The sequence below is a fragment of the Camarhynchus parvulus genome, chromosome 9 (assembly GCF_901933205.1).
Source record: "Camarhynchus parvulus chromosome 9, STF_HiC, whole genome shotgun sequence".
Taxonomy (NCBI): Eukaryota; Metazoa; Chordata; class Aves; order Passeriformes; family Thraupidae; genus Camarhynchus; species Camarhynchus parvulus.
This window is the reverse complement of record NC_044579.1, coordinates 3989706-4094671: the sequence shown is the minus strand read 5'-3', so window position 1 is coordinate 4094671 and position 104966 is coordinate 3989706. Positions and strand designations below refer to the sequence as shown.

At 44.6% G+C, this 104966-nt stretch overlaps 4 protein-coding genes across 4 annotated transcripts; 1 reads left to right on the top strand and 3 right to left on the bottom strand.

The window, feature by feature from the left end:
- Window positions 1-7720: 7720 nt before the first annotated feature.
- Window positions 7721-35505, top strand: SLC7A14 (solute carrier family 7 member 14). The gene is made up of 8 exons (XM_030954350.1): window positions 7721-7771; window positions 21207-21597; window positions 26480-26716; window positions 27469-27686; window positions 29558-29704; window positions 30585-30793; window positions 31345-32222; window positions 33430-35505. Exons 2-8 carry the CDS (start codon window positions 21294-21296, stop codon window positions 33750-33752), a joined length of 2316 nt encoding a protein of 771 aa, XP_030810210.1. The 5' UTR covers window positions 7721-7771; window positions 21207-21293; the 3' UTR covers window positions 33753-35505.
- Window positions 35506-40087: 4582 nt separating this feature from the next.
- CLDN11 (claudin 11) lies at window positions 40088-50047 on the bottom strand. Its single transcript, XM_030954551.1, has 3 exons — window positions 49732-50047; window positions 47008-47172; window positions 40088-41147 (listed from the first exon to the last, which is right to left on the bottom strand). Exons 1-3 carry the CDS (start codon window positions 49955-49957, stop codon window positions 40915-40917), a joined length of 624 nt encoding a protein of 207 aa, XP_030810411.1. The 5' UTR covers window positions 49958-50047; the 3' UTR covers window positions 40088-40914.
- Window positions 50048-53442: 3395 nt separating this feature from the next.
- SKIL (SKI like proto-oncogene) lies at window positions 53443-72537 on the bottom strand. Its single transcript, XM_030954580.1, has 7 exons — window positions 72410-72537; window positions 69551-71478; window positions 64733-64830; window positions 63158-63399; window positions 62710-62951; window positions 61458-61682; window positions 53443-58647 (listed from the first exon to the last, which is right to left on the bottom strand). The coding sequence occupies exons 2-7, from the start codon at window positions 70655-70657 to the stop codon at window positions 58486-58488; spliced, it is 2076 nt and encodes a 691-aa protein (XP_030810440.1). The 5' UTR covers window positions 70658-71478; window positions 72410-72537; the 3' UTR covers window positions 53443-58485.
- Window positions 72538-75737: 3200 nt separating this feature from the next.
- On the bottom strand, window positions 75738-102891 carry PRKCI (protein kinase C iota). The gene is made up of 18 exons (XM_030954396.1): window positions 102694-102891; window positions 95477-95598; window positions 91014-91103; window positions 89596-89646; window positions 88322-88407; window positions 87163-87303; window positions 86290-86344; window positions 85796-85854; window positions 85133-85309; window positions 84308-84405; window positions 83453-83539; window positions 82738-82873; window positions 82167-82254; window positions 81117-81242; window positions 80935-81014; window positions 79889-79978; window positions 79485-79600; window positions 75738-78778 (listed from the first exon to the last, which is right to left on the bottom strand). The coding sequence occupies exons 1-18, from the start codon at window positions 102807-102809 to the stop codon at window positions 78691-78693; spliced, it is 1806 nt and encodes a 601-aa protein (XP_030810256.1). The 5' UTR covers window positions 102810-102891; the 3' UTR covers window positions 75738-78690.
- Window positions 102892-104966: the final 2075 nt, after the last annotated feature.

The window sequence follows — 104966 nt, the reverse complement described above, 5'->3', positions numbered from 1 at the left end:
CAAACTATTGTAAGTCCAATCTTTGTTTTCTGGGGAAGCCATCTGGCACCCATTCCCTCTTTTGCATTGGTTTCAAAGCTTCTCTGGGGTGTGGACAGCACCTCCCCGTGTATCAACAAAAGGTCAGTAAGGGATGGTTGTCCAGGTCGTGGGGGCAGTGCCAGGGACCTGACATAGGGCAAGGCATTGCACCTGAGCCAGGGGATGGGGCAGCCACAGCTGAGATCCAGCTCGGCATCATCATCATCATCATCATCATCAAGGAGCCAGGACCCTGATCGCTGATAGTGATATAATGAATACCAAACTACAACCTAAAACTGTGCTACCCCAGGCTGTGATCTTATCAGCCTCCCTGGAAAGCTGAGCTGCACCAGCCCCTGCAGGCCTTGGATAGGAGATTTCAGCTAATGTGCTGCAGGTAATTCAATCCGTGCTGCTCTGCTCTGCCAAGCAGCGCTCAGCCAAGGCTGCATTACGATATTAAATCCACAGTGACTTCAGAGGTGTGGGCTTTGGCTCCTCGTCCTTCAGCTGACATGCAAAACCAGGCTGAACAGACCTGGAATGGCCCAGCTGAAATATCTTGGCTGAGCTTCAACTGAGAAGCTGTGTTGAGTCCGAGGCAAACTGCACTGTGGTGCACATCTGGATAAAGCTTTTGCCTTCAGTGCTGACCCTTCCCAGCACTAGCCTTTGCCCTTAGCAGTAAGGAATCATCGGGGAGGAGTAGATCAATAGAAATGTCAATGACAACAAACTATCAGATCAATGCCATTCTCTTTTGTTCTGCAGTGCTGTCGGTTTCAGAGCAGATGTGCTGTGCTCCCCTCCTGAAGAGCTGATGCTACAGAGCTTCAAACCCTGGGATGTTTCTAAACCTTCCCTTTCCTGCAAGGCCTGCTCCTGGGACAGCAGCAGCAGTTATTCTGAACATGCAAAAAGCTGCACTTTTTGTGGAAAACAAACAGCAGACAATAAACCCTCTTATTTGCATGCAAAGCAAATGCACTCAGGCAAACAGCAGCCTCTCATCAAACCCTGGGATGGGCAAAGCCCTGTCCATCATTATTAGCAAGATGGATAAATCACACAGCCAGCTATGATGCCCAGGAAGCATTCACATAGCTTTCTTTTTTCCTTCACCAGAAAAAAAAATGCTGTTTTCTTTTTTATCCAAGCAGAAACAGTTCAGTCTCGGTCAAACATGGCAAGTAAATGCTAAAATACTCTGCAGACCACTGATTTAACCTGGCATTCTCAGCAGGGGCGAGCGACCTTTTGTGTATGAGCCCAAACAAATGCTGTGGGTAACACTGCTGCTACTGAGGGCACCACAAACAGCTTCTCCTGTGTATGGTCAGCCCAGCAGGCACTAAGCTGGGCCTGTCACCATGGTGTGTCACATTGGGGACAAGCAGCTTGTGGGTGTTCCCCAGCCCTTGGTGCAGCACTGCCCACACAGAGCCTGGCCCTCCGAGCCGTCTAAAACAAGGTACACGTGATGGGGAGCTGAAATGAGTCCGAGGTAGGGGCTATGAGAGGCAGCAAGGGAAAACCATTATCAAAACCAGTCTGGTGTGTGCGGCACCACAGCAGAGCAAGCCAGCCCTCAGCAGCCTCCCAGAGCTCCCTTGAATTGTTCAAGGCCAAGCTGGATGGGGCTTGGAGCAACCTGGGCTGGTGGAAGGTGCTCCTGCCCATGGCAGGAGGTTGGAATGAGAAGGTGTTTCAGGTCTCTTCCAACCCAAACTATTCTGTGATTCTGTGAAGAAGCCCTGTGGCAACAAGTCTTCCCTGGCCCCTGCTCATTGCAGGTGAACCAGGCCATGTGTCCTCTTGCCAAGGCCTTGTCCTCAGAGCACTCCCACACTGATAACAAAACAATTTACAACACCCAATCCTACAGCAAATTAGAAATAAGGTTTCCAGGCTCTTTACTGATAGGAGTGAGTTTCTACCTGAAGAGTAACCTGGCGTGGCTCCTGCTAGAACCACAGCTTTACTGAGATGGGTAACCAGCTAAGCCAAGCAGCCCTCTCAGCTTCAGAGGCACCTCTTCACAGGGCACATGATGGGTGGCAAACTCCAGGACCCACACTCTGAACTGAGCACTGAGCCACCAGGCAGGTCAGTGTCAGCAGGTGCAGGCTCCGTGTGGCACATCCCACCAAACCCAGCATGGCTGGAAAGATTTGGGGGCTGAAAGACAGCAAATAAGTGCTGCTTTTCTGGGGAGCATCCAAGGGGAGCCACACTCATGCCTCACACAGAGATGTTGCCCTGTGACAACTCTATATCCAGACTCACATTCTCTGTGTGATCTCCAAACAGATCCACTAAATGTCCCTGCACTGGAATCATCTTTGTGCTGTTACTTTCTCTGCTACTCTCAGAACAGACAACTAAGACCAAATCCTGCCATCAGCTTCACCCTGTGACTTTAATCAAGATCTAGATGAGCTAAACCCACCTGCAGGACAGCAGGAACTGGTCAAGTATCACTTGATTAATCCATAATCATCACAGCAGACATGGTGAGACCTGGATGGACACTTAGCAGCTACACAGTGGCCCAAAACATTCATATTAACCCATGAGATGAAGAAACTGAGAAGGCAACAAAAATAAGACTTCTGTCTGGTTTGGTTGTTAAAAGCAGACCTCTGTGAATAAGAAAAAAATAGTGTGTGGTTCTTTAAATAAGGCAGCAGCCTCCAAACACTGAATCATTTAATCCCCTCTCCTGGCAGCTGCTTTATCCCAGCCTCCCCTCGGGTCTGCGGCCCCAGGGCAGCCCTGCTGGGAACTGCAGCTCCCAAAGGTGGGGTGTCCCCAAGGTGTCCCCACCCCACAGAGCCCCAGCCCCATCACACAGCTCTTCCTGTGTCTGTGGTGAGGTTGAGGCTGCTCTTCCCCTTTGGGGATGGTGGTGGCACAACCAAAGGGCATCACTGCTTCTGCATGCACCAGTGGCAGCCTCCAGCCAGGGGAGAGGCCACAGCTCATGCTGGGACTGTGTGTTTGCATGGGGATTTGAAAGGGATTTACTTAATGCTCCATCACCCCGTGTGTCTCTGAGCAGTGAATGTGTCTGATGGATGCATTACCCATCTTCTCTGCTCAGCCTGGCACGGATGACACAGAGCAAGAAGGAAAGGGGCAGGGAGACATTTTAGCTGGATAACATCAAATGGCAAAGCACTCCCAGGGCTTGCTGTGCTGGGATTTTACCCGTTTCTGTTCATGCCCACGCACCACTGATGCAGAGGGAAGCACCTGATATGGGTTTATGAGAAACATCCATGTGGATGTTTCCTTTCAACCTGGCCAAGATGCCTCCTAGCAATGCAGAACAACCCCAGAATAATCCTTTCCATTGCTCTAAGCATAAATTAAACCCATGGCCAGTTCCACTACACACAAGTGATTTAAACAATGAAGAGGGAGCACTGTGAGTGCTGGGCTCATCCCCTGCCCAGCAGGGTCGGGGCTGCAGTCCCTGAGCATCAGGGTAGCAGCTCATGGGGTCAGGAGGAGGCAGGCCTAGCTCACCACTCCAAGTTTTCACTTTCTTTCACCTGCCCAGCTGATTGCAAGTGGATTCCCCCAGCTGAACTGCCCCACTGAGGTCCCATAGAGAAAGCAGGGACAATCCCTCACCAAAAGAAATCGCAGCCTGTGCAGCCAACTCACTCCCTGAGGCTGGGCAGCACTTCCAATGTCGTTTCACATGACTGGGATACAGACAACTCTGAAACTCACCCAGGACTCCAACTGCAGAGCCAATAACTCCAGTGAGGTTTTATAAGGCTTGAGTCAGGACTTTAATAACAGGACTGCCCTTCCTCATGCTGGTATTCATCATGGTGGCACAAGTCATCAGATGAGACTGCAAGATTAATCCTTCTTATCCTCCTGCAGGGATGCCTCCATCACTCTGACCCCTATAGGTACTCACTGAGGTTCCAACTGATGCAAAAGGAAGAAGAAGAGAGGCCAAGCATCCTGGCAATGTTTCTAAAAATACCAGTACTTCTGCAGGGCTCCACTGGGTCTCTGCTCAGAGACACTGTCAGCTGCACTTTGCAGTGGATGTCTGGGAGCTACTGCTGTCCTGGGAGATGGCTGGGGATGCTACAGACCAAATCCAAGAGAGAACACTTGTCAGAGCCATGGACATGAGCTGTTGGACACAGAGTGAGCAGTGGAGGGGTGACCAGCTCCCATCACTGCACCCCCGTGGCTGCTCTCTGTGATGTCCCTGTGCAGCCTGGCGCCTGCAGACAGAAGTGCTTTTCTATGAAACATCAGTGGTTCCTAACAGACAGCTGACACTCTCCAACCACCTTCACTAACCGACAGGAGGGTGATGTGCTGTGCCTTCAGCCCTGCTTGTCAAACAGAGGCTGCTGAGGGATGGCAGCCTCAGACACACAAATGGCACAGGAAAGGTGCTGCAGCTTCCCCCTCCTAGTTTCAAATAGGTTTTTTTTTCTTTGGAAAAACAACCCATATCAGTGCAGTTTTGTAAGACCAACAGAAATGTTTTTGGGTGACCAAGCACACACATTGGGACCCCGATGTAAACCCAAGCTGTTTGTCTTGAACATTCCATTAGTCAGTTTTGATGATGTCAAAACATTCTGAGAAACAGCACTGAGGAAAACTCATCAAACCAATGGAACTGGAGATGAAACCTTCCTCTCTGAGGAGTTTTCATGGGGGGAGAGAGGGCCCATAAGGTGAGGAAGTTGGAAGCCCTAGAAGAACCTAGGGGTCAGCAGGCCAAGAGATATTGATTGTTTTAATATGAAGCTGTGCAGATAAAGAGATAACCCAGAAAAGCAGGAACTGTGGTATTTAAATGGCATGATTAATTAGTCATGGATGAGACAAGTATGAGGGGATTATGAGAGGTAAACAAACATTTTAATAACAGTAAGAAAGAAAGTCAATAGGGCAGCTTTTGCTGACTTCTTCTCTCTCTGTATTTAGTCACAAAACAAAAAGAAATTTATGTCCCATGAAACTGAAATGGCCAAATTTGATGGTGAGAAGAAAAATAGCCAAGATAATGAGATAGAAGCTGGTGGAGATCCCTGCTCCAAGGTGTTATTGAGGCCAAAGCCTTGGTCAAATTCAAAATAGGATTAAGTATTTTAAATGACCAGTCAGATGGCCTCTTACTACAGAAAAGTGGGCAGAAATTAGTTTGGTCTAGAAATTGGACAGTGCCTGGGGACAGAGGAAATTCTGCTGCAAATGTGCCATCATGTGCTTGGCTGCTATGGAAAATGTCACCTTAATCTGAGGGTGACCTCACTGATGGGACTTGTTGAGAAAGTAACTTGTCCTCATTCAGTTCTTCATCTGCATTTAATCAACCTGAAGAGAAACATTACAGGGGTAGCTGTAAAAATTCAGGATTCAATTCCTGCAAGATTGGAAGTTACAAAACTCATGAGAACAGGGTAAAGATTAATGGGAAAGAGCTTAAGTGATCCTCTGACAAAACGTTTGTGACATTTATTACTCAAGGTGGCAGCAGGTTGTTGTGCATAGCTAACAGCAGGTGCCACTGGGTAAAACAGAAGAAATCTTATAAAAAGGAGATTAAGGCTGGGATAAAAGAGGGTCTAGAAAGCTACTAAACAGCAAAGTCCTCTGAAGAAAGATCTCTGAGCAGTAGAGGGAAGGTGGAGGATGGGGGTGGTGTCATGGTGCGGCACAATGATATTTAATAGGATAAAAAAGCTGCTACCAAACAAACTGCCCATGCTCTGGTACACCAGGCGCAATTAATAAATATGAATCAAATTATTCTGAACGCACACACATAAATAAATCCCTCTAAAACTTGGCCATACTGCCAATCCTTTCAGAAACACACCAGCCCATGCCCTTGACCTACATGCTGTACAAGCACCAAGGAGTTGGGTGTGAGCACAAAAGGCTGGTGGTGCTGTCAACTGGAGCTCACCACGGTGTTAAAAGTGATGCAAGACAAGAGGGAATAACAAATGGAGAAGGTTTTCTCTTTTGCACAGATGTAGTCCAAGGGAAGCTCCTGTTATCACCATCCACAGCTCCATCCAGTGTCCAGGGACTGAGTGAAGCCAGTGGATGTGAAGAGAAACAACAAGCAAATGGGAAGCATGGGGACCACAGACAAGGACAGGAGAGCAGCTGCAGCTCTGAGTGTTGCTTTCAGGCAACCAAAGATTAAGGAAAATAATAAAAAACAGGGCTTCAAAACTGCTGGTTGTGAGGAAGGTAATCAGCTGACTGCGCTTTGTCTCTGTGCTGTGCTGTGTGCTGGCCAGAGTGGCAGGAAGGGAGCAGAGCATCCTGTCATCCTGTGATGACACCTTCTGCTGGCCAGCAGTCACCTGGAGAGGCCTTTGCTGTGCCTGTTTGGGAGGAGAGGGACTGCAAGGAGACTTCCATGAGGGAGGGGAGAGAGCGAGGTAAAGCTGTGCTGGAGAGAGGGAGGTAACAAATTGGTAACAAATTGGGAAGATTGTGGCACTCATCTGGGAAGACACAAAAACTGCCACAGGAGTCAAGGCTGGAAAGGAAATTGGAGATGACATGTGGTCTGCTCTCCCGGCCAAAAACAAGATCATGGATATGGAATCACAGAATAATTTGGGTTGGAAGGGTAAAGTTCACCTCGTCCAGCCCCCGTCCTGCCTGTGTGTATCTGTGCAATGCCACTGTCTGTATGTCCCCAGAAGGTCACTGCCATTGATGCAGCTCCTGCCAGGGTCACTCACGTTAGGCAAACATTGGCTTCCGAACTGAACTGCTTGCACTGAAGGATCCCACCTTTAACTTTTATCAGAAGAGATTTGTTTCAGTTTTTGGAGGATGAAAGGTCTCTCTGCACTGGAGACACAGCTCTCATAGGGAATAGGTCCTGTTAGAAGCTATAGAATGAAGCTGTAACAGATACTGAAACCAGATCCTCCCCAGGCATCACTGGAGATGAACCCAGTTTGGATTTGATGTCAAAATACAGATACAGACAGGGAGTATTTCTAGAGCAAACCAAACAGCAGAAACTGAGAAACAAAACTGCAAAAAGAAATAATCTTGATCATGAATTCTAGCTATCTTCTAAAGTAGCTATGGGTATAAAATATTAACTGTATCTTGCACCTGATACCTAATTCCCCCCAGCTGGGCTGTGCAGAGAGCTGGACAGCACAGCATGCTGCAATGCATGAGGCATTATTTTAGTCCTAATTCTGCCTGTTCCGGGATTACAGCATTAACACCCAAATCTCACAGTGCAGCTCAAGGAGAAAACAAAAACGAGATTCCCCACGCTCTGTCCGCGGGGTGAGGGAAGCCCTGAGCTGCAGGAGGCAGCCAGGAGAGTTATTTTCCACCAGCCAGCCAGTTTGGGGGAGGCCCCCCCAGCCCTCAGGACACTTGGACAGGCAGGGAGGACTGGCAGGGAGGGGAGGTGGCCGTGGGGGTGCCGGGGAGCTCTCCCGGGGCCGGCACGGCCCGTGGCTATCGCCGGCGGTCACATGCGGCAGGCGGGGAGGGGAAGCGCTGAATAATTGAGGAGCTGCAGCGCCCTCCTCCCTTCCTCCCTCCATCCCTCCCTCCATCCATCCCCGTCTCCCCCTCCCTCCGCCCTGCTTGCTCGGCCGTCAGCCGGGGTCGGCGGTGCCGGCGCAGCCCCCCCGCCCCGCCGGCTGCAGCAGCAGCAGCGCCGCCGCCCCCGCAGCGCCGCCCGCTGCCCTCCGCGCCCGCGGTGAGTGCCCGCTCCGCCGGGGGGAGGGAACGGGGAGCGGGGGGAGCCGCGGAGCCCCTCGGGGTGCGGGGGACGGGCGGCCAGCCCGGGAAGGTCTGTCCGGAGCCCCGCCGGGCAGCGCGGCCGCGGCCCCCCCGCCACGCAGACGGAGCCGGTTCCGTGCCCCGCTGGGCAAAGGGAGCGCGCCGGATCCTCCGGGCCACGGAGCGCCGGCCCCGGGGGACCCCAGCCCGGCTCAGCATCCCCCGCCCCGGCCCCGTGTTGGCGGAGTGTCGGGGCACTCCGCCGCGGGGAGGAGGAGGAGGCGGGGGCGCCGGGGCTGACGGCGCGGGATTGATTGGAAACGGGGAAAAAGCCCGGAGTGACAGGAGGGACACCGGGTGGCCTGAGCGAAGGGACAGCTCTTGCTACAGGTGACCGCACGGAACGCGGCGCGGGGAGGTCGGGACGCTGCGGGAGGGGGGCAGTGGGGGGAGCAGAATGCGAGCAGAAGGGAGGCGGGAGCGGGCAGGGGGGACCCTCGGCGCCGGTGCCACCCCCGGGGCCGCTCGGGGGTCGCTCGGTCCCGCGTGTGGCCGCGGCTCCGGGCGGGCGCTGTCCGCGGTGCTGAAGCCCCGACGGGGCGGCCCCGGCCCCACCGCGACCCCGCAGATGCGCCCCGGTTACGGCTCCGTCCTCCTCCCCCCTTTTTGCGCCTGCAAAACTCCCTGCGACTTGGAGGCCGGGAATGGAGTTGGCTTCCTCTTTACGTCACCCCGGCTCGGTGCTGTTTGTTGATTCCGCACGGGTATTTTGGAGCTGCCTGGCACCAGGCGCTGCCCGGCGAGGTGCGCTCCAGCAGCGCTGTTCAGAATCGCCGTCTCTGCTCTCACAGCTGCTCTGCAGCCCCGGTGTTGTGGCCTATTCAATGATCGTTTATACGGATCGGCTTGGTGCCCTCCTGGCACAGGGTGAGCGCTCCAAAGCAGGGTTTCTGAAAGCAGCACCAGCTCTGGAGATGAGGGGGAAACCCTGTCTGGCCGACCCCAGAGAAGATTTTTGTCTCAAAAGAGCCATGTCTGATTTAATCTAGTGTATTAAGTGATTAATTCTCCCAGTGTCCCTGAGTAGCAGGCAAATATGTTTCAACATGCCAAGACATTTGTTTAACTGCCCAAAAACTGTCATGAGACTGAAAGTCTGATTGCTAAAGATATTTACATGTGTTTGTTTTATTGGTACACATTGCTAAGGCATGTGACTTAGCAGAGTTGAAAAACATATTGTAAATAAACAAAAACCCTCAAACAAGCCAAAAACAGCACTAGAGAGAAAAGTTACCTAGATTAAACTCAGCATCTGTTCTTAAAATGTACCGCTCCATGGGGAATCTCTGTCGCACGAGAACAGAGAATTAAGGGGTCTTGCAGAGGTCCAAGGTCTGATTTCCCATTTTCATCTATTAAACGGAGTAAAATTTTCCAACAAAACAGTTACTGATGAGTAGTAAATAGTGTAAACAAGGAATCTTGGGTCCTCTTGACATGAACTCAAATGTGCAGTACATATCTGAGAAGACAGCACAGATGCAAGAGCTGTGATCAGACAAGTCACGGAACAAGAACAAGGGAAAAAAAGGCTTGTTTGGTTGCTCTTCAGTAAGTGGAGAGGTAGGAAGGAAATTTTACCTCAGCCCTTGAAAACAGACTGCTAGAGCACAGCAGATATCAAAAATGACAACAAAATTGGAAGTAAGGGGGGAAAAAAGGAAAGAAAAGCCAAAACCTGTCAAAGACTGGAGAAAGGCCCTTACCGAGGAGGAATTACAACACCTGAGAATTCACTTCATTAAAAAGCGGGGAGGGAAGTGATGTGAATCCTTGAATCTAAGAGCCTCTACAGAAAGAAATTACCAGGCACTGAGTTATTCCTCTGTCTGGCAAAGAGAGGCACAATGTGAGCTGGTGCTGAGATGCTAAAGCCAAAACACTCCAATTTAAGGGAGGGATCACATTTTTGAACAGAGGAGTGCTGGTGACCTGATGAAGGAGCCATCAGAAAATGTGCTGGGTTCTCCATCTGTTTGTGTCAAGGTTTGATGTCCTCCCAAAATATTCAACTCAGCCAAAGCAAGGCACTGGGGTCCCTGCAGCATAATTGCCTGGAAACTAATGGCCTGAGACTCAGACAGAATTAACTCCGAGGACTTTATGGTACCTTTGATCCTTAATTCCCCAAATAAGGCACGGAAATGCCACAACTTTGATTCCAGGTGCCCCAGCCACCCCTGCAGACAAGTACTACCCCCCCAGTGGGTGGGATTTTTAACCACATGCCAAGAGCAGAACAAATAAGTCACCAAATTCTATTTTGAATCCTCCAATTTTCCAACTGGTTTCATTCATTAACTCTTCCCCCCAAAAGAATCTCTTTCTTTGTGCATGTAGCAGGAAAGGGAAGCATTTTAAGACATAAAACATTCTCCTCAGGGAGTTATTCATGACTCTCAAGTCAAGACATATTTTATCCTTCTCTAATTTTTTTTGTGATTACACAAAAATGATGAAAATTTATTCTTTGTGTAACTTCAGAGTCTCAGATGGGATCATATCAGGAAGGATTCCAGCCAAAATCATTTTAAAGGATATATTTGTAGGCTGATTTGACACTACTTCTTTCTGAAGACATTCTGTTTTCTCAGTTCTGAAATCACGCACATATAATAAAATTTCTTCCCTGTTCCCTTAAAGGCAACAGCAGATTTTCTAGAAAATTCAATGAGAACAGGAAAGCCTCCTAACAGCTAAATTAATGGTTTTTCTCTGAAGCCCTGCAACATTCAAGCTAATAGGATGGCAAGAACTTACACAAACATAAACACAAGCCTGGGCTCTTCATAAAGCCAAGCAAAAAAAAGAGGATAACAGAGCAGTCTGTAACTGATTTCTTAGTCCCCAAATAATCAAAACTTTGCTTTCAGAGCACCTGAGCTATTAAAATCATCATAATGTTTAAGCAACATATTGTTGTTTGTATTATTAAGACATTTTAAAAACAAGAATGCAAAAATAAAGCAAATACTTCTTCAGCTGTGTGTAGCAGTGGGATCTGTATGTCACACAAAAACAACATAAGCAGGGGGCAGCATGTGTGACTCCCACATTAGTAAAAAAATTTAAACCCCCAAATCACTCCCAGATTTGTGCCCTCTATAGTATATAAAACCATGGTTGGGTCTGAGGAGTCTGTGAATGGGTATGTAAAGTATCCAGAGCCCAGAAATACAGCAGGCATTTTTCAGCTGCTTCCTATGGATATGAAAACCTGGCCAGTCTCACCTCAGTCCAGGGTGAGTCTGCTGAACTCATTAAACCACCCACGTGCAAATGGGAGCAGACCCAGATCCACAGAGAGTCCTAAGACATTTTTCATTTACAAGGAATTAGACATAGCTAAGCTGTGGTTGTCAACGGGAAAATGCCGAAACTGAAAGAACTGGAAACTGTAATTTTTCTCTTGTATATTGAGAAAAATTCTCCTGAGTTTCCCTGGCTCATTGAATAGCAGCCCTGCTTCCAGACTCTGCAGTCATCTTCAGGGGACGGGGTGCTCTGGCCAGCATTTATGCTCCCACCACAGCCCATCCCCTGCTGTCACCAGGCTGGAACATCTCTAAGAGAAAACTATTTTTTCCCACAATAAAACTGTCAGAGCGAAGCCCAGGCACTTATGAAACAGAGCCAGTGAGGTGGAGCCACAGAGCACATGATTCTATTGTTTCTGTTCCTCTGCACAGTCACTGTATCCATAATTCATTGAAAGCCATGATACCATAAATTAAATCCACCTGGCAGGTGAACAGAAGAAGAGCTTTTGCAGCACATGTGTTTCCAGCACCACATCCTAATTCTGAGAGGACAGGATCAAAGTGCCTTGCTGCCTAGAGGGAAATGGGTTTCTGTTGCCATGCTACAACTGTCTGCGAGTGTATCTGTGCTAAAACTTTAGTAAAAATCTATAAAACCACACAAGAGCTCAGGGCAGCCCCTCTCAGCAGCCATTGGCTCTTGATTATTGGTGACCATGACCTTAGTTAGTGGTTTGGGCCATTCCTCCTGCACATCCTCAGCTCCCTGAGTCTTCCTCAGCAAAGTTTTTTAAAGCTGAGAATGCAGACACCTCTTTGTGCACCACTTGCACACTTGGGCATATTCCACCTGCAGCAGCATAATCAAAACTTAGCTTTAAACGTGTGCCTGAGCATTACTGAGCCAGGTCTTAACGATGGACTTGTTGAGCTGGGGTGCTCAGCAATGCCAGGGTGGCTCCACGTAGGATTTGGGCACCCTGGTCTGGTAGTGAAGGAAACATCTGCCTCTCCTGGCTGTCCTTCGCTCCCAGCAGGAAGCCCTGGGCACAGGTCTCACACCACTCCAGCCCGGGATGCTCGGGAAGCATCTGGAATCTCCAGAGCCTTGTCTAACACACCTGGGCACCAGCAGGTGTGTTCCACTCATTAAACAACTGGCTGGGAATCAACAGGGACTGGGAGATGTGCAATTAATAACCAGGGTCACCAGCTCTGCTCGGAGGAAATTAAGACAGAAAGCAGCAATATGTCCTTTGGCTGGGGGCTCTGGCACAAACAGCAGCAACATCCCAGCAGCTCTCCTCTCACTCGTGGGCAGGCACAGCAGTGGAATTGTGCTTGCCAGGCAGGGCAGCGCGCTGTGGGGACACTCTACTGACTGTAGCTGGGAGACAAATGTCTCAGGGAAAGAGGTTGGGCTTGGGGTCTTGCTGCCAAGGGAGGCTAAGAGCAAGGAGGCAATTAGCTACTTTAATTTAGGCTAATCATGTTGGCTCCCACTGATTCCCTTGCTACGAAAGGACGTCTCCGGGCAGTGCGTGTGCATTGCTCAGGAATATTATCATACTCCAACTTTTATGCTATTATCAGTTTTAAGAACACATAATTCTTCTTTTAATTCTGCTCCTCTAGTACCATCCTAGAGACTGATTTAGTGTTAGTCTGCAGTAAGTTTGTTACTCACTGGGAAAAAAGCCCTCCTGCACCAGGTATTACTCACATTACACATCACTTAGGTGTTGCAGTGCCTTTGCCTGACTGATGGTGATAAATGACTAAACACATGAACTCCATTCTAAATCATCGTCTTTGATCCACTTGTGATCACATTACTCATATAATCGGTTGTGCTGAAATGGAGCAGAATTACTCATGTAAGGGAAGGGTTTTTTGTCCTAGTGAATAAAAATAAGCAGCAAAATGTAATAAAATCAGCGGGTGCTGCTATTCACTTCCTTGGAAGTGCACTGAACCTACCTCAGCCTTCTGCTGAGGAGTTTAGAGACACAGGTTACAACCAGCCAAATTCCCCCCAGCTCAAGGCTCCTATTTGCATATGCAAAAACCTCCCGTTGATTTGCATATGCTACTACTGCTGCTTCTGGAATCTTTAGTAGGCTTGGGATTGAAGAATGTGTTTTTCCAGCTTCTTCTGAGGAAAGCAGTTATTTGAGATCCTCTCCTGCCTTAATTAGCTGATAGCCAAAATAGTGGAAGTGGGGCAGTGAGGCATAATCAATTACATTTGTGTAACTGCTGATGGAACACGATAAGTAATTAATGAGACCATGTGCACAAACAAAAGATAAATGCATTTGAAACTCGGCAAGAGCGAGTAATGGTGTAAGTTTGATGTGCTTACTGTGAAAAAGGCCAGTTCAGACTCCTACTGAATTATTGCAGAAAGGTGGAAAGACTGCTGGTGAGTGAGAGTCAGCATTGAGGGGAAAAAAGCCCAGCAGTGTCTTAGTGGGGAATAAAGGAATCTCTATAAAACCAGCAATCTTCAAAATAAAACTAGAGGTTTAAAACCAGTGGATTTTCAGATCCTGTATTTGATATACAGGGGAATTTTCTCTTTGTTTGGATGACAAAGCCTTAGTGTTAAATCAGTTCTTTACTGAAAGATTTGTGTTTTCGTCACTGGGTTCAAAATGCTACCTAGAAATGAAATAAGTTGTCATAATGATGTATCAGCCAGACTCTCGCAAGAGTAAAAATCCATTTTGTTTAGAGAGCCTCACACATTAATAAATAACCCATTCTGTGAATTATGTCAAATGAAAAAAGCTCTCCTGTCTGGCCTGCAGCAAACCATAATGACTTTCATCCTGAGATGTAAAAGTATGGATCCACTGAGGAAAGAAAAAGAAAACACAGCCCAGTAATTACAGAGATTTCCTCTTGTGTGTTGTTAAAGCAAAGACAGTTTTTAAAGGAGTATAATTCTAGAAGAAACTGTCTGGTAGCCCAGGTCTAGAGCTTCAGTGATACAAAGTTGTCCATTCTCACTGTGAGATTTGGTACAGAAAATGTGTTATCTCATCAAAGTGGTAATTACTGGAAGTACAACCTGCTGCCTAAAACCAGGGAAAAGCTCAGAGTCAGAAACCCAAGGCTGCAACCACCCCACTGATGCTGCTGGCAGTCGCACTGTCAGAGGAATCTATGCCCAGCATTGCAAATGGGCAACTCACTCTATTCCAGAAAAATCAGATCATGCTTCTCCTCTTGTGACAGCTCAGGGTCTGGAACTGCCACTCCCAAAAAACCAAGGCAGCAGAAGGATGTGCCAGCATATTTGCAAGGCCAGGCTGGATGGAGCCCTGGGCAATCTGGTCTGGTGGGAGGTGGCCCTGCACATGGCAGGTTGGGTTGGAATGAGGTGATCTTTGGGATTCTGTCCAACCCAAACCATTCTATGAATCTATGAGTCTGTGTGAGGCAAATCTGCATTCCTGGGCACCCCTCCCATGGTGTTTAAAATGCCTGAACCTCAGTGGACAGTACACTGGTCCTTGAAACCCTGAGCATCCAGACCTGTGAACTCAAATTTCCTTTAGGAGTTTCATTGTTCGACATCACTGCAGTTTGTGACTGCAGAAAGGAGGAGGAGGCTGTGCTCGAAGAAGTGGTATCAATATCTGCACTTGGAATGCAAAATCACACAGCACCACAAATGAGCATTTGAAAGTGCACAGTGCCTCCAGGGTCCTTCTGCAGACGAGCACGTGCAGGTACAAAACCAATATTGACTTCAACAAGGCACGTCTAGGGGACTGTTAATCATTTTTAGCATTGTTTCTCATCTGCTTCTGTAGAAAACCCAGACAGATTAACCACCACACACTTCTTTGAGGCAGTGAATTTCTCCATTTTACTGGTGGAGCAACAAATTTTACTCATACTAGTCTCCAAGAGGGAGCCTGTCAGAACAGCTCCAAGATGCCCCTGGTTCCCCACCTCCTGCTCAGCTAACCCATCTATTGATTTGCCATTTCCCTGCCTTGTTGCAGTTTTTAAGGCTTTTACCTTCCCACCTCAAGACAACAGTAACAAACGAGACCTTTTTGCAAATGTGCAAATTGATTATACCTCTTTCTCTGTAGTTATAGATATATTTTTCCCCCTTCTGATGTTAAATAGCTTTGTTGCAAACCCAAACAGAGCACTTCATGCATATTGCATTATTTCAGCTCGGCACGCACAGGCTCCTGTGTCTGTCATGCCCTGCATCCATTCCTACACTGTTCTGCACCATGGGAGGGATTGGCAGCCGTGCAAAAAGTGCAGAAAACATGGAAAACCAAAATCCCAGACACTGGACTGGGGCAGGTGGATTTACCAAGGGGAGGGATGTGCCTGCAAGGATGTGCATGAGCATCTCCAAAAGGAATATTTCAGCTTCCATCCCATTCAGGCTGTAGGAACTGTTGGTGCTCCACATGCATCCAGCCCCTAGGAAGGAGGAAAACACTGCTCCTTTCAGTCCCAGAGCTGCTTCTCACTAGCCTGCTTCTCCAGAGGATCCCAAGGGAACCTGGACCAGCTGCTTGTGAAGGTGGCATGTAATTAATCCTGGCAAAGTTTAGAACAGCTCAATATCAAGGGATCTGCTGGGCCTCCCTGTGGCACGCTCCAATTTCACATCTGAATGCATCACCTCATCTCCCACCTCATCCAGGCAGGAAGATGAGCCCTTAGCTACCAAAACCTTCTCATTGCTCACCTTCATGGGCGCAGATCAGTGCGCAAATATTGATTTGCTATTTACTTAGGAAAAGGGAAACACCAGCTGCGAGACAGAAAGAAGCTTTAACCTCACTCCCATCCTTCCCTCTGCCTTTTCCCGGATTATCCAGGCAGTCCAGTTTCTCCCCAGCAAGGACAGCGGCTAAACCATCACACTGTATCCCCCTGAAGGCTGGGAAGAGGGAGAAAGGGTGAGCTCTATGTACATGCTAATTATATCACTAGATTACACATTTATGCTCTTTTAATACTTGCACTGTAGACTAGAATACAAAGTTTAGGAATTCCTGGGGGCTGCCTCTGGGCACATGGCACTCTTGCCTTATGTCTTTGGTCAAAAATAAACATTTCCTCATTGATTTTGCTTATTTGTCAAAAGAAGATAATGATGTTTAGCCATCTTACAGCAGTGCTAACAGTGCCAAAGCACTCAGTATAACCTTGATGGAAGCACCATAGAAAAGTGCTGTTCAACCTCTCCACTTCCATTTTGCCATGAAGACACACACAGAAAATATCCCATTTTTTCAGTTGATGCACAGAGAAAACCGGTCTTAAACCTGAAGTGTTACCAGTGGTTTAATTTAGCAACTACTGTAGTTTAAATTAACCACAGCTCCACTTGAACTGCTCAAGCAGAGGTAAAAATGGAAAGATTAAAAATAAGAAAAACCCCAAAATTACCAGCAAAGGCACAAGGCCAGATTGCTGGAGCTGGACCCACGTGAGCGGCGCTGGGACCGGCAGGGACCAGCCCTCTCTCTCGGCTCTGTGCCTGCCTTTAAATCGCTTTTGGGAGGGCTGGTGATGGAGACAGAGCCAGCTTGTACAGTGGCAGCCCGGCTGGGGATCCACGCTGTAAAAACAAGCACATAAAGCTCCAAGTCGAGTGGCACTCGTGATGCAAACCTTTGGGGGAGCCCGGCAGAAGGCATCCCTGAGCTCGGAGCTGCTGCCCGGCCAACGTCAGCCTCTCTGGCTGCAGGAGCTGGGATGGAACTCAGCCTCTCCCGGCTGCAGGAGCTGGCATGGAATTCAGCCTCTCCCGCTGCAGGAGCTGGGATGGAATTCAGCCTCTCCCGGCTGCAGGAGCTGGGATGGAATTCAGCCCCGAGCAGTTCCCGACAAACCCGCCCCACCGCTACCGCTACCGAGTTCGTCATTCAAGGGAAAATCGAGGGGCAGCAGGGAGGTCAGCCTAGCACATTTGTTCCTTTTTTTTTTGTTCTTTTTCTGGGATTGCAGGAGATGCCTTTTCCATCATCTCTTTGAGCCTCTGGCAGGCTCTGTTTGTCCGGGAGTGATGTTGGCACCAGTCCCTACTGGAGAGGGTCTGAGGGGTGATGCTCCTGCACCACAAACACCAGAATTAATATTCCTGGGGTCCACAGCCGGCACTGCCTTGGAGGTTGATGGGAACCTGCTTCAATCCCGGATTTCTGAAGAACAGCTCCCCTGGGCAAGGAGAAAGGGACTTTCCCCCTAAAAACATCTGCAGCAAACGGGCACTGGTGTCCTGCATGGCAGGGCCAGACCCATGCTGTTCCAGCTGCTGGAGGCATCAGCAATCTTTCATCTGCAGCAATTACTCTGTGAGCCATGGAAAACCAGGGAAAACCCAATCTTTTCCTCCTAATGAGTGCCCCTGCCTGGCTTTCCATCAATACAACAACAGGAGCTCTCTTTGTTCCATTTACCACATCGATATTCTGCTCCTTGTTTCATTCCCAGCAGATTGTAATAGAGATCTTTACTCATGGATACCCCTACAGACTTCTGGCAAGAGGGGAGTCATTAACAGAAAACCAAAAGCCATCCCAAGGTACAGCTGTGATTTGGGGACAATTTTCTAGAGAAGCTGGAGCTATGGGGGGTGATGAGGGTGGGAGAGGCTGGGGGAGGCACTGTGCTGCATCTCCCCGGCAGAACGAGTTTTATACAAGGAATAATTCAGCATGAACCCAGATACTAAGGAGGGTCCATGCCTGTAAACACCTATGTTCTCTCCTTCTGGCTTGATTGCACTTTTAGTCAATTTACCCTGATGAAGAGGAGTGTTTTGGTACAAACAGTGGTGCTGACAAGCACATGGTGGCAGCAGCAAATGCCAGCCAGTGGGGACAACCAACCCCAGCAGCCTGATGGTGGAAAGCTGAGCAGCTCCAAAACCCAGCTGCAGCTTGTCCCCTCTGAGCCACAGCACCCTTCATCTTCCTGGGTTTATGGTGAGGACAGAGGATTAAAACAAAACAAGTAAAAATTCCTTTTGCTTCCCACTGTCTGCTTCTAGACAGGCAGGATTAGTGGAGCAGAGCAGAAGTGAGCTGCCCCGGCCCCATGGATGTCGTTGCCATCCATGACATATTTTCTTGTGATTTCAAATGGAGATACAGGATGTTTTCCAAGCTACATGGCAGCAATATGCTGGTCTTGCTTAAACATCTGGAATAGTTTTGAACGACTGCTTTAATTGAGCATAGCAGCAATTATAGAGTTATTTCATTTCAGAGGTTTTGAAAGGGTTTTTTTTTCTTGATGACTTAAAGGAGAAGACTAAACCCCATGAATTGCAGAGCTTTGTTGGGCTGCCATGCAGGAGGACCTGGTCACAGCCCAGCCCCAGGCAGCTGGAACAGCTCAGCAGCCTAAATCTGGGTGCATCACTAATCCACCAGCCAGTTCCTGCTTTAAATTTAAACCATTTAAAATATTGAAGGGCTTTTTTCATTATTTTATCAGTTAAGATTATTCCAGGACAAGACTGCCCTGTCTTCTCTTGGGGTTCTTTGTGATGCTGATGAGAAAGTAATTTCTATACCATGATGTGGCTCCAGAATGAACTGGGCTGTCCAAATCAGTCATTTCTCTTCAGGCTGAGGAATTCACTAATTTTTCCAGTGTGGATGTGAAATTCCTCCAGTAAGGAGCATAAGACCTTTTCCAGCCCACACTCCAGAGGTGCCATGCTTTGGATAAAAGGATGAATTTTGAGTGGTTTTTCTAAGAGTTGTTGTTTTCCACATGGCCAAAATACAGTCCTGGCAAAGCAGAGCCACTGTGGAGAGGCCAGGACAGGAACATGCTGCCCTGAGGAGAAAAGGAGGCTCAGAGGGCAACTTTTTGATATCTGCAACTGCAAGGGTGTTGGAACCAGGTGGGAGTCAGTCTCTTCTCCCAAGAAACAAGTGACAGGACAAGAGGAAATGAGCTCAGGTTGTGCCAGGGGAGACTTAGATTGAATATTATGAAAAATTTCTTCATGGGAGGGGATGTCAAGCACTGCAACACACTGCCCAGGGAATTGTTGGAGTTGCCACCCTTGGGGGGATTTAACAGATGCAGAGATTTGGCACTTGGGGACGTGGGTTAATGGTGGGAGTTGATAATCTCAGAGGTCTTTTCAAAGCTGAACAATTCCATATTTATTCCACAAGAACAGATCTGTTTCATCCTGGCTGGTGCAGACCTGCTGAGCTCTGGCTCAGCTGCCCTCTTCCAACAAAAACCTTCCTTTAAGCCAGAAAATAAAACCTCACCTGTGAGCCAGCCCATCCCACAGCCAGCTGACTCCTTGAGCAACCAAAAAACCAAACCCAGGTTTTATTCTCAACCCAAAGATCCGCATTTGCTCAGTAACAATTTCCCATTATTATTCCTAGCTAGAACATGCAGCCTTTCAGCCTGTGGTTGCTCGAGGTAAAAAATCAGCACAATTTGAACAGTGATCAACCAAAACATGAAATGAATGCTGGGTTTCATTTAATAAACTTCAGCAACACTGAAGCTGCCTTGTGGACACAATGTAATTTGTTTTGGATTTAAAGATGGAAAAAAAATGAGTGGTTTGTCTTCAAGGCAATTAAAATAAAAGAATATTTCTGTATTGACAGGAAAGAAGCTGCCAGGTAAAAATTCATATTTGATAAGCTATTTTTCCTGTTCCCTTGTATTAGCTTGCAGCTTGTCAATTCTTCTTGGTTTGCTCAAAGTCAAGAAGTCATTACATGTCACCTGGAAGTCATTGCTGCTGGTGCTATGAGAACCACAGAGTTTGCTGAAGAACAGCAGAAAGGGAGGGAAGGAGGAAGGGAGGAATGGCAGTTGCTGAATTGTTCTTGAAAATATGACTGGAGATGAAAAAAGCACAGAGAAAGAGGAAACCAAGATAAGGCCATGATTTTTGAGGCAATCCTAGAGCACATGGGTTCAAGCAAGATAATTTAAAAGTATTAAAAATGGCTGCAGCTGGCCATGCTGATGGTCACTCACTCCCCAGTGGCCAGTGAAACCCACACTGCTCCTGCTGAGCTTCTCTCCCAGTTTGCCTCAACTCCAGGCTTGGAGTCACACTCTGTCCCCACCAGGCCCAGTGTGCCTCAGTGGCCACCAGCACCTCACAGTTACATGTAAGCCATCATCATTTCAGTAGCAATTAGGGCATGTAATGAGAATTTGGAGGAAATCAGGTTCCCGTTGTTTATAGTGCTGTAGTAATGACTGAGGCTAAACCCATGTGAACACAAAGGAGGGCAGTGCATCTCTGTTGGATAAAACAGCTGAGGGTGGAGAAAGGAGATTTCTCCACAGCAGTGGTCAAAGCAAAGCTCTACCAGTGCCAGAGCCCAGCAAAAAACAACTTTGTGTCAGAACCCAGGAAATTCCTCTGACTATCCTGGAGGACTCGAGACCCTGCCAAGAGGCTCAGGGACCTTGGCACAGAGCCCAAGACCCCTGTGCCTTTGATGTTGACCCATAGAAAAAAACAATTACCAACATTTATATGAAGAATTACAAGTCAAGAGAGTTTAAGTAGAATAATAGTTTGTCACAAGGTGAGAAATAGATTTTTAGAGTTTTTAGAATGGGGGTTCAAGACGCAGGATGGAAGAATTTAAGGTTGTCTAGTCTTTCTCTTCTTCTTGGCCTCCATCTTCTGCTGTGATGGTGGCACTTTAAAATTAGTTTAAAGTAGAAACTCACTGTCTAACATAAGTGATAAGTATTGAGGAGTTATAGTAAATAATATACATGTAGTTTTTAGTATAAAAAGATAACACTGCCCCAAAAACAGGCAGTGTACCTCAACCTGACTTGCCAGACAGAACTGCGGCAGGTTGGGGAGAGAATGTTATAGCTAAGAAGTAATAAACAACCTTGGGAACAAGAACAAAAAAATTCCTGATTCCTTCTTCGACAGCTGGGCTAGGAAAAGAAGCTTGTACATATCTCAGAGTCGCTCTGACCAGCAGAAATTCTGAGAACTTAGGGGGCCCTTTTGACTCTTCCTTCTTTCTTTGCTGTTTCTGTCACAAACTCTGTTCCCCTCTCTTGCAGGGCTGTCAGCGCAGGATGGAGACGCAGCCACAGCCCTGAGTGGTGCTGCTGAGCCTGTCTGTGCCCAGCTCTGCCCAGCCCAGCACCATGAGCGGGTTCCTGTCCCGGCTGGACCCGCGGCGGGTGCCCTGGGGGGCGGCGGGCCATGCCCTGCGCGCCCGCGTGCTGCGCACCAAGCCCGTGGAGTCCATGCTGGAGGGCACGGGGGCTGCGGCCACCCAGGGCGCCCGGCTGGCCAAGGTGCTCACCACGCTGGACCTCATCTCCCTGGGCGTGGGGAGCTGCGTGGGCACCGGCATGTACGTGGTGTCCGGCCTGGTGGCCAAGGAGATGGCGGGGCCCGGAGTCATTGTGTCCTTCATCATCGCTGCCGTCGCGTCCATCTTGTCAGGTGAGGTTTTGGGAATTGTGCCATGTCCTGCATCCTCTCCCTTCCTCCTCCTACTCAGCACCACAACTACAAGGAGGTAGCAGCCTCCCCACCAACTCAAAACCATTTCCCACAGGTGTCACACAGCTCATGGCGTGTGCTGTCCCTTGTTGCCCAAAGATCAGACCAAACCTTGTACTGGGAGCCAGCAGCCAAGCACAATTATCCTGAGCAGCTGCCAATGGCTTCTACAAGGATGGAGCCTGCAGGCAATATTTTTGAGATATTTGAGAGTTCTGCAGAGTGTGTTCTAGGCCAAGAGCATGGCCAAGCCACAGCACTGGAGCAAGAGCTTGTAGGAAGTTCCAGCAGGAAGGATGTCAGTGGGTTGGGCAGTACCAGGGCCAGCTTCTTTTGTTGACATGGCTAACAGTTAAAAAATTCCTCAATTAGTTCTGGAGTTGATTTCATTGGCTCCCATTCATGCAGGGTCAGTCTTTGAATTTCCAAACAAACAAACAAAAAAAAAAAAAACCCAACAACCAAATGTGCAGAGAGAGAGAGAAATGATGTATTTTAGTGAAAACACGGTGAATTCTATCTCCTCCGTAGGAACCCAGCTGAGCATATGGCTCGAGCTGCAGTTTCTCCATGAAGCCAGTACTGCTGGCATTTGTCCTTTCCAGATCAGTGCTAACACGATGATGTGATGTTCCTGCTCTCTCTGCTCTGAGGACTTTGCATGCTGTGTCAGTCTGGTATCCAGCTTTTGTCTGTGGGTTGGATAAAGAAACCTGAGCAAATGGCAAAGGGCTTTGATAGAAGACAGGAAGAGCCAACACAGCAAAGTGACCCAGATCAGCTTTTCAAAACTTCGGATTTTTGTCATGAGAGGTGGAAGCGCATTATGGTCTTTCCCAGGAGTTTGCAGTGCTCCTCCATGGAGATCCCACCAAAGTGAGTGGGAGTTTGAACCCCTGATGTCCCTGCAGCCCAGAGGCACAACCCTGGCAGAGCCCAGGGATAATCCTCAGACTCCCTCCAAAGCCCACAACAAGAGCTGAGAGTTTGCAATGAGATCCAATGCTTATTTGTGTGCCCAACACAACAAATGAACCAAAATGCTTGTTTTTTATCCAAGGCAGTAGATAGCATCAGTGTCTCTCCTTCTCCTCTGCAAAGGTTTTGTTGGCAGTGATGCAAACCAAGAGCAAACGGAGTTTGGGTGGGTCTCTGCTAACAAAAATACCCTGTCCTCCAAAGGGGTTTTTTCACCCCAGACATGAGCCTTGCCCCGCAGCAGGAGCTCCCCCTGCCTTCGCCCACAGGAGCCCTCTCAGCTTTCATCTCCTCTTGCTTTTGTAGCCCTGGGAAAGTGTTTTGTGAGGGATGCAGTGTTTGGATAGTCTCCTTGGCTGCTTCCTCACTTCATCGTTAGCGCTGCTGTTGTTTGTAACAGCAACACTTTTTTGGCAAGTAAAACCAAGTAAGAATTCAGGAGCTGGACGGGCTGTTAGACCCCTTGGGGATGTGATTTCAGCTCTCCTGTTGTGGTCACGCCTGGTGTGCCAGGCACTGAGTTTGGGCAAGCATGCATGAACAGATTTTAAGGAACTTTTGCTTTGTCCATCACAGATCACTAAGTCAACCCCCACTGCTTGCAGAAGTTAGCCCAGAAGGGTTTTGGATTTAAAAAACCCAAAAAACAGACAAACCAAAACCATCCAGGTCATATGGCTTCCCAGGGAGACAGCCAAAGGGAAGGCCATAGGGAAGCCTCTTTGCACTATTGAGCCTGGTTTCAGAAAGGGACTTTTCCAATTTCATCTACTCAGCAAATTCCACTTATGCCTTCCATAGTTTTAAGCAACACATACCTCATCAGGGTACTCACAAACAATCTATAATTGCTTAAACTGATAAATTAAATCAATCTCTTCTGTTCTCTCGCTAGAAGGCCTTTCATTCATCTGTCAAGTAGAAATGCACTTGCCCAGGTTCTCTCCACAAAGCCTCCAGTGCACTTCAGGCTCCCGCCATCAGCTGTGACCGCCAGCATTTCCCACTTTCACCCCTGTTTATCCAAAACCCCTCCTTAGCAAAAATCAGCAGTTTGCATCTCACCCAACCCCATCACACTCCTCACAGCCTTTCCCACCAGCCATTTCTTATCCCTTTAATGATCTTCTCTCCTAAAGCAATAACCTAGTTTGGAGCACAGTGCCACACTCTTACCTGATAGTGGTGCAGGAACAGGATCAGCAGCAGCCAGGATGGAACAGTGCAGAGCTGAGCTTGTCCCTCAGGTGTTGCTTGCTGCAGGGTGAGGGCTGGGCTGAGGGGCTGCAGCTGCCTGGGTGGAGCTGGAGAGATGGGAGTCTCTGTGGGAGCTTTCCTTATGGAGCTGCCTTTTATATATCAGCACATGGTGCTCATGAAATGCAACAGACAGGTTCGGTGATTTGATGAAAATAATATGCCTTCCTCAATAAGTTGGCTGCTCTTGGTTGATGAAAGATGGTCCCTCTGGATCTCTTGTGTGGTAGCACGAATTATTTGGAGTTACCTCCAGAGCAGATGAAAGGTCCCTCTCAGAAGTTATTTTTCCCCTGAAACATCACTGCCACCATGCCAGTGCCCTGTGGGATGTCTCATGGTTCCTGTGCAGCCTTGTGCCAAGTGGCAGGGTCAGCATCCACATCACGGCCACCACCATGCCACACACCAAAAGCACCAGTTCTCATGCCACCAGTTGTGCTGCCCAGTGGCTGCTCTGTGGATGGGATCTTGGAAGGACCAAGACCACTCAGCTGTGTTTATGTCCTGCTGAACAATGTCAGTGACTGTATAATTACACAAGTGTAATGACTGCCACACCAACTGCACAAGGGTAGCAGACATTCAAGGAAAATAAATGATCCTCTGTAGAATGCTTGCTCTTCAAAAAAACCACTGTGTTGTCATGTTTTCTTCAGAAATTGCAAACACTCTTGACTGGGGGGAAGAAGAGAAATCTGTCTCCAAATTAAACAGTTGTGACAGGGAGGATGTACCCAAGCTCTCACTGCAGTTCCAGAGCTGGGCTGGCTGTGCAGGAGCACTGGGAGAGCTGCATTCCTCTGCATACAGGGGAACAAGGTGCTGAATAGCTTGAACTGCCAAGGAGTAACTGAGTAACACAGTTTTATTGTGCAGATAGATGGTAAAAATAATAATAATAGTATATTAATAACAACAACAATAGTAATAATATAGTGTGAATGCAGCAGATATTGGTATATGTTATATATATATGTTTGTGTGTAATACATGCTGACACCTAATGCTGATACTCTCAACCTATTGCTGTACCCAACCCCTAGTGAAAAACAGTTCTTCTATTTTGGGATCCAAGTAGAATAATCAAAAACTCCAACATTTTATACATATTCATTTCTTTGCTTTAGCATTATTGTTGTGTATAGATAACCATCCTCTTAAATCATTATCTTGTCGTTGGCTAAAACGAGAGCTGCCTACAAGAAAGAGTGTATATATATGTATTTTTAAGGCCATCAAAGAGAGAAACTAGATACTTGTCTTCGTCAGAGCACCAGTTTCATAAATCATTCAGGCCTGCAGTTATCTGTGAACACCGTACCTTTGCCGAGTGCATGCATTTTTCATCAGCTTTGAATAATGACTGTCGGTAGGGCTGGATGGATGATGGAAACCTCTTGTGGCTCCTGTTGGGCTGCTTTACAGAAATCAAGTTTTGAAGACTCCCATTGCAAAGCAACCCACATTCAAGTTAAGCAGTGAATGGAATATAAAAATCCTCCAAAAGCAGGAAAACAAGCACCATCAAATTCAGCTTAAGAGATTCAACAAATCTGTGTTTGTACAGTGTAAAAACAGCACTTAAGGAAGAGCAGCCACCTCATAACATTTTTATAAATTATTCATTCCTCTCTCTGTACTAAACTGATTGCAAATTTGAAGCAATTATTATCTTCTAAATGGAGAATATTGGTTGATAGAGAGCTCAATAATTACTACGTGTTTACTCAATGGTAGTAACAGCCTTAACCAACTCACCCATATGAACTTTACTGGGGTCTTTGGGGCAGGGGCCTAATCAGTGTTAAACATGCAGGACCCTTTCAGCACTTGTCCTGAATAATATTTGGAGAATTTGAGACTAAGTACATCCATTCATTTTTTTAAAAAAGCTAATGGTTGTTTTAATACATCAACGTGTCAGGGTCAGGTTTTTATTAAAAAATTATCCTGACATAGTAAGCACACAAGGAGTTCAAAAAGTATTGAAGTCTGATGAATCCTCCTCCCAAATGTTTACAGTTAAATACTTTTTGCTTTTCTTTTCTTCTTCTGCACAGTTAGTTTTGCAAATATTCTTTAGAAGATTTAAATACAATATTTTTCAAGTGTTAAAATAAGTTATGTTCCCTATGTAAGACGTCTTCAAACTCCTCTTGCCTGGGTATGAACAAAAGCAGGGATGATCAGGACAGTGCTCATGCCTGGATCTGCAGAGCAATGATGCAGGATGAGTGTTTGGAGACTGGAAGTTTGGGGCAGGGAGAGGTGTAGCCTTCTGTGGCATCTTCCTCTAGGATGAGACCGTGCAGCACTGGTCCAGGATCCCATGTAAACATCTGGCTGGTTTGAACTGTGTCTTCTCAAAAAGAAAAGCCCAGAAATATTTCCTATTGGAAATATTTCTGGTTTTTAAGCCAAGAAACAGGGGAAGGAGGGTCACCATGTGATGTCTCTGTGCTCCTGACATTGACTGCAGTCCTGACACCTTCTAGCACCTCCGGGAAGGTGGCACCAAGGCAGTTTTACTTTTTCCATTTCCCAACCTCTTTTTCCTTACACCTCTCCCTCTTTTTCCAACCAGGAGTTTGCTACGCTGAGTTCGGCGTGCGCGTCCCCAAGACCACGGGCTCTGCCTACACCTACAGCTACGTGACCGTGGGGGAGTTTGTGGCGTTCTTCATCGGCTGGAACCTGATCCTGGAGTACCTGATTGGGACAGCTGCAGGTGCCAGTGCTCTCAGCAGCATGTTTGACTCGCTGGCCAACCACACCATCAGCCGCTGGATGATCAGCAGCGTCGGCACGCTCAACGGCTTGGGTGCGTCCTGCTGGGCACAGACACCTCCATCAATTCGGGCAGGAAAAGTAATTGGAAGCTCATCAGGAGTCAGACATGGATATTAGGCTTCATTCATTATTTACTGGCTGGCTGGCTCTGGTATTTTGCCTCAGCAGCCTGGCGCACGGGCAGGATTGGAGGGGATGGGATACGGGATATTTTGAGCCCCTTTGGGATGAGCTGGCGTTTAGAATGCGTGCACAGTCGAATGTCAGAGGGTAGGGGCAGCACAGAAACACTTCACCCAGTGCAAACTCTCTGCTTGGTCCCCTTGAGGCACACACAGAATTTTGTTAGAGGACACAGGCTGGTGTCTGCTGTACTATTGGGGACTGGGGGCCGTGGTGGTCCTGTATGACCATCAGCTCCAGCAACAGTCCATGAATCCTACCAGTAAGCAAACCAGCCAGCTGTCCTGTACCTGTGTCATGAAAACTTCATGGCTGGTTGATTTTTAATGAGTACTTGGCAGATACATGTTATGCAAATTGGGACACAGTCATTGGCCTGCTGCTCTCCCAAAAGTCTGAACAGTGTCTCGAGACATCAAGATTTATCACCTTAATTAAACAACTTTAGCTAGTGGAGACATGGGCCTCTGGAGACCACTTTTGCAATGAGACCCAAGAGTTCTGCAAAACTTCAAGGTCTGAAAAGTGTTTAAAACTCCCCCACAGAGATCCTGGATATTCTGTGGATGGAGAGTAGCACATCTCTTTTCTCTCACCTAGGGAAAGGAGAGGAGTCGTACCCTGACCTTCTTGCTCTGGTCATTGCTGTCATTGTCACCATCATTGTGGCCATGGGGGTGAAGAACTCAGTGGGACTGAACAACGTGCTCAATGTCATTAACCTGGCAGTTTGGGTCTTCATCATGATTGCTGGTCTGTTCTACATCAAAAGTGACAACTGGGCTGAAGGGCAATTCCTGCCATTCGGATGGCCAGGGGTAAGTCCTGGGAGCACAGGAGGGACACACAGCACCTGAGTGCTGCCACACACTCAGCCTTGCTCATGGGGTACACACCCCCATTCTGCTGTACCCTCCAGAACCCAGCCCTGCTAAATCCACCTGTGCTTTGGCCAGGGAAACCAAATCCCAGGAGTGCAGGCTTGGATCCAGACCTGCTCTTTCCACCAAACCCAAAGAGTACGGCAACGCTTTGTCTCCTAATTCCTCTTAGCATAAACCCAGAACTTTTCCAAAATTACCTTCTGCAGTCAAACTCCTCGTGGAAGTATCCCCAAGGAAATGCCACTAATTGCCAGGCCATGGAGCAAAATGCTGTGGCTATCTAAGACAGGGAGCTCCAGAGAGCTGGCTCAGCCTCTGCGGAGCGGGGAGATACTTTTGTTGGCTGGTTTTCAACAACAATGTTCTCAAGCATTTGTTTTGAGCACTTCATAATGCCACCTGCCAGCACTTATTTTATGGATGTTCCCTCAAAGCTTACTGAGAATTTGGACATATTTGGCTTTTTTAGCTTGCTTGCACTGGTTTTTATCCAAGGGTGAACAGAGACTGAAAATATCTCAGCTGGCCTAAACCCAAGATAATTTCTCAGATTTACACTGCTCAACTCCATCGGGGTTTTGTGCAGAAAAATAAGCAAGAAAGTAAAGTAAACCACGAATCTTGATTATTGAAAGGATCCCAAACTTGCATATAGTCCCTTCACCTTCATCCAGTAAATCAGTGCCTCTTTGCCAGAGAACAACAGTGGGGAGAGGAGCTCTGAGGCTCACTTGAGAACAGAGGTCATATTTACCTTCGGGTTGTGCTTGGGTTGTTATACCATATAATAGGAGTGAAAAAGAGAAAATGGAAAATATCTGGTTTGCTCCAATTCAATGCACCAGATATCTCTTGGCAAAAAAAAAAAAAAAGTAGTTTTAAAAGATAGATGCATACCCAAAACACAGAAAACCTCAGTAGGGTGGTCTCATCCTTTTCAGCTGGTGCATTGTCTCACAAGTTGTTTGTACAAGCAAGTCCACCACCAAGCACAAGTGTGAGATCCCCAACAGTGTAGGGCATATTTTAAAAGGATAATTACAGACAGTCCCTGAAAGAGGTGAGTTTTACTGTGTGCAGTATCTCCTGACAGCTGAGATGACAGAGGTGTGATGGACAGGTGGTACCCAGCAAGCTGCAAGGGTTTCACAGCTCCAGCTCAGCCAGGCTGTCTTCACCCTGCTCCAGCGTTCCTTTCCTATAAATGTCCTCGCTAATATTGTATATTTTTAAAAATCACATTAAAAAAGAATAACCAAACAGTACAAATAATTCCTCATCCAAGTGCTCCAATGTGTGCTCCTAACCTGTCTGCAGCTTCCAAGCAAAACAGAGGTTGTTTGGGAAGCGGCTCACATCTGACGGCTGCTGCTCTCTCCTGCTTCCTCTGCGAGCGGATCTTGCTGCCACATGAGACATCTTGCTAAGGCAGAATGTGTAAACATGCTCCAGATCCCTACTCATAAAAATGGATTTGGGGTGGAGGATTGTTAAAGCAAACCTGAAATTTGTTGATTGTCTCCTCTGACACTGGCAGGATCTCCCAGCGTATTCAGGCACTGCAGGTTTGTGGGGTGAGCTGCAGATGCCTCCATGGCTCAGGGCACAGGTTGAAATCTTTTCCCCAGGTCAGATTGATGGGTTAGGGGTGCTTCCAGGGCTACATGTACACCCCCAGACCTGTGGCCACTCACCCTTTAGCTCAGACAAGGCACAACAGCCCTGCTCAGTTTTTGCTCAGCTCCCTCTCCCTGGCTGGGCGCCAGCCTCCCTCCTGGCACCCAAATATTTGATCCTCCCCACAGGTGCTCAAGGGGGCTGCAACCTGCTTCTATGCCTTCATTGGCTTCGACATCATTGCTACCACGGGAGAGGAGGCCAAGAACCCCAACACCTCCATCCCCTACGCCATCACAGCCTCGCTTGTCACGTGCCTGACAGCTTATGTGTCTGTAAGTAGTCCCTGCACGGGTGTGAATGTACATAAATATGTATGGATGCATGTAAATATATATATATGTACCATGTGAGTCCTTCTGGGCACCTGCACAGTGCCTGCCAAGGCTCCTCTCTGTTTGTCCCCAGGCTCCTGTCACCTGACAAGACCCCTCTGCCAGCTGCAGGGACGTGGTGGCAGGCAGGTTTTTTTTGTCCCCATCCACAGCTATTTTTGCACCCAGGAGAGAAGCAAAGAAGGAGCAGCAGCCCTGCAGCATCCTTTCTCTGTGGTTCTGGGAAAAGCAGCACTGCCTCTGCTGGAGATACGGGAGAGGATCCAAGTGAGGGGAAGGAGAGGCAGGGATGGCTGTGTGAGATTGCACTGCTCTGCACCCCAATAAGAGCATGCTTGTGCTCAGAGATTTTCCTTGCAAAAGAGCAAAAATTAGTTATGAAGGAGAAAAAACACTGTTCTGATAATTTCAAAGAAACTCACCTCTCCTGCATGGGAGTGGGCTTCTCATGAAAACAAATTTTTTGACTCAAATAGGGCCAGAGTGTTGCTCCAAGCAATGCAATCTGGATTTGGGGCCTGCCCCAGCATTATTTCCCACACAGGAATGCAGCCAAAGTAAGTGTTACTAACCCTGCCAGTCCCACCACCCTCACCAGTCCCACCTGACTCCTGCATCACCCCTGAAGCGAGGTTCAAGCATCCCCTTCTTGCCTTTGAGTAGCAGAGATTAAGACCCCACAGTTTTCAGGATTAACCATCCTACAGCAAAGCGTAAACAGACCTAATTCCAGCATTTTACATCCCCTCCACCCTGAGAATCCCCAGTAGTCCCCAGTGCTGATGCTGACAGCCCTGTCCTGCTCCTGTTGCCTTGCCAGGTGAGCATGATCCTCACGTTGATGGTGCCCTACGATGCCATCGACACCGAGTCCCCACTGATGGAAATGTTTGTGGTCCACGGCTTCTATGCAGCCAAATTCATCGTTGCCATCGGGTCTGTGGCTGGCCTCACTGTCAGCTTGCTGGGCTCCCTCTTCCCAATGCCCAGAGTCATTTATGCCATGGCTGGTGATGGGCTGCTCTTCAGGTCAGTCATACCCACGCTGGCATTTATTTCTGGCCTCTTGGGATCTGAGGGGAAATTGTGCTGGGGGGTTTGGGGGTCCCACACTGTCACTACAGGGAGCAATGGGCATGCACAGATAAGGTGGGTGCAGAATGGGGCACAAGCCAAGGCATTGTCCTGGGGGGAAAATATCAGGAGAATTGTCCTGGGGGGAAAATATCAGGAGCATTGTCCTGGGGGGAAAATATCCTGAAGTTTCTCATTTGGTGCTGTTACCTAGAGATTCTGATTATGTGGGGATGAGTGTTTAATTTGAGAGCTACTTGCAAAGGAGAGCAGTTTATATGGATAAAATCTGGGAAGTATCCGAGTGCTCATTGCAGAGCTGGTCAGACCCAGATCTAACTCCAAATTCAACTTCAGCGCTGTTGCCAGTCCCCACTTGGAATCAAAGGTCTAAAAAGCAACAGGACCTGAAGGGATCCCTGAGACTGTCCCCTGCAACCAGGGAAGGGTTATTGCAACAGGGAACCTCTGTGATTTTAACTTCCTGTGACTGTTCTGTGCTCCAGGTTTTTGTCCCACGTCAGCTCTTACACAGAAACCCCTGTTGTGGCTTGTATCGTGTCTGGGTTCTTGGCAGCTCTGCTCTCCTTGCTGGTCAGCCTGAGGGACCTGATTGAGATGATGTCCATTGGCACCCTGCTCGCATACACGCTGGTGTCCGTCTGCGTCCTGCTCCTCCGCTACCAGCCCGAGAGCGACATCGATGGCTTCGTCAAATTCCTCTCCGAGGAGCACACCAAGAAGAAGGAGGGCATCCTGGCAGACTGTGAGAAGGAAGCTTGCTCTCCTGGCAGTGAAGGAGAGGAGTTCTCTGGCCCACCAACCAACACATGCGGGGCAAAAAATCTGCCGTCGCTAGGAGACAACGAGATGCTAATTGGGAAATCCGATAAATCCGCCTACAACGTGAATCACCCCAACTATGGCACCGTGGACATGACCTCGGGGATAGAGGCAGATGAGTCTGAGAACATCTACCTCATCAAGCTGAAGAAGCTGATCGGCCCTCGGTACTACACGATGCGGATCCACCTCGGGCTGCCGGGTAAAATGGATCGCCCGACGGCAGCCACCGGCCACACCGTCACCACCTGTGTGCTGCTGCTCTTTGTCCTCATGTTCATCTTCTGCTCCTTCATCATTTTTGGGTCAGACTACATCTCTGAGCAGAGCTGGTGGGCTGTCCTCCTGGTGGTGCTGATGGTGCTGCTCATCGCTGTGCTGGTGTTTGTGATCTTGCAGCAGCCAGAAAACCCCAAGAAGCTGCCCTACATGGCCCCGTGTCTGCCCTTCGTCCCTGCCTTCGCCATGCTGGTCAATATCTATCTCATGCTGAAGCTCTCCACTGTCACATGGATCAGATTCGCCGTCTGGTGTTTTGTGGGTGAGTCCCAGGTTCATTTATTTTAATTTTTTTACTGACACTCTTTTGGAAGGGTATTAATAATAACAGCTTCCCTAATTAGAGTGAATAGGCTGATGCCTGGGAAATACCCAGTCCTTCTCATCTGCCCTTTGCCATTCTGAAGTTTTTAGAAATCTCATTTTATCCAGCCCCTGAACCACAGCTAAATGGAAAATTATAACACCTCCAGAAAACATCAGTTTCATGGAAGAGAATGACTCCATGCAAAGGTGACTATTTTGATGGCTTTTTTGGTGCAAAGTAGGCGGGTTCTGGAAATTGCCTCACAGGCAGGTTTTGTACAGAAATCAGTTTGATTTCTTGCTCTGTCACACCCACTTGAGCTTTTCAGCAGCCCACACCAGTATTTCAGCACTGCTTTTCCAAAGTCCATAGCTGCCCAATTCTAGAAGCCCTGGGAAAGTCAGCTACAGAAACTGTAGCTCCTTTTAGCTCAAGCTCTTAACTCCTGGGTAGGGGCATCTTAGGACTCACAGACTCTGTTGTGGATCCTTTTTATCCCAAATTTAGGCTTTCTGACACATAACCAGGAGTCTAGCATATCCATAGCACTTTACTTTGCAACACAGCCCACAAACCCAAGACAATAAAGCAGATCTCATATCTCCAAGCTGAGTGATTGGGCAGGGGTTGTCATCTGCATTTTTGGGCCATACTCAGTGATTTTTTGGCCCTTTAGGTCAATAGGCAAAGCTGCAAATCCAGGGAAAGCCCTTCTACCTGGAAGATAAGATCACTCCAAAACATCAATTTAATCTGCTGTAATTAAGCACTTTCCTCCATGAGTTCAACTCATACCTCTTGAGCTGCCAGCAATGAGTCAATTAAACCGCTGTGTTGGGTGTAATGAGCTCCACCAGCCCATCCATGGCTGTTGGGGATGGGACATCCCATTGGTTTTTCTGGCAGAGATACGTGATCCTGGTTTAACCTCACATCAGTCCCCCATGGCTAGTCCATGGCATGTGGAGTCTGGATTTCTCTGTGCAGATGTCTGGGATAGGTTAATCCCACCAGAAATCCACCAGAAGTGATCCACCAGAAATCTGGTCTCTGGATGTATTTGCTGCCAGTGAAAGCATTTGTGCATGAAGGTGAAATCAGGTAGGGCTAGCAGGGCTAGTGAGTAGCTGGGGTCCAACCCTTTCCCTCTTGCCCACCCCAGGTCTGCTCATCTACTTTGGCTATGGGATGTGGAACAGCACACTGGAGATCAGCGCCCGGGAGGAGGCCCTGCACCAGAGCACCTACCAGCGCTACGACGTGGACGTCGACCCCTTCTCTGTGGACGACGGCTTCTCCTTCGCCCCCGAGGGCGAGAGCTACCCGGCCTGGGGTCCTTCTGAGGACAAGAGCTTCTCGTACCAGCAAATGGCAGGCGCCAAGGAGAGCCATCGGACAAGTGGCAGGTCGAAAAGCAAAGGCCGGCACAAACCGCCGTCGGATGCTCTGATCGCCAACGATGAGCTGGACTACTCACCTGAGTAGTGGGACAGGCGATGAGGAAGGGTCCCGTGGCTCCCCCCATCCTGCCCCAACCTCCCTGGATCCTCCACCACCGCCCTGCTCACCTCTGGTACTCGGGACACGCTCTGCGATTGCCGCTGACCCGAACCAAACCCACCCGTGGCCTGTCCTAGCTCCACCAGTGGGGTCTTGCTCTGGTGAACGCTGGCTGATCCCCCAGCACTGGCTGATCTCCCAGCACCAGCTGCACCAGCGAGGCAGCAGAGTGGGAGATGTGCCAAACCAGGAGGGTGTTGAGAGGTGGAAGGAGCCGCATGAGGGGATAAGTCAAATTGTCCCTGGGGAAAGTCCATCCAATGGCCACAGCAGTGGGATGCCACTCTAAAATTTTTGGCACTTTCTTGGCATGTGTGTTTTTTTCCCTTTGATCCACCTAGAAATGGTAGCTGAGCCAGAGGCACAGAGAGGTGGGTAGGTACAAAATGGAGATGGACACACTCCTCCCTGGGACTAGCTCAGAGATGCATAGTTGGTTCCATCACACAGAGTTTCCATGGCCCATTCTGGTGCACTGCACAGAGCAGTGTCCCCATGTCCATCCCTACACTCCAAACCCCAGTACTGTTATTCAAAATTAGTCCATGTCTCAGTCCAACATTTAAGTCCCAACACAGCCCAACACCCCAAATCTGTGGCTGGGAGCCTGATCCCATTCCTGGTCACAGTGAGGGCTGTGACCCACTCTTGGCTCAACCTTCTTTGTACAAATGGTCGACGAGGACCACACATTCCTCTGAGCATCACCAGTTTGAGGTTGGGCACTGTTTCCACCACCTTGTGTCTTTTACAAAAATGACTGTGCTGTCATTTCCTCACCGTGCTGGGCACCTTCCAGTGCTCACTCTGCCCTCAGTGCTCCAGACACCCATCCATGCCCTCACAAAACAGCAGCATCCATGGGTCAGCCACATCTTGGCAGGGCTGGGCCATGGGTAGCAAGTGGAGAGGACTTGGTGGTTGAAATCTGTCTCCCTACTGCCGTCTGCACCTTGTACAATATTCTCTGGTTTTGACCTTGGCTTGGTGGGTACTGTATGAAAAACACTGAAATGCTGCTCATTCCGTAAGTGTCCGTATTTCAGTCTGAAACCAAACAGAGCTGGTGGCTTGTGTGGTCAGCAGGAGGATGTTAAAGTCCCTGAACATGGCCATGGCCCCCAGAAGTGCCATCAGACTCCCTGCTGCCTGTGTCCCCACGGAATCGTTGGTCAGCAGTGATGGAGTTTGGTCAGTGAATATCAGCAGGTCCAGTTACGGAGCCCATCATGCTTCATGTAAAACACTGTGGTGGAGGAACATTTTTTTAATAAACGGTAAACAAAATCAATCAGGCAGCAACTCCCATCCTTCCCCCAGCTGCTGAAGGCTGCAGACGGATCCATCCCGGGGCTCCAGTGCAGCCCAGACCAACCCCCAGTACCATGGGCTGCTGCTGGCATCCCAGGGGACAATTTAACATCAACAGGGGCAGGATTTCCTCATGGATATTGAGAATCTTTAATGCTTTGGTACACTGGATGAGGCTCAGGGTCCCAAAACACCTGTCTGGCACCCTCTGTGGGCAAGCAGGTGCAAAGGGTGTCTGTGCCCATCCCCGTCACTCCTAGGATGCAAGGGCTTGATGGAGATGCTCTGCCTGGGGCTGCAAAAGTATCCCTCCAGCTCCTGCCCCAAACAGTGGCTAACTACAGTCCTTTTCCCAGTGGAGAAGAACATCCAATCCTGTAGATCTTAACCTGGAGTGCTCCGGGCAAGCCAAGGGAAGTTTGGCTTCTGCAGCAGCTTCAGGGTGGGAGTGAGGATTTGGCTAAAGGACCTGTAAGCTTTGCACTGGCATTGACTCCTGCTGCCCACCCCTACCACGCTTCTACAAGGAGAAAACCTGTGTGTGTCCAACTAAAAAGCTGTTGCAATGTGCACCGCTCTCAGGCCAGCTCAGGAAACTTCTGCTGCAGCACTGAGCTCCTCTTGTGACGGTCACTGCCCACCCATGCTTGGCTGCTTTCGTCCTTGATGCCTTAGAAGTACCCAAGAGAGATGGCACCTCGCAGGTCTGGCTGTGTGTTTTCAGGGAGAAAGATTGATGCTATTTTCCTACCAGCTATTGTACTATACCATATCCAAGGTAATCGTTTTCGTCCTGCTTCCACACGGTATTTGGGCATCTGCTGAGCCACAAACTCATGCCCAAGCACCCTGTTGGGTCAAAGCCTGTTCTTCTTGCAGCCTTAATCTCTTGCTACAGAGCAGTTCCCAGTACCAGTGTCTGTTGTCACGTCCGCTCTAGTCACGCCGTATAATTTGACAAGGGCTTGACCCCTTGCTCTTTGGTGTCTCTAGGAACTTCTCCATTGGATCTGAGCAGCCTTTTGGCTGCCCCCATTCCCAGTCACCTATCCTCCTTCCCCTTCCCGGGGAAGATGGATTTGCCCCATCCTGGGATGACCAGAGAACAGCATTTGATGCCACCATGGCATGGTCAGATGTGGATGGGCTGCTGTCAGCCCTCGCCGTGCTGGGGGTGGGAGCTGCACCACATCCCACCCAACAGAGGTGTTTAAGGAGAAGCTGACCAAGCCACAGGTCTTGGGAGTTTGCCAGTAGCCAAAGGCTGGGTTTACAGGATCCCTGCTCCCTGTTCTGGGGGGCAGCTCCTGGGAGATGTGCGGGTTCAGCCTCTGGCAACTCATGTGCTGTCTCTTGTAGCAGCATTGGGCTCTTCAGTGGGCACGAGCAAAGGCTGAGAAGGCAAAATGTCCAGGTGTGCCCATCACCTCTGGGCACTGCTGGCCAGGGGGCTGGGAAGAGGTACAAGTGCTTATTTTGCTGTAACCCCAACTCCAGCCTTTCCCCAGGGTGCCCTGAGGGAGGTTCTCACATTCCTGAGCCATCAGGAGGACGTGGCAGAGCGGGACCATCCTGCTCCCACCTCTGGTGAGAGGCACAAAGCCCCTCCATGCCTGCCTGCCCTCCACAGGGCACACACCCTGAGGGGCCAAATGCATGGTACAGATGGAGCATAAATACCTCAAACCTTCCAGGCCAACTCTGTAAGATCTCAGCCCGCCTGCAAATTCACTCCACACGGTCACCACCCCTCGGTCCAGCGCTCCAGCATCCTCCACATGGCAACGAAATCACACCCCAGCAACATGGGATGTTGTAAATCCAGCTTGTAAATGACCTTCACTTCGTTTCGTTCAGTCTTTCTGATGTATATCTTGCTCTTTTTTTTTTTTTTTTTTTTTTGCAGGTGGTACTTTCTGGTGTAACAATTCTCTGCAGTTCTGGTATGAAGTTGGTGTGTTTGTTAAAAGCAGTTTGTTCTATCCATTTTTTTTTGTGGTTTCCAGAAGCCCATTGGTGCATTGTACAATGGGGTCTTGTAGTGTGTCATGAGAAAGAAAAAAAATATGCAGATATGTTATGGAGTGATTTTTATTTTCAAATGACTGTGTTGTTGACAACTATACATATAATGCATATATATAATCAAGATACTAAGAAAAAAATTCTAAATTTACCAAAATCTGTATATTTTAATAAATGCATAAAGCTTTATTGTGTGCCTTTACATTTAAAAATCAAAGAGGAACTAAGGGATTTGTAAAGAAAGCCAGAAACAAATGTGTCTTAGAATTAGCTTCCATAGTAATGTAAATCTTTTAAATGAAAGACTAAACCAAAAAGTAATAATAAAAAAAAAAATTCCCATGTAAATTTTGTTTAGCCAATCAGTACCTGAAGTTCTGATATTTTTTTAGTGCTAAATGGAAGATAGAAATTAACAAAATCTTGCTTTAAGTGATTCAAAAATTCCATTTTAGAAGATCCATTTCAGCAGACTGACTTTGTTATTTACTTGTAGTGTTGTGAGAGAAAATGGTTATTTGTTTACACAATAAAAAAAAGGGAAAAAAAGGCAAAACCTAAAGCCAATGACCACAGGTTGACTATTGCAGTGCAAAGGCCTGGGGTGCACCAATCTGCTGGCACTCACCTTTCCCTGGAGGAGCTGGGGTGTCACAGCACTGTCCCCTCCCTGCACGGGCAGAGGGGTCTGTGGAGAGGCAGACACAGCTGCCTGTCCCCTTTGGGGTGCTCAGGGCCACCAGCGTGCCCCCAAGGGCTCCTTCCTGCTGTCCATGTTATCTGGGGAGTGGGGAGCCTGCCAGGTGCTCTCCCCATCATGGGTATGGGATGAAGAGCTCCAGCTGGTCCTGGTGGAGCTGGGGAGAGCTCTGCTGGGCATCAGGGGCTGGGGTGACCACCATGGTTCACAGCCACCACTTGGTGTTAGGAATGGTGTGGAGCAGTTTTTTGATTCAGGAGATTTATATTTGATCCTATTTTGAGGCTTTGGGTCAGCAAATGAGCACTAAAAGCCTTCATGAGCCAACAGTGCTGTGGCCAATTCAGACCAAGAGAGCCCCACAGGGGAGCAGGGTGTTTAGGCAGGCTCAAAGCAGATGTTTCAGCTTTGATCCTCTAAAAACTAGAAAAGTTCAATGTTCTGTGTGCTTCCTCAGAATCCTTCCCCTCTGTGGTGCCAGCACTAATTCCCCATCACATTCCTGGCCCCATCTCCTCACACCCCATGGTTGCATTTTCCCTGCAGCTGCTGTGGGGTTGCTGCATTGTTTGGTTTTTAATTTCCTTCCCTGAAATAAAACTTCTTCCTTCCTCTGAGCAGCACTCCCAGGGCCTTTCAAGAGTTGGATTTGGGGTTGGATGCTGGTAACCTGTGGCTGTGGGCAGAACACACAGACCCCCAGCCCCATCCCCTGCCAAGGGTCCCCAGCACCATAAGGATCGCGGGATGGGTAAGATTGGAAGGGACCGGGTGCACCCTAACGGGGTGGGCAGAAAAAAATTCCCCTAAGCACTGCCTGGCAGGGCTCATGCACCTCCCGCAGCACCAAAACCTTTCCCCGGGCATCCGACCCAGGTGTTCCCGTGCTTTCCTTCCCAGTTTGCTCCAGGGCTGTCTGCAGGCAGCATTCCATCGGATCCCTGTTCCGAGGCGTCCCCCGCCGCAGCCGGTGCCGGGGTTAGGAGGGTGAACCCGCGGGCACAATCCACAATCCCCGGGCAGCCTGCACAAGCTGGCACGTCTGTGCCCCCCTCCGCCCGGGGCACCCGCACATCAATGGCAGCACTGACAGCGTCCTCGGGCTGTACAAGAACCGCCTGTGCCCTGCCTGTGATGTCATGGGCACAAGTGTCCTGCCACCGCCCGCCGCCCGCCCTGGGGACATTGCACAGCGATGCGCAGCTCGCACAACAGAGCCGCCTTCAAGGCTGCTCGGTGTGAAAGGCAGATGCTCGGGCTGCTGCCCATCCCCGGGCCAGGCAGGCAAAGGGTCCCCGTGGAGCACAGCCAGCCTCCCTCTGGCTCCTTTTAAACGCTCCAGCTTCCCACGTGAGGAGTGGAGGTGAGAGCTGCAGCACCCTTGACTGCGGCTGCATCACTCGGTTTGGTTTCTCCAGCTGGAGCAGACCGAGGACAGTCCAGAATGCACGAGGCTTGACTGACAGCCCTGTTTTCCCATTTTTCATCATCCCAAAAATCTTGGTTACTCAGACCCTTCTCCTCCTGCTGCCTCTCCACTGGGGCTCTCCTCCTGCCCATGTCTGAGCAGCAGCTAGTCCTCTTTTCCTTCTCTTGCCTTACACAGATTGTTTGAACTGGGTTAACATCTCTGGGAACAGATGGGATTTTGTATCAGGGTAATTAAATTGCTACAGCCGCTGGTAAGGACAGAGTTAGATCTTGATCTTACACAGTTTTGATCAGAGCAATGACCCCAGATCAGACCCCTACTTTTGCTGAGAGCACTTTCAGCAGCATGAGGTCTCAACTTCATGGTGCTCAGGGTCATCTCCACCACTTCAGGGGCTTTCTAATTCTTCCCAATATAAAGAAACCCACTAGTGGGTACAGCTGGTACAAGCTGCTACTGGGAGCATTGAAAGAACCAAAGGATAAGAGACAGTCCCATTCAGGAAGATTACTCATATTTTAAATATTCTTCATTTAATGCCACAGCAGAGCAGTTTTTCATCCTGAACTGCTATAAAAAAAAAAGAAAATTTTCAAAATCATTGGCAGTCACTGTCATGGAAAAACTGGCTATGGAAACACACAGGAAGGAAGGAAAAATAAAAGTAGTCAGGGGTTGCAGGTACTCTGTTATTTATTGTACAGTATTTCACTGAAAGTACAAAGGCATCATCAGTACTCACCAGAATTGTATTGTAACAGGTACAATATACTGCATGTTAAAATGTGCTGCTTTAACAAGGCAAGATGGAACACAAACTTAGAGGAAGAAAGAAAGGAGTTTAAAAAAATGTAAAAATACATATTTTAGTAATTGATCTGTACAAAAGAAAAAAAAAGTAAAAAGAAACTGAACCAGAGGGCAGGGATTAGAGCCCCCAAAGTCATTTGTAACTATTTAAAAAGGCGCTGTTATCTACCATGTCATTAGGACCTTTGGGTTCTGTTTCCTTCATACTGATGACTGTGGGGGTGGGGGAAACACTGTTACTAAAATGATCAGACTCATATAAAAGTATTTACAGAGAAAGGCAGAAAAATCCCCTCCTCTTGTTCCAAAAGAGAAACATTTGCCTGGTGGGAGAGGACAGCCTTTCTCCCTATCCTCTCTCCCCAGCCGTGCCAGACCTGTGACCTTCAGTGGGGGAAATCAGTGAGAATGGGGGAGAAGCTGTCAGAGTCCTCCTAACAATGGGAAAGTGTCTCTCTCGTTTCTGTTTTATTGCTTTAAACTCTCCTACAACCAGGGGAGCTGGAAGATACACTAAAATCCCTAAACCCCACGCCACATCCCCAGACCATCCTGGCTGCAAGAAGTAGAAGGGGCAGGTGGTCAGGATAAAACAGTGAGGACCAAGAGGTAGGGCTGGCTGGAGCTGTCTTTCTAGAGAAAGGGGGAGAAGAGACGGGGAGAATAATACTTCAAACTACTAGACATTTGTGCTGCTTTTCTAAATCTCCCCTTGGGAGCCTGACAGCGCGTCAGCAGAAGCAAACCCAGGGCGCAGGAACCCACCAGCCAAAGCATCCGACGGCAGCCGTGGGGCGTCCCCGCGGTGTCTACACGTGAGCGCTCTTGGCGTGGGTGGGCGAGCTGGAGCCCGAGCCGTAGTAGAAGCGGTTCTCGCCGAAGGTCTGCGCGTCCCCCGAGCAGCAGACGATGACACAGCCGCCGAAGAGGCAGAGGGCAGAGCCGATCCAGCCCGTGTAGAGCGAGTAGCCGAAGCTCATGATGGTGGTCTCGCGGTGCGCGCACACCGGGAACCAGATGGTGGCCACCACGCCGCACATGGCTGGGGACGGGGGGGAAGGACAGAGTTAGGGTTCTGAGCTGGAGTGGGGGACAGGGGATAGAGAGGAAACCCATCCTGCTCCCTTCCAGTCCCGCAGTGGGATCCAGAAGCAGCAGCATCAGGGCTGGGTCCAGGAGATCTCCAAGCAGGAGGCAACATGGGAGACTCAGGAGTGAGAGATGGAGAGAGAACAGCCATTGCTCTCAGGCACCAGCATGAAGGAAAAACAACTGCTGCCTGACACAATATAATGTATTTATTAGAAGGGAAACAGATTTGTTCCCTCAAAATATCTTTGAGAGGGAGAAATGAGGGTTGTCTCTTAAACGGATGTGCTGGAGAACTGCAGAATTAGGAACAGATTAGAAATTAAGAGGCCATGAAAACCATATGGATCAGCAAAAGAATAAAATCTGTGGACCTGTGGGAACTGGTTTAAATCCCCATTTCCACCTGGGCTCATGTGCTGCGTCCTCAGCCCATGTCCCTCCTCATCACTGCAGTGGCTCTACTGAGTGGTCACATAAACTTCACCAAAATCTCCCAGAACTCTAACGCAGAGTAGGGTTTATGAAATACGAACAGAAAATGAGCAGGGACAAAATAAGCAGCAGTTAGGCATTGCTGGGGTTTTTTCATGGAAAAGGAAATGTCTCGCAGCTCTGGAAAACAGATTCAACTTCCCTGTGGAAAATTTCTATCAAGCGATGGGGACAAACCCAGCAAGGCTCTCCAGACGTTTACTGAACTGAATAAAAATGGGACCTGAGGAGTCTGCAGAAGTGAAAATGGGATCCCACCTAGGGACTACAGCGGGTCAAAAATTACTGCAGGCTTCACCTTTTACTTGATATTCCATAGGGGGTTTTTCCACAAAAAGCCAGAGGCAGCTGCAGTGGTGCTAGGAGGTGGCATGTGAGGGAGACAGTCCCCACAGAGTCCCCACATGCACTGAGGGCAACGGGAGTTGATGGTGTTAATCACCTCCCAGGAACAGGTCCTAAAACAATACTCCTTGATGGCCTGTACATCTGAGAAGAATTAATCTGTCAATATTTACTTGCCTCCGGGACAAGCTGTGCAGGACTCCATCCTTGTGGCTATCAGAGAATCAGAGAAAAACAATAACAGGACCATGGCAGCGTTACAGATTTCCACCGACCGCGTTAAAAGGTATCTGGAGGCAGTGTCAGAAAGTTAAGGTTGCAAGAGGGAAAAAGAAAGGGGTGAGAGTAAAAATAAAATTGTTTAGTTAAAGCAGAGAACAAACCGTAGCTCCTGGCTGGTACAGAAAAAAACCCATCCCCAAAGCTGCAGTTATTGTGAGAGAAAATATTTTCTTATGGAAAAGAGAAGAACACTTGAAGGATGCTTATAAAGCCAGAAATAATTTTGGGCCTCCTCAAAGGAAGGGCCCCGCAGCTTTGGAAGGAATTTTGGAGAAGGCAGGGAGGGGAGAAGAGCATTTCTCCCGCGTGTAGAGAGGTCCTGCAAACAGCTCATGAACCTCCAACGCTTTAAAACAAAAATGTATCAGTTGGGAATCCACAAAGCATTCTAATGGGCTCTGGGAACAAAGCTGCTTTGTTGTCCGAAAAAACACAATCATCTTTTCTTTCTCTGTCAGCAGTAAATATATATATATATATATTTGTCTATAGACTATAAGAGCCTTATCTCTCCAGACCCTCCCCCACAAGACAGGACCGAAGAAAACACTTGCACTGGGGTGAGAAGAGCTCTCAGGGATGCTCACACAATGGCATCTCTTGTGCATGTGGCTCCACTACATGTAAAACCACCTTATTTTAATGCTGACAATAGCAGAAAGCTGTGAAACACAAGCCAAGGACTTTGCATGGGTTCACTTGACCTCTCTGTCCTCAGAGGCTGCCAGCTGCCAGTGACCCTGCTGCTGAGCAAGAGGAATGCCCTGGAACAGCACTGGGCTTCATCGCCCTGCATAGATTAGGTTGGGCTGTAAATCCTCCGAGGAGATGGGAAAAGGACAGTCAGCAATTGCAATGTCTCTCTGTGGGCTCAGATTTTATTCTGGTTGTACCACAGGGAAAGGCTGAAAAAAAAGGTGATTTGACAAGAAACACAAAGAGACTGGAAAAGGAGTTTAGGGGCAAGTTTCAAGTTCTAAAATGGCTGCCCATGTGGAAAAGAAGTGTAGATAGAATTGTTATCCCTTCTCTTGTGCTAATGTCAGGACACCCTTTGCCTCTCTCTAAACAAGAAATCCTCAGACTCTAGAGCTGCTGTAGCCAATATAGTCCAGCAGAAAAATAAAAGAAGGTCTGCAAAGAGAGGGAATATTTCCTACTAGAGCAGCCAATTTAGCTGGGAAGACAGGCCTGTTTTGGGGCACACGTGGAAATCCTGCCTGCTTTTTGCAGCTGGAGTAGGAAATCTTGTAAAACCGCTGCCTCTACCTAAAAAATCCCTCTCAGCACTGCATGGCGTGAATGTCCTTGCTCCATCAGATTGCTGTGAATCCACAGGGATGCATCCCAGGTCCCAGTGTTTCCAAGTCTTTTTTAACTGTGGATTTGCAGCAGCTCAGTCTGCTGAGCTGAAGCCCTCAACACTCAACATTAGAGATGTGTTGGAGTTAGAAGGACGTGCATAGAGACAAGAAGCACAGAAGGTGCTTGGGGAGCTGGGAGAGAGGGAACAGGATTGTTCTAACTCAAGGGACAGTGAGTCCCTGCCAAATTCCATAACAGTAAGTTAAAGGCTTTTTGCAGAAGAAAGAATACTTTTATTTCACATCTAAATTTAACTATTCCGAATTGCTGACTCAAAGTCACACGGATTTCTCTTTCAAAGCATTTAGTTGAAAAAAATAGATACCATATTTTTTCTGTGTTCAAGGCAATATTTTTATCTATGGTTTCACAAGTAAGCCTCATGTAGTCTTCAGAAAAACTCATTAGCATCCTTTATTTAGTACACAATGGTTTCTTTTGTAGTAGCAATTCCCACTAACATATATTTAATCTATTTTCCAGTGCCTGACTCCTTCTCCTCCATTGGGAAAATGCCCCCCTCGTTACCAGCAAGGGGTGCTCCAAATTATTATCAACAACATGGGTTGGCCAGGGTTTTTCCATCAACACCAAAGTGTGAAATGTTTTCCTACCAGCCCAGAGCAAACCTCTGCTGTTGGTTGTTTTCAGCCATAAATCAATTCTCTCAGTCAGATAGGATCAAACAAAGCCATAAACACATCAGCAGCAGAATAGCAGGGCGTGCACACAGGTTGCACTCCGGCAGCCTGTGATTATCAGTGGACAGAAAAATCAATGGAATATCTGAGCCCATTGTTTTCCTGGCAACTTTTCAGCTTTTTAAATATTTTTTTTTCTTTTTCGCTCTCAGCTGTGTTTCAGTCCCGTTTTCCCTTATATCAAATCTCAGTGACAAACTGCCATCCCTTCCCCGAGCAGCAAGTGAAGTTTTCCTTGGGGCCAACTCCCTTGTTTGCAACCCCACTCCCTATTTCTGCTGCATTGGGGGGGGGCATTTTCTTTTAACCAGAGCTCTGGGTGTTGCTTTCCCCTAAGAGGAAAAATCTGGAGCCTGTGAAGTTGTGGAAAGCATGAGTGAGAGTTCAGTGGCTGGAGGGTGAATAAAAACAGTCCAGGGCATGTTACTTCTAGAATATAATGGATTTTAACTCAGCATTTTATCTTTCAGAGCCTGATCCATGCTTGTTAAATGCTCTGAAATGGTGACACCTCATCTTGCAGCTAACAGATCATTAATCAGCTTAAATAATGTTAAAGTCCTAAACTCTGTACATTATTCTTCTTCCAAAGGGACTGTCTTGCTGATGAGCCTGGAAAAAAATGGGCTTTGTAAATATAAATGTGGGTTGGTTTGCTCTCTCTCTGTTTTTTTTAAGTAACCTAGGAGCAAAAGAAGCTTATTTATTCTTCATTTGTGATCTGACAAAAAGAGCATTATTGTAATTGTGACTAAAACATTGTGACCAGGCTGCTGATCCCAGCCCAGATTATTCAGGGCATCAGTGACACCAGTAAATCATTCACCTGTAGGTGCTTCAGAGCTCACAGAGGTGAAAATCAATAAGATGTGGTCCAAATCTGACCCAAAGATCATTTGTCTGCCAATGTCTCTGTGACACAAATGTGAGAGATGTGATCTCTCACACTTCCTTTCCTCACAGGATCTACCTAGTTGGAAAACTGTGTTCTGAAGCAAAGGGCAACCTGGTTTATGGAGCACCACAACTCTCCATCATCCCCTCACACCTGCTGTCCTCCCTGGTCTCCCACTGCAGCATGACTGGGATGGGATAGTGGCTCACCAGACACCAAACCCTGGTGGGACACTGCAGCATAAAGGATTTCACTTGTTCTAACACAGTGATACCCAACACTGTCACTGCAATTTGTCATCTGTGAGCTGGTCCTGTCATCCTTCTGCCCTTTGGGATTTTTAGGGACAGTCCGCCTGCCTGCACACTTCCAGCCATGCAAGCAGGGCTGACCTGCAGCACACCTCTCCTCGACTGGAACCAAAATCTTGTGGCTTTTGTGGCAAAGTGCAGCTCTGCTGGGCAGGGCAAATCCACCAGAGCAGACTACTCTGGCACTAAACTTTCATTCACAGGCAGAAAACCTCCACCTTCTCTTTCACTTCTCCAAGCCCAAATACGTGACTCAAGGTTCCAGGGCAGGGATGAAGATCCAACATGGCTGTTCATGACTGGGATGTCCTAGACCTGCCCTATAAAGCTGATGTTAGGAGTTCCAGCTGTGCTCTTAAACTCCACAGGAACCAATAGGGCTGACCTTGGACTCAATCCCTCAGATTTGGGATATATGGGCTTGTGCTAACCACAAGGTGATAGAGGAGGGCTGACTGCGTGGAAAGAGCATCCAGAGGACAGCCCTTCTGAGTGTGCAGCTATATGCAGTGCCCACTTGAAAAAAAAGAAGAAGAAGAAGAAAGAAGACGGGCATGATGTCAGTGCTGGCTGCCAGCGAGCAGCAGAGCCACACAAAGAGGTCACTTTGCCTCTCCCCTCCTCCTCTGCCACAGACGGGTGCAAACAAGGCCCCACAGGCTGGTGCTGAGATGACGAGGCCTCAAGAACATGCAGGTGTTGCATTGGGGACAATGAGCTCCACAGTCTGTGCTGCTCAAAACAATCTCCTCCACAAGCACCAAGGACGGGAAGAAATTCCCAGGGGAGCTTGGAGGCCAAGGGGGAGGCTGGCCAGAGGGGCCTGGGAGGCACAGAGGGCATGCCAGTCCTCTCCCTGCGCCAGTGCCATCCCTTTTCCCATGTCTGTGCCACCACAGAGGGCATGCCAGTCCTCTCCCCGTGCCAGTGCCATCCCTCTTCCCACGTCTGTGCCACCTCCACGCTCCTTCCCCTGTGGAGGCCGCAGGACCAGCCCCGTTCAGCAAGGGCTTCCCCTCCCACATGCCTCAGCTTACTTTCCCTGGATGTCCAGGGAAGATTTGGAGGTTCTGCCTTCCCTATAAGTAGCTTGGAAGTTTAGGTCCTTTCCCAAAAAATCACTTCCACAGTGAACCAGGATCATCCATGCCTGCAAGCACTGTCCCTGTGCGATGGCCGGCCAAGAGAAGCCGCGCCTGAGGACTCACAGAGGCAAAGACAGAGGGATTCCCTCTAACCCTGCTTCATCCCTGCCTCCTATCCTTGTCCTCTCACTCCTGTCCCTGCCTTTTGCCCACCCACAGGCTGCAGCAATGCTGGAGAGCTCCAGGCCAGCCCAGCACAAACCCTCCCAGGAGAACAGGCCCTGCCAGCCCGCAGGGGATGGGCTGCAGCCGCCAATCGTGGCAGGTGCCTTACCCAGGAGGATGATGAGGATCCCTCCCAGCTGGGAGCGCCGGTACTTGGCTGCCCCGGGCTCGTGGCCCATGCGGATGCAGGGCAGCACCGTGATCAGCAGGAAGATGGCGGGCAGGCCCAGGACGGAGGCGGCGATCATCAGCGCTCGGCACGCTTGGACGTACCCTGCAGCAAGGCAAGGGAGGAGGATTCTGTTATTTGGCACTCGAAAAGGAGACTTTGGAGGAAAGCTCCTGTTTGGTTAGAGCCCAAGACATGCACGGAGTATGGGAAATGGGCTCATGCCTGTGTAAACAGTAAATGTTCACCAGGCACAGGGCAGTGAGGCTGCAGTGCAGTGGGGAGTGCGTGGACATGGGATGTGCAGGCTCACAGTTTCCCAACAAACAAACAGCACTGCCTGGAAAACACAAGCTCTTCCCAGAGAGACACTGAGAAATCATGGAGCTGGAAAATACAGGAAGGGAAAGTAGGAGAAATTCCCTCTAGGAAGAAGTTTCCCAATATCTTTCCATTGTGAGAGTTTGATTAAAGTACAAGATTTTAAAATCTTCAAAATTAAATAACAGTAATGTAAACCCTCAAAGACTCTCCCATCATTCAGAGGGCTAGACCCACTACTGACACTGCAGGTCCATGGGATGCTGCCAGCAGCTGCCCCAAGGCAATGAGTACTGTTGACCTAGGAGGAGGAGGAGGAGGAGGAGGAAGGGGAGGGACACTCCTCACCCACAGCCACACCTCAGCACGGCACCCCAGGAGCTCCCATTCCTCCCTTACCTGTCCCTGTGCAAAAAGCGACAGGAAACAACAAGGACCAGGAGCTGTGGGGGTGCTGGGCAGGACCATGACATTTCTGCCACTCTGGGAGGGTCTATGTATCATAATATATAATTTTAAAAATATTTATATACTATATGTATATCTAAATTTTAAAATATATAATTTATATGTAATACATATATACTATACAAAAATTGCATATAAGTAAATTATACCAGGTCATTATTAGCGTGCACAAGGAAAAGGGCAAATGTCAGATTTGCCCCAGTGCCTGGTGACCTCCCCCAGTTTTCTGGACAGTCTCAGCACAGTGAGTGTGCTGGCTCTCTGTCCCCTCTTTCTTACTAACAAAAAGAAGCTGTCAGATGCAGACATGGAATTCCAAGATGCTTCAACCAACACCAGCAAAGAGGGGCCTTGAGCACATCCACTGACTCACAGGTACAACCCCAGAAATGAGGATTTTACTGTTTCTGGAAATGCAGACACTGTGTGTATTGAATACTTCCTTGATTTTTTTTAAGAGGAATCTTAAAAAAATTGTTACCTGAGGCATTCAGGGCATAAAAGCAGACCCTAAACAAAGGAGATGGCTGTACCCAACGTGGATTCTGTGCAACCAATCCAAAGTAAATGAGAATAAAACCAATTCATTTTAAAGACTTGACTCAGACAAAGAGAGGCTCTAAAAATATTACAGCTATTGGGCACACCAGGATAAATTTCCCTCTCATGTCAAGCTGTGGGTCTCAAATAGGCTACAAGCAGAAACATCTTGTTTTGTGATTTGCTTCTGCTTGAGGGAAGCTTTGCTCTCTGCTACTTCAAGACCCATTCACTTATTTATTCAGTTGCATTCACTAATGTTTCTTTGGGGCAAAACCTTCCTCTGTATTCTCTGCTGGATCAGATTTAACAACAGTAGCAGTAAGGAAGGCAAACTTACTAAAATAAAAGTACACACAGAGAAGAGGAGAATGAGAGACTCAACATTCCTAAGCACTGCGTGTCCCAGATCAAGCTCTGTAACGGAGGGAAATTCAGGAATTATCTTTTTAACCTCTTGTAAAATTATTTTTGTGACAATTTAAACCAGTGAACAAGGAAACATGAAAGAAAATGACAAGGAGTGGTCATTTCTGCCCTGTCAGCTTTGAGAGAGGCACCTTTGACATGGCAACCTAAACCACAGCAGAATGAAGTGCTACAGAGTGAACAGTGGTTGAAACTGGCAAGCTCACAAACTAAACTTACAGGGACCAGACCTCACAAGACTTTGGCAGGTTTAATTAGCCCAAAAGATGTATTAATGCTGATTAAACACGTTGCTTGATTTTTGCTTTTCAGTAATCTAGGTGAAAGTTACTATGACATTAAAAAATATCAAGGTAAATGTAGTTACATCCGTTTGCTGTGTAGAAGTTCTGTCTTGCCTCAGAACCTGTGGGAACACAAGACCATCAAGACTAATGATGATCTTCTGAAAGATTAAAAGCCATAGCAGCATTAATGATAGATGCTGAAAAGATTCATTATGCTCCAAACCACTTTAAGGAATCAAACCTTAACATTTGTAATAGTTCACCATCCCCTTGAAGTGCTCTATTACACCTCAGTGTGCTCTGTATGTTTTGCAGTGCAGTCCAGAGACAAGATGTGAGTGGAGCAGTGAGATTTTACTAAGAGCAATGATTAAACATTAACTGGATTTTAGCAGCCACAAAAAACGTGAGACCTGGCTACGATTAAAACCAGGTGTAGATCAATGAGAATCACCTTAAGAGCTATCATTTAACTTCTTCAGTGTTTAATGGACAATCTCCTGTACTGATGAAGCTGGAGGAGCTTCCCCGTCACCTCCTGTGGCAGCAGCACCTGCACTGCCCTGGGCAACGCTTCAGCCCTCACTCGGGGTGGGAAGGGAGGATGGGACACACTCACCTGGCAGTATGAGGATGTCCACGAGGGGCTTGCAGTGATAGAGACCTGTTGCCATGACACAGTCTGCCCACAGCCCCTTGGATCCCAGCTCGTCCATCTTCCTGCAGGTGGTGATGGTGTAGCCGCAAGTCACCACCCAGTCGTTGGTGGCCGTGGCCACAACCACCCCGATCCACCCCACGAAGCTGCAGACAAATCCAGCCAGGTGCAGGCAGGTGGCCACCATCTCCGTCCTGTGGTGGGGACACAGTGACAGGACAGAGCCCACGGGGGTCAGCGGAGCCGCCCGGCGAGGTCGCGGCGGCTGCAGCGGGAGGATGGGATGGGCAGGAGCAGGTCCCTGGTCGGGCTCTGCTGCAAACACCCGGCTGCCTCTGCCCAGCTCCCTCCCTGGGAGGGGTCAGAGCTGCCTCCAGCCCCACGGCGCAGGGGAGGAGCGAGGGGGGAGCCCCAACTTCTGCCAGAGCGTCCGGAGCGTCCGAGGGGAAGGAGGCTGTGCGGAGGAGGAGATGCACGATCGCACCCAAGCGTGCTTGAAAAACAAGCCGGAGAGGTTTATTCAAATGCAAAATAACAGCCTGAATATTCGAAATTTAGCAGAGAGTGAGAAAAATTGAGGCAGCGTTTGCTAGCTGAACTTTAATAGTCGCACTGGTACATCCTCGTGGAAAGGTAAGGGGAGAAATGTGGTGGACAGAGTTACTCAAGAGGTGGAATTGATCACCTCATCAAAGCCATCAGCACAGCTGCAGTAAAGGGACAAAATCAGTCCTGAGTATTTCCTGATGTTTCCGGTAATTGTAAAAATATAAAAGACCCACCACTGCTTTCTCTGCTCTGCCTGGGCTTTCAGAACTATTAGCCAACACTCACTGACTCAAATACGTGTTAACAGCACCATAGTCCCACTTTTGAAACCTTAAATTAAAATGAGGAACTTTTAACTCAGACTTGTAGTCCGAGTAAATTTACTATATGAATTTTCGTACATGTGATAAAACAGGAGCAGCCCACTTCAAAATGCCAGAGGTGGGGAAACTTCACATCCTCCCTTTCTGCATCAGGAGAAGCAGGCAGGCAGGACATTTTCCTAGCTTCGCTCTGTATTTTCACAGAACATATGCATGTTCTCGCTTGCCAACACATCCTTAAGGATATTTCATGGCTGTGTGTCCTCCTCCTGGGCTGCTGGTTTTGGGAAGGGAGGGTTGGAGCCAGGAGGATGCTGCATGCCTGCAGAGACCACTAGCGGAGAGCTGCCTGCGGTGCACGGGCTGGGAACGGGGACAAGAAAGCGACACAACAATGAATTCCATTCACTCCTAGAGCTGTCAGTGAGAAACAAATACGGGAAACGCCACTCCGAGTTTAAAGTGCTAGGAGTTAAATACATCCTGCTCCTCATCCAAGGGTGTTTTTTGCCGTTCTTTTACAACTAAGAAGAAAAACACGAACAAGAGCATCCTAACTATCATTTGTCACCTGCTCCTTAGATCCAAAATTCAAGGACATGAGGTCACAGTTTTCTGTCAAAGCTTCATCTGAACACTGGAGCACTACTAATGCAGTTGAAAGTTCTTTTTCAAGAGAAGCTTTTCTAATAAATATAAATTTAATTGTTGTTTACACATTTGTTTTATATTGTTGATTACTCCTTGGGTTTTTTCTATACCTGGTTTATGGTATTTCTGTGAAGCAAAGCTGCCAGCTGGCCTTCCATGAAATTTCCTGATGTGATTCCACCTTCCTGCATGGCCTGTCCTTCTACTGCACCCACCTCAGGGGGAATGTGCTGTTACTGATATCCAAACACAAATTTATGTTGTTTAGGGCTCAATTCCAGATGGATTTAATCTCCCCCTAAAAAACATTCCTTCTTATTTATTATTCAGGAGATAAACTTGTAATCTCTTGGGTGAAAGTGGTGTTCCACTTCTTGGACTGAGCAATTGCATTGGACAGATCACGTGTCACCTCCTGAATTCCAAAGGAGATGAGAGATTTCACCCCAAAGCTGAGGTTTGGAATCATTTTACACAGTGATAGTGCAGGCACATCCTAATGCACAATATAAGTATTTTTAAAATGCTGCAAGGTATTCATTGGCATATACATCCTTCTGTAATTCAGTCTCCTACATTTTTGGTTTCCTTAACCACAAAAGTTTCTTAACTCCATGTTTTCCTTCACAAATGTATTTATCAAGGAGTGTGAAGGAGCAAGGAGTAAATCTGACACTTTGGTAACCAGCACCGTTCAACAGAACTCGAGATGGTGCCCACAGGGCACAGTGTGAATTATTTCATTAATGTCAATAGAGACAGGAGGCATTTACCATTTTGTCAGTGTTGTAAATCACAGCACCAACAGTTAAGTGAATTTAAGTTCATACAAGGCAAGTGGACAATGATTTACAAGACCAATAAAAGAAGGAACAAGAACAACTTGCCAGCTATATGCCAAATAAACTGATACACTTTGGGCAACAGTCTCAAAAGCTGCCTTTTTAAAAGCAAGTGTTACACAGGCATTTATTCTAGCGACAGTGTGAGCCCCTTAAAAATCAATCTTTTTACCCTTCACTCCCAGAGCTTTTCCTTGATCCGCATTGTTCTCTCTGACAAAAGACAGGCGTTGCAATTAGTCACAGCTACCCAAGCTATCAACACCCAGGGCTTTCTCATCCAAATGACTCACCTTGAACTTTTTCTTTACATTTTCAGCTTCATTGCTTCTTCCCTGCTTGGAAATACAGCAGTACACAAGAGCAAGACTGGATGCAGAAATAAACAAGTTTAAGTGGTACAGTCAGTTCTTAATTTTGTTCTGTACAGAAAGCGGAGCTCATCGTTGTAATTTTCATCTTTATCCTGGTTCATACTGCTCCTTTCTCTCTTTATCTGTAAAATAGTTTTGCAACGATCTGAAACACCATCAGGATTTCCTATATGGGAGAGCAGTTCCTCAATACAAGGACAAAGTACTTTTGCACTGATTTGAGGGTAAGAAAAAAATACCAAAAGGTGTGTGAATGTGCTTTCTTATGCATCAAGAAACTCTTCTCAGTATGAATAAAATCCCCCAGAAAATCTCCAAAATATTATTTGTAGCAAAGTTAAGGTGATATAATCACATGGTTTGCAAAAAATAAGAACTCCTGAGAGTCACTCACCATCAGCAGTAACTATTTTTTCAGCAAATAGAGTAAAATTCTCATTTCTGATTTTAACTTTGGATAATCTCAGCATTTGATCAGGCAATGTGTGTTTTCAATCTCATTTATTATTGAGCTATGGAAGAGAGTTGTGAACAACTCACACATTGCTTGAGCAGTCAAGCAGCAACAAAGCTGGGCACCAGAGAACTTGCCAAGTATGCAAGGAGTTCTATTTTCAGGTATAAACACCAAATTTATGCCAAGATACATAAAAAGCTTGGTGCCAATACTTTTACAGAATCTTAAGAGCTATAGAAAGTGGATCCACGGGGAGGGATGGCTTTGATCTTGTAGATTTTGTTTAAAATATCTTTTAGAGAACTGGGGACCTGCTGCAGGCTGTGGGAGCTCTAACAAGTTTTGGTGTAATCAGATTTTAATTTACTGTAGTCAAAGCAAGGAAGGCTCTGTCCTTAGAAAAGCACAGAGTTAAACACCTTCAAAGAGCCAAGTTTAGAAGTCAGTGTTCAAAAATACGACAGAGACAAGCGTTCTGACATTACAGTTCTTTATTTGTTTTTGAGTCCACGATCTATACAGGTATTTACAAGGCATGGAAATGGATAACAGCACAAAATACAATTGAGGTATAAGCTAAGAGCACAGTATGTCATGTTTCAATAAATATAATTCAAAATTTGTAAACTAAGTGACCAGATAGATGCATCTTGTCTACTAAAACCATATAAAATATCTGTTAAATCTCACGTGAGGTAGAGGACAGTTTTGTGTGTCATGTGATGCAACCACAGCAACGCTGACAATAAGACTGTACATCATTGGCAAAGTATTAAAAATTGTTGAATGCACTGATCATTTTTCACAGGCTTTTCTATGGTTTCAGAATTGTCACTCAACCTGTTGCCTTGAGCTAACACGGACTCAGCTGTTTTGCAGCTACTTTCTGTCATTTGAGAGAATTATACTGGCATGTCAACAGCAATAAATACTTTAGAGAGTGAGGATGAAAACACAAAAAACATTCTGTCAATCACAGAAAGCAACGTGATGGCAACGAAATAATTCAGACCAACTTTTTATTATTTCCTAGAATTCGTTTAAATACAGTACAGCTGTGCTTTCCTTTAAGTGAGGTATCTCTTAGAAGAAAAAAAAATTCAATTGATATCGTTACACTTAATTAATTTTCAAATAGCAAAATTTTATACCGTGTTTGCTGTGCTTGATGAAGTGCTTAAAACTCATTTTTCAAGCATTTTCCAACTGAACCACTAACCCTGAAAAAACCAATTTGCTAAGTAATGGAGACACACTATAAAATCATCGTGCAATTCGTAAGCAATAACTGCTTTCACAAAAGCTAAAAAAAGACTGCATTTTTTTAAATAGATATATGCAGCAAATAGAAAATTCTACAAGCTTTCTGTAAAGAAAACCAATGAACACTCACACTACAAATGTAATGAGCAAAAAGAAAATTGAAATTTGCAGCTTTCTGCTGCTTACTATCAATGGCTTAAATAAAATCACAAAATATTGCAAGCACAGATTAATAGGTAGGAGAAATTATGTCTTTTGTAGACTCCACCATGTTATAGAAAACTCTGTTGTGTGGATTAATTACACGAATTAAGTGCAGAAAAAATACAAAGTTGTTATCTTTACTGACAATCAAAATATATACTCTACAAACAAGTGAATTCTAGGAAGCTGACCACGACAGCATTTCGAGGCCAACTTCCCAACTAATGCTAGGAAAGGTTTCCAAAAATTTCATAACACATTCTAGCTATCCCCTCCCCCAGTACAAAACAAGAATGTATGAATAAAACATTGTGACTTCTAAAATTCAGGCCAAGACTTATTTCTTTTCAGGCCACCAGTAGCTTTATGCTCCCACCCAACTTTTCCTACATCACTAATTGCATTATGCCTTTACTATGTACAGATGGTTTTACATCTAAGCTATCAATATATTAAATATAGAATAAAATTAGCTTAAGAATGTGAAACATAACTACATTCATCTAAATACTCCAACTGAACGAGATGCTTTACAAAAACTAAAACACAGACTAAACTAAGTTTGGAGATTTAGATTAAAATCTCTTTCGTTGAGGGACACCTGGTTACACTGTGAGTGAGGTGTTTCCAGACTGCCAAAATTCCAAGAGTTTTACCCTCTAAGCTCTCATATTTTATTGATTAAAGTATACAAAGCATGTTAAATTTCTCTTTTATAAAAGTATAGGAGCAAATTAGGTATTCACTGCCAATTCTACCTATTCCAAAAGGTGCACTAGGCAACTTCCATCTTGGTGTAGGTGTTTAAGAAAGCAACTTTCAAATTATAGACAATTTTAGGGCTTTGTTCTACAGGTTTCAAGTCACAACTACCAGGGAAAATTACTTCTTGCCTGAAAAGATCAGCAAGCAATGACTGAAGGCAAACCAAAGAATACATAAAATGAGCATGCTGTGACTAAAAGCAAAGACCTAATGACTGATTTAGTCTCTACCATTAAGTGTGCACTTAAGTGAGGGCCCTCAAGTGTGCATTCCAAGTTCCTATGTCAGGCTGTAAAATGAACCATTCAACAGAATTAGGATAAGGTAGCAAAAAAAAGGTCAACATATATTTTTTCTAAAACTTAAGAGCATTATTTACAATTTACTAGAAAACTATCTTTCAGAGACTGTGAGCACACAAAGGTCTATGGCACATTTATGTATACATTATTACTTAAAATCAGTATAAAATTAAGTCTACACATATGAAAATTGTTTATGTTATGTCAAGAGCCTGAAAGTAGTATTTAAGAATTTTAAGAGGATTACAATAATTTAAAATGCATTCTAACTTTAGATTAACTAAATGGAATATTTACAAAGCTACTTTTAAGGTCATTTTAATAAATGTTCCATTGGCTTTACCAGCCAGATGTTCAAAAATAATTAGGAGGGCCTTATGTGCAATTGGAATTGGTGAAACTTTCTGTAGCTGCTGGAGTTCTTGCAACAGTGAAAATATTGGTACAAAGGATGGCCACCTTTTTGTTGGTACAAAGGATGGCCACAGAACGTCCAGAGCCTCCAGCAGTGACCCAAGTGCTGGCTGAGGCACAGGAACCTGGGCTGCACCAGCCCTCCATGGCCACTGCTGGGCAGCCACTGACCAAGGGGAACATCTGAGCAGGACAAGAACATAGACACGACCTGAATGGAAATGGAATATTCACTATCCTACTAATAGAATAATCCCAGCAGGGTTCCAAACATCCAACAGCTCAGCTCTAAGTGCTGTGGTGCATCAGCCACTGCAGCTGTGAGAACAAACAGCAGTGAGCCAGCCCCACCACACAAGAAGCAGCACAAAGGGACTCTGTCCATCCTTCAGCAGCACCCAGGTGGGACTTCCCAATTCCCAGCTCATCCAACACAGGATCTGCCCATCCCACTGGGCAGCCTCAAGCTCTGCTCCCCAGCCATCACACCTCCAGCAGTGCTCCTGCCTGCTCTCCCTGTGCCCATGGGTCTGGTGGCTGGACAACAAAACATTCCTGCTGTTTTTAAAGCAATGGTGCACACACAACCAGAACCATGGAGTCAGCTCCTTTCCCTCCAAACCAAACTGCAAAGACAGGCCTTCTCCTTATTAGTTTGTTTTTAGTTTTTTTCTTTTTTTTTTTTTTTTTTTTTTTTTTTGGTTGGTTTCCTTTCCAAAGGAAAAATTTGGAGATGGGAGCTGAAGAAGAGAAAAATATAACCCTGGTATTCTTTTCCAGCAGGGGGGTGGAACTAGATGATCTTTAAGATCCCTTCCAACCCAAACCATTCTATGATTCTCAACACTGACAAAGAAATTTTTTTTTTTCATCTAACTTGCTTTACTTGTCAGTGTAAATATGGCACAGAGCTCATGAACAAAATTGTACAGTTATTAAAAAAATCATCCTAATACTCCGTGTCATTTAATTTACCACCTCATTTCTCATTCAATTTAAAGATATGTGCAATTTTATCTTTCTCTGTGATATTCAGTCTTGTTATATCACTAACAGAGAAACAAAAAAGAACAGGAGTTTTCAGTTTAACTAGTTGAGGGGGAAAAAAGTCAGTGTAGGCTTTTACTAGTGGTTTCATCCAAAATTAACTGAATTATTAAGAGAATATCAAACTTAAGTACCTCAAACCAGAAACTAAAAGTACAAGTTAAAATTATGCTGTGAAACACTAGAATTACTAAAATATTCCTACCACTGACATGATCAGCTGACATCTGCCAGTTGTATCCAATTTTTTGGAGAGAAGTGCAAAAAAGTTTTTCTTCATCCAACTTTAGCCATGCATTTAACCCACTAGGAACCAGACTTCAGAAGTACTCAGACATTATATATATACATAAAACAGTAATTCTGTACAATTACACATTTCCCAATGTTATAGCTTAACAAACATGCTGTATTTTCTTAATTCATGGTAACCCTACCATGCCATTCAAATACAGAGACTATCAAAATGATTTTTCAAAGTGCCATACCTCAGAATTTTATATTTTAAGCTATGATCACAATGTCAGTTAAGGCCTGTTCTATGTGATGAAAGAAAAATCCACAAGTTGGCAAGAAGCTCAAAGTGTGGAGGCTTAGGGTACTGAGGAAATTAATACATATTCCTTAATAAATATTCTTTTTCTTGAAAGCATTAATAGCTGAAAAACAGTTAAGTCAAGCTTTCTCAGTTTCTAAAAGGAAAAGCCCCACCTTTAAGCCTTTTATTAATGTTTCTTTCATATGTACTAGACAGAAAAAAACAGATGAAAACTTGTGAATTTTTAACTTCCCAAGATTCCACTGTAATTGCAATTTTTTTAATTCACAAAACCAAAACCAAACAAAAAAACGAACCTCTAATGTTTTCCAGCAGAGCAAGCAAGTGCTGGCTCTAACAGTCCTTAGACTGATAATGAGTTGTTAAATAGACAATACTGAGAAGATCAGCTGACTTCACACAATGAAATTATGGGAAAAACTCATGCTGGTAAATCACTTTTGATGCTCAATCATCAATCAGTTGTGGCAATTTTGAGCTCTGCCTTACAGACAAAAAGCTGCCTTTACTTTCCTCAGTTCAAGAATATATAATTCTCACTGAAACCCAAACTATTTAAGACCTTGAAGAATTGAGGATATTTTTAATGTACTTTTATAACTGGATGTGCAATTGATAGCAAAATAAAGATACCCACATATGTTTTAACAGACAATGTTAAAAGGTGTAGAGTCCTTAAGACTGCATTAGAAATAGACAGAAACTGGTCACTCTAAATCAAGAGTTTTGTATTTTTTGTGGTTTGAGAAAAACACCAGTACAAATCAATGCAGATTTTCATTGGCTAGGAAAATCTAAAAATGTCTATTTCTATTTATTTATATCTATGTATATCTTCATCTGGACCTGTCTGGGAAATAGAAATCCAGAGAGAATACTTTTTCTCAGCACACAAAAATTGTTCACAATCATTAAAACCAAAACACCCTGTTTGAAGGACACAGTCATGCTTCCTCTTCCAATTTCTATTTTTCTTTCCCATTTTTTGAAGATTTCAGGATCTGTAGCTTCAGTTCCTTTATCATCATCTCCAGCTTTTCCCGAGCCTCTCGTTCCTGTCTCAGTTCATCCTGGAGCTCTTGTCTATCTGCCTCTGCATGATCCAACCTCTGCCTCAACTCTGCCAGCTGGGAAACACAAGAGACACACAGTAAATTTTAGCAAACATCAAAGGGTCACAGATGGCCACTCCATGATCCAAGTATTTCAGTCCACCAGAATTATGCAGTTATCAAGAACTGTGCACTTACCTGCTACACCATTAGCAAACAATGTCAATGTGTAAAGTTGCATAAATGTCATACTAAAATTTAAAAAATGAGAAAATCTACTTTTTCAATGCATATAAGTTGTAGCTATATGAACTGTCACACCAGACTGTCAATAACACACAGAATCTGTTGGGAAAAATTGCGATGATGTTTGCATTGGACGTGCCACAAATCCCAGAACAAACTGCATTTTTTCATTTCCCAGGTCCATTTCCCTTACCTTATTTCAAAGCCTGAATGTATTTCTAGAAGAAACAAAATCACCAACACTGTTTTCTGATACTCCTTAGTATAAATGAAATATTCAGAAAATCTTGAACATAACTGTCTGTGTGTGTATGTGCTCAAATATAAACCTGAGTCCACACAAATGTTTTTGTGATATATTTTGTGTTTATACACAGGAGTTAAGTATTCTATTCCCCTTTGGATACATCAAGGTTCAAACTTGCTAGAATGTCACCAAAATTATTTACAGTGACATCTGGAAACATCTTTTCAAGTGTGTGAAAGTTCCTTATTGCTTATAGTATACTACAAGCAGTTAAAACAGGCAGGAGACTGGAAAGCAGCTATCCTCTCTCCCATTGATTCATGGGGTTATTTCTTACTAAAAGACCATACAATTTATTTATAATTTTTTATAATTTAATTCCATCTAAATTTATTATAATTTAATTCCATCTAAAAAACCCATCTGCCTTTATAATGATAGGTGTACATCAGTACCTGATGTACATCTCACTAAGAATTAGAAAGATAACTCATTTAAAGGAAAGAGCAGGAACACACAGGGTATTTACTGCTATTCACCAAGTGCTACAGAATGTACTGGGTGAAGGGATGGCTGTGCTGGTTTTAGAGAAACATCACATTTCATCCCCACTTCTTTAATCAGAAATATTTCAGCAGTTCTTAGCCAACAACAGGCTGTTCATGCTGCATGTGCTGACTGCACAAGTGCTGCAGTGAAGTGCTGCAGTGCAACAGTGCCCACTGCCTGCATGCTGCAACACGTCTGGCCTTGATTTCCAGCTCTAAGGAAAGGCTCCAGGACTGGTTATTCTGCCTTACTGTGACTGACAGGGTGAAGCAAGTATTTCAATAAAGAAGTCAAAAAGAGGGACAAGACAGTGCATATTCAGACAGGTCTAGAAAGGAGAAGAGACTTTTAAGCAAGCTGCAAATACCAAATTCTTCATTCTGTTTAATGTACAAGGATTCCTCCCAGTCCACCATTCTCAGACAGAAAAGGCAGCCTGGGCAACTGGTTCAAGAACACATCAGATTAAGGCTTTTTTAAAATGCTGTATACACAGCTTGGGAGAGTTCTCTGTTCCCAAGACCTCTGTTTAACTCTGGTGCTTCTTGGAAGCAGAATCTACTCCAAGATGTGATAAATGGGAAAAAAAGGTTCAAATTATATGTTGTGAATAGATCTACCACAGAGGTGGTAACAGAGAAAGCTTTGACATAAGGAATGTATGTAGTTTTCAAAGTCTAACTTCAAAAGGAACACACAACCAATCTCCTTGGGGAACAGTTCACAGTTTTCACCCTCCAAAGGGAGTGAGCTGCACAAGCCCTATAAAACATGCTGTACACGATGATCTCCATAAATTAGAACACGTTGTTACTCGCACTAACAGGGCTTGTACCAGATGTTTAGTAAATCAGGCCTTAGTCAGAGAGGATTATTTCTGGCAGCAAAGGCCAGGAATCAGTGGAGTGGGATGTCATGAAATTAAATTCATGAGAAGGATTTACGATGCGAGTCTCTGCCCTACTCACCAAAAATACCAAAACCTGTCTCTCAAGTAGTGCCTGTTTCTCAGTTTGAGTCAGTCAGAACAGGAAATATACACACTTGTGAACAAAGGACCACAGAGCTTTACTGAGCTCAAGTTTTAGATTTTGTCTACTTTAAAAATGAGCCTGTTAAGATTAGTTTTCTATGATATGGTGCAAAATATAAAAAATTAATCATAACTACAGCTGATTTTTAAAAGGGGCATTCAAAGGTTCCCTTTGTCATTAACTATATTTTTTCTGTTGGAATAATCTCCAACATAAAGAAGCAATAGTAAAAGCTAAAAGGAAAGTGAGAGGAAGAAATAGCTCCATAGGTTTTGACATATGAATCTAAGAGGCTAGAATGAGAGACACCAATATGATTTTCATTTCCAAGAAACCTCTTGGCCAAATGTTTTGGTAGAGTCCAGAAGGGGCTCATCAGACACTGCAGAAGGTTCTACCATCAAGGAACATGAGGAGCAGCAAGGTATGCTGCTAATCTGACAAAAAGAAGGTTCAGAGGTTTGGATTTTTTTATTTTTACATAAAATAATAATAATAACGTTTAAGTCTGTATCACGGGGAAAGCCATATACATTAAAAACAGAATTTGTTTCAATGAGGATGTAACAGACCTCTTGTTTAAGTTTAATATTTCATCAATAATATCATAAGTTTCTGTAAGTTACATTCTGCCTCAGTTTCAACCAAGGAACAGGAAAATAAATATTGCTGTCACTGACCTATTTTGGTATCTGTCTGTGGTGTCAGAACAAACAGAGAAAACGAAACCTTAATGTGGCTGAACAACACCTTCACAATTTCCTGATACACTAAACATGTTTTGTTTGAAATAAACCTTCCCTTCTCACCTGTGCTGCATATTCAGCTTCTTTATCTTTTTCCAGATTGGAGTCACAACTACATTTTTGCTTCATCACTTGGTCCAGTTTCTTCTCCAAGTCTCTCTGCTCAAAATAAAATTCTTCCATTCTTTGTGCATGCTCTGCTTGCAAACATTCGAGTTCTTTTTGTAAATTCTGCTGCTCTTCAGTCAGTTCCTTCATAGCTTTAGAGTTGCTTAACATTTCCACTTCCTGTAAAGAAAGATCAAGATCGCATACTGCTTCCTTCTAACACCAGAAAAGTAAAAAAAAACCCTCAATTTAAAAGTGTTTCTGGAACCAATGAGGCCAAAAAGACCATTTGTAAACTACCAGTAACAACAGCCTGATAATGGTATTTATCTACTTATCAATGACAGCATGGAATTCTGTAACATACATTCTAATTTTTAAGAAATTACTTTTACTTCCAAGTTCATGGAGCTTTCAGAAACACATTTGCATTTCCAGCAGTGAACCTCAGGAAGCAGAAGCATTGATTCACTAAAATAGACTTTGAAGATGCAAGAAGTGTAGCACCAGAAAACAAAATGAAGTGTTTGATTTCTTTGTCCACTGATATTTTGATATTTTTAAACTCGTATTTTTTTTAAACTTATCTACAAGCTTTACCTCCAACAGCAGAACAAGTTTAAAGCATCAGCTCTAGGGCCCAATCTGAGTTCCTAGATTCTGAGATTAACATTTAAATTAAAATAAAATAAATTAAAATATTAGGTCTGTTCCATGGATGCAAGAAGCAAAGACAGTATTTCACTGAATTCAGAAAACAGAAATGTCACAAATGAACACCAGCTTCTACAATAATCCATTATTAAAGAAAAGACTAAAAATAAAATCCCTAAAAGCATGGTTTAGCAAATGGGAATAGGAAAGTGGTGTTCTTTTTTATACAGGGCAGTGATAAGACCATTCCTAGAATACTGACATCTGCATCTTTAAAACGTGAAAACTGAGAAATTTCAGAAGATACAGCAAAAGCAGGAGCTCCTTGGACCCAGCAGCTGCAAACTGAAGGGGCACCACTTATTAGTGGGCTCAAAACTCATGAGCATAAGGGATATTCAAGATTTGGTGTCTGGATTTAAGCTAAGGGAAAGGTGATCTGTGTGCTCTGGTGTTTCTAAATGATGCAATCTGTGATGCTGGCTGTGGAGCCAGCAAGCCCACAGCAGCTCCCTGCTGCCCAGGGGGAAATGCACCCAGACTGCCACGGTACCATTTGGAGCTGCTGCTTCCTCCGCAAAATCGTGTTCAGCTTCTCCTGCTGCTTGATGTAGGTTTTCATGACTTCTTCCATGATCCTTCCCTTGTCATCCTCACAGCTGATGTCCTTCATGAGCGTGGGGGACAAGGCTCGTGCATCAGCACCTCCCTCAGCACGGCCAGAGTCCCTGGTGATTTTGGAAGAAACGCGCTCAGACTTTGCACCTCTGGCAGGACGAGTTGACACGGGAGGATCTACACAGGAGAAAACAAGAGAACAATAATCACAGAAAGTTCAAATTCCAGAGTGAAAAAAAATGCAAAGAAAACTGAGATTACAAAAAGGTGGAGGGAATTTTTGGAAACCTGAAGTGACATCACAAAATTCTAGTTCAGTGTAAAGCTTTCCAAAATTCCGTGGTATAAAAATCAAAGCCTTCAATATAATTCTCACTACTCACCTAAACGTTTACTTGGCTGCTCCACCCCAGTTTTCAAGTCAATTTTTTCCTGTTCTTCAAGAGAAAGCTCTGGATAGGAGGCAGCTTTTTTGTGCTTTCCACTACTGAGCTTCTTCTCTGACTGCCCAGGTGAGGATTTATTAACTTCTGAAGCTTTTACTGATGTTTTTGCAACATCCTTATATTGAGATGCAAGAGACACATTCGGGGCAACCACTTTGTCACACATATAAAGGTAGTAACTGAAAAAACAGCAGAAGAACAAAATTCATAGTGAAAGGTAAGACATAATAAAAGATGGCTGGTTGAGAGCAGAAAGTTTAATTTAACATGAGTTCAAACTGTGAAAGCATCAATGAAAAATAAGCATGTCCTTTTTAAATTTTTCCTATGCAAAAGGAAAGCCTAAGGACCCACTTAATCTTTACTGAGTAGATTATCTAGATAAGGTTTTGAGGCTATCAAACAAGTAGATTTTTCAAAATGGCTGATTTAAAAAAATTACAGTAAATCATATGAAGGCTTCATTTAAATGCAAAGAGTGAAATTAGAATGCCACTGAATCCAGACTCTCCAGCATTTTCATAATCCTTATATTATGAGGATGGGAGGTGCTCAGTGAAGTGGGAATGAGAACCTCACTTAAGTTACAAAGCTGTGTTCTGACAGCCCTGGGGCACATCTCAGACAAATGCTGGACCTTTCTTCCCAGGTACACTGAGCTGCCCATTTGGATTTTCACAGCTCCTGGACTCCTGGGAGCATCCCATCTTCACCTCAGCCTAGTACAGAGGGAAGGGAGCCCCAGGTGTGCTCAGGTCAGTGCCAAGATCACCAGTGTCACTGGAGTTCCAATTGATGTCTTCAACATTTCCCTTTCTCCTGGTTCTGAAGGAAGGCACTGGCAGAAACAGAACATGAGGGCCCATCACAGAAGTTCCTCCACTCCAAAAAGGGTCTGCTCTGACCCAAATTCAGGACCTGTGCAACCACAAGGGGTGAGGGCAAGAGGAGTATCAAGAAAAACCATTTCCCTCATTGCTGCAGGTGACAAACTGGGTAAGGAGTCAAGGAAATGCACTTGGTTTCTAAAACCAGAAAACCAGCCCACAGACAATTCAGCTGCAGCCCTTGTTCCACTGTGGGAGAAAGCCTTCAAACGCCTCTTGGAAGTCTTTTCTGGAAGGAAATTAAGTGGTCCTCATGGTAAATAGGCCCTGTGCAGCTTTCCACATGTATGCATTGTATTACCATATGAAAGATCAAAGTTACCTCTGTCATTTCCACTAAGAAAGGGGAAATCTTAATTACATTTCAATTGTATTGCCTGCTGAAGAACACCCACAGGTCACAGCTTGAGTCTTATATCAAAAAACACTCATATGCAGTTCATTAGTATTTACATTAAGAAATGCATAAAAATTTAGGGTTAAATTATTCCTGTGTGATACCTTAAGAGTATTTCTAACAGTTCAGGTTGCAAATACATTTTTTTCAGTTTGAATTATTCCTAAATAGCCAAAAGTATTTGAACACTTGACAGTGCTTATAGTTCTACATAGGAAACTCAGTTACCTGGGGTGGAAAAAGGAAGGTGGTTGAGGATCAGTTTCTGCTTCTTGCTTTATAACTGGATACCACTGCGATAATTCCAGCTTCTGCTGTGGCTCTGCCTATAGGAATTGAAATAAACTGGTAATTGAAACATGGATACAGGTTATTTACATGTTCATAAGCACTCCTCAGAGAAATGGCATTTACACCATTAATACAGGTACACCAGAGAAACTGGGGCACTGGGAAACGGGGTGTCTTTGGCAAAGGTGCAAGGTGATGCAAGCCACAGAATTCTTTGACCTCCAATTTACCACTGTGGGCAAAAGAGCAACGAAATTAAAGAAAAACATCTTTACAGACCTATCTAAAAGCTCTGCTGAGTTTCCAAAACTCTACTAAACAAGCCTGGGAGAAACAGAAAGTAGAAACTAGGATTCCCAAAAGGTTGTAGGAGCCTTTTGTAATAACGTGTCTATATAAAGTAAGGAACTGCCAGATACTTTATTTCAAAATTAAATGGAACAGTGTGCTGGTGTTCCAGGGACAGAACTTTCTTCAGTCATCACAAATTTTTATTACACAAGTAGGCAAAACTGCTCCCAGCAGCATGAAAATGCCATTCCCTTTGCAGTAGCAAACAAAATTTACTCAGGTGCATCAGAATACATAATTTTAAAAACTTCTGTGTATTTTGCATTTGGAAAGCAATTCTTGTTCTGTGCATCTCGAGAAATATTTTTGGAACTACTCTTTACTAGAAATTCCTGGTGATACTGGTGCTCTCCTGCAAAGTTGCTCTTAATTTCAAGTGAAAGGTGTCTCACCATATATTTACAATATTCTCAGAGCTAAGGAATTGATTGATAATTTCACTGTGTTAGAACAGCCTTGGGACATGGGGTTTTGGGTAGGGTGTGGTTGGCTGAGCCCAGGCAGCTGCCAGGCACCCAGAGAGCTGCTGCCTCAGCACCATCCCCAGGACATGGAAAGGAAAAGAACAAGAAAGCTCCTGGATGAAGATAAAGCTGGTTTAAGAGGTGAAGGAAAGAGAAAAACACAAGTGAAGCAAAGGGCATGGCTCAGTCCCTCCCTCAGACAACTTCCCAGGCACCCTCAAATAACCTCCACTTTGGATACCAAATCCTCTTTCTCCTCCTTCTGTCCCAGGTTTTATTGCAGTAGCCAGAACATTGGCATGCTAGCCACAGTATTAGCCACAAATCCAAAGCCCAGCACCATACAGGCTGCTACAAAGCCAACACCATTCCAGCCAGACCCAGTACCTTCAAGAAGCTGCTCAATTAAAAATCAGCTCATAAAGTTAAATAATCCTGTCTTGAAACTTTTATGTAGTGTTCTAATATCTCCACAACTTCTAATGTGCTATATAATCAGAGAAGTTTGTATTTTCACACCCTGGAACAGACCTTTAGAGAACTTCATCCCTGGCAGTGACACCAATGTGAGCTGAGCCATGGTCTGCACAATCCAACACCCCCAGCCCTGGCAGGGACCAAACCCCACCTGCCCCATCCTGAGCAGAACTCCCACCCCAGGAAACTCAGCTCTCACAATGAAACTGAAATTCAGCTCCACCCCTGCAGTTCCTCAAATCACTTCCAACACAGACAGAAAGGAGGGAGGGCACAAGGAAGAGAAGCTCTGGAGTTGTAAATTCATAAAAAGGCTTTAAATAAAAAAGATTTGAATAATCTCTAGAAAAACGGCCCCATCCTGACACTTGCCAAGTTTTTTCTACTTACTCAGATCATTCCAATAATTTAAATAATTACATATAATCTACTTACACTGCAGCTAGTATGCAGTGATCTGATTTTAGCTTCAGATCACATTTGTCCATATTTCAGGACTCACATTTTAACATGCTTATACATTTACATATGAAATTATCAGGCCATCTCTATTTTCAAATTACTAGGTCAGATTTTTGCTTTTTTTTTTCCAGTTTCAAGTGGAAACTGAATTTACTACCTACCCATTAGGTGAATCTTGCAAATGAATTTCATAGCATGCAATCAAATTTTTACTTAGGAAAGAAAATGAAATGTTGCCATAAATAAACAAAGTCTTTTTCTAAGAGGATTCTTCCCCCACCATACAGGTAAATGAAATAAGGTATCTATATATATATGTATGCCTATTTCATTACCCAACAATTTGTTTATTTTAGATGCTCTTAAATAATTCTATAAACACAATAAGTTGAATTTAATTACTTCTATTGAAACTGTTAAAAAGGGTTACATGAAAAATTACTTATTTTTCTTAAAGGTTAGTTGAACAAAGCTGTTCTTTAAGGAAAAAAATATATAGGTAATGGTTTCAGTGTAATCATTAAGCCAGTAGTTTTAGCAGAGATTTGATTTATAAAACCCCCACACTGTGACCAGCTCAAGGAATCAGCCTGAGAAGCAAGGCAAAGTTTTAGTGCAGAGATGATGAGAAACTGTCGCAAAGTCAAAGGGAACAAGGATCTGTCAGTGCAGGAATCAGCAGAGACTCGGTGACAGCTGTTCCATGAAGAGCAGGTGGATGTTGCACTGCAGCCTAGAACTCCACAGAAAATTGTGACAATCAAGCACACAGCTTACAGCTTTCTTGTTAGCACAAAGAACAGAAAGGAATTAATCTCAAGAGTACTTTGCTCTTAAAATATTGAAACAAAAGCGTATTTGCACTGTGAGGTGAATAAACTCAAGAGTGAAATGCTAAGGAGAAAGGCAAAGCATGGCATCCAGGATGCTCCAAGGACTATGGGATTTAATGAATTCATTATTACTAGATGGGGAAAGACCTAGCCAAGGGCAACTGTTCTTCCTGGGTCCTCCAAGACAAGCACAAAGGATGTGTCAGCACTTCTGAGGACTGACTCAGCAAAGGTGGTGAGGAGGTGACAGAACAGCAAACAGAACATCCTGCAATAAATTCCCCTAGGAGCGTAAGGAAAGGGAACGTCTACGTGTTGTACCTGATACCTGAAATGAGGAAAAGAAGTGGTGGCTGCTCCACCCCTGGAGCTGTTCAAGGTCAGGCTGGATGGAGCTGTGAGCAATCTGGTCTAGTGGAAGGTGTCCCTGTGCAGGCCAGGGGGGTGGAATGGGGTGATCTTTAAGGTCCCTTCTAACCTAAACCATTCTGTGATTCTCTGAAGCAGCCTAAGCTCCCCCAGGAAAAGGAAACTGTACTCCAGCACTGCCCTCTTAAACTTTTTTACTCTTTTCTACCTCCCAGATGAATATCCACAGGATGAAAAAAAAAACCAAAACCTCCCCCACCATTGTACTTTGCTCAGGTTTTCACAGCTTTTGACTCTGTCTTCACACATTGCTTTGTAAGAAAGAACTACACAGGTCTGCAACAAAGACCTGCAGAAAGTTTTACAATTTCATTTGCACCTGTCCAGTCCAAATTACTGCCACTGCTCATTTCAGCTGGGTTTTTTTTCATCTTTGCAGATGAAACTGAAAAATCTCGTTGTCTGAAATCTGCAGCTGTGGGAAGGAAAGCAGCATTTATAGGTGTGAACACGGAAGAGTATTTCCACTGATGCATCCACCATGCTGTAGTTCCTTTCTTACACTGGCACTGCAAGAATAAAGACTGACATGTCTTTATCAGTTGAAAAGCAAAGTCTCTTTGCTAGGAGACTGCATCTTCAAATAATTCAGCATGTGGAAGCATGCCATACTGCAGACTTCCATGGGAATCTGCTGGTAAAATCTCTTCCTGCAGACTGGCACCACTGTAACAATACCTGCTACTACAGTCAGCCTTCCTGCAACACCAACTTTTCAGAGATTTGTGCAGAAAGGTGTCAGCTCACAGCACCCCTTTTTGGGCTCAACCATCTGTGCTGCTCCTGCTGCTATTTTGAAATCCACCACAAAACGTCCAACAGGCAACATGGATTTATCATCAAACCAGCAGCCATCAAACAGACATAGAAACACTGAATACACCGAAAAGAAACTGTCATGGGGCAAAATCCATTAAAAGCCTATTAAAGGTTATACCCCAAAATTGTGTTTTCCATGAATGGGAACATCTATGATATTAATGTTTCTCTGCTGCTTGTCCTATTATTTAAAGTAGAAGCTCTCCAAGGGACAAACAAGCTCTGTATTTTGGAACCACAGCACAGACTTGCAGCAGTATTTTAGGAAAAAATAAGATGTCTATTATTAACTATTGTCAAGATACCGGCCCACAGCTCATTACTTGGGCTGCTTAAAACCCCCTCTTTTTGGCATATTTCACTGCACAAGTGGTTTAAACAGAAAGCTCTTGCTGAACAAGCAGACTTTGGGCTTCTAAATAGCCATTTAGCAAAGCACCATTACCCTGCACACAAGTCATGAGATGGGTGGCCAGCAAGCCAGGTTGCCATCCAGCGCACGTGTGCAAGCTGGAGTACAAATAACAAATGAAGAATTCATTTGTAACACTTGATTTTCAAGCTCCTTTCTGCTTTGCTCAGCTGCTGCAGCACACACTGCACAAAACCTACTCAAAGGTCAAATGGGAGAACAAAAATTTTCACAACAGCCTGAATTTTCCAGAGTCTGTATACCTTAGGACAGAACAAGAACCAACAAAGCCAAACCAGCTCGAATGGTTACTTGCAGCCCAAAGAGGAAAGAAATTACCACCCCTCTTAATGAGAAATGTTATTTCCATGGTGAAGCTCTCACAAATTTAACTTAGGCTTGATGTGACAAGTATTCCCACTTAGAAAAGCCAAGTAATGTGCTTCTAAAACAAGTGCTTATGTGTGAGCAGAAAGAGATCTGGGAGTTTTACACCAGGTGAACTTACTTTGGACCGAGTTCTTTTCTGATTTTTCTCGCTGAATTTCTCCTTCATTTCCTCCAAGAGATGCTTCAGCTCTCTCTCCTCTGATGTGCCCAGGTATTTTTGGTTAATGTGCAGGTAGCAGTGCCACTTGGCCGACTCAAACCCCCAGTGGCAGGTCCTCTTGTCCGGGGATCTGTGTGAATGCATCACGAAGGTCTGGGGTGAGAACATCCCGTAGCATTCCAAGCACTGGATACACGGGTCATCCGGGGCAAGGTAGAACTGAGGTGCAAACAACCCCTGGCACTTGCCCAGGCATTCGTGCTCTACTTCGAAGGCACTGCCAGTCTCTTTCAGCTGGGCCAAGGTGTTCTTTCCAGGGAGGAAGCTGCCGCTTTGGGGGAAAGTGCGAGGGCGCAGTAAAGCGTTGCATAGTCTCTGAGCGTCCGTCAGCGTGATGAGCCCGCAGGACGGAGCGTTGAACGGGAGAATTCCCAAAACCTTCAGAATGTGCAGCTGGTCAGAAGTGCACCTGGAGCAGTAGATGTAGAGCTCATCACACACCGTGTTGATCTGCTGCAGGGAGAAGTCTCGGAGAACCGAATTCAACACTTGAGGCAGGCAAAGTCTTTTTTCTCCTCCGACTTTAAAACAAGAGATGGATTCCCCCTCCAGCAGGGTCTGAGTGAGTTCCGTGGAGCTGTCTGGAGGGATGAGCAGCGGACCAGAGAGGATTTGTGGTGATGGGAGAGGCAGGAAGACAGTGGGTGACATACTTTCCTGGGAATACCGAGCTGAAAAAGCTGCAGGTCCACCCAGAGAACTCTGGCTGCTTAGGTGGAACTGTGCCAACGTGTGTTTCAAACCTGGATTTAAACTCAAAGGCTCAGATAGTGAAGCACTGCTTGGCTTGGTGGTTTCCCCATCAGGCTCCACCGGAGTTTCATCATAGTCATCCAGGTTTTCCTTCTTTATTGTTGGCAATTTATTTATTACTACCTGTACTTTGTTATTTACATGCATTTCTGTCATTGCTTTTTTCAGAGGAGGACTCCCATCCTCTTGGATCCTGCTCCTTTTTTGGTCTGAGACCAGACCTAGAGGGAAGTTTATCTGTGGGCTTTCCATTGCTTAACACTCAGCTTTAATTAAGCCAGTCCTGAATGTGCATTTTCTTGCTTTTTCATATAAAAAATAGTTTCATGTGATCTTGGATTACCTCAGGTACACCAAGCTGCACGCTCCTTTCATTAAAACATTACTTCTTCAGCATCCAACAGTAAAAACTGTAACCCATTCTGCCTGTAATAATGTAAAATTACTAATGGAGAGGTTACACTATTTTCTTAGTTATTTGCTCAATTTTATAATATAAAAACCCCAATGCAATAGGTATACAAAAGGTTTTCTTCATAGCCTAGCCACTACTTTACACAGTAGTCTTGTCCAGCAATTTAGTAAAAAACGATGCGCTGATGCGTGTTCATCCTCAATCGTTTTTTTCCTTTAAAAAATATACTGTCTTTTCAAATAAGTCTCTATTTAAATATTAAAATAGAAAAATGGGCTCAGTTAGAAGAATGTCAATCTTAACGAAACTGATCCAAAACGTAGTTTAAGTTGTGTGAAAATTTTATTCAGCACTTTCAGCTCCCAGAGATCAAACACAATCTTAAGGGCTTGCTTTATTGTGCTGCCAGCTTTATGATTTCACCACCACCACCGTGACAGCTACTATGGCAGTTCACAAATAAATCCTGAAATTAAAGGCTGATCCAGAGCGACGGCAAAAACTAAACGTCCCTAGAGAGTCACCTTTCGCACAGATGTCACTGGCGTGTGTCAGAATTTTCCCAGCCCAAGTTATTAGTAAGAGAGGTGAGATCCAGGCCATGGGCTGAATGCATGCCGCGTGCTAGCACAGAGTTCTGCCCGTCCTTCCTGATAACCTGTGAAAGAGAGAGAGGCCATCACAAGCAATCCCAGAGTCTGCTCTGTACCTAAAGGGGCTTCAAGAGAGCTGGAGAGAGATTTTGACAAGGGCAGAAGTGTGACAGGAGTCACAGGACAAGACGGAATGGCTTTAAACAGAGAGAAGGGAAGGTTTTGATTTGATACAAGGAAGAAAATTATTCTCTGTGACAGCAGTGAGGTACTGGCACAGGTTGCCCAGAGAAGCTGTGGCTGCCCCATCCCTGGAAGTGTCCAGGCCAGGCTGGACAGGGCTGGGACCAGACTGGGATAGTGGAAGGCGCCCCTGCCCATGGCGGGGGGGGATCGGAAGAAGATGAGCTTTAAAGGCCCCCCTGCAACCATCGGGGATTCCCTGCCAGAGGCAGGTGCGTTCCCCAGTAACTCGCGGAACACCGGGACAAGCCCCGACCGGCGGGCGATACCGGCGGGGGAGGGGGCGGTCCGGAGCGGTTCTCCCGGCGTGCACGCCCGAAAGGACGGGCGCTCCGGCGAGCCGCGGGCCGGGCACCGGCCCCCGCATCCCGGGCACCGACCCCTCGCCCCGCAGCCCCTCCCGGGACGCCGCACGCCGCCGCTCCCTCCCGCGCCGTGACTCACCCCGGCCCCGCCGGCACCGCTCCGGGCACGGCTCAGCCCTTCCCCCTCCCGCCGCCGGGCTCGCCCCTCCGCCCTGCCCGGCTCCCCGCTGTCCCCAGCCGTACCGCGCCGCTCCGCCGCCCCCGTGTCCCTGCCCCCCTCCCATCGCCGGTACCCTGCTCCCCCTCTCCCCGCCGCCCCCGCGCCGCCTCTCCGCAGCCGACGCTCCCTCCCCTCCCATCCCATCCCCCGGCGGGCGCTCCCGCCCTTCCCCCGCGGCTCCGCCGCCCCGCTCCCCGCCGTTCGCAGTAAGTTCCCTCGGCTGCTCACCCGGCGCCGCGGGGGCTCCGGCGGCCGCGGGGAGCGGAACAGGCGCCGCGCTCGCGCCGCCCACCCGTGACCTCACTGCGGAGACCGAGACGGCGGCGGCGGCGGCGCGCGGGCACGAACCCGCCGGCGGCGCGCGCCGGCCCCGCCCACTGTCTGGGGCAGCGGCGGGAGCGCCCGCCCGCCCCTCCCCCGCCCGCCGCCGCCGCCGCCGCCGCCTCAGCGCCGGGAAACCCGGCCCGGCCTCCCCCCGCCCTCCGCCGCCGCCCGCGGGGAAAGCGCAGGAAGATAAATTACAAATAAAATAAATAAATGTATATGTGTAATATTCATTAAAAAGTGAATGTACATGGAAAAGTGCTGTTTCTGCCCGGCTTCCCCTCAGCCCGCCCGGTCAGAGCCTGCCCCGCGCCGCCCTGTCGCCACTCCCCCGCTGGCGGCCGAGAGGGGCCGGCTGAGGGACGGGAACGGAGCGGCAGCTGTGGGGAGAGCGGCCATGGCGGAAGGGGAAAAGCCGGGCTGGAGGAGGGCCAGGAGCTGTCGGGCGTGTCGCTCGCCTGAGGCGCGGCGACGGCGGCGGCGGGCAGAGGCCGCCAGCGAGGGGCTCTCCGTGACTGTCCCGCAGCGACTGTCCCGCAGCGAGGCTTCCGCAAAGAGGGTCCCTCACTGACTGTCCCTCAAAGAAGGTCCCTCAGTGAGAGTCCTTGAGTGACTGTCCCTCAAAGAGCGTCCCTCGGCAAGGGTCTCACAGTGACTGTCCCCACGAGGCTGGGCTGTGCTCTGCCACCCACTGCTGGGGACAGGGAGATGCGGGTCAGTGTGAGGGTGCCTGTCCCCGAAGCAGTGTCACAGACCGCTCCCTCCAGCCACGGGCTCGCAGGAGATGCTGAAGCGCTGGAGATGTTTTGGGAAGCGAAATGATCAAACCGCGGAGAGGCGGGGAAGATGCTCTTCAGGGACAGCTTAGTCGCTGTACAACTCGTTCATGTATTACAAGTTTCTTCTGCCTGCAAGAAGCCCAAAGCTTTTCAGTTTACAGACAGCACTTCAGCTGGGATTACGGCGCAATCCAATTTGTCGTTTCCTTTCATCCCACACAGTTACATATTTTGATGCGAGCACAAAAGCACAGCACATGAAAACGGGGCAGTTGTACAACCACCAGGCACCGCTTAGCACCGGCCAGCGCTGCCCTAAAGCCGTCCCAGGAGGATTATGGCACAGCCACAGAACCTGCCTCGCTGCTGAGCTGCTAGAGAGGCGCTTGGTGCTCTTTAATCCTTGACTTCGCACCTTTGATATGCTCAGGTTTCCTCCGGGCTGGCTCGCTGGTGGAGAGGCCCTTGAGCATCACTGCAAAGCTGCTTCACAAGTCACCTCTTAACTCGCCACATCAGCTGCACCATCTGCAACAATATCTACAATTTCTTTAGATCTGAGTGATCTTTAAGGCCTCTTCCAACCCGAACCACCAGGGTTCATAGAAAAGGAAACATTTTTGCAAAGAATGCTAACACCCACTACTTATTTATTAATCAGATATAAGGGCTGCTTAAAAGCCACAACAATATGGCAGAATTAAACAAGATTTCTGAATCCACCAGCTTTTGGAGCTGATTGGGAAAGATATGAACCTATGAGGGAATCGTTTAGACATTATAGACATTCCTGTCTGCTTCACCCTCTTGGACCTTATGACCTGATTAAAAAAAAAAGTCTCTTCAAATACCACTCAGTGAAATGCAGTATGTCATAATCCCTTTCAAATTTACTGAAGAAAATGTAACGTCTAACATTGGAGCTGGACTGATCAATGTCTGTGAGGAAGGCAACATATGTAGACAGATATTCCATCTTTTATTAGACCTCATGATGTCATGGAAGCTTAGGATTCAGTGGCATTGTTTAATTTGTTGGGTTTTTTTTTTCAGGTTCTGCAGCAGAAATGTTCCATTTCAGGTTACAGATCTTGGTAACTATTGTGCTGTAATGATAGTGTTGCTATAGAGCTACAATAATCAGGCAATGGAAGACAAAGTTTGTAGGTAGGGAATTGTCTAAAAAAGGTGTTAGCTCTGCCTACAATTTCTACTGTGGACTGTGAAAAGCAGTTCTGAAGACACTGCACAACTAAAACCTGAGTTACAGACCTTTGCAAGAGGTAATAAAGTGCACTAATAGCACAGGAGGAATCTTGCTTTGATTAATACAGTGTCTGAATTTTCAAGAAGTGCCGAGGCTCTGGGGAAGCTCACAAACTTCCCTGATACACAGTCCCTGAAGATACACAATTTAACTATGAACTATGCCCTGGAGAGCACAATTTAACTGTGAACAAAGATGTGCATTTTTTCTCTGATGAGATTATATTGTGCTTTTTAAAGAAAAAAAATCACTTTGGAAGTCATGTTAAATAGTAAGTTGTAACGGTTCAGACTTTTAGCTAATTAATCTGTCATAGGAGGTTTCACTCTTGTAAAATAGATATTCTATTACAGATTGTGTTTTAAGCACAAAAAGTTGATAGATTTTGGCAGACGCCACAGCCTGCAGGACAAGTTACAGTGGGTACAGTGCACAAAACACTTCAGCTCCTGAAGGACTCGAACTATTCCTCTGGTGTAAGAGGAGATAAGCCCAGACACTTTACTCATTCTTAGAAGTCAAATGTGGACACAAGAGATTCCTGGGTTCCATTTATGCCTAAAAAAGCCACCTCCCACAAAAGCTGCACAGACCTGGGATATAGATGCTGCTCTGCCTTCAGTTATTGGTGATTAAATGGTAAGAGTCCACCTTTCAAGTATTCAGTCCAGATTCCTTTATTATAAGCAGAAAAAAAATTAAAATAAACCCATGGGGGATCTCTCTGTGAAAAAATGCAAGATATGGTAAAATCTGTTTTTTTCTCAGAGGGGCTCCAATGCCTACCTTCTCTTTCCAGGAAAACATCATTATTCTGTGGTCAGTTGCACATACCTCTGTTGCTTCAACGCCTTACACCATCCATGCTGAAGTGAGGACGCCTGCTTAGCACTTACCAAGTGTATGTATAGATTATCCAAGCTATTAGCTTCCTCCATAGAGTGCCTCAGCATAAACAATTGCTCAGACTGAGGCAGGAGCAGCTGGGCACCCAACTGAACAGAAACAGGGAGCGTGCGTGGGGGGAGGTTAAGCATGTAAGATATGCAGCCATCTGCAGCACTCGCCAGGACTGCCGACGCACAGCCGCGCTAACAGGCAAGACAAAATCTCTTTTAAAAGATACTGAAATACAGAAATTAAACCACTGCATCTGTGGCAGGGTATGAGCTAAGTGCCGTCACCCTCTGTGTCAGAAATCTGAGAATGCAGGGGACGAGTTGACGAAACAAAGAAATAAATCATGCAGAAGTAAGTGCAGCAGACGAGAGCGTTGCTCTGAACTCCAAATCCCAGCTCTGGCAGCTGAGATGACGTTGTACGAGTTCCAGCTGAAAGAGCCCTTGGATGAGCAGGCTGAAGTAGCATTTTGTATTTTCCTTTAAGACTTCTGTCTCTGTGCAAAGGACTGATGCCTCGCTGCTTTTGTCTCATCACTGGTGTTGGAAGGAAAGACAGAACCTACAAAGATGGTATTTTTCCAAAGGACAAGATAAGCATGAGGCTAGGGAATGATGCTGGAGCAGAACCTGAATTCTCAGACATGTTTGGTAAATGCAGGGTGAGAAAGGCATTTCTTAGGTTGCTGTGGCTCTTCCCAGTGCAATTTTCTACAAGAAATGAAAAGATTAGAACAAGGCTCCCATGGGATATGGATAGTTTAAAAGGGTCAGATGATGATCCCAAGAAAAGACCAGCATTTCACATTATTTCTCTGAGATTTTAACACATAGAGGTCTAATATAAATGTTTTATTTAAAGTAAAAAGTGTGCACAAATAAAGGGAATGATTACACAACAACGTTCAAGACCATATTCCACATGAAACAGGAAAATAGTAGTGACAATATTAACTAGCAGAGCACCCATAGGAATCCAACTCGTGTACAAAAAAGAGGTTACTCCACATAAATACATCATGCTTCTGATGCAGACACGTTCTCCAAAAAACCAAACCTACTGCACTGGAATGTTTACACCCATTGTCCCTTCTGAATATTTATGATAGTTGCTGTATGCTTAACAATGAAAAATAACAGTTAATATCATGGCACTTTGGAGAAAATTAAAGTGTAAAAATGGATTTACTGTAATTTAAGATAGTTGTCACTTTGCAATGTTCTTAATGGTTAGATATGTAAATAGAAAAGGTTTTTTTTCTGTGGCATTTAAAAAAAAGTTAACTTTTGCTTTACTTTCTGTGGTGAATGGCAGAAATGTCCTTCTTCACATGAAGCCATTTCCCTTAATACCTTGTAGGAAATTATGCCACTGTAGAGACAAGGCTTTTCATGTTTGCCTTAAATGATTCCCAGGTTTAATATCAGTTATGCCCTGATGTCTAAACTGATCATGCGGGTACAGGAGTCAGAGGCTAAACAATCACCATTTTCAAACTGCATGTAGAGCAGTTCACTTGACCCCTTTAAAGGAAGGTTCACTCTGATATTTTACATTTGAAAAGATGCAACTTGAATTTAAGGAAACCTGATTTTTAGCAGCGAGGAGGTTCAACGGTTCCCTGAAACTGAAGCCCCTCAAATCACTTCTCAGTTTTGGAAACTCAGTCCAATACTAAAGAGTTTCCTATTCACATTGCAAAGAAAAACATGAACTAAATCTCATACCATGACACCAGTGTGGATTTGTGCAATCTCTCTGCTTGCAGCTGACATGGAAGTGAACAGACATACATCAGAAAACTTGTGCTATGAAATTAGTGTTGCCATACAAGGATTTTCACAGAAAGACACTGGCCAAGCAAAAGTCTACTAAAAGCTTCAGATAATGTTTGCCAACTTGTGCTTACAGATTCTCAGATCTGCTTTCAGTGACGCTTATCTTCTCTTACAGAACACAGATTCCTTCCCTCAGTGTCTCTTAATCCCTTTTCCCCAAAATAATAATAAAAAAATGGTACATTTGGCATTTCTTCAGCCCAACACATTCATAACTATTGCTTTAGCATTAAAAATAAGAATTATCTGTGCTGTATATTACACTGCTTACTAACATGAAATGTAAGAAACACACCTCTTAAGTCTTAGTTCCACCCATTCTTTCAATTGCTTTCCTTGAGCCTGCCAAACATTTCAGGTTTGATTGTGAGAACAGATCACCATCTCTAAGGGCAGAAGTTAAGGGAGTCATTATGGACAGCACCTATTTTATTCTAGATATGCTTTTTCCACTGGCAAAGTGGAACTCATTCTCAGCAGTGTGGCAGTAAGATACAAAAGGAACCAATGCCCTTTTCCAGGCTGTGGCTGTACCGTGTGCACTTCTGATGCAGTTAAGACAGCAAGTATAAAAGCAATAAATAGGATGAGGTTCAGTATTAGCTGCCCATTACTGCTGAATTACTCTGTACAGATTTTAACTTCTCGAAGAGTTAACTGAATTCTTTCATTAAACTGACACTTGATGCCGTGTCCAACCCTTGCTGGAAGGGCCAGGCTAGGAAGGCACTCTCTGTATCAGTGTACAATTCCTAGTGTGAGTGCTGGAGCAAAGTCTACCAATTCTGATATGGAGTTAATAGTCTCCTTCAGGGTAGGATCAATATTCCCCACAAAAGCAGCCAGTCTTGACCTATTCAGTGTAAATATCTGCTCTCCTTGCTGTCATTTCAGTCTGAAGGGCACAAATAAAGCTCTAATTTCTACATCTAGAACAGGAAAATCAGATGTTCAGAGAGAAGAGATTTGGAACTACTGAAGTGGTAAGTTCTTACTCATCTTGCTGAAAAATCTGAAATCCTTGAAGGATAATTTACTACATCACCTGATACAATTTGTTTTCATTAAGCACTGAAAACCTTTCCTTGCTCAGAACACTGTACTGGCAAACTATACAGTCAGACCCTTTGTTCAGTCAGGAGCCCCAGAGACCAACTCCTGTATTAAAATTCAAATTTGGCAAAATTGTTAGAAAGTTCTAACATTTTAAATCTGGCAGCTGAAGGTTCAGTATAACAACTGTCCTGGACAATAATCAATACAAAAAGAAAATTCACACTAGGTGGTGGCAAGGGCAGGATATTGAGTTACTCATTTTATGCAAGTGCATCCAAATGGAGAGATGTTTATCCATGCAGAAACAAATGGAGTAACAATTGGCACAGTTCAGAAATGGAGAATTCAGACACATTCCTCAGCTGACATCAAAAGAGGATTTATGTATTCAAAGCCTTCAAATTCAGACTGGTCAATCTTCTTCACAATATCACTATTAGGATTAAAAAACAATCATTAGTTGAGCGAAATTAAAAAAATAACATTAACTGATAGTTTGACTTAAAATTTAAACTGAGAAAATTTCCTTTAAATTGAGAAAATGTCCTTTCCCTCTTTTGTCCCTCTCTACCTTTACAGTTACCACTGGGCTCTTTTAACCCCAATAATGGTACCAAAATACAAAACCCCTCAAAAGCAGTGACTGGGCTTCACTCACTAACTCACAAAGCAGTCTGCAAGGTTTGCAGTTTCAAAACTTGCCCTAAACAGTCAGTTTTGTAAGGACCTGAAAACATTAGGATGTGACAGATACTGCACCTGCATCAGCAACTTTTCTAAATATAATTTGTACAGTCTGCATTTAGAAAGGGATGAGGAAGGAAGTTGTATTATATAGGTAACATTTAATATACACTGTTTATGTTTACATACTATGTGAATGTTATATAAAACCCTGTAAAATTCCTAAAATGTGAACAGGAGCGGCTCAATCAAACTAGAAAGGTCCTTCCCTCCCCTTCCCAAATCAGGGCCTCTCAAGAGTAAGGAACCACAAATCCACTACCAAAATCAAGCACTTTATCAAGGCTTTTCAGCCAGGATAATCTCACCTGATTACTATCAATATAAAACACCCAAACAAGTTTTAAAAAAAGTTCCTTCTCTTCTCTGAACTTCTTAAATTCCACATTACTTACTCATCATCTGGAGTGAGCTGCACAGGTTCATTGGTGAATTGGGAATCAAAGTTATCCAGACCAAATTCTCCAGATATATTTGGTTTAAATGGAGGCACCACTTGCTTTTGCTCCATCTAAGAATAAATGCACTTAGTCACACTGAGAATGAATTACAACCTATTGAATTATTTTTAAACAAGACTGGAAATTACTATTAAGTTCATTTTTTGTACTTTCTACAATCATTCTAATAATCTACTGCATTTACTGTGTGTAAAAGGGAAAAAAGATTGTGTATTGTAATTTTGGTACAATGTAAATTAAGAGCTTAATGTTTTTGAGCTTAAGGTCCTCTCTTAGGCTCAAAACAACTTTGTCACTGTATGCAAAGATCCTCAGCCAAGGCAGGGGCATTCACATACCAGATCCCAGTCAACGTTGCGGAAGAAGGGATGGCCCTGGATATCTGCAAACCCTGTCTGAGGATGGCAGCCCAAGCGTTCCTTTGGATCCTGTGCAAGGAGAAAGTATTTCTAAATGAATGCCACAGCCTACACATGAACAAAATGCCAATGTTAAAAATCCTATGAGAAATGAAACACCAGAGTTACAAGGAATGCTGAAGAACTAAATTAGCATTATTTATTTTGGAAACTGCTCAAATTTACCCTTTGAAATAGGGAGGAATATATGGAAGCCCTTAAATGAATTTTTTATAAATGACTATGTTGATTTTCTTCATTTTCATTCAGACCTGTTAAACATTCCATAGGTTTTAGAGCAGACTTGGTTAGATTACTAATGAATTTCATTCTTTCCCCCCACCTTCCCTTGCTCCTCCCTGAACAGATTATGCCAGGAGATCACACTGGGGTAGTAACTGCAGCTCCTGGTAAATACTGTGGAAAGAAGCTTATTTTAACAAGACAATTCCATCTCCAGGTACAAATATGCACACACTACCAGGGAGCTGTAACAGTGTGCAGTGAATGGTGTGACTTCCTTAGAATAATTTATCCAAATCTGGTTTCTCCTGTATCTCTTTCTTCCCACCCACACAGCACTCCCTAAAAGCCAGCAAGTGCTTGGACTCATCATCCACTACCACACGTGCACCTTCTGGCTCTCAGGCTAGAGAGCCCCCAGCGAGAAGTGAGCACGTCCTGCCTCTGCATCTCCTTCCAGGAAGTCATCAGAAACTGTCTAAATGATTTGCTAAGCTGCTTCTCTCAGAACCAAACTAAATCTGGTAAATTTGTTCAATTCTCCAGGTTAAAAAAATCACTTGGAGCATTTCTATGCCTTTCACTTTGGCATTTACTCATAATTCCAGTCTGAGAACCAGGAGCTTCAGATTTTAAGAGAAGGATCTAGAAGAAGGCCCCCAGCCCCATTGAAATTCTGCTTTAGGCTCTCACTTTTTCTACCCTGTTTCTGTCTATGGCAGATAAAGTACATCAGCTCTTACCTTGTTAAGGAAACTCTTTAGAACACCTGCTGCTTTCACAGAGAGGGATCGCGGAATTCGGATCTGTTTTTCCAAAATTACTGCAAGAAAACAAGATTCCATCAGCCTTTGCATCTTTGAAGTTAGTTTAAAGGCTAAGCAGAAGCAAAGCACTGAAGTGTAGGAACACTGATGGTACTTACCTTGGAAGAGATAATCCTCTGTGTTCTGATCAGGGTTGTCAGAACTCCCGACGATGTCGAACGGCGACCGGCCCGCCATCATCTCAAACATCAGCACACCAAGAGCCCACCAGTCCACGCTGAAGCCTGGAATTCAAGAGAGAAAACACCACTGGAGATATTGCACAACAAAAATACCAACACCTCTGGAGCTAAAACCAGAGAAGAATAAGTTAAAAATGTAAGTATTGCCAGTCTTTCCAATTAGCTGAATAAAGGAGATAAGGACTGCAGCAGACATTACGCCGATCATTACGTCGTAGACAACAGGAGGAGATGCTCTGCAGAGGATATGCAAAGAGGTTAAAGGTTGGTGTTAAGCCCTTAACCAAGGTTTAGATAATATTTAAGCCTAGTCATTACTAACTAACAGTGCATTATCCATGCTGAGAGATAAGGCAAAGGAGGAACTGTGTGAGTCTTAATAGCAGCAAGTCAGTCATTCATGGGGCAAAGCATATCTCCCCTACTATTCACTGCTAAAGGAAATCCCGGTAGCCAGGCTGGGGCTGATACACTCTGGCTGGCCTAGAAAGCTTGTGATAAGCAGGAGTATCTGAAGCCAGCATGAAAGAAATATTTGATTGAAATACGATGGTAGATTTAAAAAAAAAAAAAGTAAAGGGACATCTACTATCTAGTTGCAATGAATTTGTATCTAATCTATCATTGCCGCCAAATGTAAATCTCCAAAACCAAACACACTTCCAGACTGCAAGTATATAATTTGTAGTATCTAAAATGGTTATAAACAATAATAAATTTGGAAGACTCAAGATATTCTTCAAGACTGTACAAAAGAATTTAAAATGTGTAATGCAGAGTATCTTGTTTGCTTTGTGTGATGTTTTCTGCTCTTCCTTTGAAGGTTTTATTTACTTTTTCAGACAGGATGTGGAATCAAGACTGATCATGTGTCTAATGGAGATTTCTACTTTCTACTGCCTAAACAACTCCAATAAGAAGAGATAAGGTGAAAGTCAGAAAGTAGCAACAAGAAATTCCATTTACCGTAATCCTCTCCCCGGAGAATTTCAGGTGCAATATAGTTTGGAGTCCCACAGAATGTGCTGGTTGTGTCACCAGGCCTCAGACCCTCCTTTAGGAAAAGATGGGGAGAAAATACAGTTAACTGAAGATCCCCCACTCCTCTGCTAAGAGCTTAATTTTGAATTAATTAAGTCTTGAATAACCAGCATTATGGCAATTCCATGGCAAAGTCAAAGCTGTGCTCCAGTGTCTTTGTAGTGACAAAAATTTTCCCAGGGGAAATGGGCAGTGCCACACAATCCAAACAGGAGCAAGTGACTGATAATTTGAACCTCTTTTGAAATCACCTTATCCTGACTATTTCAGCCAACCCCTCCCAGACGAGTTGATCCAGGAGCTTTATGTAAGTGTAGCCTGTGCACTCTGGCATTTGCCTTTTCTCCACACATGGAAGTGAAATGAATATACAGCCTGTGTGCACTGTGTACAAAGAGAGAGCTTGACATTTCACTTTTTAAAGTCTCCACATCTTTTAATTTATAACAATTTCTTAATTGTTGATTTTTCTGGTTAGCAAGAAACTAGATCTTACCTTGCACATGCCATAATCTGTGAGTTTAATATGCCCTTCAGAATCTAGGAGCACATTATCCAGTTTTAAATCCCTGTAGATTATCCCTCGCTCATGTAAATAGTTCAGTGCTAGACTGATTTCAGCAGAATAAAACCTAGTGTAGAAAGAAATACTGATTAAGTAATCAGGACCCAAAAACACAATAACACAGTCTTGGTATATTTTCTATACATAATCTCAATTTGCCACACAGAGAAGTGGCAAATTGTTTATAATCATACAAATGTTTCTATGCACTTCAAAAGTTGTCTTTAGTTAATATTAATGTCTCCTGCAATCATCCCTTTTATCTCACCATCTGAGATTAAGCATATGCACCAAGAACTCAGCATTTGCCTGGACAGCTGGTAGTGGTTGTTGTACAAGAAACACATTGATATCGTTAGATATGAAAAAAAAAAACCCCACAAAACTGTTCTTCTAGAAAAAAATAGCAGACTGAAGTAATACAGAATAATGCCAATGCAAACAGCATCTAAATGCTTCCTATTACATTTCCTTCTTGAAACAAAAACACGGTGGCTTGCAGCAGCAAAAGGAGGATGCAGTTTCACATTTCTTAAATCCTTAACATCTGGAGAGGATTTGCTGGCTCATCCCTTATAATCTCTGCACTGCTGCACTGTGTCAGAAAACCACTGTTTTGATGCAAGAAATCTAGAATGAGACACACCTGGCATGTTCCTCTGGCAGCTTCCTCTGCCTCTGCATATGGAACATCAGATCTCCTCCATTGACATACTCTATAACAAAGAATAACCTGGAACACACAGGATTGTTACCAATGATTGTGTGCACAGCTGAAAGAGGTGGGAGATGTTACAGGTCTGCTATAGAACAATGTCCATTCCACTCCTCCCATCTCTGGCACCACAGCTGGTTTTACCATTTTCCCCTCCTTTGAATAAATTCCCAAATTCAGAAATCAAGTATACAAAGTTTCTCTAGATAATTCCTTCATTGCTAAAGGAATGTAATGTTCCCATATTCCTCATCCATTACAGGTACTGCCTGTCATTACTACACATGTGACTGTATGGAGCCACATCAGTTTCTATTACTGTACAGAATAGAAAAATAATAATTTTCATCTCTATTACTTGGTTTTCCTTTTGAAAACTAACAGTCTATTTTTTGAGTCTTGCTCACAGATTGGTCTTCAAAGAATCCAGGCAAGTTTGAGACAATTATTCCTTGGTTTTCGTACTTTTGATTTTCATCTCCTCAAGGCCTTTTTTCCCTTCCATTCTACATTCTCTTCCATCACATATTCTCAATCTCTTTTTTCCTACTAGCTGCACTTCTCTTCCTGTCCAGAATCCTTCCCACCACATCTACCAGTACTTTACATTTTCCCCATCTGAAACCTGAGATGCACATGGCACTTGGATCTCAAAATACTACAAAGATTTACAAGACATTGACTTTGCTACCTAACACTTCATGCTGTAAATTTAGGCCTTTGAGGTGCCCAATAGGATTAAATGTTTTTAATAAGACTAATTTATTATTAATTTATGACCTTTACCTGCTTTCTGTCTGGAAGCAAGAGTGCAGTCCGACCAGAAAGGGATGATTTGAGGCCTGTTCAAAGACGTGTTTCTCTGTCTGAACCCAATCAATATCCTATTTTTTGAAGAAAAGTGACATTCAGAAAAGGATTGTTGCACTTCTTACGTCAAGTACTAATGACAATTAGCACAAAGACATTCAAGGGCTCTGCTGTCCTTGTTTTACTTGCAAGAAATTAAATATTCTACAGTTCTGAAACGTGAAGCAATAGCTGATAGCATACTTTTTATTTCCTGGATGTCCTCTACTCTTGGCCTCACTGTGTAAGCACCTTGGGAATGAAAACACACTGGTCTATAAAAGATAAACTGGTGCAGGAAAATGTAAAGTAGTACCAAGAAATGCAGAAGGAATCAATGGTAGACTGAGAAATAAATGCAGAAGCTCTTGGACAGCAAGCCACAGTCACTCCAATGTTTTCAGAGTAGTCTAAAGAAACTCGAGGGAAATTCTCAGTAACAAGAACTTTTTAGCAGTTTAATAGTGCAGTTTCTGACACGTTTTCACTAATCACTGTGCAAAAATTGCTGAGATGGGGGTCTGATTTAACAAGCAACTAAAATGACATGGTGAGACTTCTTTGTGACAAAAACCCAGACTTGAACATATGAAAATCAGACTCCACCTGGCTACCTGCCTTGTGAACCTCCTACAGAGCAGTACAAGAGGCCACATGTAGAATTCTCACTGAGTGCTGCAGCCCAGACCTGGCTCCCACCTCCTGGGGGTCACTGGAGCTGTCTGGAAGAGTTGCCCAATTGACTGAGAACACCTTGCCCACCTCATCATCGTTGACGAGCTCTTTCTTCACCACCTTCATGGCATAAATGCGCTCGGTTTTCTTCAGCCGCACCAGCAGCACTTTGGCATAGCTGCCCCTTCCAATGACCCGCAGCAAATCAAAATCCTGCAGGCCCAGACTGGAGGAAGCTTTGCCACTTTCCCTAATGCTCATTGCCTGTGGATAAAGATGCATTGAAATGAGGAAGCAGCCTTGCCAGTGTCAGCAACTGCAAAAGTCAGCATTTCAAACAACATTTCAAAATTAAAATAAACAAGTAATTCAATTAACACTTGTTATCTTAAGACTGTACTGTCCTGGAAAGGAATGTGCTGGGAAACAAAGGAGGCAAAGGAGTCTTGGCAGATAAGAAACAAACCAAACTGGGAAAATTTAGAACACTTTCTCAATCAAAGCACATCTCAACTCAACCTTATTTTATTTCAAAATAAAGCAGCACACAAGCCACACATGCACATATCTCAGAAACAACCCAAATGTGCCCTCTGTGCTAATTCTCTGAGTTTGTGGCAAATTAAACTACTAATTTCTTGAAATTGAGACACACAGGCTTTAAGATCTCTGAAGATCCTCATGGGTTCCTTCCAACTTCAGATATTCTGTGATTCTATGTACAGAGTTAGCTTGGATAAGATTTCTTACCTCTTTTTCTTCACCAACATGGTCCAGGCTCTCATGACTCGAGGGATTGTATGGGATCACTGGAGGTGCAAGAAAAATGTATTAGACTGATGAAACACAGCAAGATTTTCTTCTGCCTTAAAATTCCCACAGTCAGAGAAACAGTTTAAATGCTTCTATTGCAAGTATTCAAAATGGATGGGTTGGCATTAGGACCATCACTCTGATTGCCACAAGAATAATCATGTTTGGTTTTGAGTTTTTTTGCCTGATCATGGCATTTTAAGTACTCACTAAATGTAACTGACAGCATAAATTCTTCTTTGTTTAGTCAAGTTTTTGAAACTGGTAAGATGTGGAAAACTGGAATTTTTATATTTATATCCCTCTTAGCATTAAGAAGTTGTCTTTTCTTATTCTATTAAAAAGTAAAGAAGGGTTTTAAAAATAATTTACTTCTAAGTTTACTTTTCAGCAACTTACAGTAATTTAAAGAAAAACATTGTTGATCTTACCTGTTTCTACATTATCTGAATGCACTGATGATGGATCCATAGGCATTATTGGTTCCTGCAAACATAAACAGGATTTTTGTAATAGACTGTCCAAGTGTCAGACACATTATTATAGAATCAATAAATGAAATTAATGAGCCCTGAGGAATATAATCTAGCTACTTTTTAACTTGATTAGTCAACATAGTTACTAAAACATACACAATGAAATAAACAACTGCATTCTTCATTTTCCCTCTTTTCTAGAAGTCATGATATGTTTCCAGAAGCTGCAGAAGTGACAAAAGAGAAACAAATACAGCATATGAGAAGTGAGACAGAAAAACTCAAGTCCTTCAGCAGTATATATATTAGTCAAAAGAATTCCCAAGATATAGACTTAAAGCTGTCTGCTTTATTAAACCAGGAGAACTTAAGAATTGAAGATGATTGAATTTCTTGGGAGAAAAGTCAAAATTTCTGCTCTTCATATTCTTTTGCTGTAAATGGGAAATAGTCCAATAATCTATCATATATTTAGAGATTTTAGTCCACCTATCCATTTTGAAGATGCAAAAGAGTGTGTACATATATACATGCTATGCAACATCCTTGTGAAGGATGGGATAAATGTCCCTTATATGTGACAAGGGAAATAATGTCAGACTTGCAGATTAGGCTCCTGTCTTGCTAGAAGTTGCAATTTTGCTCGGTGAACCCCAAATTTTCTTTCAAAAGTCATCATAACCATAAAAATTATATTTCAACTACTGTGATTATTTGCAGGCTGCAGTTTAAAAACCAACAGTATAAAATGAGGGGATGGGGTTATTTGTTTGATTATTGGTTGGTTGCTGCCTTTTTGAGACAATTTATCAGGTCAGTTTTACTTACTGGCTGTAGTGTGTGTCGGCCACATTCAATGTTGACAAGTTTGTGACACTTCTTGTGAACGAGGAGTTTGCAGTTGATGCACTTGTAGCCCTGGCGCCCCAGGCCCCATATCCGGTCAGTGCAGATGGCACAGTGAGCTCTCTGCAACCAGAAACCAACAAAACTCATTAAAAGAGCAAAACTGAAGAATAAAACTGTCCAGCCACACATGCATTAACCAAGCTCATCTCGTCTTTTCTCTGTAGGTGAATCCTTACAGAGGAAGGCAGGAGAGCAGAAGCTTCAACACCTTAAACAACCAGAATGCAAATGGGAAGGTCACCACTCGCTGAAGGACATTCACAAAACAACTCCAAAGATCCATGGGAACAGGGTGCCTATGGAGGCAAGAGTAGATTTAACTGATTTAACTGTGGTGTCTTGACAGCCTTTAACCCAGATGAGGTCAAAAAACAACAACAAAAAAGCTGAAGTTAGACATGAGGATGCTCAAGATGAAGTTTAGTGGAGACGATCTCAAGCATTAAGCACACAATACACTAAGCTTAGAGAAGAAGGAAAGATTACTGAAGCTGTCAAGGGACCTGACTTACTCAAATATTTTGGGTTTGGTTTTAGCTGTTGATGCTTTTAAACACAGCAGAGCCTTCTTGGTCCTTAGCTAATTATATTTGACCCTTGCTTCCTGAAAACATTTGGAATGGTTTGTTATTTTCAGTTGATTACATGGCACCAGAAACAGGCTGCCTGGAGAAATACCTCAGCTTTCTCCTTTAAAAGTCATGAAAGAAAAGTCTGTAGCAAGTTCAGACTATTTTACTCCCAGAAGCTGAAAAACTGAATATCTACTTTTAGCCATCTAATACATTCCAGTTTGCCCTCTGGGAAGATTTTAAGGGAACACAGGAGCTTTGACATTATGTTTTCAGAGTATATGTAAAGTGAACTGCAAGTAATTTGTTTCAATTTTTTCTATTTCAAGTGCCTGATGATTTAATACTGCTTAAGTTTCCTAAAGATACAGGATTACCAGAAGTGTATAGACAAACAACAAAAATGAGAATAAAACTACCTGATAACTTTTCAAGGCAGTGGCATCACCATTATGAAAATAAGACATCCCTGTATCATGGCTTTAAGTACCCAACAAGAGTCTCACCCTGTTAAATCGTTTGGCTTGGAAAGTGTGACCATTTGCACAATAGAGCTTTCGCCACCGGCGGGCGCCTCGGCGATAAATGGACTCTAAGAGGAAAAACACAGGATTATATCCAGACAAATACAAACACAGAGCTACAGCATCTTCTCCTGGAGGTTTCTGTGCACAGTAACTCGCAGAGTAAAGTTTCACTCCTGCTCCTTACAGAAACAGAGGAATGCTCCAAGTATCTTTTTCTTTTTTTTTTTTTTTTTCCTAAGATTTGGAGAACATTTGAAGTAAAATATCCTAATCAACTCAAAGTTAATTGTGATTTTTCTGAAGTTAAAAGGAACAGTGAGTCAAAAGAAGGTAAATTGTCCAAACAATACAAGCACTTGTGTGCAAAGAATACACATATCTCAGCTCAACTTGGGGAGAAGCTGTGGGGAAGGGAAAGGAGGAAGGGAGGTGAATTGGGAGCATGTCCTGATTTATAAGATTGCTTGACAAATCCTCCAGTGTTTTAAATCCACAGCTGCCACTAAGAATTCTTTTTCTTTTTTTTTTTAACTATTACTTTATTTTTCATTACTTGAGGCATGTCAGAAACCAAAACTGAAAACTGAGATATGAAAAACTACACTGAGCTGTAAATATCTTTCTGATTTAGTCTGCAGCCTCATTTTTCAGATAACCAGCATTACCCATTCTGCCCAAGTTAACTTTTAAGCATGCACATTTAGATTGGATTGGTCAGAGATTTGGACACCAAGCTGACAGATGCTTGTGTGCATAACAGACACACCCTTTTTTTATAAAACTTTAAGACTGGGGAAATAACCTCTTTAGTGTCTAGAACAGTTAACACACTAGAGGTGTTTGGAAAATCCTCCTGATAGCACCTGAACATCAATTTCAAAAGAATGAACCACAGATTTGTAAATAGTGACATGACAAGTCATTATCATTGATTACAGTTGTCAGCCAGCAATCTGGCAAATCCCCAAAAGACAGGAATAGGATAAAAAACTGTCATGAATGAAGAGGCAAAAGCAAGGAAAGCAGAGTGACATGGATAGTTAACAGGAATGTGAAATGCTTATTAACAATGATTCAGAAGTGAGAAACATTAAGTTTAGCAAGATTTCCTATTCCTTTTAAATATTTAGTTTTTACAGATTTGCATTATTAATATTCATAAGTGCAGGATGCAAACCAAAGTACATCAAAATCTGCTAAAACAGGAAATCTGAACTGATATTCTGTATTTCTTAGCTGAAATGTCTACTTACTATCTTCTCCTGGACAAGGCATGCCAGGCCGCTCTGGGACACAAGGAAACACTGCAAGAAAGACATTAATTTCTGATTAACTTCTGATTAGCTTTCATTTCAGACAGAAAAGAAATCTTTGGGTTAAATACAACACTCCTGAAAGGCATTCAAGCATCAAGAGAATAAAACTGACTGCACTTCAACAAAACCTTCTTTAAGAACAGGTGAGCTGCAAACCACCACAAAACACTTTTGCTGGTCACAGCAGGGACATACATGAGAAATACACTCAAAAAGCAGAATAAATGAAGATATTTCTTAAAGACAGTAACTAGAAGATGTAATTTTGGTTTCTCATGTGGCCAATCTTCACAGTTAGTCAAGATTTCCAAATACTATCAATGTATTCTATGACAGTGTCCTAACAGTTACAGTTTATTATTGCTTAATATGTATTTTTTTTCCCCACAATTTATTTTAGCTTCACTAGCACTACCCATCTTCTACAATTTATTTGGCTTCAGTAATCATCAGAGAGAAGTATAAATGTGGACAGATAGCCCTGGTGCCAGTTTAATCAGAAGCTTATCAAACACAAAAATTAATGGAGAAAGGGCAGAAGAAAAATTTGATCCACACAGAAGCAGTGAAATCTATCTACAAATGGATTATATTCTTCCTCTTTTTAAAACTCTCTGTGGGAAGCTGGAAAACTGTCTTTTGCTTTCAAATGGGCTGACGATAAACTAGATATTTGCTATCTTTTTAAGAAAAGGAGCCTGTTGATACTCTGTAGTGTAACACACCAACACTTCATAATGATGACTTTTCTGCTCTCATTTCTGATAAACCAAGATCGACCTTCTACAGATAAAAAGTTACAAATAGCTAGAAAAAATATTCTGGAGAAGCTGCCAAAATAGGCATATAACCCGGAACAACAAAAATTGAGCAACTACATATTAAACAGGGGCATGATATTATTAAGTTTAAAACTGAAGTACTTAATTTTGGAAAAGTTGAACTTTTCATTAATCTGCCATCACAAATTGAGCTCATTAACTTTTTTTCCCTAACAGAGATGCTGCTCTAAAGCACTTATTCATAATCAACTTCAGGATGATGTATAACTCTAATAAATAAATAAGTAAATTGTACTTTATCACTTCTACCATTCACTGCCAGTAAGTATCGGAAGGCTGAATGAAGAAACAGAGGCTGGATTTCCTGAATAAACTAACAGCAAAATATTTTTTTCTCCCTTAATTAAAAAAAAGAAGAGCTAAAACCAGTGAATGGTCATCAGCATCCCTTGACAGGATGGCCACAGGCCTGAGGGGAGAAGGGTGTGAAAGGCACAGGAATGGAAGGTAAGAATTCCACTCATTCACAGGTACAAACATGAGCAGCAGTAAATTTCAGTAAATTTCACCTACCATGGATCAGAAGCTCTGAATCCTTGTTTAGTTCATACAACCTAAAGGCCTCTTCTAACTCCAGCTGAGAGGAAACAGTACAGGGATCTCCTGTGGAAAGCAAATAGCACAAAACTCAACCCAGTCAGTTCCATACCATTCAGTAGTTCACTCACAGTTGGTTCCAGGATAATTATTGTAGAAAAACTCCAATATTCTCAAATGTGGTAGTATTTATTCTTAACACTGTTCAAAGAGTACATCTGAAAATAGAGTCATATTGAGTTCTTTCAGGGAAAATAAAAATATGGGATATTCCCAAGAGGCAAACAGATCATAACAACAACACATCATTGCTACAAGCATGATTACACATTATTTCAGTATGGGAGGGGCAGGTTGTATTCCAGCACCTAAAAGCCTTCTAAGATTACCTTTTATTTCATGGATTTTTAATTAAAACTGAGTCAATCCTATTTTCACAGCTGCTTCAGCACTGCCAAGACTTGCACCAGGAGCTGCAAAAGCAGTTAGAGCTCGAGTCTCTCCTCAAACCTCAATGGAAACTTTTGACAAATAACATAATCTAAGTGCAACACCCCGTTTTTCTGATTTGTAACTACTACTTTCACACACACAATTATTTGAAATAAAATTCCTTAAAGAAAGAACACCAAGGCAAAAGAAAGGTGGGAGTTGGCTGGTTTTGTTTCTTATTTTTTTTAATAAAACAACTGCAGTTTTGTTGACCATTTGTGACGGTGCAGACTAAATTACATACCAAATCCTTGATGATAAAGTTTCTCAAACTTTTCTGTTTTCTTTGGTGCTGGACGCATTAGTAATATTATTAAAAAATTAGCCCCCTAAAAGAATAAGCCTTCTCCAAAATAATACTGTAACTGAAACATTTTAAAAACAATGTTGAGTCTCAATCATCACTGCCCCAAAGAAAGAAAATACTTCTAGTTATTAGCTCAACCTTTCTTCCCCCCTCTTCATCTACACAAGATGTTCTGTGCAAGAACAAGGGATTTATCTCTGCTTGTCCTCCAGCATGAGCAGTTCATTTTTAGCCCAAATACCAACAGCAAGTCTGCCTTTCCATATTCCTAATTTTTAACAGAAATACTACTTTCCATGTCTTTAAGTGGCAAGCTGGTTATGGGTAACCAAACTGGAGGAAGGCAGAATCATTTCCATCCCAGCTAAAGTGGATCCAGTCAGGAAGTTTTACTGCTTTGAGTCCTCAGTCAATACCGCAGTCAGAAAGTTCACAAGCAACAGACCATTAACTATTCTCTTTGTGTTTTACACTGCAAGGCATCTAAATTAATACAGCCACGGCTAAAGCTTTTCAGTGCAACCACACACCCAGCAGCAGGAGGTATTTCAACTCACCCCACAGAAGCTTTTCCAGAGAATTTGTTTTGTTTCTAATGTATCACAATGCATTTGTTCCAATGTATCTTCCCCCAGAACAGGAAGGACATGGACCTGCTGGAGCCAGCCCAGAGGAGGTCACCGAGTTGATTACAGGGATGGAGGACTCAGATATGAGGAAAGGCTGGGACAGCTGGGACTGCTCAGCCTGAAGCAGCTTTGGGGTGACCTAATTGTGGCCTTCCAGGACCTGAAGGAGCCAACAAGGAATGTGAAGAGAGAGACTGTCTATAAAGGATGGAGTGACAGGACAGCAGGAATGGCTTCACACTGACAGAGAGTGGGTTTAGATCAGATATTGGGAAAAAATTCTTCCCTGTAAGGGTGGGGAGGCCCTGGCACAGGGTGCCCACAGAAGCTCTGGCCATCCCATCTCTGAAGTGTCCAAGGCCAGACAGAATGGGGCTCTGGGCTACCTGGGATTGTGGAAGGGAGTGGAATGAGATGATCTGTAACATCCTTCCAACCCAAACCATTCTGTGGTTCTATGTATTCTATGCTATTGCAAAAAATATAAATGTAAACGGTCCATTTTCAGAGTTCTTTCTTTATTGTTTCCTGCACATCAAAATCTTCCAGATGAGTTTTGAAGCCACCAGTCATTTTCCACCAAACCACTTCCCCCTACAGCTGGACACCTGGACACCACAGTGCCCACCCAGAGCACAAACTTACACTGAGCAGAGCAGGGTGGGAGGAGAAGGAACAATTGTATTTACTCAGACTCACTATGAGAATCAACAAACCAGTTTTTCTTCATTTGTTTCCGACACCTGTGCAAACAGTTCTGTGTTTCCTTTTGGCAGAAGCAAAAGAGGGTCTCAAGAACAAGCAAACTCAGAACAGAAGGTTTACACACATCTCTCTCAACAGGCTTGAGTAGTACAAATTTTGCAGCTAAAGACAGCTGGGATACAAAGGAAAATATTTACTTTTGAGTTATATAGTGAGAAACAACAGACTGAAGACACAGACAAGGCCAGTGTCCAACCCACAGGATGTTTCAGAAGGCAGAGTGAAGCTGAACTGACCATATATGGAAAAAATAGAAATTCGTCTAAAATCAAATCAAGATCATCCTATTTTCCAGTTGTATCTGAAGATTTTGGAAATGACTCCACTCAATTAAATTATATCTTTGAGTGCCATTACCTCTATGAAATCAGAGTAGCTACACGTGAAGCCCTCATCTTGCAAAGGCATTTGCTATATGACAAATTAAAACCTTAGTGTCCAGGTAAATCCAGTTTAGTCAGGAAGCAGCGATGCCCCAGAGCCCTTATCTTCTCTCAGACTATAAAAACCATGAGTAACTGTAACAAGTACCAGCCTACAGCACACACATTTCCTCGTGCTAACAGCGAACCTCAGGTTAGGGGAGAGGATGTGATACAGGCATTTTCCAGTAAAGCAAAACAGGTTTCTAGAAAGAATATCAACTGAAAACACTACAGAGTGGTGCTGAGAGAAGAGGCAGGGAGCTTGGCAAGAAGCCAGGTATTGTACATGCAGGAATTATTCACAATAAAGACAGGAGGATTTGCTTTAAACACATTCCTCATTGGCAGATTAACTTTTTCTCCACTGACATTAAACTGTAAGTCAATGATTAAAGTAAACACGGATTGCTTGTGAAAATCAAATCCTACACATCAAAATAATTCAGGCAAACCACAACCTTCCTTTTTTAAGTAAACTTATCTTTAATTAAAGAGCCGAAATTGAGAACAAACTGTGGCTTCAAGTAAATTACTGAATCAGTACAAAATGTTCATTAAAAATATATATTTATTTCCTGCTATGACTGACACTGCAGTCTCCTCCACTGCAGTGAGGAGTCCATTATCTTCCTGATGATAAAACAACACAGGCAGTATATTATAAAGTAAATGTTCAACTCCCAGTAGCTCTGCTGCACAGTTCAGTCATAAACACTGTTATTTTACTGTACTGCATCTGCCTGGCATAAATAACTTTGGAATGACGAGGAGAAGAAAAAACCCCACCTGCTCAGACTCCCAAGACCACATAATCTTCAACACACCTGCCTATATGGCACTTCCAAAAATCAACTTTGCTCCACGTTTAGCTTTAGGCTGAATAAACTGGCAGTGGCCCAATTTGAAACGGGAGGAAACAGTTCCATAAGCACCATTTATGCTGATGGCTGCATGCAAACACCAACCACAGCCAACAAATCACTGCACACTGCAGCCTTTTATGTACTGCATCAGTTAAAATAACTCCACAGCAATCTCGTAATTCAGAGGGCTCTTCCTTGTAGCTGTAGCTCAAAACCTATGTGTGGGATGAACTAATTCCACTGAGAAAACAGAACCTACAAATAACCTTCAAAAAAAATTACTACTGTACACAGACAGCTCAATGGATGACATCTGTTAACAGGGAGAACAGACTCTGGACTTTTTTCATCCAAGGTAAACTTTAAGACGCATTATGTAAGCACTAAAGATGAGTTCTCAGTCAAGGCTGTCACTACACTTTGATGAAAAGTTACCACACATCATTAGTATTTGGAAGAAGTTTTATTATTAGCTATATGCTAATAGACTTTAGGTTGCTAAAGTAACAGCTGATAATAACACTTGAGATATAATGTTTTTGGTTACACATACAACTCAACTATACCTTAAATTATATCAATATTTTAGATAAATACTGCAATTCGTATAACTAAATGTCTGTTTAACTCTTTAAAAAGTAGAAGATATAAAGGGAATCTTCAGCATCATAAAGGAGTACTTTCTGTTGCCTTCATAAGAAATCCTAACACTGAATTAACATTTTCATAGTCACTGAGGTCTTGTTTGGTTTATACAGACAGAGAGCAAGCTACACACTAAGTAGTGTGAAACAAATACCTCTTCATTAAGCTCTACTTTAGAAGGCATTGGATAACTTATTTTTAGAGTCAATTCAATGTTTTATAAGCTTATCTTATGAAGGCAGAGGGAAAGGAAAAGATAAAAGGGACAGAAAAGCTGGGAAGCTGAGCTATGTATTGATGAGCACTGATTTACCTTCCTCATCAATCCACTTCATGGTGAAAAGCTGCTCGTTGTCAAAGGAGCACATGTCTCGAACTTCACTGCACAGGCCCTCGAAGGAGATGGAAGGCTCAAAATAGGTTATCATGATGTCCCTGGGAAAGAGAAAAATAAACTTCAGAAACTATTCCACAAAACATAACACTGATCATCATCTCCAACACCTTCCATACACCACTAATATTAACCCCATCCCTGATGCAGCTCCTCCAAAATGTTAAAGTAAAATAAAGTACCTAAGTTCCCTTCTTATAGCAAAGTCAGGCTCTAAGTGATTTTTATTACTTGACATTTAATCCTCCAGGTATCTGCTTCAGAAAAACCCAGATTTCATGCCCATAAGTAACTATGAAGTGAGTTGCAGCAAACATTAACCACACAGAGAAATTAGATCTCTTACACCAGTGGAAACTCAAGAATTAAATGCTGCAAACGTTTGAATAATGTTCAAAACACATTTCTGGTTTTACTTCCTCTTCAACAGCTATTTAGTTATTAGTATCAAAATGTAAAAACACATACATCTACTCCAACTAAATTTTGATTGTGCAGATGTTATGAAAAATTAATGACAAATACTAAACAGATTTCCTAGCAGATTTGGGGGCATGTGCAAATATTCAAAGTGCCTTTAAAAAAAGAGTGGTGCTTCACACAATGAACGGGAAGGCTGACAGAGAGCTATATACTTAGAATTGAAATTTACTGCTTTACTGTTTGCAGAATGGGTATTTCTGTGATAACTAAAAGTGAGTTAACCTGGTTTTAGTATGTTAGCAAAAAATGCTGGCCCACTGTATTGGCTGGGCCTTAAAGGGTACAGGTGACAGGCTCAGACCCTTAACCAAAGGAGTTGGGACACAGGTAGAGGAAGGAGGAAAGCTGCTTACAACACACTCCTCAAATATAGCATAAAAGCTCCATGTTTGAGCTACCAGTTCAATCTTCCCATAAAAACCTCCCCCAGCTGGATTTGCTCTGGTGGGTGCCAGTGCCCAGGACTGCTTGGGAGAGCTAAAAATAAATAATTGAACCAACAGAGTTTTTACCTGGTCAGAAATCCCATCAAGGTTCCTACCAGACTGAAGTGTATGTATGCAGCAAGTTAAATATCTTTAAATCATGTGTGCATGGGCAGATTGAGATCAAGAAGGTGACTTAACATAAAATGCTGTGGTTATGGAACCAGAGCAGTGTTCAGGAGGGGCAGAGAGCACACAAAAACCAAACTGCTTGCCTGAGGCTCCTCTGAGAGCAGCATCAGGAATAAAATCAACTGGCAATTTCTAAGCACTGTGGAAGAACAGAGAGCCAGCTTCTGGATTTATGAGCATCATCAGTTGGGTTAGGTTTAGTTAGGGGACAGACTCCAGGAAATACAGCAGATGTGTGCCCAGGATAAACACAACATCTCTTCAATAATCTGAATAAAGCAGTCAAAAAGCTGCTACGTGATTTGGGACAGGAATCGCTCCTGTTCTTTCCACGTGAGACAAAATGCAAAACAAACAACAACTGGATCCTGGTATTTAGACACAGCACAGTCACTTACAGCAAATGGGGCTTTATTTGAAAGCCCCAGTCACATCCATCCAACCCGGCAAAGTCTTTTCTCAGACCCCTTTGCATTTCCCTTTGCATCTTTCACCAAAACACCAGCTGGGAGCCCAATGCCAACAAGATGGATCTGACAGGATCTGACAGTGTGTCAGTGTCACAGACACACATCAGCCACCTCACAGCAAGCCTGGATTAGCAGGCAAAGCCTTAACCTGTATTTCCTGTTTTTCTGGGAAGGAACTCAGGCACTGCTTAGTTAGCAGCTCCACTAAGTTTACCATCCCTTCCTTGATTCATATTTTAGCACAGATATATTCACTGTAGAATATGTTCTTAAACAAAAAAAAAATAGTTCTGAAGAGTGCTGAGAAGCCAAAGTATTTATATTTATTTATATTTACATTGCAGGGCTTCTGGCATTGAACTAGCCAGTAGAGTTTGTTAAATGACAACTACTGCCAGAAAAGAAAGTTACAGACCACACTTTTTGAGATTAATCACTCATGCTTCAGCAAAAAGTGAAGATTAAATTATATATATATTAGGAAAATCTGTTCAGCACATTTTCAAATGTGATTATTTAAGCTCACTTCAAATAGACTTATTTGTACTGCAACAAAAAGGAAAAATCACAATATTAAGATGTACTGAATAGCCTTGGAATCTCTTCATATCTCTAAAGTAAAAGCTAGTACCAAAAGAAAAAAAAAATCTCTTACTCCTTGTTGGCACCTTTAAGTAGCACACTAGTTTTCCTTCAGAAAAAAAGAAGAGTTTAATTATTTCAGAATTCAAGCATGTTCTCTAAATTACTACTCTAATACCTCTAGCAGGATATGTACCAAAGAGTTACCAAATAATTTGGAATATCTCTTCTGCTATAGCAGACAGTAATCAGTCTTTCAGAGAACTCTAGCCAACAGCAATATTAAAAGAGAAAGATGATGTCAAGTATAAACAAGGTTCCACAAGCAATATCTACATAACACAGGAACTGAAAGGTTACAGGTCTCCCTGCTGCTTTATTTTGCCATTTGAACTCCCCTGATGACCCTGACACTTCTGCTGGCACAGGTCTCATTTTCACAATGGTTCTGCTGTCACACCTTTGTGTCTCCACACTTCTTGCCCCCAACACAGCACTGCTGATGCCTTCCTTAGGAAAAGCTGCATTCACTCAAGCCAAGAAGAAGCTAAACTGTATTGAGAAAAAAATTTGCATTTTAAATTAAAGTTAGTTGCCCAAATGAAGGGACAAAGGAAAGTGAAGATGGACCATAGCCTGCTGACCTGCATTAAAGATACAAAATGTTTTCTTTTACTGAGATGTGGGGAAAATGTTCTTGACAACATCTTTCCTTGTGATGAAGATAAGGTTATACACTGCCTGGAATAAGCATGTTTGTCACAAAGCTATCCCAAGGCGAAATAAGTATCTTTGTTTGTCCCCTATTGGTACACATAGGAAACCAGAAGAAAATCTGATTCAAGCACACCTTTTGCACCACCACACCTGGAGGGGCCAATTAACTCTTACTAGGGAAGCACCAGGCTTTTTACAATTTGTTTTAGCACTATTGTAGTTGGTCTTAATCAGGGACCTGTGAGTCGGAGACATGCAAATATACAAGCCAGAACTTGTCCTGAATTACTTTCACTGAATATGCTATCACTTCTATTTTTCATAAATATTAATAAAGATCATTTATTCATACTACTAGAAGGCCTGTCTGAGTCAATATCCTGCAAATATCAGAATCAGTAAAACATAAATCTTAGGAAGACTGAGAAAAAGCAAATGATAAATCCAAACACAGTAGAGAACATATTTTAATTACATATAGAAGACCATATTGTCCACCTTTCCTGAGATCAAACAGCTTTCCTCACTTTCTTTTACAAATCATCCAAGAATTGTAATGTCCTTTAACAAAAGAAAAAAAAAGAACCATCCAAAACCAGAACCAACAAAACCCCCAAAACCAGTGGCAACAATTAAACACAATTCAATGTATGAACCTCATTTTTCACTCTTGAAACTTGAACTCCTGTGAGAGAACAACCCTGTAAGAACAGACACTACTGCTTTTGACTTTTCACCTGCAGCCTCATATATCCCACATTATTTATGTATGGGGAAATGTACAAACACATTACACATGTTACCTACATATCCACACATGCATCACACACCTGGCCCAGTCATTAAGGCTTTTGAAAATGTCTAATTAGAGCTCCCCACAGGACTCCTGGGGAATTCTGCTGTGTCAGGGTCATTTCTGTACTGTGAGGTGCAGCCACTGCCATTCACAACCATTTCAAGTATTGCTTTCCCCTGTGCAAGTCTGTTTTTCTGGGAAAAAATATATTGTCAGAAAGCTAAATAAATAATATTGAAACAGCAAGAGGGGAAAATGTAGTCACAGGCTTAATCCAAAGTTTTCTCACCTATAACAAACTGAATGCTCTCCTACAAAGAACTTGATTGTCAACAGACAACAGAAGATGCTGTACTGAAGAACTGACCAAAAAAAGTGCCCAAGATAAAGAAAAATAGAAAGAAATTATGCAAGATTCAAGAATCCTTAAGAAATTAATACCCTGGAAATCTTCATGGAGGTACATTTTGATTTTACAATTAAAATGTATTTTCTCCTCACACTTTTTCCACTCATGTAATAAAAGTAATTGAGTAATTAAAATTAAGAAAAGAAGCGGGTTTACCATGTATCATGAGAGGTCTGTCAGGTATGTTCTTCATTTGACCCAAATCAAACTGAAGGTGAGCAAAGCATTGGTATCTACCCCTTTTTATTAAAAATCTAACCTACATTACAGCCTACACAGCTAGAACCAGCATAAAATCTATGTCAGGCACTGAAAGAATACATGCTAGGAGTTCTAATCATGACAAAAAAAATGGTTATTATAGCTGTTTGGTTTTTTAAATCAGCATGAATTCTACAGGATTCCTTGAGCACGAGCAGTGAATTATTCCTACCTGTTCCCTACTCCTACAACATACGCATGAATGATTTAACAACTTCTTGTACTGACCTGACAAAAAGCATCTCCAGCAAACGAGGTAAGACAAAAGGCAAACTTTGAATATCATCAGAGTGCTGAAATGGTTGTAATTACAGATGCTGATTAGTGCCACACACTCGGAGCTGCTATATTTTATTATTGTATCAACAAAAATCCACCTTTGGAGTAACAAAGTGAATCCCAAAAAAAAAACCTCAGGAATCTCTGTTACAAGCACTACACAGATCATAGTAACTCTCTAAAATATGTAACACTATTTAAAGAATTTTAAACAACCAATCCTATGAGGAAGATAAGCACAGTTTAACTGAGAGAGGGAAATACCTGGAAATGCTCAACTTAGTGCCCTAATTCCCAAGTCTCTGGGAATTCCCCATCCCCTTATTCTCATGATCTGTGTTCATTTTTAGGAAAATTTCCCGTCCTATTTTAACATATTTCATGAATTTAAGATAAAGAATTACCACTGCAAGTTCAATGAAACAAAGACTCTTCAAAGGGTCCTGTGTGAAGTCTTTGTCTTGGCTGAGAAAAGCAATTGGGCTCCTGGCCAGACCCAGCCGAGTTTTGGGGATTCAGGCTCGGCTCTTTGCCCCAGGCAAGTATCCCGACTATCAGATTCCCAAACGTTTCAAGAACAAATCTGTGCTTCTAAGTGGCTGGGTTGGGTAGGCTTGGTGGTTTTTTTTGTTTCTTTTTCTTTTTAACCAGAAATTCTTTTTGGAAGATGAAAAGACCTTTACAGCCAGACTTTCCCAATAACTTCTACAACCCACTTAAATGCTTCCATTAAAAGGAAATTAGGAGAGATTAACGCTTCCTGATTAACACTGTTTCCCATTAATTCCTCGATCCTGCTCTGAGACAGTTTATTTGAAGAACGGGGAAAAAGCTGCCTTTGGTATCAGCATTCAGTTCTCAGTCTCAGAGTCATTTCAGGGCAAGTGTAGGTAAAATGCTTGGCTTTGATATCCACTTGATAGTGCAAGTCTGAGAAGGGGCTTGAGACTTTCTGTTGTAAGAAAGTGGAGAGAATAATTTGCCTACATCTCAAAATAAATCGTGACTAAGGCAGTCAGCTTGTTAGTTTGTTGGTATTCACAATGGTTAACCAACACCCTCTATGACTCTATGCCATTATTAAACTGATAACTGCATTAACAGATAAAAGTCAATGAACAGACTCGAAAGAAACATTCCAGTGCCTGTGAAATTATTACCAGTGTCATGAGCCAGCATTCCTGCCCAATGCTGCAGATTTTTTTCTTCACTCCCACAACCCTGGGCTGCTTCCTCCCTGTGCTAAAGCAAGAATACATGTGATTGCATGTGGAAATGATCAAGATTAAAACTGACCCAGCAGAAGAAAAATAAATGGTTTTCATCCAGAGGAGTTTCCCGTTTTAGTTCACTGTCTGACCAAATGAACACCTCTACCAGCTGATAGCCAGAGGCATCTTTGCTTCCTTAAGAAAAAGTGGATTAAAGGGACTGTGAAACAAAGAGCTCAGAATTTCACATACTTTGACAGTGTCTCACATGTCCTTTAAAGCCACAGACTGTGCCAGTCTCCACAGCAACTTCTACAGACTTCTGTCAAGAAAAGCCCCAAAGCAGACACAAGCCAGAAACTAAACACAGTAGCAAATACCAAATGCTCAGCATAGTTTCTGTACCTCTCCTTAAAGTTACACAGCCAGAGATAGCAGAGAGTAAATACTGAAAATTATTACACTTCTTGCGCTTAACACATAACTGGAAGGAAGCTATCAAGAGCATCGTGTTCACACTTAATCCAAAAATGCAACCTACATTGTTTTCTGCTTAGATCACCTCCCCTCAAACTTAATGGCCTAATGAACTACTGGCAACCCTTGCACTGAAACTTATTAAATCCTGTAACTGTTACTATTTAATAGCTGGCTATGAATCCAAGCCAGAAACGTTTCTTTGGCTCTGTGTGTTATTGCTGGAGAGCCACTGAATTAGGCCCACAAAATTCAGATTTCGATTTCTGCAGACAGCTAGTATTTTGTTGGTGTTTTTTTTTAACAGCAAAAGCATAATTGATAGTAGATGCATCTGAGTTACCATTCACAGACTCCCCTGGAAATCGCTGGCAAACAGCCGAAAAACCCATGAAACAAATTTTCATACAAACATCCTCTTCCTTTAGTCCTGAACATCACATAACATAGAAAGACCAGGACGAAAGCCGGATCCCAAACATCCTGGCGTGTATTAATGAAGGGATATGTACTTATTACTGGCAGCCAAGACCTGGGGGCGAAGGGAAGCAGGGTGAGCAGGGCAGAGGCTGCTCAGGCACATCCTTGCTCACCGGGACGGCCACTCCAGGAGAAGGGAGGATCCGACTTCCCCCCGAACCCTGACACCAGTCCTGCACTTGACACCCATTTCAGCACGGCCGGTCGGTCGTGGAGTGTTTTTCCTCCGCTCTTTTCCTCCTCCCCTACAAGTCAGGGCATAGCCAGGGCTTGAGCCAGGAGCATTCCCGGGTGCCCCGAACAAACGCTGCTCTCCGCCCGGCCGTCCCCAGGGGCTCAGGGGCCCTCACTCACCCCTTGTAGTAGGCTTTCACCCGGACCTGGTGGGCGCTGTCTCCGCCGAGGCTGCCCCCGAGGCCGCCCGGAGCCGACATGGTGCTCCCGGCGCCGCCGTCCCGCTGTGTCGGCATCGCCCCCCAGGCGGGCCGGGGCAGCCGCAGGCTCGGAGCGGGGGAGCCGCAGGCTCGGAGCGGGCCGGGGCGGCGGCTGCGCGACCCCCGCGCCTCCAGCGCGCCCCGCCCGCGCCGGGCGGCACCACGCGCGGGGGCGGGAGGGGACCGCGCAGAAGCGAGAGGGAGCGCGGAGCGGTGCGAGGCGGCGCGGGAGGGCAGCGCAGGATTTCGCCCGGCGGGGCGGAGCAGGCACCCCGAGAGCTGCCGGGCGGCAGCTCCGCCGCCCCGCGATGCGGCTGTCAGTCCCGTGCGTGTCCCCCTGCGCTCTACATGGGCTCTCTCCGACGGGACTCCACACCTGTGGAGCGGGATGCTCCACGCCGCAACGGAGGGGGGGCAGTGGCGGCGTCGGCACCCAGGTAACCGGCAGCCCCCTAGCGGAGCCGCCGCAGCGGCCGCTCCCGGTCAGGCGGGTGCGAGAGCGCACACAGGTCCCTCCGATCCCGCCGCCGCGTCCGGAACCGGAGCGACACCGCGGTGTGTGTCACTCCCCCACCCACAGTTGGTACGGCCCAGCGCGAAGCATGGCGGGGCTGCGGGCGGCCGTGGCGCCGGCGCGGCGGGAGCGGAGCGGGATGCGCGCTGTGCGGTGCCTCAGCCGCGGGTGGCTGCCGTGATAGAGAGCCAAGCAGGAAAACTTGTTCTACCCAAGTACCGATGGGGCTGATCCCCAGCAGCGTGGGCAGCAGGGGATTCTCCATCTCATACCGAGCACCTGCAGTGTGCTGTGGTCCTGGTCTCCGGTCTGCTCTATCCACAGAAGAGTGTGTTGCTGCTGGAGCGAGTCCAGAGGAGGCAATGAAGAGGGTACAAGAATCGGAGCTCCTGTGCTCTGGAGACAAGCTGCGAGGTTGTTCAGCCCAGAGACAGCAGGGCTCCAGGGAAACCTTAGAGCCCCCTCCAGTGCCTAAAATTGTTTCCCAAGAGAGCCGGCGAGGGACTTGGACAAGGGGCATGGAGTGACAGAACAAGAAAGAATGCTTTAAATTTAAAGAGAGAACGGTTAGATTAGATATTAGGAAGAAATTCTTCCCTGTGATGAGGCGGTGACGGTGATGAGGCCCTGACACATTACCCAGAGAAGCTGTGGCTGCCCCATCCCTGGAAGTGCCCAGACTCACCAGGTTGGATGGAGCTTGGGGAGTGGAAGGTGCCCCTGCCTATGGTAGGGGGTTGGAAGTGGCATCTGGGGCCCCTCCATTCCCAACCGTTCTGCAATTGCCCTTGTTCTAAGGCTGAAAGAACCAGAGATGCCCATAGTGGTAGTTCTTAGGAAGCAGATGCTGTCCACCCATGGACCAGGCTGTGCATGTGAGCTGTTACATAAAACCGAACCCATCCCAGCATTAGGAAAAACAGCACCAGACATATCCAACTATGCACCTTGGCAATCTCCTCCACTCTTGTGGTCACTGCCAAGCCAATTTGGGAGGTGACAGAAAATTCAGGATTTTAGCACAAATCCATAGCAAAAGCAGCACACTGCCCTTTAGCTGCCAGCACAGAGCTGAGGGGCAAGAGGAGCTGTCCAGAGGCAATGGCAATGGCAATGCCTTCCTTACAAAGACTGCTGACCAAAGTGTTTTCCATGGGAATTCTGGAGACTCCTGCAACGTGCACTGCCCACAAGACAATGTGTTAATTTCAGGCAAAGCTTTAATTCCTTTTTATCAAATGGCTGAGATGTTTTTAAAGAAAGTAACATGAAGGATGTGTTTCAACTAGGAGGTGAAGCAGGGTGGTTAACAAAAGGTATTTTATTAAAGCTGCAAATCATAAGCCACCTTATCACTGCAAGCCATCCTGGAGGATTTCCAAGAGTACTTCAAAATGGGTCATCATTCTCCCCACACCTTTATTTTTAACCTATGAAAATTCTCATTTTCTCCTGCTGAATTATGTAATATTTTATAGAAAGAAGGCATCCTCATTAGACCTGTGGAGTTGTCACTAGTTGTCACAGGCATCTCACCTGTGCTCAGTGCAAGTGTTTCACCTGTCAATAGTTTAAGCTTATCTCTAATGCCTTGGCAGGTATTTGAGTTTTGTTAGACACTTGCCGAGTCTCTTTTCTTTGCAAAGACCTTAGCTATCCCAACTAGCTGTTGGGTATTT

Coding starts and splice junctions, on each gene's coding strand:
- CLDN11 (XM_030954551.1), bottom strand. CDS start 49,957: ATGGTGGCCACCTGCCTGCACCTGGCTGGATTTGTCTGCAGCTTCGTG. Junction 47,173..49,731: donor GGACATCCTCATACTGCCAG/GTGAGTGTGTCC, acceptor GCCTTGCTGCAG/GGTACGTCCAAGCGTGCCGA. Junction 41,148..47,007: donor GATCCTCATCATCCTCCTGG/GTAAGGCACCTG, acceptor CCCCGTCCCCAG/CCATGTGCGGCGTGGTGGCC.
- SLC7A14 (XM_030954350.1), top strand. CDS start 21,294: ATGAGCGGGTTCCTGTCCCGGCTGGACCCGCGGCGGGTGCCCTGGGGG. Junction 29,705..30,584: donor GCCTGACAGCTTATGTGTCT/GTAAGTAGTCCC, acceptor TTGCCTTGCCAG/GTGAGCATGATCCTCACGTT. Junction 30,794..31,344: donor GGTGATGGGCTGCTCTTCAG/GTCAGTCATACC, acceptor TCTGTGCTCCAG/GTTTTTGTCCCACGTCAGCT.
- SKIL (XM_030954580.1), bottom strand. CDS start 70,657: ATGGAAAGCCCACAGATAAACTTCCCTCTAGGTCTGGTCTCAGACCAA. Junction 64,831..69,550: donor AGAAAAGAACTCGGTCCAAA/GTAAGTTCACCT, acceptor CAATTCCTATAG/GCAGAGCCACAGCAGAAGCT. Junction 61,683..62,709: donor GGAAGCAGCAGCTCCAAATG/GTACCGTGGCAG, acceptor CTTTCTTTACAG/GAAGTGGAAATGTTAAGCAA.
- PRKCI (XM_030954396.1), bottom strand. CDS start 102,809: ATGCCGACACAGCGGGACGGCGGCGCCGGGAGCACCATGTCGGCTCCG. Junction 82,255..82,737: donor CAGATTATGGCATGTGCAAG/GTAAGATCTAGT, acceptor CTTTTCCTAAAG/GAGGGTCTGAGGCCTGGTGA. Junction 79,979..80,934: donor TAAAGAGTTTCCTTAACAAG/GTAAGAGCTGAT, acceptor CTCCTTGCACAG/GATCCAAAGGAACGCTTGGG.